Source organism: Hemicordylus capensis, chromosome 3, assembly GCF_027244095.1.
Source record: "Hemicordylus capensis ecotype Gifberg chromosome 3, rHemCap1.1.pri, whole genome shotgun sequence".
Classification (NCBI taxonomy): Eukaryota; Metazoa; Chordata; class Lepidosauria; order Squamata; family Cordylidae; genus Hemicordylus; species Hemicordylus capensis.
This window is the reverse complement of record NC_069659.1, coordinates 220,480,961-220,625,139: the sequence shown is the minus strand read 5'-3', so window position 1 is coordinate 220,625,139 and position 144,179 is coordinate 220,480,961. Positions and strand designations below refer to the sequence as shown.

Below are 144,179 nucleotides of genomic sequence, written 5' to 3'. Positions count from 1 at the left end.
CTTGGCCTCCCTTTTTGTCCACCATCTCAGCACCAAGGTTCCCCTTGCCTATCCCATTCCTACCAACACCCACAGTCTCATTTGTCCCTAGAGTTTTATTTTCTCCAGTTCCTCCTTCCTTTCCTCGCCTCCATGTCTCCAGCAGCTGTTTCCTCCAGTCTTCACACAGTAATATCTCAGATTTGCAATCCTAAAATGATTCCATCTTCTTACAGTCCCCTTCACCATTATATCCCCTTTCCTTTGGATTCCCTACCACCCTGGCCCTATGTTTACTCAGCTTTTTCGCCCTCAGTTTCCCTTCCTGGCCATCTCCCATTCTTAAGTATTGTGTGATTTCCCCTAGGGATGTGCACAAAACCGGTTTGCCCGGTTTGGTTCGAATTGGAACCAGGTTAGAACCAGAAGGGGGTGGTTCGGTTTTGGTTTTGCTCAAACCTCCCCCTGGTTCGGTTCAAATTTGAACCGTTTTGAACTGTTTTGAATGGGTTTGGACATCCAAAAATTGGTAGGATGGTAGCTGGCACCCAGGGGTACCTGCCACCCAAACCCCAAAGCAATTGGGCACTCGTATGATTTTTTATGAATTTTTGAAAATTATTTTTATTTTTTTCTCATAGGGTATAATGGGACTCGAACCAGCCCATTATTCCCTATTGTGGAGCACCCATGGGTGCCAACAACCACACAAACCCTGAAGCAATTGGACACCCCTATGATTTTTTATGAATATTTGAAATATTTTTAATTATTTTTCTCATAGGGTATAATGGAACCTGAACCAGCCCATATCCCCTATTGTGGAGCACCTAGGGGCACAAAGTAGGGGTGGGTGGTAGACAGCCAGGGGTGCCTACTATCCACAAAGTTCCAAGGCAATCAGACACTCCTCTGATTATTGGTGAATTTTAAAATTATTTTGGAATTCCTCATAGAGAATAATGAGGATTGCAGCAAATGTACAGCTTCACGTCGGGAAGAAAGGGGTGTCCTAGAGTGGAGTGTGGTGGGTGGTAGTTCCCAAGGTGGGCAAGGAAGCTATCAGAATTATTTGAAAGGAATTGGGCAAAGGGCTGATTTTTAAGTGATTTTTGAAGTTTATGTGTCTTTAAGGTTAGCAGATGAGAGTGGATTCATGGTTTGTCATTGAAAATCTTATAAGCTACCAAAGAACCTACACTCAGAACACTTCAGAAACAACAAAACCCAGTACCCCATGGGTTAGCAACCCATGGAGGTGGTTGGCACCCTCGCTCTGGGCCACCCCAGCACCCCCCAAGTGCAGTTATGGGGCTGCTGAAACCTCCATTCTTCCCTATGGAGAAAAACCTTAAAGCCACTTGTGGGGTGCTGGGGTGGCCCAGAGTGCATGGTGGTGTAGTGCAAAGAGGGTGCCAACCACCCCATGGGTTGCTAACCCATGGAGTACTGGGTTTTGTTGTTTCTGAAGTGTTCTGAGTGTAGATTCTTTGGTAGCATATAAGATTTTCAATGATAAACCATGAATCCACTCTCATCTGCTAACCTTAAAGACACATAAACTTCAAAAATCACTTAAAAATCAGCCCTTTGCCCAATTCCTTTCAAATAATTCTGATAGCTTCCTGGGCCCCCTTGGGCACTACCACCCACCACACTCTGCTCTTGGACACCCCTTTGCCCCTGATGTGAAGCTATACATTTGCTGACACCTCCATGCTTCTTTATGGAGAAAAACCTTAAAGACGCGTAAACTTCAAATATCACTTAAAAATCAGCCCTTTGCCCAATTCCTTTCAAATAATTCTGATAGCTTCCTTGCCCACCTTGGGAACTACCACCCACCACACTCCACTCTAGGACACCCCTTTCCCCCCGACGTGAAGCTATACATTTGCTGCAATCCTCATTATTCTCTATGAAGAATTCCAAAATAATTTTAAAATTCACCAATAATCAGAGGAGTGTCTGATTGCCTTGGAACTTTGTGGATAGTAGGTACCCTTGGTTGTCTACCACCCACCCCACTTTTTTGCCCCTAGGTGCTCCACAATAGGGGATATCAGCTGGTCTGGGCCCCATTATACCCTATGAAAAAAATAATTAAAAATATTTCAAATATTCATAAAAAATCATAGGGGTGTCCAATTGCTTCAGGGTTTGTGTGGTTGTTGGCACCCATGGGTGCTCCACAATAGGGAATAATGGGCTGGTTCGAGTCCCATTATACCCTATGATAAGAAAATAAAAATAATTTTCAAAAATTGATAAAAGATCGTACGAGTGTCCGATTGCTTTGGGGTTTGGGTGGCAGGTACCCCTGGGTGCCAGCTACCATCCTACCAATTTTTGGATATCCTAACCAGTTCTAATCGAACCACCCCCTGGTTTGGTTCGAATTCGAACCTGCAGCTCGAACCTGATGGCTGGTTCAGTTCGAATTCGAACCTTCGAACTACTCTGGTTCGAATTTGAACCGGTTCAAATTCTAACCAGTTCGCACATCCCTCATTTCCTCCCCACCAACCAAATTGACCCACAAGATATATTGTATCTATTTTATTTATATTTTATTGTTGTGAGTTGCCCTGAGCAGTAGTGTACTGGAGGTTATAAATATTTTAAATAAATAAATAAGGTAGTCCAGGGGTCTGCCACATGCAGCTCTGAGTACATATATGGGGTTCTTTGCTCACGACTATTAGCAGGGGTGAAGAAATTTTGGTTCAGTTTATCAGCCAGACAGAATATTTTACTCATCAGATGGTTCCTCAAGCTATGTCGGTCATTACTCATCAGGACTTTTTTCACTCATCCAGCATCATTTTTCACTTGTCACAGACTGGTAGACTAGTGGATTTCCTCAGCCCTAACTATTAGTAAATAAAAAGTCATCTTGGCTTATTCATAACAACATCAAGCATTTGTATTTTACTTCTTTAGACTTTCTATGTACAGTGCAAAAGAACTCTGGACTCCCACTGTGCCTCACTTGCAATGAGAAATTTCCAAACAAGAAGAAATCAAACCTAGAGTCATACTGATTACTCATGCTGGTATGTACATAACACACATGTGATGTGGCTCTCGACATATTTTGGTAAAAGACAAAAGCAAAACAAAACAAAGGTGGTTCTTCTTTGAAAGGCTGCAGACCCTTTGGGTACAACATGAAACCAGCCAGATTTTTTATCCACTTTTTAAAAGATGGTTTTCTGGAATATTAGTGTACTGTCTAAGAGTAGAGCACTTTATCTCTGTTTGTAACTCAGCCTTGTGTCCAAATAAACTGTTTCCACCGACTCATCGTCACACTTTACTTTTCTCTACACTCATTGGGAGCTGGAAGATGGTGTTAGAAAGGCACTCAAGGAAATAACATTGCAGTGGTGACATTGTCATTGACTTTTCAGATTTCCTTCAACAGTCACACACAAAGGCTTTTCTCAGTCTAAAGCAGCACCTCTTTGGTTATTTCCATGAGATCTCTGACCCATGTGGCGAATAGGTATGAGACTAGGCTTCTGGGGACTTGAATGAGGGCACACTAGGGATGTGCCCTCTTTGCCCCATAGAAGATCCGCCACACATACACACACCACCTCTCATTCCCCATTTCCCCTTTGCTTCTTGTAACTGATAGGAACAAACAGCTCAAAATAGCCAGCTTTCAGACAGAGCAGGGAAGTGGCAGAGAAAGCCAGTTTGGTATGGAGCTGTTTGGGAGCCATCATCTGACTGTAATTGTCCATTGGTGCTCCTGGTGTTCATGAAGGTGAACACCCCGACAAAACCTGGCTAGTCTGTCAAGCAGCATTAGTTTTCTGCAAAAGTTCACAACATGTATTGGCACACCCAAAGCTTTTTTCTAGCTAACGACTGCAACATTCAGACTTGTTACTTTTACCGGAGACATCCTAGCTGCTAAACTTTCTCTCAAGCTTCCAGGGCAAAAATTGGGGGGACAGAGAGGTGCTATATAGAAGACAGAGGTTATTTTTAGAAAAGCACCAAACTCATTTTGAGCTTGCTGCTTTCGTTCACGATACAAAAATAGGTACGTACATTAAGATGGAGTCATTACTTCTGCTATCATATACAATACATCCATGCTTATTTACACAGAAGTGCCACCGAATTCAGTGGGATTTACTCTCTAGTTATATAGGACTAAAGCCTTAATAGAATAAACAGCCACATAATGGCGCAGCAGGGAAGTAACTTGCCTAGGGAGCAAGAGGTTGCTGGTTCGAATCCCCAAACACCTATATTAGGCAGCAGCAATATAGGAAAATGCTGAAAGGCATCATCTCATACTGCGCAGGAGGAGGAAATGGTAAACTCCTCCTGTATTCTATCAAACACAAACACATGGCTCTATGGTTGCCAAGAGTCGACACCGATTCGACTGCACAACTTTACTTTACTTACTTAATAGAATATAGTATACAATTATTCTCTTTTTTTAAAAGGGATTTGTTATTTTTCTTTACTTTTTCATCATCAGCTCCATCAACTTTCACAAACAATTCACAATATGTTTGAAGTTTATTTTTCAAGCAATTCCCTTTAAAACAGTATTTCTAGTTCTAAAGTAGTGTCTCCGTTTGTTTTTATAACAAGGAACAGAATCTCAAAAGAATCTTTGAACATAATAGATTACTACATATTTTGAACAATATTTCTAGCAACTCTTAAATAAAAAAACTAATATGCTGTTTGACAGAAAATATAATTGACCCATTTCCCCTTCTACTACTTTCAAAGAAAATAAGTTCTCCTTATTTACTTTGTCTCTGCACACTTACTGACTATTCAATGTGTACTTTTCAAATATAAAACTGTCTCAATTCATTTTATGAGACGCCCTGATACAAAAAAACCAAAAGCAAAACCACCTCTGAATACATGCTTGAATAATTTCAAACCATTATTGAACAGAACAGAACAGAACTACTGATAATTATTTAGCATCTGAAAGTATGTACTGGGTAAGCAGCTATTTTAGCAACAAAAAAGGAAAAATCATTTTACCTTTGCAGTTCTTCTTTCCCCCAAAGAGCTTCACTTCATTCTTCACTTATTTTCTTTCCCTGCAAATTTACTTCTCAGGAGAATATAATTAAAGCCCCTGCTGGATCAGACCAAAGAACTGAACACCACAGCATTCTGTTTCCCACAGTGACTAGTCAGATGTCTCTGGGAAGCCCACAAACAGGCCATGAAGGTAATAACCCTCCTCTGCTAGTGCCCCCACCCCATGCACACAGAATTCAGAGGTATGTTCCTGAACATGGAAGTTCCACATAGCCATCATCCAGGGACAGCCCTCTCCTCCATGAACTTGTCTAACCCCATTTTAGAATCATTTAAGCGAGAGGTCAGCGCTACTTCCTGTTGTAGCCTATTTCAGTAATTATGCTTGGTGTGAATAAGTATTTACCACCAGCTATCAAAAACGATCTATACTCACATTAGCAAGCAACTTATACCTATAAAATAGTTCAGACAACAAATATTGGATGTCAAATGCTAAATTCCATTGTATGCCAAGTGAACAAACATAAAATATTAAAATAAAGTACCAGATATTCATATCAAATATTGTAAGATGTTAAATACGAAAATGGTTCCCTGTCCTAAAAGGGCAACACAAGGGAGATACGAAGAATAGTCATGAGAGAGGGTGTTATGCTGAGATGAATAAGGACATTTGCTAAATATAAATGAGTTGCCACACTGAAAGGTGTTGCAGGGGTTATACCAACACCAGCCTCCCCGCACACATAACCATCACTGATTGTGACTGGAAAGAAAAGAAAAGACGCCTGTAATAAGAGCCTCAAAACTTCGAGCTTAGCTTGTGGAAGTCTAGAGCAGCCCAATTGAGTGCCCAACTCAATGCCTAAAAACGTCAGAACAGTAGCAGGACCCTCAAGTTTTTTCATGTGCTAATGGCACCCCAAGCTCAGCACAGAGAGAGTGAAGGAAAAGTTGCCTGGCCAGTCAAAGCTCCTGGCCCTTTTTATGGTAGAAATTAGGCACTGCTTGTGGGGAGGGAGGGGGCGGCGGGGGCGGGGATGGTACTTTTAGAGTGCAGAGCCTAGAACATAGCCTAGAACATAACACGGCCTAGAACAGCCTAGAACATAACACAGCCTAGAACATAAGTGTCCAGGAAGAGCAACATCATCTATTAAGAGGCCAGGTCCAAGCCTTATGGCATCATGATTTCACAAGGCTATAAATCAATATTCCTGCATCACCTTGGTCTCCCCTGAGGGTCTTCCATGGAGGCACTGAACCAGCCTAATCCTGTTTTCTTTTATGTGATCAGAGGACAACATGAAAACATGAGGCAATATGGCTACAGGCCATAGTTAGGTCAACACTGCTACTCTCACAAGCTACAGAATTGTCAAAATGATCTCCTTTTGACCTTAGATGGTCAGGAGGCCTCTTTTATACCTTCTTTTGCCCAGAGAATGACCTGAAGGCATTTTCTACATCTAAGTAGAGACCACCAGAGACTTCCCCACATACACCACTTTGAGCTCATTAAAGGAAAGGCAGGATCGAAATGAAACAAATGTAAAAGAAGAACACACACACACACACACACACAACACACACACAGGCTTCAAATTCAGTTTCATTGTTATGCACAGGCCACCAATCACAAAGCAATTCTTTGTATTCCTGAGGTGTTAGTGTGGGACTTTCATTTCATAAACAACACACAGAAGGAGAGGAGCTAGGTGCCAAAAAGCTAATGAATCTGCAGAGTGTTTTAACGTAAAATGTTGGGCATCCCAAATATGTCTAATTCACTTGTGGATGGGCAGGGTATCTGGAGAGGAATGCATGCTTGGAGATAGAGCAGCTGGGCTAGTTCAGCTGTGTAAAGAGCCATCTCCTTCTCCCCCAGTGGTAAACCGTTTGTTCACATGAAGCTTCAGGACTCATCAGGGGTCCTTGAGCCCAATGACAGCTCTTTATTTGATCTCTTCTGGCTCCCCTCTTTCCTGCATCCTGATGAATTGGCTACACGGCATGCCAAGACTCACGCGGCCTCCCCTTCCCCCCAGGATCCTGTCTCCACAAGGCTTGAGACCAGGACCGGCTTCCCCTCATCTTGTGTGCTCATACTCATTCAAAAGGCACGGGGAACCATGAAGCAGGAGCATCTTGGCACATGGCTGTCTTCTTCGGATCAATCAAAGTGGCCGCTGGCCCCTGCCTCTCAGCGACTTCCTGCAGAGTGCCTAATAGGATTAATTTGAAAGCTGCGGATGTGCATTGCCATTCCTCCTTTGGCAAGAGGCACAGGGAGGGCCACGAGGCGGCCAGTTCTGCTTCACGCATCTCTAGCAATTAGCCTCTCAGTGTCTACTTCAGAAAACCCCAAACCGACAGGTGGCCCACCAGCCTGTTTCAAATGCCACCTACTTTCGGTACTGTTGTCACTCAAATTGGATGCTCAGGTGCTGCTGGCGTCGCAACAAAGACATTCATGCACCCACACAAGGCCTCCTCATCTGGGCTCTTGGTGACTGTGAGGCTCTAGCTGCACATGGTGGCTGCACAACCTGTCAGGAATGCAAATTCAGCCTGACTTCTGTAAAGCACAGAAGGAGAAATAGCTTCTGTCCAACCACTTCTTTTCAGGCAGGTGTTCCTTCCAGCTTTGGGACTCCACATGGAGAAAACTGGCTAGGAAGAAGCTGTTTCAGGGGAAACGCACAGATAAGGGAAAGGGTTGAATAACCCTCCTCCTGTTTGCCCATGCTTTGCTTTCAATCACCCCGCCCCTGCTTTATGGGAACTTGGCAGGCTGCACATTCCAAGACAGCACTCTTCACTATTTTCCAAGCAAAAAACTACTTTGGCAAGAAACCTTTGCTGTGAGAGTCATTTCCCATTGTGCTGACCTCCCCACAGTGCTGTTCTCAGTACTGGGAGGAGCCTTTAAAAGAAATGGAGTCCTCTCTTAAAAGCTCTAGGAGTAAAGCATGGGGAACTTGGGAAGGGCTATACTTCATCTTGGAAGGCATGCATACCTTCCAAGATGGTGTAGGGGTTCAAGAGGGCTCCATTTCCCTTAAAGGAGGCCCCCGCACACACACACACACACACACACACTCGACAACACTGCACAAGAACACAACATGAGAATGATGAGAATGGTCATCTCTGCATAGTGCCAGAGGGGCTGTGCAGAGTATTCAGCTTTGACCAAAACTTCACATTGGCCCAATAAACAGTTAGTCAGGAAACTACACTTAGGAGGGAAAACAACTGTTCCCCTGGGCCTTACAGTGAAGAACTTGGTCTAAGACCTAGGTACACCTCTACACACACCACATCTAGTTGGAATTTGAGGGGGGAGAAGATTGATAACAACAGACCAGCTTCCTGGAAAGACACGTTGCTCACCACTACTAACCTTCCCCACCAACTCATGTGTAGCCAGAGGGGAGAGTTCTAGATTGCATTCACAATTCATGCAGAGGGACAGATAGTTTCTGGGAGCCAACCAATCCTCTGAGGGGCAGGGCTATAGCCAGCCTCAAAATTGGGGCGGGGTGGAGGACTGCAGAAGTCAGGGGAGGCAGGTTAAAAAACGTTCAGTGAAAACAGTCAGTGAGGCTGGGGAGGAAAGAGAATTTTTTTGGTATGGCAGTACAAACCATGCCACCAGCTGGCTATGGACCTGCTGAGGGGTAGGCTGGGCTCTGATTTGGGCCAGATCCTAAGAGAATGTGCATGGTTATGACCAGCTCGTGCTTGCAGCCACTACATGCCAGATGGTTGTAAGAAGAGATTCTCTAGAGCCGGGCTGCTCAACTTCGGCCCTCCTGCAGATTTTGGCCTACAACTCTCATAATCCTTGGATATTGACCACCATGCTGGGGATTATGGGAGTTGTAGTCCAAAAACAGTTGGGGGGCTTAAGTTGAGCAGGCCTGCTTCTAGAGCCTGAATCCATCCTTGCGGAGTTTTCACTATGACACTAAAAGCACCTTCGTGTCTTTTGCATACGGTTTGTGTGCATATGTGAATGTTTTAGAGGCAGGTCAGAAAAAAGAAGGCAAGCTTTAAAAAAAGAAGTCTATCCTGGCCAATGTAGATTTTCTGTTCTTGTTAATGGCAAAGAGCATTTTTGGTCCTACATATGAAAGCACCCTCACATCACCAGCAAATTTCCTCCCCACTGGAGCTCCTTCAGTCATGCTGGCTAGGGCAGGAAGACTCTGTCCCACCAATGAAGAGAGGGGAAAGCAACCAACAAGAAGCCTTTGCATTCAACAGAAAGGAGCAAACAACATGAAATATTAATATTGTGTAGCAGTACTTGATCCAAAGGTGCTATCAAATTACCAGGTAACCCCTTTCAGAAATCTGCAGTTCTTTCCCTCCACCTCTGTGCCAGAAATCTGACTGCAAGGACATGCACAAAAGTGGCTATCACAGGGTGGCGAAGAACCTGGCTGAGCAGGAAAACCCAGCTGAAAGAGAAAGAGAAAGCCTCCATATCTGTCGTGGGCAGGACTATGTGCCTATGATTTTAAGTGTGGAAATGGGTAGGGTTGTTGTGCACAGAACTGCAAACTAGTTTGGTCGAACTGACCAGCAGTTTGGTCCATATGATTGGATTGGGTCAAACCAGTTTGACCCGGTTCAATGGGCTATGCTTGTAAAGGGGAATCTGATTATTGTTGCCAAGTATTGTTGGCCACAACCCTACATACCCGTCCTTCCACCTTAAACTACACGTGTTCAGTCCCACCCTTTCTTTGAGGATGTACAGAGTGTCTTTTCTCACCACTGAGCAACTGCAGCCTCTCCGACACACCAAGAATTAAAGGTCAAGATAGAAGGGCTCACCTCTCCCACAGCCACTCCCTTTCCCAAAGCTAAGCATGCATCATCCTTTTCTCCTTCCCTCCCTTCATTCCTGCCTGTTATTACTCTGCCAGACTCTGCCATTCTATTTTCTGCAACAAAAAAGAAAGGGAAAAAGCCACCCTTCCTAATGCTTTGAACTCCAGTATCCTAGAGGCAGAATAAATTAGGCATGTTAATTAAAGACATGCAAATGTCTTTGATTTGCACAATTTATTAAATTAATTTGGCAGAAAGTATACAACTCTTCTGATGAGACTTGGCCATCTGAAAGCAATCGTATGCAACCAAACTTTAGGAGTCTTCTGCATTTATTTTCCGAGAGTATTGTGTGAACACAGAAATTAAGGTAGGAAATGCCGACCTTCCAGTATTGGTACATTAGGAACAATAAGAGCAGCTTTGCTCATGAGCCCCCATTCAGCTTTCACACAAGGATTCCTCTGCTGAACTGAGAATGTGGCTACAGAGCCAGGGGAGGAGTTAGGGGAGAGGGGGGGCCGTGCTCGTCCCTCTCCCCAGCGGCCACTCAGAATAAGAGAAATAATGAAGAAAATAGGGAGGGGTGGAGCTGGGGGTCCCTCAGGAGCTGAGGGGCCCACTCAATTATAGCTACACCCTTGCTACAGACCAAAAGTAGTACAGACTGCAAATGCAGGGTTATTTCTCCCCCGTAACATCTCAGCACATAAAGGTGGGACGTTGCAATCTTTCTATAGTTAGGTCAGAGGGAGGGGCCATATTTTTCATATAACAAGGCTACTCCCACAATCACTGGAAAGTGGGCTAAAGGAGCTTAGCCCACTTTCCAGGGATCACGGGAACCACCACGCTAATAGGTGAGCCTGGTGCTCCCAAGGTGGCTAGCCCACCTAATTCCCCCTCCCCTTAAATGAGGTTAACGGAGCGAATGCTCTGTTAATCTCATTTTTCTGCTTGTGTGTCACTGCGGCGCACAGTGACACATGAGTAGACCCCCGACCAGGAGGCTGTAGCCACCCTCCCGGGCTCAGGGGTCTCTCCAGGATGCCCCGTGCACTCGCGTGGGGCATCCTGGAGTTTCCGGGCGCCACATGGTCACCGCTGGCTCCGTGACGGAGCTGGCAGCCATGTGGGCAGCCGATCCAGCTGCCCAGCTATGAGTGGCTGCTCGTCTGTGGGGAGAGCGAGCTAAGCCTGCTCTAGAAGCTCTTGTAACAGATCGGGAGAAGAGCTTCAACATGTTTTTCTTTTTTCTGATAATATCTGTGGGTACTCTTATGCTTCAGAAAAGAAAAAGAGAAAGTCCATCTGGAATAGCATAAAATTGTATGTGAGCCTGCCCCAGTGAATCAAAGCATCTCCAGAATTAGACTGGAGCAAAAGCTACACGGGTATAACTCCACTACTAGTGTAACCCAATCACAGAGCTATATCTTGCACAGTGCAAACCTACCATGTATATTGTTCGACTCCCCACTCCCCAATGGTGAGAAATTCTAGAAGTGCAATGTTATTCAGATTCTAAAACAATGTTATTCAGATAAGTGCAATGATAAAGTGCAATGTTATTCAGATTCTAAAGGAGAGATCACTGGAGGCATATGGTGTCATCTTTGTTTGATTCACAAATATACAATCTGAGCATTAGATGAAGTTGAAATAGCACTCCTATAAGTCAGCAACAGGTTACATTTTTAAAATTCATTAAGTATGTACATTTCTATACCGTCCCATACTGGGTGGTTCACATCTCTTCCCAGAGAGCAATCCTTGCACTTCAAGGTGCTTCAGTTCTCCACCCAGTTTCCAAACTCCCCAAAACACTGTCAGTAGCCAGGAAAAGCTACTGTTTTTATGCTGACCACTCACAGAGCCCTGGCTGGGGGCAGAGGGGAAGCAGACTCTCACATCAGACCCCATCCTTCAGGTGGAAGATATGTGACTTCTTAGGTGACTCTCTTAAGACTTCCCTCTCCAGGGTGATAACCATTAGCTCAGGTTTGGAAACATCAACTGGCCCCCTGGGCTAACTTCTTCTGCCGAACAAAAGAATTAGGCGACTGGCGTTCATCACTACAACTTGCTACAATAGGGCACACAGCATAGGGCTACATCTCTGGCCTCACACTGCCCACATTTAAAACACACAAAGGTGAACTCTGGTAATAAGAATTATAACAATGGAGGAGTCATAGCACAAGGTGGCAAGGCAGAGGCCGGCACAGAGGGACGGAGTTTCTCCAAAATGCTGGAGAGACACAACAGTTTCCAACACTCTCCCAAAGATTAACATTTTTAGGATACATACACTATGCATTAAGCGCAAATCATCAAAGAGAAAACTGAATAATGGCACTGACTGTACATTACCTTGCTGCTAATGTACTCAAGTTGCTGTAAATCTTTCCTTTATATGACCTCCCCACTACCCTAAGGGTAACCAAGTAAACTGCCATATGGAAAACCTCCAGGAAAGGGCTTTTTTACAAATAAGAATACGGCGAATATTTACTGTATATACCACTTTCCAACAAAACTTCCCGAAGTGGTTTATATAGTATTTCTTTATTTTGCTAGAGAAGGAGCTGCAACAAGCCACAAGAGGGGCTTTGACTGCACTCGAGCCAGGGAAAGTGCTGGGGGCTCACTGCTGGAACTCTATACAGGGAGTTGTTCAAGCCCAGCCAGGGAAATGGTGGGATTAATTTAAGGCCAAACTCACAGGCCAGCAACAGCCATGTTCAAAGCCAAAGAGAGTGAATAAACAGGTCTGGAACAAATCCTGTTCACCAGGGGTGGAGCCAACACTGGGTGAATGGGTTCAAAGAACCCGGGCCGCCACCAATCAGGGGCCATGAACACAGCCCCAGACACGCCCCCCACATTTGACATCAGACACGGGGGCATTATTTTGGCCCCAATTGGAGCCAGGATCGGCCCGCGCTGCATTGGCAGCATGGCCGTAGTGACTCTCCCTGCCTTAAGGGCAGGGGGAACCACTCCTGGTCTCATTGCCAATGCAGTGGGGCCAATCAATCTTCCTCCCAAACAGGGCCACGCTGCCCCATTTAGGAGAGAGATCGGCCCGTGCTGCATTGAGAGCATGGCCGGAACGGCTCTCCCTGCCTTTAAGGCAGGGAGAGTCGCTCCGGCACACGCTGCCCAATGCAGCGTGGGCCAATCTCCTTTCCAAACAGGCCTGTGCTGCCCTGTTTGTAAGGGAGACCATACCCTTGCGTCTGACGTCAGACACAGGGGACAAGGCCAGGGGGCCACGGTAGCACACAGGCCACCACCAGCCTTGCTCCACTCCTGCTATTCACTCTGCAACAACTCTTTAATCATCCAGCCACAGCAGCAGAGTGATGAAGGGCACATCTTGGGACACTGTTTATCACCCGCGCCCTTTGACACAGCCAGATACATCAGGAACACAGAGGCTGCATGTGCCAGAATCCACAGGTTCAACTCCTAGATGTGCTCTCCCACTGGAGAGGGCTGGGGAAACTCCCAGAGGCACTCTTACACCTGGACTTCGGGGTTGAAGTCCAGGGCCTCCACACACACACACACCCAAATCCTCTTTACAGACATGAATGGGAGACTTGATATGTGAGCACTGTAAAATAATCCCCTTAGGGGATGGAGAAGAGCAGGGATGGAGAAGAGCAGGGAAGAGCAGAAGGTTTTACGTTCCCTACCTGTTATCTCCAAGATAGGGCTGAGAGAGATTCCTGCCTGCAACCTTGGAGAAGCCGCTGCCAGTCTGTGTAGACAACACTGAGCTATATGGACCTATGGACTGACTCAGGATATGGCAGCTTCCTATGTTCCTATCAGTATACCTGAGAGGTGTACTGTTGCAGGTGTATTGATTTATGGGGATACTCAAAGAGAACAATGCATGGGCCAACACCTGGCTCATAGGATGGAGGTTAGATAGATAGATAGCTAGATAGCTAGATAGATAGATAGATAGATAGTTTATTTACGGTCCATGACCAAAACACAGCACACAAACAGTTAAATACAGAATAAAGTTGTTAAAACAATACAGTATTGTGTTAAACAAGAAAATTCAAGCTAATCTGTTCATATCTTATTTTGCAAGCCGCTGCACAGAATCTTGCCATTCTACCAGTAATGTCCACATGATGGTCCATTAAGAAATAAGCCACATAAAAGTTGTCTGAATGACCCGGGCACTTTTTAAAATAAGGCTCAATCCAGGTAGAGCGAATAACTTTATAAAAAGGACAATAAAGCAAAACATGAGAAATTGTCTCAACCTCACCTGTGCCACATGGGCACGAACAATTCCTCAGAGGGACTCTCTTATATCTTACCTCTAAAACCACAGAGGGCGCAGAGAAGCCGCTGCTGCCAGTCTGTGTAGACAATACTGAACTAGATGGACCAATGGTCTGACTCAGTATATGGCAGCTTCCTATGTTCCTATGTTGTTCCAGCTGTGTGCAAGGCCAAAGGAGCCCTCTCCCCTTCCTGGAGCTTGCGGGATTTGAGGGGGAAGGAGTTGTAGGCAGAGTCCTGGTAGCAGAGAAGTCCCTGCTTGCTTGCTTCCTTCTGAGGCCAGCTAAGGTAAGGAAAAACTACAGTGGAGAAAGGAGATCCCCCAGTGTAAATGCTTGGTAACAAGGTAATAACAATTGGGATAAAGTTATCCAATTGGGTAATAACAATTGGGATAATTTTAATAATTTTAAAAACTTGTTTTAATAACTATTTTATTCTCTTGGTTTTATTGTGGCTTGTATTTTAATCTGTGACTTTTAAATATTTTAAATTTTGTACACTGCCTAGAGATGTACATATCAGGCAGTATAAAAATATGATAGATAGATAGATAGATAGATAGATAGATAGATAGATAGATAGATAGTCAGTCAAAGTGGAAGTTTTATTGAATAGCATCAAAGATGGAGGAGCATCTGAAATAAAGGCACATGAGGGAAGTTTCTAACCATTTCACCCCAGCACTTCTCTTGTGCCTCTGAAGTGCAAGAGAGTCAGTAGAGTTTGGGTGGAGTTAGGTTTTGCCTGCAAAATAACTGTCTGTCATGGAGCCTGCAAACCCACAAAGAAGAAGCTGGAATCACACTGAGCACTGCTGCGGATCATGCTGTGAGCTTCCCTGGTGGTCTGCACAGCATGGAGCATGTAAAGGACTACCTGCAGAACATAGAGCAATGAGCAATGGTCAGCAGCAGGAGCACCTCGGGTCTAGCAAGCAAATGATTGACCATGGTGCATGCAGTGCCTCTGTTCCAGTCTCAGGTACCTGTCCCTGTTGGGTGAGAGAATGCAGCGACTAAGGCAATACCAAAACGGAACCTTTCTCTCCTCATGGAGAGCTGCAGTAGCACTGTTATGTTCTGTGATGGTTAAGAACTCCCAAGTGTTTGGCCAGTAGTAGTTATGGTTAGAGTATCTGGTATTTACTAAAAGAGAGCAACAGTTACCCTTATGGGAGACACTGGGAATGGACTGCCAAGACCCAACTGACAGGAGAGGCTATTGCCTCTGTTGACCACCTTGCATGGGCTCCTGCTAGCAAGCACAGGCAGATGGGTTGTTCTCTCTCTTGCCCAAGCAGAGAAGAAGCAACCCGACCACCCTCTTGTCCCAAGAGCTGACTGGGAATAGCGATGGGCGGTGTGCTTCTCCTTGCCTGCCTGTCACCATTCCCACTCACTTCTTGCCGGCAAGAGGTGGACAGGTTGCGTCTTCTCTCACTTGCTCTTGTGAGGAAACAACTGATCCGCCCATGCTTGCTAGCAGGAGCCCATGCAAGGTGGGCGGTGGAGGCAGAGAAAGCAAAAGTGCAGCAATGTGAACGGCCCGGATCACTCCAATTTTTGCTTGTTTACACTTATTTGTGGGTATATGCACTTTATATACTCGTCATAGCTTAAGACACTTCCTCCCACAGTGAAGTTACTACTCTGGGAAAGCTCCACCAGAGGAAACTTCACTATCCCAGGAGGACCTGAACCCTTGCCCTTGGGAGCCTGTGTGTTTGCTCTACATGTCTTTCCCCCTCCCAAGGGGGCCATCTTGCCTTTGTGTTGTGCACTTAAAAATAGTGGCTGGCATCCTAGCAAAACTAGGATGCCAAAAAGACTTCCTACAACTCCCCCTGTGCGCACACTGCTGCCCTAGAGCCCATAGAGTTGAGAGTGCTCCCTCTGCCCTGAAAGTACTCTGTAAGATCAAAAACACATTGCTGGGAATATATAGGATCCCAACTAAGTTACATTGGTTACCACCGGCCCTGGTGTAACTGGAACCAAAAGATTGTTCTATGATTGTGTCACTCTTGGGCAGTGCCATATCAGTCACCTGCATTCTTATTGACTATTGTTAGTAGTACCACCACATTCTGATTCTTGTACTTGTATGTGCCTGAGTGGAGAGGTTGGTGTATTCTATTCAACTAAAGACTGCTTCCAAAAAGCACACCATGAAATGCTAATAATTAACAATGAGCCATCCATTGGTAGGCAAGGGAGCATGCATTTTCCATCTCCATCTTCAAATACTCTTGGGTAGCAAACAGTCAGTTCTCCTTGGCTCCATTCAGAATTGATTCTGTATTTATGAGCCTTCTTGGCAAGAGTTCTGGGAAAACGTGCCTGTTTTCCAAGAGTTCTCTCCCAGCTCATAATGTTAGTGTCTGCACCTTATTAGATTTCCCCTTGGAAACTACTTCCCCAGCCAAGGTGCAGAGCTATTTCAAAACTCAAATTCCCCTCCTCATAATAACAAACAAATAAAAAAACTGTGGGGAACAAAGAGGATTTTAGATCTGGATGAGAGATCACCACCACCACCAAAAATGCTTTAAAGAAACCACTGGGGAGATTTACCCAAACAGAGAGAAGATGCATGGTCAGTTGGTTTCATCATGTAGTTCTCAACAACTGGACATTCCGGTAAAAACAACAAATTAACATTCAAGAAATTCTATGCAAGTGCATATAAAGCAACTGGCTTTGCAGTTCATATAACTTCATAGCAACCAATGGGGGCCTCTCTGCAAGTGAAGGGATTAACATTAAAGATTTCTGCACACAAGCCTACAAAGCAAATGGTCTGAGCGCCTGGTTTGACCATATTGACTAAGCTAAGAATCTTACTGCACATTCTGAGCATGAGAAGAGAACTTTGGCAGGATGGGGATATTGCCTCTCAGTTGATAATACAGCCAAACATCATGATAATTCATGTTCTTAAACTGGCAATTAAAAACTTCAACTGCACCATTCTCTTGGGTTACATTCAGAACTATATTTGGATTGCAAGCTTGGTGTTTTTCTTCACAAGGAAAAACAGTAGGAAAGATAGTAGGGGGAAACTTGGATCTGCCAAATTCATGAAGATCACACCAATTTTGCTCAGTGTACCCTGGTCTTGAATTGATCAACAATCATGGCTTTGCAATGAATGCATGCCTGGCACAATAGATACTTGAATACCTTTTGTATGCAGTGGTGCCCAGTGCACACTTGTGTAGCAGAAGAGCAATGTGGAATTGTCATGCAGGGTACCAAGTTTTGTAGTATCCTTTGTGACAATTATGGGATACAGCCTGTGTCAACCAGTACCACTTTCTGATAGCCTGTTGGCTATTAGCAGAGCCATTGAGAACAGCATCTCCAACTAAATTAAAAGGCCGTGGATATTTTCTGGGATGCACTTTTGCCCAAAGATGCATTGCATCAAGGGTTTTGTAGTATGAAGGCTACATGACTTAATTTCTGTTGGCATACTGATATTGGCCTAAGGACATAAAGGATTTGATTTATTGTGTTTACTGTACTTAATTTCATGCAAGTATGTGTCATTTTAGGTCAGTATTGAAACTGCAGGTTTGGCTGAGAGTCAAACTAGCTGTTACGTTAAGCATGTACTATGCAGTAGAAGAAATGCGATTTCTTCCATGTAAAATAGCATGTGCATGGAGGCCTGATCTAGATCAGGACAACTGTGGAAGGATGACAGGGGCTTAAGTCCTTGGACCCTGCCATGGTCCCTTGCATGTGCTATTTGACCTGGGACCAAAGTTCCCATTAATGTATGGTGCAGGCTTAAAGTAATGTCTAGTTCAGGGATAGGCAGCCTTGGCTCTCCAGCTGTTGCTAAACTACAACTCCTATCATCCCCAGCTACAATTTGCAGCTGGGAATGATGGGAGTTGTTGTTCAGCAACAGCTGGACAGTCAAGGTTGTCGACCCCTAGTCTAGTTTTACCTTGAGATTAAGTGAAGGTTTGGATTGAGATGGTTAAAGAGATGGTATCTGCCTATGTAAAGATATTAAAGTATCATGAGAATACAGATATTGCAAGAATGCATTATGCCTCTCAGTGAGAGCAAAACAATGAAAAACCTATCCTGGTTTAGGATGATCATGTATCAGACCCAAAGCACACTAGATTTGAGCTTGGCTGGCAAGATCTTCAGAGCAAGATTCTGCATTGTCAGAGAATCACAATATTTATTCAAAATGGTCTTGCTTTGTGTTGTCTTGAAGTTTAGCAGCAAGTCTGTGGGCACAGAGCAGGCATAGAGGAAAAATAATAATCCTATAACTTCAATACCCACTTTAAGTTAAGTGCATGGAACTCAGGAGAAACATGGGAGTTGCGTTCTCTGCCATTATGCTGAAGTATTATCACAACATTGTACATAACATCACAGCAGCTTGCCAGGCTCAGGAAATATTGTTCAAAAGATCTCTCATGAAAAGCTAGTAGGTGTCAAAACACTTCAGCGGAGAAGAGATGGCATTGAAAGATGTAAAAAAAAAATCTTGAGCTCGTGCATGGATGCTAATATTGTTTCAAGGTCCTGCTGAATTTTTCTACCTGCTGTGCTTTATTTCATAGTCTCTGGCTGTCTTTCAAAACTGTTTGGATCATCTCTGCTGCACACTCCATGACACAAAAGAAATGGCAGGGCTTCTCAGGAAAACATTTCTCACCACTACCATAAACTCTTCAAAGTGTCTGTTCTTTGATGCCTGAAATAATGCTGATCATGCACTTGCCTTAGACTGCCTGTGGCACAGACTGTGTAAAATTATGATGGAAGACTGCTGACAATTAATATTGCATAATAAGATATGGCATCCATGTTTATCCAGGCCTTCTCTGTAGCTGCTCCTGGGCTGTGGAATGCACTCCCGGCAGAAATCCATAGTCTGAATTCACTGTCGGCCTTCAGGAGAGCCCTTAAAACCTCTCTGTTTGGCCAAGCCTTCTTGGGTTTTTAAACTGTAAAGGTTTGGCCTGGCCTTCCAGGGTTTTAAAAATTGTTTTAAATGTTTTAATAATGGTTTTATGTTTTGATAGTTTTTGATTTTAACAGTTAATTGATTTTAGTTTTATTTTAATTTTAAGGTAAACCACCTTGAGTCATTTTTGGAAGGGTGGTATAGAAATAAAATAAATTAAATTAAATAAAGTGCACGGCTTTCGATATTTCAACGATGCTGCCCTGACTGACCTGTGGTTTGATGCCTGTTCTTTGCTGTCTCTTCTGGATTGTCCTCTCAGAACACCTAAGATGCCTGCTCAAATCCTACTCTTTCCATGAAGCATTTAGAGGCTCCCGTCGGCTGTAAAAGACCTGCTCTCCTTTTCTTAAAGTTCCTGGTCCCATTTCCCTCTGGGAAGCTTTGCAGGAGATGACTGGCCCCATCCCCAGAATTGGCTATGCCCCCTGCATCTGAAGGCACAGGGGGCATGGCCTGGGACTTATGCACACACACTTGACAATCACAGGGGGTGGGCAGCCACCAGATGGACTACGTCCTCCAGCCACCCCAGTGCTCCCAGGAGATGTATTTTCAAACGGATTTTTACTTCCTTGAGTAGGCAATGCCAGGAGCTGCCCACTAGAGATCAGAAGCTGGAGCAGCTTGATTAGCAGGTGTTCCAGCCAGGAAGTTACTGGCACAGGGAGAAGGGGCTGGGGAAAGCTCCATGCTTGAAAGAGTTCTCTGGCTGCTGGCAAGTCCGATATTCTGCTGCATCCTTCCTGTGTTTGTTTTTGTTTGGGGGAGGACCCCCGCTGCCTTAACTGGCCAGCTACCTTTGAATGGGTTAATGTTTTTATTTATTTATTTATTTATTTATTTATTTATTTATTTATTTAACTTGTATACCACCCAAATTTTCGTCTCTCGGCGGTTAACAATGACATAAAAACAATTAAAACAAATATAAAAGGTTAAAACTGTTCAACAAATTAAAAACAGCATAAAATTAAAACCAACAAATTTAAAAGGCTGAAAAAGCTTGGGTGAAGAGTTGGGTCTTCAGATGTTTTTTAAAAATAGTCAGAGATGGGGAGGATCGTATCTCAGCAGGGAGCGCATTCCACAATCTCAGGGCAGCAATCAAGAAGGCCCGTCTCTGTGTGACTACCAGACGAGCTGGCAGTAACTGGAGATGGACCTCCTCAAGTGACCTCAATGGGAGGTGGGGCACATAATGAAGAAGACGTTCTCTTAAATACCCAGGGCCTAAGCCATTTAGGGCTTTATAAGTTATAACTAGCACTTTGTATTCTGCCCGGAAACATATTGGCAGCCAGTGTAGCTCCATCAACAAGGGAGTAATGTGGTCTCTCCAAGATGACCCGGAGACCAACCTGGCTGCCGCATTCTGAACCAACTGAAGTTTCCGGACTACGAACAAAGGGAGCCCCACGTAGAGCGAATTACAGAAGTCCAGTCTGGAGGTTACCAACAAATGTACCACTGTTTTGAGGTCACTGATCTCGAGAAACGGGAGCAGCTGGCGTATCAGCCGAAGCTGATAGAAAGCACCCCTGGCCACCACCTCAACTTGAGAAACCAGGGAGAGGTGTGGATCCAGAAGTACTCCCAGACTGCGAACCTGTTCCTTTTGGGGAAGTGTGACCCCATCTAGAGCAGGTAGATCAAAATCGTCTCTGGAGTTCTGACTCAGCACAATAAGGACCTCCGTCTTATCTGGATTCAGCTTCAGTTTATTCTCCCTCATCCAGCCCATTACTGCCTCCAGGCAGGCATTCAGGGAAGATATGCCATCTCCTGAAGAAGTTGACACGGAGAAATAGATCTGGGTGTCATCAGCATACTGATAACATCCTGCTCCAAATCCCCTGATGATCTCTCTCAGCGGTTTCATGTAGATGTTGAAAAACATTGGAGAGAGTACGGAGCCTTGAGGGACACCATACTTAAGCTCAGATTTTGAAGAGCAACAGTCTCCAATCGACACCATCTGGAATCTGTCCGAGAGGTAGGAGTGGAACCACTGTAAAACAGTGCCTCCCACCTCCCAACACACTCAGACGTTCCAGAAGGATACTATGGTCGATAGTATCGAAAGCCACTGAGAGGTCCAAAAGGACCAACAGAGTCACACTTCCTCTGTCAATTCCCAACTGGAGATCATCCATCAGGCCGACCAAGGCAGTCTCCACCCCATAGCCCGCCCGGAAGCCAGTTTGAAATGGGTCTAGATAATCAGTTTCCTCCAAGACCGCCTGGAGCTGAGAAGCCACCACCCTCTCAATTACTTTGCCCAGCCATGGGAGGCTGGAAACAGGCCTATAGTTGCTCAACTCTGAGGGATTTAATGTAGGCTTCTTTAAAAGAGGTCTAATGATTGCCTCCTTGAGACAAGGAGGCATCCTGCCTTCCCTCAGAGAAGCATTTATGATTTCCACCAGGCCTCCTACAACAGCATCCCTGTTAGATTGAACAAGCCATGTTGGACAAGGGTCAAGAGAACAAGTGGTAGGCCTCACCACTCCAAGCAACTCGTCCACATCCTCAGGAGTCACAAACTGAAACCGATCCAGTCGAACCACATAAGAGGAGTTGTCGGACACCTCCAATTCAGACATAGAATTAATTGTGGAGTCTCCATCTAAGTCTGCCTGAATCCGAGAGATTTTATCTGCGAAAAACTCTTTAAACACATCACAGCAGATAACTGATGACTCCAAATCCTGGTTCAAGGGGCGGGGGGCAGATACTAGTCCCCTTACAAGCCTGCACAACTCCACCGGACATGAGTTTGCAGAAGCAATACGGGCAGTAAAGAACCGCTTCTTTGCCTCACGTTTCACTTGAGCATAGATCTTTAAATGTGCTCTATGACATAATCTGTCATATTCAAGTCGAGCCTTTCTCCACTTGCACTCCAGTCACCTACCTTGCTGCTTCAGCCCCCGTAGAACTTCCGTATACCAAGGGGCCAGTTTTGAAGCAGGTCGGAGGGGACGCTTAGGAACAATCATGGCTACTGCCCTGGTGAGCAAGTTGTTCCAATTCTCAACCAGGCCATCAACAGGATCACCAGCAGAGCCAACATTAAGTACCTCCAAGGCTTCTTGGAATCCTACCGGATCCAACAACCTCTTCGGGCGGACCATTCTAATAGGCCCCTCACCCCTGAGGAAGTGGTCGTAAGTCCAACCTTAACCAGATGGTGGTCCGTCCAAGACAACGGGGAGATCATAGGAGTCCCCACCCACGAAACACCTCCCTGATCCGAGTAAAAGACCAGATCAAGCGTGTGACCTGCAATATGCATCAGTCCAGAAACTACTTGGGATAGGCCCATAGTTGTCATGGCCGCTATGAACTACTGAGCTGACCCGGACAAATTGGTCCCGAAATGAACATTGAAGTCCCCCAGCACCAAAAGTCTGGGAGACTCCAATGCAAGTTCTGCGACCAAGTCCGAGAACTCAGTAAGGGATTCTGTTGGGCAGCGGGGTGATTGGTACACCAACAGAAGTCCCAATCTATCCCTGGTCCCCAAACTCAAGTACACACATTCAATATGGTCCGATACCCCAACCGGGACCCTGGTAAGGGAGATGTTATCCTTATAGAACACAGCCACTCCACCTCCTCGCCCACATCCCCTCACCCACTCCTCTACAGAATATCCTGGAGGAAGAAGCTGGGACCAGACTGGGCCACTAGCCTCCCCCAACCAAGTCTCGATAATACACAGGGTCAGCCCCTTCATCCATAAGGGTCAGCCCCTTCATAAGGATCCATAAGGGTCAGCCCCTTCAGTCATAATCAAATCATGGATGAGTTCTGATTTATTTTGGACCGACCTGGCATTGCAGAGGAGCAAGGTAAGGCTATGTGGGTTGTTGGCACTGCTCCCTGAGGTCACAGAGCTGGCAGGACAGCCGGAAGGGGAGACAGCTAATACATTTCTGACTACCCTTTCCCTGGAACGGCCTGCTGACCTGCCAACGTTACTTCTTCTATTCCCCACCACCACTGGAATAACTGCCCCACATTCAACGAAGGCGCTCCCTGCCTCCCCATCTCCAGACAGACCCACACACATTATGGCAACTTTAACCCAATTCTAAAACAACTTAAAACTAATTAAACAGAAGCCCCACTATTGAATGTCTCCCTCTGTACAAATAGCTGGACAAGATGTCCAGCCCTCGCCCTCGTTTTTCGCCCCTTCGGTGGACCCGCCACCACTGGCAGCCTTCTTATATAGGCTGAGCAGCAAGATCAGCAGGTGGAACCAGGAAAAAGTCAACCTTGCAGCCCCAGTCCTGCAAAGCCTCTCCACAACTAGTCCTGGGGGGAGGCAGATGGCAACTAAGGGGGCGGAGCAGAAGAGGCAGCCAGGCAGGCACCCCAGCCTCTCACCCTGGGGTAAATGATGTGACGGTTTATTTGTTCTTAAGGATCATGGTTTGAGGGGTATGGATTCATGAGTTATGTACACTGTGTTCATACTGATCAAGGACCACAATAAAGGAATTAAATTGAATTGATTGAAGCATTTAAAGTAATGTCTTAGACTACACCCCCAACTGTAATGATGCCTAAATGTCTGCAGGTATTTGCTTATGGCCGTTACATGTTAGCCTCTCCCACATTTGATCCTCTACAGAACAGATCCTCTACTTAAACAGGGTCATATCAAAGTAAACCACCACTGATTTCAGTTGAGGAGTTCACTAATTTGCTAAGCAGGTCTCCCGTTGCCAAAGATCCCTGTTATATATTTAAGAGAATGCCGCCACCTTCATGAACCCTGCCACTTATTAAGATCATCAGGGAGGTCTTGTTGCAGTTACCACCGGTTCGTTTGGTGGCAACCCAAAACTGGGCCTTCTCCAGGATTGCCCCAGGTCTCTGAAACACATTCCCCGATGAAATCAGAACCTCTCCACCTCCGGCTGTTTTTAAGCAACTTTTGCAAATGCACCTATTTTATCAGGCTTTTAGTTTATAATATTTTAAAAGTTGTATTGATGGCTATGTTAATCTGCTTTATGTGATTTAAAATTTTAATTGTGTTTTTAATTTGTAAATCACCCAAAGATTTTATATGGGGCAGTATATAAATACAAGCCACCTATTGGCACAGTGGGGAAGCAACCTCCCCAGAGAGCAGGAGGCTGTTGGTTTGAATTCCCGCTGGTGTTTTTCCCAGAATATGGGAAACTCCTCTATCGGGCAGCAGTGATATAGGAAGGTGCTGAAAGGTATCATCTCATACTGCATGGGAGAAGGCAATGGTAAACCACTCCTGTATTCTTCCAAGAAAACCACATGGCTCTGTGGTCGCCAGGAGTTGACACTGACTTGATGGCACAGCTTTTCCTTCCTTTTTTCCTATATTATTATTATTAATATATAAATATGATAAATAAATACATACACAGTAGGGAGCACCATAGTTCAAAGTTAGTGGGGTTTTTTTTAACTTCTTCAACCCATAGTGGGTGTTTCCAGATGCAAAATTACTCCATTTTAATAATCTAATATAGACTCTGGAATGCTCTCCCGGTGGCCATTCGTTCCTCGGACTCCATCACGGTTTTTAGAAAGCTTGTAAAGACTTGGCTTTTTACCCAGGCTTTTACATAATCGTTTTTACTGCTGCTTCTGTATGTTTTTATCTGTTGTATTGTTTTTATGCCTGTTTTTATGCCTGTTTTTATATTTTTTGCTTGATGTTTTTATTGCCTTTTTATTGTATGTTTTAACTTTTGTAAACCGCTTTGGGGTTTTCTTTTAACGAAAGGCGGTATATAAATGTAAAAATTAATAAATAAATAAGTGCTACTTTATCTTCTTAATAAAGAGGAATGCCATATTCTTCTTGCGCTGTGTGTGTGAGCCTCCTGGACCTTGGTCTGATACAGCAAGACAATCCTAATGGTATTTCAATGTAGGGAACAATCCAGTAGACTTCTTTAAAAAAAAAAAAATCTGGATTGCCTGCAGTTTAGCACAGAACGCCCCCTCCCCCCCGCCGCCACTACCAGGGATCGTAGATTTTCTATCAAATGTTCCTAGGAAAAGGAGAGGTTTGGAGGCACTCGCATTTTATCCCGCTGAGCTTTTAATTTTTAATAGATGTTTGAAAGCGATTCAAGAGAGAGGCAAGCCTTTTCAAAGTGGCTAATACGGAATCAAGTCCTGGAATGACCTTTCATTAATGCAGGCTTCCTGCAGAGACGTCTGATTCCTGTAGCATTCTGGTATTCTAACAAACCACAGGAGAAAGAAAACATGTCCCCCCCCCCCAACACCCCCGCCTTCCCTTTCTACTCTGCTTTTTTATATCTCCCTGCAATTTCAATGTAGGACCGGATAAACAGTGCTGCTTTACTAAGCGGGGGGCAGGGAGATATTAAAAAAGAAGGGCACTGGAAAGGCTCTGCAGAACGAGACTGTGGGGGTGTGACGAGACCAGGGATAAATAATAATCTGATGACACAAACCGTTCTCCCATTCTAAGCTAAGCTGGTCTAAGGCGACAAGTAGAGGTTTCGCTGCAAACATGGAATGGGATTCCCAATCTGATGTTGGTCTCTGACATGCAGAGCTGTGGGGGGGGGGGGGTACATGCCTGGGAGAAACTGAGTGAAGGGTGCTTCCTTGGTCCTTCCCCTGTCGAGTGCTTTTTCGACTCCACCCATTCACAGGCTGTCTTCCCACAACTGACGGGAAAAGCTGGTCTAAGTTGCAGTAGTGAAAAAGCTATGGGTGGGGAAGGATTAAGCGCTCATACACACGCCTCGGCTGTTTGTCCCCCGAAATGCCTCCACGTTGTATACTGGAGACAAGGACTGGATTGGGAAGCCTGTGTTTAACTGCCAAATGCCTAGTTCTGGCCTCCGAGTACCTTGCATATGGTCTAGGTTTCCAGATTTGGCGGGGGTGGGGGGGATGCATTTCCTTACCAGGGACTTCTTTAAGAACATAGGAAGCCGCCTTGTTCCAAGTCAGACCATTGGTCCATCTAGCTCAGTAGTGTGTCTGCACTGACTGGCAGTGGCTTCTCCAAGGTTTCAGGCAGAAGACTTTCCTTGCCCTACTTGGAGATGCCAGGGATTGAACCCGGGACCTTCTGCATGCAAAGCAGATGCTCTACGGCTGAGCTACAGCTCCATTCCTATTAGCGGGTATTCTTCTCCCTCTCCCCTGCCCCCCCCACATTAATTAGCTGCAGCTGCACCAGCCCACATTACCTCTTCCAGAACACCCATTAAAGACACAGGAGTCCTCTCCTGATCTCCTTCGCATGAGGTCCCCTTTCCATCCATCCCACCAGGAGGGAAGGGGAGGTGATGCCTCCCCACACCACCATCAGAGCAGCTCTTTAGGACCCATCTGGTCCTTGCCAGCCTGGCCAGAAACCACTCCCTCTACACTCCTCGCAAAGCTTGCAGGAAGCTCAAGGAAAGAGGCTGCTGCTGCTACTGCTGCTAGCCATCCCTCTTCCCTGTCCTCCACACCACTTTTCAAAGTTTGCAAATGGTCAGTTTTGAAAGAGGGGTGGGGGGGGAAGCAGCTGTTAGTGATTTGCCTGGGGCCACCCATGCATCGCCCTAAACTCTAGCAGGCTCAATTAAACTGCATTAGACTAAACTGCAGCCTTTATTGGACTAGGTATTGCTGGTCAAAGCTTGCAGGTGACAAGCAGAATAGATTATACGACAGAAGCAAAAGCTTGTAAACTCTCAAAGTCTAGTTAGAGGTTCATTTATGTCTTCTGTGGAGCTTCAGTGGAACTTACTCTCCTGTGATTGTGCACAGGATTGTAGCCTCAGAAGGCCTGCCTCTTCTCTCCTGTGGAAAGCCGTTAGAGAGGAGCTACTGCCTTCCTGAAGGGGGAGAGCGCTGGTAGGGAGCATGGGCACCTTAGTCAGTAACAGATCCAGGCCAGAGCCCAAAAAGATCTTTGACCACAAGGCTACCCATAAGCTGGCTAATGGTCCACTGTTCAGAAAGTTGATTCTGCTTGGGAGCGGGGGGCGGGGAGTGGTGGTGGTGTCACATTCGTTCTTCTGACTGATCGAACGGCATGTTCTGCCAGCTTATAATAAACTAGAAGGCAAGGTAAAACCCTTAAATGCATTTTGAACTCTTGTGAATTAAATGAGGTCTTAAGTGAGGTCTCCATCTCCAGATGCCCCGAGCAGTATTGTACTGGAGGAGCAGAATATAAATATTTTAAAATAAAATTATTATTATTATTATTATTAATAATAATAATAAAGTAATTAATAATAAAGAGTTACACACTCAGGTTGAGGGTCAAGGAGATAGAAAACAAATGGTTTGCAGAGTTTTGTCTGAAGAGTGGGGACAAGAAAATCCTACAACAACAGACAAGGAGAAGGGGCCAAGTGTGTGGAGGGGGCGGGATAGGATTGCTGGGTGAAATTTTGACCTTTGACTTTCAAGGCTCCTCCTCTTAAAGGTAAAGCGTGGCTTGGTTGGTTTATACATGCAGCAGAACAGGTACATCTAAAGGTGACAGAGTGGACTATACCACTTCAAACAGCAGAGAGGGGAATTCCATTTTAATGCTACTGGGGGGAAAGTTCTAGCCTAGCCAGTTCCTTGCTGCAGTAATTTTGCACTTGATGGTAACAAAAAAACCCTCAAGTTTGCCAACATGTGAGACTCCACACTTTGCCAGTATAAATGGAAGAGTCCATTGTACCATCTCAGAGCTCTACCATCTCATGCTACTATATGTGTACTACATTGATCCTTACTCCAAGGTGATTTAATAATAATAATAATAATAATAATAATGAAAAAACTAACAAGGCCTAGTTCTCCAACAGCAAATGAGGTGGCAAGCCCACACAGGTACATGCTGGACTAGATGGGCCTTGGGCCTGATCCAGCAGGGCTGTTATGTTATCTCTTCCATGCATTGCAAGTAGTTTCCCTGAATACAGAAGAGGAGGACCCGCGTCCGATCAGGAAAACAGCAGGGCCGGAGTTAAATACGCTCCACCAGCAATTTGGAACTACTTTGAAGTGCAAATAAATAAATCAGGAAAGCTAATCACAACTCTCCTTTATAGTGTGCTATTTAGCCCTGAAGTGCACAATCCAGACATGGGTTTGTGGGTTTGTCGTCTATCTGCGGTTTGCGAGAATCAGGCCTAAACTCTCTACTTTACGGGATTAATAAAAGCAGCACGTGCACGTGTATTCACAGCCTAACCACCCCTGGAAAGTCATTCCACTGTCTGCAGGTTTCTATTTAGGCAGATCCGGAACCTATTAGTCTATATCTATATCTACCTATCTCTATCACACACACAAAAACCCATATCTACTAAATCCTGCTGCCTGAATGCGGCGGATTCTTAAAACTGTTGCTTTTACGAACTCCAAAGAGCATGCGATCCTTCCACTTGAAAGGGGGCGGGGGGGGGAGGTCGCCTGATCTAATTACATTTTAGATTAGAGGATTAACGCCTCTTTGATTCCTGTTGCCACACTTCAGGGGCTCACTCGAGAGAGACTAATCCAAACTGAATGAACTCACTTAAACTCTCCTCCCCATTCTCTCCCCCATCCCGCCCCTTCTCCTTTTCTTCTTCTTCTTCTGCTTTGAGGAGTGACAAAACTTATCGCGGCTTAGCTTTGAACCCCGGCGGCTCCGTTTCGTCCCCTTTTCGCCGCCCAGCAAGCTTCTCCACACCGCTCGGTCGCCCCCCTTCCGCCCAGCTTTGCAATATAAACAAACCAGGCTCAGGGTCTTTAACTGGACCGTCGCACGTGTTCTGCTCTGCGAAGACAAGCCGGGGGCGGGGAGCGATCGAGAGCACTAAGCAGACCTCCCACCCGGGCCGCAATGAAAGCGCTCTGCTCTCGCCCGCAGCCAGGACGGGCCGGCTTCGGCACCTGCAGCTCCTTACAGCAATCTGCCTCTTGGCAAAAGGAGGCGGGCAAAGGGAGAGGAAGATCTCCGGGTCTGGGAAATGGAAATGTGAACTCTTTCCAGCCGACTGTCGGTCTCTGGACGATACCCGAGCCGCATTTTCCCCGTGGAGCGAGCTGCCTGCGTCACGTAGGGGTCGCATTGAATCCCCAGCCAGGCAGGTCGCGGCAGAAGACTGGACTGCAGCACAGGAAAGCGCTCGAGGTGCCGGGCGGACGGGAACCTCTAGGTGGGGCGTGGACCAGACAGCGCCGGCGGTTGGCTGCCAATGCCCGGGAAAGGAGGCGCATGTTGGTGCTCAACTTGGCCTTTGATCGACTGCGGAGCGTCGTCCCTGCGCTGCGAGGCGAGCGGAAGCTCTCCAAGGCGGAGACTTTGCAGATGGCTAAAATCTACATCTCCATGCTGAGCGACCTCTTGCAAGGGATTGAGGGTGGCGCGTCGGGACGAGAAGTTCAGAGTCCCCCAGTTGCGTACCCAGAAGCGACAAAAGTGATTCGCCCGCCCGCCGCGCCCCGCCACTGAATCGACTCTTTTAGGGAGCTCCATAGCCGATCTCTGCCCCAGCTCCCCCTTGCAAGAACTACAACTATACTGAGAGACGTTACTAGATTACTGATAAAGGGGTGTGTCCTCGATGAGAAAAGAGACATCCAGGCTAGGTGGGCGAGCCCATACGCAGAGAGAACGTGGGAAAGGGAGACGTCTGTAAACGGGGTGTGGGCGGGAAACCTTTCTCGTTTCTGCTGTGAACGGGCGTAGGTAGGGGAGAGGGGGCCGTGTTCACCCCAGTGTCTGGCAGCCCCTCGAGTTAATGAAGAAGGTAGGGAGCGGGTGGGGCTGGGGGCCACTCAGGGGAGCGGGTTCTTTGAACTCATCCGCTCAATTATAGCTACACCCCTGGTAAATATTTTTAGACTTGTGCTTGGATGACTTTGTAAAAAGATTGCCAGTCGGCCACTCTTCGAAGGGCAGCTATGAAGAGCAGAGTTCCTAAGTTTCGTTTAGGTTATTCTGTAAAGCAGATGATCGCTATAGTGCTTTAAAAAGAGCAAAACAAACAAACCCGAGAAGTTCGGCAAACCCACCCCCTCGCTCGTAAGCCAGTGTAACTTGTTGACTTTGTTTGCAGTTAATAAAATAGCATTTGTGATAGGTCGTACGCACGTTAGAAATTGCTTGTATTTGGTTACACACTCTTGTTGCTACTTTTGATTAAGTGCTGTCAAGTCGGTGTCGACTCCTAGCGACCACATAGAAAGATTCTCTCCAGGATTATCTGTCTTCAACTTGGCCTTTAAGCTCTCTCAGTGGTGCATTCATTGCTGTCGTAAATCGAGTCCATACACCTTGCTTATGAACTTCTCAGGGGAGCTGGGTTTTCACATAATGTGTCCAAGGTATTATTAGTTTGAGCCTGGTCATTTGTGCCTCAAGTGAAAATTCTGGATTGGTTTGTTCTATAATCCATTTGTTTTCCTGGCTGTCCGTGGTATCCTCAGGTCCTCTCCAACGCCAGAGTTCAAAAGCTTGACATATAATTGAGGTCTGTTGACTCTGACGCAATGCTACATTTTGTGCCATGGCTCAGCCCTGAAAGATAAATAGACTGAAATGCTCTTTAGTAGGTTTAGAGTATTCTTCCTCGCAGTTCTGAAAAACTAGCTGTCTCTGCTTACTAGGACTGAGGTGAAAAGACATTTAGATAATAAAAGTGCAATTGCCAATCAACCCCCAACATCTTTTTCTAGAAATTAAGCACTGCAGGATTCCACTGTTCTGTTGAAGGTTGCTGCTTGAGATAGCTAAATAGTATTGTTTTCCTGCAGTGTACAGACAGGGCAAACTAATAACTGATGATTTGCAACAAGGACAAACTGCAAAAGAGGCAATGTGTAAGCAGTAAACTCTTATTGGGAACAAGAGCCCTGAAGCCGCAGTAGTTAATGAGACAGCTAACTACCTAAGCAAGTGTAAGTTGCAAGAGCATCTGTCTGCTTTTATCACTCAAAGGGCAGATCAACAGTAGTTGTAAATTGGGTTTATACTCTATGACTTATTTGAAAGAATCCCTGAAAGTTGTTTGCTGGGGGTCCTGAGGATTCTGTTAATAAGAAATGTGCTTGAAATGTGATTCCTGACACCAAACTGCAGCAGGGTCTCTTTAGCACCAAAGGCTTATACAGCCCCTTTAGCCTGGAGAGAGTTCCATAACTGCTTCTCCTCCAGTTGCCGTCACTTCTGTAATTCCATAATCTTAGCTCCCCCCCACCCCCCATTGACTGCATACCAGCAGGCTGTGGTGCTGCAACCTAAGCATATACTTTTATTTTAACCTGCTTTGCTGCTGTTTTACTGTATTAGGAAATGAAACTATTAAAGATCCATCTGTGCAACTCACTTCCACATGTTCGGGGGGGGGCAGAAGATATGGGACAATCACATTCCCCACCCCACCCCAGCTGCAGCCCACTGTGACACCAGCAAAGCCACTCCAGGTCATTGGGGACTCCCCCAAATGACATCAAACTAAGGGAATGGGAAGCAGAAGGCACAATCCCTATACCTGAGCCGAAGTGCTTTCTGCTTGTGTAGGGGTATTCTACCTCTAAGGAAATTAATTGCAAGTTACCTTGCAAAGCATGACTTGTCCCCTTAGCATGGTGTATATATGAATGGGAGACTAGAAGTGGATGTTCCCTTTAGGCCAGGGGATGGTGGCACCCTGGTTAGTGTGTCTAGGTTCTAAATTCCCTCCCTGGCAGGGAAATTCCTGCCTGCAACCTTGGAGAAGCCACTACCAGTCTGTGTAGAGATGGACCTATGGTCTGACTCCGTATACGGCAGCTTCCTATGATGTCAAAAATTGAAAGGTCTGATGACCAGACACCTTAAACACTGTATATACAAACAGCCACTAAAAATGCACGAACGAAAACTCCAGCCAATCCTGGCTACGTAATGATAGATTACAAATTCAGCTTTGCTCTCACTTGTTGCTCACAGTTTACACTTGAAAATTATTAGGTATGCACCCTGACTACCATAAAGTGTAAATTGACCCTAATACAGCATTCAACATGAAGTGTTAATAAAGCAGAGATGTGACCCCTTTGAAATGCTACAAGTCTGAATATCCTATTATAGGATAGTGTGCTTCTTAAAAAGAAAAAAGAGGCAGGTGTGTGCATGCATAACACACGCTTGTTTTGGTGTTGTGGGGAGAGAGAATTCAACCAATGCCAGTAAGATACCTATTGAACCACTAGCCTATGATTCTTTGAAATTTACTTATACTGAAGTTGGAAGCATATGACATATAGCAACATAGCAAGCTGATTTATACAGAGTCAGACCATTGGTCCATCTAGCTCAGTATTGTGTACATAGACTGGCAGCGGCTTCTCCAAGGTTGCAGGCAGGAGTCTCTCTCAGCCCTATCTTGGAGATGCCAGGGAGGGAACTTGGAACCTAGATACTCTTCCCAGAGTGGCCTCATCCTGGGAGACGTCTTTACAGTGCTCACATCTCCCATTCAAATGCAAACCAGGGTGGACCCTGCTTAGCAAAGGGGACAATTCATGCTTGGTCCCACAAGACCAGCTCTCCTCCCATTCTGTTGTTGAACCAGAGCATTTCAAACTGCAAAGACCTCTCTAGAGAGATAATTGAACATAACTACTGTATGCATACCTGTGGGAAGGCACCCGTTGTCTTTATCCTGACGTAGTCGTCTTAGATCAGCAGAGACACTTTTACACAAAGAACATTCAAACATTAAATATATCAGATATATTGTCACAAGCTTTCACATGAAGATTCTAGATTTTAACTTCTGGAGGTTCTGAACCAGTCCTTGGCATCCATTTTGGAATAAATGAGGGTGTAAACAAGATGAAGCTTTAATCCAGACAGAATGGAAGTGGTGACTGAGGCTTTGAGAGTAGGTAGACAGCCCATTTTGGACAGAGTTGCATGTGCACACAGCCCTTTGAAAGAAACAGGTTTTTGGCTTGAAGTTGCTTTGGGATCCTCCTCAAACCCTGAATAGCCCGGTGGCAGTGGTGGCTAGGAATGCCTACTACCAGCAGGGGCTACTCCCCCAGCTATACTCTCCCTCCATTTGTGTCCTAGTCAGATCAAGATTAGATGACTATAATACACTCTGCATGGGGCTTCCTTTGAGTGGTCCAGCATATTAATGGAAACCTGCAGGCTGGACTTCATAATTCTAATGCTGTGTCATGTTAACAGGTGAAGAATTTGTTTCCAAACTTAATAGGGTCAGTTTTGACTTTTAAAGTGCTGAACAGTTTAGGGCCAGAACTGTCTCCTTCCTTATAAACCTGCCCAAGCACAGAGATCGACCTCTTGAGGCACTGCTTCCTGTTCCCCTGCTGTCTGAAGTATGACAGGCATGATCAAGGGACAGGGCCTTTCCTGGTGTGGCTTCCATCTCTGCTCACTTTTCATCAGTCAGTACAAAAAACATACCTTTCCCTGGAAACACTTTTTAGATGTACCTTCTTACTATGCCTGTTGACAGTTTTACGTATTTGACTGGCGGCTGATTTATTTTTGAAATGCCAATAACCTTTTAGCTTATTTATTTATAAACCACCCCATCCAGAGGGTAGTGTACAACTAGTTTAAAAAAACATAAAACAATTTACAACACACTGCTTATTGCTTGTGATTTATAGACTAATAAAAGATTTAAATTGTAATTAAGGCAGGATCACAAGTATCTGAACTAAAGACATTGATGGGACTGGTTGTGGCATTTCCTACAAATAAATGATGCTGACTTAGGCCAATCTCATTGGGTTTCCAACCGGCAATAGCTCTCCACAATCTCAGATTAAGATCCTCTTTTCTTAAGATGCCAGGAATTGAACCCAGGCTCTTTACATTACCAAGCATGTGCTCCATGAGCTATAGTCCCCTCCCATTAAAACTTAAAAGTTGACCTTATTATTTCAAGTCTAAAGTATTCAGACCAGAAGAATGTATAAAACAATGAAGCTATATTACAAGTTTGAGGGTGCTCCTGGATCTAACTCTGCTTCTGATGACTGCTAGAAGTGCCTTTTACCAGTATCAGCTGGTATGCCAGTTGCACTCTTTCCTGGATATTGGATCTGGCCTCAGTCATTTGTGATGCAGTATCCAAATTGAATTGCTGTAAGCAAAAGTGCATTTCCCCTCACCCAGAACCATCCTTAAAACTGTTGTATAAAATCCATTGTTATCCCTGAATGACTTGTTACATTAGCAACATCTTACTCAAGCGCTAAGCTTCTGCCATGCTGAGCCCCAGTATTCTAGAAATTTGGGATAGCAGGAGTGTTTTCAAAGAAAATCAGAGGAATTAGAGATGCTATTCTTTGTTCCCTTTTAAAATAATAAAGGTCCTTCATAACTGCTGAAGGTGGCACTTCCAGACAATGTTCCAGTTAAGTGGATTTGCTGGAAGTGCTTATACTTTCCTTCTGAACACTGCTACTGTCAGCATATTTTCAGAAATAATCATTGTGTATCAGACAGGAGGAAGCAGAGCCTGTAAAAACCTCCTGAAGTCCAAGTGTAGCCTCTATGAAAAGAAACCTAAAGAGAAAAGAAAAATATATAGCCAACATTTTACTGCTCAAGAGAAGAGGATTGCTATTTTATACATATTGAGAGCCATTAAACTATCATGTAGCCATTACACACACACACACACTCTCTCTCTCTCTCTCTCTCTCTCTCTCTCTCATCAGCTAAGTGAGAGATATGAGCTCAAATCTTGCCAATCACATGAACTCACTAGTTGTTGTTGTTGTTGTTATTATTATTACATTTATATCCCGCTCTACCTCCAAAGAGCCCAGAGCAATGTACTACATACTTAAGTTTCTCTTTCACAACAACCCTGTGAAGTAGGCTAGGCTGAGAGAGAAGTGACTGGCCCAGTTGGCCTTAGGACAAGCTACACTCCGCCCCAGATGCCTACGTACAGCAGGGGAGAACACTAGCTGACTTTACAGGGCTGTAAGGTTTACCAAAAAGGTATGTGGAGGGTTTGAACATACGGTAAAGCTCAGTATAAATAAGGGCATGACTCTTCCGGTGCCAGTTTCCAGTGTCTAGGCATAGGGATCTGTGTGTAGAGCTTTGCACCGCTTTCTTCTCTCCCCAGGACATGTGCAGGCAGTACAAGGACTATTACAGGAGATGACAGATCTAGACGCACTTGCCAAATTCCCATCCAGATCTCCTACTCGGCCCAGTTAAATTACTTTAGGTACAGAACACACAGATCTATTCCCCAGACTGCCTTGGTGTGGATGCACATGTGATTTGTTAGGAGGACCATTATTAAAACCTCACTAGAAGTATTCAGCATAGGCACAGAAATGTCATGCCATCTTTCTATGGGACAGCGGTGTCATTCTGACCTAGTCTTGCAGATTTTACTAAAATGTCACTTCGCATTCGCCCATAACAGAGTGTCCACAGAGTGATTTGAGTGAAGTGTCAAGTTATTTGCTTAGGAGCAGTCATTTACTCTTCCTGTCCATCCCTATCACTGCTTAAGTGGTAGTAAACAAGCAAGATGTTATGATGAGCACATCTAGTTTGAGCTTTCCAGTCAAGTGTTTTCCCACAAATGCAGACCTCACTCGCTAAGACTTTCCCCACCATGGGTATTTATTGCTACCAATTTAAGAATTCTCTCATTGGCAGCAGCAGAACTTCACTGTGGTACCAACACTAAACTTGACACAACTTACGTAACTTGCACAAAAATCTTAATGTAAGCCCTGACTGTAATGAAAATGGCAAGCACATTTTGATCAGGGTTTGCGGCATACTGGAAAATAAAAGGACTGAGTAAAAAATTTTCAGGGTCACAACCTAGGAAAGTACATACAAATCAGCAGTGTCAACGTTTCTCTAGAGAATGCTGCCTTCTCTTGAAGAACTAGGTAGGTTTCAGTTAAGCTTACCGTTGCTGCTCAGGCAACTTTTATCTAGACAGTTTCATTGGTCTCCTGCCAGGTTTTTTAAAGTTTTTTTTTAAAAGTCTAGTTCAACACTGAGCAATTTAAATCTGGCATATATTTAGATGAATTAACATATGCAGATGAACAAAATACCAGGCATTTGCTTTCTATGGGAGCTGTAATATCACGAAACACCACTATTATAGGCGCTGCAATACCCCCCTTTAAACAAAAGAGTTGTTTGAGGGGTAGCGGGTGGGGGGAGAACAGGATGCTTCTGCTCTTTGATTCTTTACCATTCTGTTGTAACTTGAGCAGACATGTCTGACTCATAACAGTACTACCCATGGCTGCTCTTTACCAGTGGGCATTTCTCTGCAAGAACCACCACTGTATGTGGGCTATAATGCTTGTGCATTGGACATAGGTCGTTCCAATTATTTCAGCTGATGTTCACAAGCTAGTATGTCTACTATTACTTCTGGACAAGTACTTCTGAAACCTGAAGTACCTGTCAATGTACTTCATTGTACATTGAAGTGTATGCTAAGATACCACGCTAAGGAGATCTTTGCATGGTCAGTGTTTACATATACTGAATCTTGAACTTAAAAGCACCAATAACTCTTCAGCTTAGTATAGATAGCTCCAGTTCAGTTCTGACCTATGCTATAAACCAGTTTGTTAGTGTACATGAAATTCCAGTGCAGACAAACCCAAGCTAACTGTAAAGTTGCTCCAAAGCTAGCATGGACACTGAGTAACAAAGTGAAATAGTTCTCTTTCTACACAACACACGGGTCTGGTTTGTAGTATTGCAGTCTTCACTCACTCACCAAGCAATATTTTAAGCTACAAGCAATGATGACCTTATACCTCCAAGTTGTTTGTCTAGCATATGGCACATCCTCTACAGGAAAACACCATGGAAGAAAGTCTCCTGGCATGTCATCCTTCATCCTGGCTGCCATAATCAGAACTGTTTATGATATGAACTGCCTCTATCACAGTGAGGATCTTGGTATCACCAGCAGCTGCAGAGCAAGTTACTGACAATTCACTGGATAGCACAGAGACATATGCCACAAGCTCTGAAAGTTATGGTAGAAAGACTACTCACCCCACAGAAGTTTTCAGTGGCATCCCACTGGGAGCCAGATGTGTGTTCTAGCCTTTAGAATGGCCTGAACATTTGTTACATGATTGTGTTGGAACCCAAGGAAAAACCCGAAATCTAAAGCAAAGTTATTTATCTTCAAACTGATGTTAAACCAATGAAATACAAATAAGTCATTTGAAACAATGACCCTTGGCATTATGGATTCATTCATTCAGACACACCAGAAGAGTCTGAATTAGCACTACATCCAGATAAAATGATAAACTATCTTGGTTTGACCATTCAAATTCTACATTAGTTAGCAAAGGCAATGTGTGCTTTCATTAATAAATCTCAGTTCTACAGATCTACAAATGAGCTTGAAATGTCACTGAAAATGAAGGCTCTAGAAATCAATATGGCTGTCAACATAACATGTAACAGTAAGGTTGTTCACATGATCAGCTGCAGCAGGGTAGGAGTGGGAAAACCTGGATAGCAAGGTTTGTGGGGAGCCTCAGGACCTGCTCCTACTGTGTTGCTTCAGAGCAGCACTACCCTGTTATTTAACCTAACCTTTTATCTAGGTTAAAGGTGAAAAGCCCCATCATACCTCGGCAGCCATTTCTGGCAGCCTGGCTTCCTTAAAAGCACACAGTGCCACTTAAGGTGTGGCCAGGAAGCTGGGAACTGCAGCATTGTCATGGGCAGCCTCTCCGCTGCCCATGCAATGCATTGTGGGATACTGGAGGACCACCACTCCCCAATCCCCATTGCAGTAAATTCTGCCATACCAATCGTGTGAGTGCATGGTGGAATACTAAAGACCATATGCTTGTGTGGAGGAAGGCATGTATACTCCTGCCTTTTCCCCAGCCACCAAGGATTTTGGTCGTGTGAACCTCTGTACATGGGCTTACTCAAAGAAAATGTGTGTCCAAACCCCTCAGATTTTCAGAGAGAGCAAGAATTTCTAGCCCCTCATATGAGAAGTATGATATATGAAGCAGCGTTCATATATTATGCCTTGAATGATAGGCACTAGAGCTAGCTGCCTATCATTCAAGTTGCCCATAACAAATCACAGTCATATTGCCACGTGTGCCTCAATCTCCAGGCTAGAAACCCATGTTTGCTACCTGATGGATGCAAACTGGGCTGAAGTAAATACTAGTACAGAAAACGTAATGTCTGAAATGATCCAGTATTTCATTCTTACCATCATGAGAGAAACACTAATAGTACTCAGAATTAATTCCATGAAGATGAGACAAAATTATCCCAAAGATAGGGGGCTATAGCACATTTCAGTCAGCATGGGCATGCTGCTGAAAAACAGCCACGGGGTAGCAAAGTAGGATTGGTAACTTTTGATGTGGCCTCTGTAAAGTGTGCAGCCGAGTCGGTGTCGACTCCTGGCTCCGCAAAGCCCTGTGGTTGTCTTTGGTAGAATACAGGAGGGGTTTACCTTTGCCATCTCCCATGCAGTATGAGATGATGCCTTCCAGCACCTTCCTGTATCGTTGCTGCCCAATATAGGTGTTTCCCATAGTCTGTGAAACATACCAGTGTCCCTTTAAAAGCAGTTTGACTAGATGAACTTAGCAGGTGAGTTTCTTCAGTTAAAGACATGGGGCAGCCATAAAGCAAAAAGGTGGTAACAGCCTTTTAAGTAAGAAGTTTCCTATGCAGCTGCAATCCTTGCAGCAAGGGATCCCTACCCAAACCATAATGTTCAGTACTGTAGTCCTTAATGCATGAGGCTTGACCATCCATACCTCCTCCAACAGCCCCCAGGAATGTGGAGCAGGCAGTATGGAGACTAGCAATGCAATGGGCCAAACACTATGCCCCTGGTGGCGCAGTGGTAAAACTGCCGCCCTGTAACCAGAAGGTTACAAGTTCGATCCTGACCAGGGGCTCAAGGTTGACTCAGCCTTCCATCCTTCCGAGGTTGGTAAAATGAGTACCCAGAATGTTGGGGGCAATATGCTAAATCATTGTAAACCGCTTAGAGAGCTCCGGCTATAGAGCGGTATATAAATGTAAGTGCTATTGCTATGCTAAGGTGCTTTTGAACATTATGGGCTGAGCATGGATCACTTATATGGGGAAGCTATATCCAGTGGTATCCCTATGGAGATTAATTTGTGCTCTGGCCTTTATTGCCTTTAGCATTCTGGTAGCATAACTGCATACAATGTGCAATACAGAATGGTGCCCATTTTACAGCATGATGGCTAGAATAATTTCAAGACAGTAGATGTACTGCCTGCTCTCCCAGTCTCACCCATATCAAGGAATGATGTTCACCACGTGTGTTACTATCGACACAGTTATGTATTGAAAGTAGCAATTTTTATTCGAGTTAAAATTATTTACAAAAACCAAAAGACATACTTCATGAAACTGGTACAAACTATTATTCCTGCCGTTGGCTTTTGCTCCAAAGATCACAGCTGAGAAATACTGTATAAAATAAAAATAGGATTGGATTCAGAAAAGTACTCTACTGTTCTAGTTCCAATTGCGCTTATTTACAGATATTTACAGTGGAAAAAAAGTTACTTTAAAACTTTAAATTTGAAGGTTGGCCTCAAGTACCCCTTAAATGCAGAGTTAGATGAGGGTTTAACAAGGAAACACACTACAGCTTGCAGGGTGATTCCTCTCCGACCCTTGCCAAAAATAAAAGCGTGCCTGTATGTTTCAGTGCTTGCTAATTAAAAACAGGTTCAACACAAGAGGTGAATCAATTCCCATTCAGATCATTACCAGTGTAACAGAGAAGTGTGGTTCTTGATTTCCCCCATTCATTGCATCTATTTTTAAATTATTCCTTGCCATTGCGCACACACACGAAAAGCCTAACTTAAAACTATATGAAAATCCAACTAAAAGTGAAAGCCATTGCTCTAAATCGTTAAGACTAAATGGCAAAAATATATCCAGTAAATCCTGCATTTTAGAAATAATTTACACATACAGCATTGCCAAGTTGCTCTTCTTCTCATATAGAAGGTCCAAGGGCAAACACAGCCTCAGCATCTTTTCTAAGTTACACTGGTACACTATTTACCTTTAAGGTGATGAGAAAAAAAATGCAAATTAAAGAAAAAAGGCAGGACCAATATAGGATTTTGCTTCTAATCAGTTACTTCCTTACAGAATTCCCAACAATCTGCATTATCAAAAATAGGAAGACATAGAAGGCAGCCACTGTATGTAAAAATTTACAGCTGGCACTGATACAAAAGCACAAGTTTGTAACTTTATACATGGAGATAACACAAGATCTAAAAAGCAGGTTAGATTTTCTGTTATTTCTCCCACCCCGCATTATACACAGAACTAATATTTTTATGGCTTCAAGTTTTACAAATTCAATGAAGTAACATGATGGAACTACCTACACAGGTAATGTGAAAAAGTGTCTGACGCAAACGCCCCAAGAAGCTTTGAATATTCAAGACCAGCTTAATAAAAATTATGAGCAATTCTGTCAGTTGGAACAAAGAGCACAAGAAGAGAAGTCATTAATGTCCAAAACCTCAAAAAACCCATGGTATTCCACAGGGATTTTTGTTCCACTAAAGTTCCAACACAATCCTTTGCTGTGAACTAGTCCCTACACTGAACAAAATCTTCACTATATTCAGCTACTTAAGGCTTTGTATTGTATGCATTTATCTGCGCAATACTAAAGAAGAAATAGAAAGATTATGTCAACTGGAAACATTAATCCCCACTGGTGTTTTAACTCCACATTTCTCCCTACAATAATCCACCTTTCTTCCTTGAAACAAATCAAGACAGCATTTAAATGTTTTTGCTTATTACGAAGTGTAAACTACCCTGGCATTGAACATTGTTTCACACTGTCTTTTTTGCAGGGCATGTTTTAGTTACTGCATTTTTAAAAAAATAAACACAGCCACCAGTTGGGAGGGGACTCTTTTCCTGCATGCCTCTTAGAACTATGAAGTGTTATGGTCAATCAGTTTACAGTACGTAGGCCACAACATTTTTAAAAACTGAGAAGTAGTTTCCAACAACCCAATTTTCAATCAAAACAGTATAAAAAATAAACTATCCAAGCCTCAACCTCTTTGGATTCCAACACATTTTAAATATAGACAGTAGTTAAAATCACAAAAAGTATTTAAAAATTTTCTATTTTATGATTTTGGAATAATCTCTTTAAAAAGCAAGAGCAAATTAAATTCAGATCAGAGCAATGCTGCTGCCCAGAGCATCTTTATTAGAAGATTTCTGATACCTCAGTAGCTAAAGCTGCCTTTGCACCTGGCTGGCATGAAAAACAGTGGCTCAACAGTAAACAGCAGTTGCACTACCAGCAGCAAGTTTTTCTCCTTTAAAGTTGTCACAAACAAAGCTGGAAAAATCAGAGGGAGAGTAAACCCTGCCAAATATATTTAAATACTGCGCTGCATTATTATAGACATCATGAATTCTTGATTTATTTTCCTCAGATGTTTTCCCCTAATTTTTAATAGTTGCAGATTGATGTAGTAACTGTCTTTCAGAAAATGCTGAGTGTGTGGCTAAGAGACCAGGTAGCTTTAAAAATCCAAACATGAATGAGACTGATGAATGCTCTTGGTGCATCCTCAAGGACTTCTTTCATGACTTCTTCCTTTTTCTGAGAGTAGAGCTCCAGCATTTGAGTGCCTGTTGAATATCTAGCAGTGTTCCAAATATTCAATCACTCTAGAGATAGATTTCTGGCCTGTTGTTCCAACTGCACACTGGTTGAAGGGGAGAGAAGAAAAGAGAAAAAAGGGCGCACACACACACACACACACACACACACACACACACACACCAGGGGAAGTTACTAATTAAAAAACACACAAAAAACTAATAGTAAATATTAAGAGGAAAATAAAAGGACATGAATAAGGCAACATTTCCCTCCTCCCATTTGCTACTAACAATTTACATACCCGTACTGTATAAAAAGATAGTCATAGCCTTACAAAAAGCCATGAGTTTAACACACGTTTCTATAAGTGTTTGCCACATCAGGAAAATATTATCTGCAACTGCTATTGTGGCTGGATATCAGGTGTGCCGATGCTCTAGTGACTGGTGGCATGGTTTGGTGGGGTTGGCAGACTGGCGAACAACTGTTTCTCACAAGCTACAACAGAGGCAGAGGACTTTGGGCAGATGGGAAGTCACTCTTATCCGGCTCACCATTTTCTCTGCAAAGGGGGATAGGGAGTATATTCCTGTCAGATTCAACACTGCTGCCGCCAGGGTAGGGGAAATGGTGAAGTTGTCATGCCAGGGCACAACTATACACATTACAGGTACATTAGTTTCAAGTAATCTCAAGGGTAGTGCCAAAGCTAGTCGGGGGGGGGGGAATCACTGCAATCCTTTATATACTACTTACAGTAAGGTTCATGAAACTGAGAAACTTTTTGAGCATTTCTGTCATGATTGAGAAGTCCCCTTCAGGTAAGTATGTCCTCACAGTAGTCACATTGATCTAAGGAAGCAAGTTTTGAATTAAAAAGTTTCCATAGTTACCATAAGAACTACTTTGTACACATAATTAACCACTCACACATTAATTCCCTATGTGGTGTATATTGAACAGGACACATCTCCCAGTACAGATAAGATGGCCAAAAACCTTATTTTCATGTCCTATAGCGTCTCAACACAACATTACATATTATATATAGAATTCAAATAACAGTCTTGGCATTTTACAAAGCTTGGAAACTAATAGTAAACCTTAAGAGGAAAATAAAAGAGACACATCCTCATCTAACAACTGCACAGATATTTTATGTCTGTGAATGAACCATATATAGCAAAGTTAAAAAGTGTAGAGAAGCAAAATGTTAAGTGCATACAAAAAAACCTGCCAACTGGTTGTTAATCTGGGCCAAAAGTCCCTGTTGGACTCTTGTCCAGTTTGCTAACCTAAGAGGAGTAGACCAAGCTTAGATTCTGAGATTATACCCAAAGTAGCATTAGGCTTTGGGGCCTGTGTGAATATTACTGCTTCAGGTGCTAAAAGACAAGGCTGGTTTAATTTGCCTACATCTTAATTTTTGCCTTAGACATAGGGAAAGATCTGCTTATACAATAAATGCACACATATAGCAGCCTCTGAAAAGTGTTGAGGTCATGGGGTGCTTCTACAAAATTCCTGCTGTATACCATTTTCCTAACAGATGATAGCTCCTCAGGTGACTTATTTTGACACAACCCCCGAATCAGGACAGTGGAAACATCAAGGTTTCCCCCATTGCTTTATAAGCATTAGTTTGAGAGGGGAAACACCCAGGAGACCGATTATTGGGAACATCTCAGTGATGGGACATCTCTCTCTCTTTCTCTCTCTCTCCAATACCGTCTCCTTTTCTCATTCAGGTATCTATCTTTGCAGTAACTTCTCATCCCCATTCACCTAGCCTCTTAACAATATGTTTTCTTTTTCTAGGTTTGAAATACTTAAAGAGCTTTCTAAAGTACAGGATAAAGGGTGAGGAACAGAATGTATAAGAGGGTAGAGCTCACAGAAGTATTTAGCCCTTTTAGATTCATTGTTAAAAGCATGTTTGTTTTCAATTTCAATTATGTTGCTATTTTATATCTTGTAACTTATATTGTGTCCGGTTCATCATTAACTTATTATCCATTACTTTCAGATAAATCCATGTACTAGCGATTCTTGAGTTTGTGTGCATTCCTTTTTGATCAATCATCTAGCCAGAGGTTTTTGCCCACTGTGACAATTAAAAGACTTGACTGCTACTGGGAGTAACCCACAGCATTGGTTATTTTCATACTCTGGAGCAGTGATTCTCAAACTTTGGTCCTCAGGTGTTATTGGACTTCAACTCCCATAATCCCCAACCAAAGGCCACTGAGGCTGGGGATTATGGGAGTTGAAGTCCAATAACACCTGAGGACCCAAGTTTGAGAATCCCTGCTCTGGAGAAATCTTTCATAATCTGCTAATGACTTGTGTCATTTCTGCCTATATTTCAAAGCATTTTTTTCAAGTATATATAAAATGCTATATTTCAAATGCCTCAGGCCAGGACTACTCAACTGCAGCCCTCCAGCTGTTTTTGGACTACAACTCCCAGCATCCCCAAACACAGTGGCCAACAGTCAGAGATGACGGGAGTTGTAAGCCAACATCTGCAGGAAGGCCAAAGTTGGATAGCACTGCCCTGGGCACTCATTCCTGTTTTAAATGCAAAATATGCACAAATAGTATTCTAAAATCCAACTAAGGTGCTACAAAATACTAAAATATTAACTTTTTGCATTCTAACTTATAATACAACAGAAGTCAAAACCTGCGTTAACAGCTTGAAAAAGTCCGGCCTCTCCCCATGGAAATAGCTGCATCAGTGTATTCTGAGGTGGTGTAGTGAAAAGCTTCAAGTAACATACATACTGGCTCTCTCTTCCCCCTTTTCAGTTAAGACTAAGTGTACCAACCAACATGTTTTCAGAGTATTGAGTTGGCATGTGCCCGAAACGTTTTGGAGGCCATTGTAAAGGACTCCGAAATGTTTCGGCGCTGGGGCAGTATTTGGTGTTTTGGCACCAGTGGAGGAAAGGGGTAGTACTTTAAGGACAGGGGAGGGTGTACTCATCTGTTCCTCCCTGCTGCCCCATTCCCCCCGTCTGCCGTGCATGCATGGCGGGTGCACACGCTCTTGCAACTTCCGGCCACTTCCAGCTGACAGGGGGAATCGGGCGGCGGGGGGAGGGGGGAGACGCTGCTGCCTTGAGGAGCTTAAGGTTTACAGAGCGCCAGCGGGGGAAATGCGGCAGGGGGTGGGGTTAATACACCCTCCCCCGCTCTTAAAGTACTACCCCCGCCTGTGCTGAAGACCATTCGTGCACATCCCTAGTATAGAGTACTGACTCCAAGGATCCACTTCAATATCTATTTCAATTCAGCATTTCAGACCCATGTAATAATTATGTAATGACTGGTTTTCTTACTGGACTCTCCTGGCAGAGGCAGCCCAGAAGCAGTGCTGTATACGAGGCCACAATGCAATCTTCCATGTGCTTCCCAGCATGCTGAAGGGCTACAAGTAAACAAGAAGCATATCCATTTCACAAATTCAAGTATCATTTAATCTTACTTTTCTGATCATTCCTAGAGCTGGTATCTTCCCTCAAACACTTATAAAGCAGACACACACACACACACACACACACACACACACACACACACACACACACACGAATTCTACACATGTAAACTTCAGTGATTCTACCCACTCGCTTGGATGCTAGGGCTCTGTAGAATGTAAGTATTGCTCAGATCCATTTGGATTATCGCATCTTTCCTCAAACCTATTTTCAAGTTTAACAGATACGCCAAGGCTCCACAGATACAGGGCAATAAAATAAAAAGGCAGCAGGAACAATTGTGTTCTCAACAATTGTTGGGGTGGAGAAAGAAACACAAATCACAGAACGAAGGGAAACAGATGACTACAGAGAAACTAGGATACACAATGGCTGCTGAAAAACAGGATTTGAGTAAACATTGCCAATATCTGAGCTAGAACCAAGGGGACAAAAGTGAAGGGAAAAGATTGAGGTTAATTTTATCTAAAGTAACAAGAGTTCAATAATACTCTTTTTGGCATTTTATAAGAGGAAGCAGTTTTTTTGTTTTTAAAGAGAAACTAGAATGAGCACAATAAGAGAGCAAAACAAGCACTTTAATCCTTCCTTAACACAACTACGCTTTAGGGCACAAACTAAATCTTGACAACAAGAACCACCAACCACTTTTATATGGAGGTGAAAAAGAGGATTCTAGAATATGAAACTCAAACTTTACTTTAGGCACCACTTTCCCCCTGCCCCCAAGCCACACCTACCTTTATTAAGATCAAGTTCTTCTTCATCTTCCTCCTTCTTATCTTTCTCTTCTGCATTCTCTGGCTTTTCTGTAGAGACCCACTGGATCTCTCCACTGGTTTCCTGCCACTCCCCACTCTTGTCATGTTGTGCAGTAGGAGCTTCTTTAATCAGTTCATCTGTTTGGCTCTCTGCCAACTGTGCTGCTCGTTCACGCTCCAGAAACAACTGAGAGAAAATTCCACTGGTAGTGAGTCATGAGCCCAAATGTTATAAGCTATTTAACTGGCACTAGGTTGACATCTCATCTGCACTGTGTACCTTCCTTTACTTCTATCTTTAGTATTCACCTTTGTAGTGACATTTCATAAAAGAACCAAATGATCACACTATGTTATCAGAGTAGGTGTGCATCATAATACATTCAGCCACAGTCTAGAAAATCTATACAAGAAACCTGAGTAGAATCTGAAGCAGAGCATAAATATCTGGACATACTTCAGTTACATCACCTTTCAATTCATGTTACACAGAATGTCCTGTGATAAATGTTATGCAAGCTCAGCAAAATGTGCTATTTTATGCTAATGAAAAAAATCACAAAGATAAAATATTTACAGCCAGGTTTGGGTCAAAATTCTGTAAATGAATCTCCCCGAAATAGTACAAGATACATACCTATTATCTGCAAATTAATTTTATCACAGTCTGTGCATTACTATTCTTTAACTATTTTACTAATTTATTTTAATCTACTTTTTAGCTAAATGGACTCAATCATTTTCAGAGGCAGATGTTGAGGAGAATCAAAAGATCACCCTCACAATATCTTATTTGGAAGCTTCTCAGATGCATCTGGCTCACCACTCAGATAATATACAGCACTACTTTAGTTATCTTCTATATGCATTAACCCAACTGTCTCCAAAGATGACTGCAGACTGTTTTTCACACTCGCAAATTTGGTTTGAGCCAAATTTGACCCAGTTTATCCTAATAGCACAGATAACACACATGGGTAGTACACATGTGTGTAATAGCGACAACTTAAAATGTTCAGGAAAATGGCACTAGGAGAAAGGGGCAAACTCTCTCCCCTGTATCACCCCTCCAATTCAAATCCTCCTACCTGCTGCAGCTGCCATGAAGAAGAGGAAGCACAAGATTCTGTTCACTGACTTCCCACATCATATATAGTGCAGCTTTCTGCAAGGCAGACATCATCTGCCAAGGCTGCTACCATCATCCTGACTGGTTGAGGACATCTAGTCAAATCAGCATGAGGGCAATGGCAAGTGTTCACCTGCACTTGGTCTGATAGCAAGTGAGTGGCTTGCACACACTCCATGTCCCTTTATTTGCATGCACTGCCTTTTTGGTTTGTACCTTTCTGCTGCTGCCATTTTGGTCAGTCCAATCAAAGTCATCTAGATTTACACCAGTTGCCAAGCTATTCTCTACACTTTGGCTTGTGGACCAGGTGAGGTGTTTCTTACCACGCACAAGAATCAGCCTGCGCTGCATGTTGGCTATGGCCTCTTGCTCAAGGCCATAGCTCAGTTGTAGAGTAGATGATAGCATGCTGAACCATAGGCAGCATCTATATACTAACCTTGAATGAATATCAGTACCCCAAGGACAACAGAAATGTGCTACTTATGAGCAGTTTGGGAGTAGGAAGTAAGTAATCATGCAACATGATTTGTTTACTTTTTGATGAACAAATTGTCACACTGCACATCTTTTGGCAAGAAGGTGCCATTTACCTGCACTAAAGCCTGAACAGCAGCCATCTGTCCAGATGTGTTAAAACTATCATCAGCTTCTCCCAAGCAAAAGGAGTCAAAGGAACATGATGTTTCCATATTCACAAGACAGTGTCGATTTCGTGCACTGTACTCTACCAGATTGATCAGAAGACCCAAACCCTGCAAAAAAAGGCCACAAATAATTAGTACAATCCACTCTGTACATTGTAATCCCCAACTTTGACATGTATTGGGTGTAAGGGTACAATAAGAGGGGACATGTTGCAGCCACATTGCTGAAGTTAAGCACGTCTGGGTCTGGTCAGCCTGGATAAGAGATCACTGAGAAAAACAGGTTGTTCACCTGTAACTTTTGATCTGAAGATGATCCATTGTATTCATAATGAACTGGGGGTTCTGCGCCTGTGCAGGGACATCATGGGCAGACTAACTAGCTCCTTGAAACGCCCACTCCGCCCAGCACGTGCTCCATGCTTCGTTGAAAACAGTGGTTGAGGGCATCACTTCAGTTTCTTGCAGACCGTCAATTACAGACGATTTGACTTATTTCTTAAGTGACCTCTCTAAGTTATTTAAGGTATTTACTCTTGCGGGGATGGCTTGGGAGTGTCTTATGAATACAATGGATCACCTCCAGATCAAGAGTTACAGGTGAGCAACCTGTTTATCTGGATCGTGATCCATTGTATTCATAATAAATTGAGTGATTAGCCAGCTTTAGCCTCTGGTGGTGGGTCCAGTAAACCCTAAGCTATGGCAACACCCTTTTCAATATGCTCCTCCCAAACTCAGCCTGTCTTGCCATCCGCAAGACAATGGCATAATGTTTGATGAATGGCTGCTGAGATGACCAAGTTGCTGCTGAGCAGATATCAGCCATTTGAATCCCTGACAGATGTGCTGCAGATGCAGCATATGCCCTTGTCGAATGCGCCCGAATGGTGCATGGAGGTTCAATCCCCTGCTGTTTGTAGGCATATACAATCAGTTCCACCAACCAATGGGCCAGCCTTTGCTGCAATATAGGGAGACCATTACTCCTTCCTTTATAGGCCACAAATAGCCTCTTTTTCCTTATTGTGTTTGTTTTCTTTAGATAGTATAGAAATGAACGGTGGATATCTAGGGAATGCAGCGCCCTCTCTAAGGCTGTCTCTGGATTCTGGAAGAAGGTTAGTAAGATAATTTCTTGGTTCAAATGAAAGTCTGAAATAATTTTAGGCTGGAAGTTTGGATCTAGCTGCACGACAACCTTGTGAGGGTAGAATTGAGTGTATGGCACGTCCATCCTCAAAGCTGTCAATTCACTCACATGCTTGGCTGTAGTGATCGCTATCAGGAACACAACTTTAAGTGTGAGCAGCTTCAAACTTGCATACTCCAGTGGCTCAAAAGGAGCTTCTGTTAGTGTTGACAGAACTAACAAAAAACTCCAAGGCTCTATTGATTGCTTTACCAGAGAATATAAATTAAGTCCTTTAATGAAACGCTTACACTCCAGATGAGAGAACACAATTGTTCCATCCCACCCCTTGTGCTTTGAAGAAATGGCTGCCAGATGGACCTTTATCAATACGTTTGCTAGCCCTTTCAATTTTAAGGAAATAATGTATAGGAGTACTTGTTTTACCGTGGCCCTTAACGGACGGTAATCGTGTTTCCTTGCATAGCTAGCAGAACACCTCCATTTGCTACTATAATTGCTATGCGTCGACAGACGCCTATTGTTCAATAGTATTTTTTTCTAAAGCCGATCTTCCAAGCAGTCAGGGGCGTAACTATAATAGGGCAAGGGGAGACAGTTGTCTGGGGTCCCACTGCCTTGGGGGGCCCCCAGAGGCAAGTCACATGACTGACTCCCCCAGTTGCGCACCTGCCCAGGCTTCTTTCAGTTGTATTCATCCTCCGAAATTGATATGAGTGTTAAGACCTGGAGCTACCAGAACAGCATGTCTTTCTCTAGTACCATTAAATGACTTGCATCGTCAACAATTTACAAAACCTTTAAAAAAAAAAGTTAGGATGATGTTCTGTTGTGGCACATAGGTGTGTGTGTGTGTGTGTATAAACAAACAAACACACACACACACACGTTTTGTTACCACTATTCAGACTCATTTAAGATGTCTTTACTTCATGAGCTGAGCTTCAGTGAGGGGGGGGGGGGCATTTTAAAATCTTGTCTCTGGGCCTATTCCGACCTTGCTACGCCCCTGCAAGCACTCATCCAGAGTTTTTACATCCGGATGCAGCACTTTTCCCTTTTCTCGAACCAGAAGATGCGAGATGAGTGGAAACCTGTAAAAGTTCCCCTTTGCGAGATGTAACAGCAGAGCAAACCACAGTTGTCTCGGCCACCATGATGTCACCAGTATGCATGTCGTGTTCTCTTAGAATCTGTGCTAGGACACGGTTGTTTACAGGCTGTGGCGGATGAAGGTATAGGATGTTCTTGTTCCACCTGTGTTGCAACGCATCTCCCAGTGATTCCTTACCTATTCCTGCACATGAGCAGAATTTCACACATTTTCTGTTGGCAGCAGTTGCAAATAAGTCCACTGCTGGATGACCCCACATGTTGAAAACCTTCTGGAGACAGGAGTTCTTGATCTCCCACTCATGGTGTTGATCGTACTGCCATGTTGACTTAGGCTGTTGGCCAGAACACTGTCCACGCCTCTTATGTGTATGGCCACTGGATATATAGCATGAGCAATGCACCACTCCCAAATCCTCATGCTCAGGGCTCATGACGACGCAGACAGCATGTCTCCTTGTTTGTTGAGGTATGTAATGGTTGTCGTATTGTCCTCCTGTACCTGCGTCACTGTGTTCCTTAGCATGGGTTTGAATGCTTTTAGAACCAGAAACAGCGCTTGTAGCTCTAAGTAGTTTATATGTTGCTGAGCTTATGGCTTGGACTACTTCCCCTGAATCTGATGATCTCCACAATGCTCTCCCGAACCCACTAGGGAGGCATCTGATGTCACCCACTGAGTTGGTGTTAAGGATGTGAACGGAACTCCCCCCCCCCCGCAAAGATTTTCCTCTGCTATCCACCAATGAAGGGAGTCCAACACTGAGTGTTGAGCTGTCTCGGATTGCATATAAACTGCTGAGCAAGACTCTTGATCTACTGACAACGCTCCACAGGTAAGTATGCTCTCTTTGTGCCCATGTCCAGAATAGCCCCAATGAAACTCAGCCGTTTCTGTGGCTCCAACCTCGACTTCTTCCAGTTGATATTGATTCCTAAATCCTGCAGCAGCTGAATCACAGATTCGATCTGTGAAACTAACTCTTCTTTGCTGCTGCTGACCAGAAGCTAATCATCGAGTATGGGTAGACCACAAGCCCCTGTGTACGTAAATAGGCTACCACTACAGCCATGACCTTTGTAAAAACATGTGGGCACGTCGACCATCCGAAGGGCAAGGCTGCATATTGGTACACAACATTTCCCACCGTAAATCTGAGGTATCTGCGGTGATCCTCCTGAATCCCACATGAAAATAGGCATCATTTAAATCTAACATTGCTACCCGCTCCTCCCTGCTTAGGAAGCATAGAATTGCCTGCAATGTCACCATTCTGATCTCCCGGGCCCAAACAAACCAATTGAGCCCCTGAAGATCCATGATTGCCCTGATTCCTCCATCCCGCTTCAGAATTTGAAAGTAGCAGGAGTAGAACCCGGACAACTTGTCTGTCCACTGCACTGGTACAATCGCCTGCTTCTCGAGAAGCACCTGCACCTCCTGTAGAAGCACTGGTGTGGCCTTGGTGTACTTCAAGCCCGTGAATGGTGGTAGACTCTTGAACTCTATTCACATACTCAGTCTGTATTATTCTGAGTACCCATGATCTGATGTTATGTTTTGCCATGCTTGGGCATGGCTTGCCAACCGGATGGTGTTGTTGGCAACTACGAAGCAGATGTTGGGTGCTTTGGCAATTTGTTGATGTTGATTGTGCAGTGGACTGACTGTTGAATCAAAGACACTGCTTGGCATTGTCCTTGTTAGAATGGACATTCTGATTTTTATTCCTTTGTCCAAACCCCTTAGATCTTTGGAAGGGTCTATACTGCCTCTTAAACTCCCTTCGGTCTTGGTATTTAAAAGGTCTCTGGTGACCATATGTGCGGTTACACGAGCCCAACGCCAATGAAGAGGCCATGAATGTCTTGGCTGTGTATTTTGATTTTTTAAGAGATTCCATTGTGGAATTTGTTCCTTCGTTAAATAACCCCTTGCCGTCGAAAACTAGGTTTCCCACACATTCCCACATGCCCTGCTGTAGCATCGTGAACCTGAGCCAAGCAAAACGGCGCATGGTAACCGCTGTCACCATAGCTCTGGTCTCTGTTTCAGCAAGATGTTTGAAGGCACTGAGCTGCTGCCTTGTAACAGAGGTTGTTTTTTCATACAGCTCTGAAAATCTATCTTGAAACTCTTCTGCAGTCATTTTTGTAGAATCCTCTAGTAGGGTATCCCACAAAAAGTGGTTATAGAGAGCCATGCAGGCTGCATAATTTGCAATTCTAACTGCCAGGCTGGACATGGCATATCTTCCTGCCCAATAAATCTTTTTCCCCTCCTTGTCGGAAGGTGTTGCATGGCGATGACCTCCCTTTGAAGATGTGTAGATGTTAGTAGAACATCCCATGCTGTCTTGGCTGCTTTAGTGAGGGATAAGGGATAAGGGGTGTGAAGACTTAGCTGCTGCCATCATGTTGTAAACTGGATCTTTCAGCTCCGTCTCTGGCAGTGTTAAGTCCATATCTAGGGCTTCAGTGATCTCTCTAATAAGAGCACGATAAGCTTTTAGCAATAGCAATAGCAATAGCACTTACATTTATATACCGCTTTATAGCCGGAGCTTTCTAAGCGGTTTACAATGATTTAGCATATTGCCCCCAACATTCTGGGTACTCATTTTACCGACCTCGGAAGGATGGAAGGCTGAGGTCTTTTAGGTCTTCAAATGGAGATGTTGACAGCCTCTGAGGTACATCTGAGGGTAGATCTGATCAGAGACTAGCCCTGCCAGAATCCAATTCAGCAGACTCTGAAGAATATCCCTTGGCCTCAGTGGATGAAGGCAATTGTGGAGTCGGAGGAGGGATTGTTTCCCTCTTCCGCTTACCAGACATTTTCACTTGTACTACTGGAGTCTGAAATGACTCGAGGAAAGGTGCACATGGTTGCAGCGGTTTTAGTGGCTGAGTCTGGTCAGCTGCAGAAACTGTTGGTACAGCTACAACCTCAGCCACCTGTATAGCAGTATTAAGAAGCACAGGGAAACGTTTGAGCAGCTTGTGTTGCAACAGCTACAAGAACAGGCCCTGAATGGCGAATTGGTTCTTGATGAGCCAGAATAGGCTGGTGTACAGGTTCTTGCTGAGCCTTCCAACGGAGATAATCTGCCTAGTCATCAGGCAGCATGTGCCTAAATCCACAGGAGTGCATAATTTCTCTGTGAAAAGGCCGAATCGTTGGCAAATGAAGCCCCTGTGAAATATTATATTGGCTAGGGGCCTTCCATGTCAGAGGTACAAATGTTGCAGATGTGCTAGAAGTCACAGCTGGCCCCACAGTCGCTCTAGGTCTTAATAATCCTGACACCTCCTGCACTGGTCGTTCAGCCCCATGTATTTTCGTAACTTGCAGAGGTGATAATGAGGGTGTCTTTGGAGGTAGACCTGGGTCATCATCCACATCCTGTTCCACATCAAGTCCAGTGCTCAGAAATCCCTGAGGTCGACCCTGACGGCGTGCTATACGTCTAGTCTAACAGCTCCAACTGAGGAAGTCACCTCATCTTTATCCAGATTGAATTCCTCATCCTGGTCATAATCATAATAAGTGCCCACTACGAACACCTCCTACCACTGAGCTGCTCCTTTGAGGGGTTGTAGGAGATTGCACCAGAGTTTGTGCTGCTGAGAGAAGAAGATGTCTTCTTGATGTCAAGGTTGGGTTCGCCGTCAACACCCTTGGCACCATGTCGAAAGTTGCCGACATTGACGCTCTCGATGTCGTGCCTCTTGGCAAGGCCATCGATGTCGGTATGGATACCAACACTGAAGTCTTCAGTACCGAGATAATCCATATTGGACTAGATGTAGACATGGATATCTGCGTCTCCCATGCCAAACTGCATTCCTGCATCAATGTGGGTGATGGCGTTCCACTAAGTGTAGCACTATGGTGCTTCTTTGTGGGCGGCGAAGCACCTTCCTGCTCCGACTCTCGCCTCCACTTCTTTTCCTTGTGTCTGTGCGATTCTGTCGACACTTCCTTCGGTTTTTTGAAATCTGGCTCCGACACCACGGTTTTAGACTGCTCCTTGGAAGCTCCGTAGGCACTCGATACCGAGGCCGGTACAGAGATAGAAGCTGACGTCAAAGAGTGACTGTCTCTGAGTCGGTGGCCAATGCGCCTGGTCATAAAGTGCCGCCCGTAGACACAGAGCTCTATTTTTCAAAGTTTGCTTAGAAAACGAGCAACAAGTTTTACAAGATAATGTATTGTGCTGTTCTCCGAGACACAAGCATGAGTCATGATGGTCTGTAGAGGGCAATTTAATGCAACACTCTACACAAAGGACAGGGCCAACCGGCTCTGCATCTGGCCAAATTCACAAATTGTCTCTCAAGTCAGTTTGTATTCTTAGTAGAATCGTGCAGCAAAGAGTAGTCAAGGAAGTTAAATCTAATTTTCTTTGTTTTTCTTTCTAGTTGAACAGAGGAGCTACCACCGAGGTATAAACACTTAGGCAGTCAAACAAAAACTCAAGAAGTGACACCCACAACCGCCATTTTCAATGAAAGCATGGAGCACGTGCTGGGCAGAGTGGGCATCTCAAGGAGCTACCGTGTTTCCCCGAAAATAAGACAGTGTCTTATATTAATTTTAGCCCCAAAAAATGCACTAGGGCAATTAGCGGTACATCAGAAATTACTGCTAGGTCTTACTTTCGGGGAAACAGGGTAGTTAGTCTGCCCGCAAGGTCCCTGTGCAGACACAGAACCCCCAATTCATTATGAATGCAATAGATCACGATCCAGATCCCATAAATGCTGCCTTTAGTTCCATGATGCAAATAAAGTTATAAATTTAATATAAAAATATTATTCTCCAAAAGCTGAGTTGCTCATAAAAATGCCCTTTTTGGCAACTGCAAGTAGCTGCAAATGCAAGTAATATGCCCTTATCCAATTCTTTGGTGTCCCCCGAAAGCCACTGTAAAGCTGAAAAGGGGCAATTAAAGTGATTTAAAGGCTGGAGCACTTTGCCTATAGATAAACACCACACATTTGAGACTTGTTAAGTTTGTTTTTTGTTTTGTTTTTCAAAGGCAACAGTGGGGAGGGGGGCACAACACATTTTTATAAAATTATGACCGAGGAAAAGAGTTTCTCCCTCTCTCATCCAATGAAACTGACTGGCAGGAGAAAGAGTATTTTTCTTATATAATGTACACTTGATTAATGGGAATTGCTGCCACAAGATGTGGCAGTGGTTACTAATTTAAACATAGAAACAAATTCATGAAATCTACCCACATCTATGTGAAACTTCCAAGTTCAGAGGCCATGGACCTTTAATAACCAGTTTCTGGGGGAAAGACTATTGGCTTTATGGCCTACTTGTAAGTTTTCCAGAAAATTCTGGTTGACTACTGGGAGAAATACAACACTGAACTCAATGGACTTTTGGTCTGATCCAATAGAGCTCTAAACATAGAACACTATTGACTTGAGGCAATCTCTCACAACCCAGACAGATCATTTCTATTGTACATGGACATCTTAAATCACTAATGAAACCAACTAATGAAATGCTTAATGTCCCAACAAGTGGTTTTGTCAGCTTGGTGTGCTTTTATCACATACACACTCACCATAGTTTACATATATATTGTACAGCTGCAAAGCCTACAAGTCATAATTAGGCACAGAACCACATAGTAGCATTTTAAAATATGTGATCATTTTTTTCAGAAAGTTACTTTCTACACATCCTTAAGTAAACCAGAAGCAAAAGAAAATTAATCTTAGCTTAAAACCCCATGAGGGCTGGAATTCATGCAGATTTTGCCAGGAGAGCCCTCCAAGTTGGCCCTGACTTGCACTTGAAAATGAATTTGTGTCAATTCTATCTTTACCAAAATGTTACCGAGCAGAAAAGGTTTAGTACTACATGCTTGCAGATTTGGAACAATAATCTTTAACTATGAGTGCAAGCATTAGTATCAACTCCATACAGCTTTGAATGTCAGAAGCACTGACTCATCAAAACCACAAAAACGCCCTGTATCAAATTGATACTTAGTAGTAAGACAGTCAAATCAAGATATGCCTAGGTATCTGATCTTTTTTTTTTTAAAGGGGTGGGCAGGGATGCAATGTAGCAATCTGATCAACATTCTATTTAAAATAACCAAAATGAGAGTTTTGAAGATTCCTTTTTAAAAAGTCAGATGCTTTATTCTTACTGTCTTTCTGTCAAGTATCAATGAATTCAATGGGACTCAACAGAAACATTTAGAAAATCAACTTTAATTTACAGCATTTACATATTGCTTTATCATCTGAAACAGTTTGACAAATAGTGAAATAATTAAATAAAAACTCTACAGCACTAAAAAGCAATCTACATTTACAGTGTGTAGGAATTATTTATACCCAAGATTATCTGTTAGCCTTCCTTGGCCAGAGCTAAGCTATGGGCCTCAGGTTCGTGTTCTGCTGTTTGCTCTTGTGCTCCACATAGCAAATTCTTACAAGTATAAAACTAGAGGATGCAAATTAGGCCTGTGTGTGTTCAGAAGATTCGGATTCAACCTAATCCAATTTGGCAATATTGGATATCAGATTGGATTTGGAATTCAAATCCAAATCCCAACTTAAATTTGGATTTCCCCCCATGGTGGTCAATGGGGAAATTGAAAGAAAATCACTGGTTGGTCCTGGAGCACTGAAACTTGCCACAAATATGGGGAAGGAGGTCAGGGCCCCCTGTAGTGAATTCAAAGAGAATTGGTCAATCCCTTGATTGTTGGTGAATTTTTTTTTTGGGGGGGGGCGGCTAAACTGTGCAATCTGGTAGGTTTCAAGCCAGAACTTTTCAAACACTTCTGAAACTGAAGACCCTCCTTGGACCATCATTCCACCCCCATGTGGAGGAATCTGCCCCTTGCCTTCATAAAATGGGGCAACCTTTTATATTTCTGGAATCTGGCACATATGAAGTCCACATTGGCAAGAATATTTTTTTCAGAGCTATGGGTCAATCCTCTGGTTTCTGGTAATTTTTTTTCTCTTTCTCTTTAAAATTTCTCTTTAAAAAGAAAGAAAGAAAGAAAAGAAAAATTTCTTTTAAAAAGAAATTTCTCTTTAAAAATGGCTAAAAAATGGCTAAAAATTGCTTAAAAAGAACATTGGTTACTCACTGTGAAGGCTTCTTCTTATTACTGGATTCCATGACATCTCTGTGGGTTAACCGTCCCACGTGCTCCAGAGGGCAGGACTTGAGTTAATTAGCTAGAGGCTTTATAAGCCCAGGGAAGGGTAACCCCTCCCAGTTCTGATCAGCAAGGTCAAGATTCGGAGATAGGCAAAGTAAGAAGACAGGACAAAAATGCAGACCAGTAGATGCAGATGCCCCAATGGGTGGGTTGAGATGTCCTCGAATCCAGCAAGAAGCAGCACTCATGGTGAGTAACCAATGCTGCTGGATGAGGACATCTCTGTGGGACATGCCACTGCTGAAAACCCCGGGTGGGAGCATCAGCGTCTACCGGGGCAGAAGAATGTGTTGCAGGCCCTGTCTGCTGAATGCTGCTTGAGAGGAGCAATGCAGATTGAGCTTATAGTGTCTAGTGAAAGTAGATGAAGAGGACCATGTGGCTGCTCTGCAGATTTCTGCTAGCGGTACATTAGTAGAGATGGCGGCAATAGTAGAGTGTGTAAAGATCTTGAGAGGAGGGTGCAGGTTCTATACTGCATATGCTAATATTATATATGCCTTAATTAGGAGTGTGCATGGTTTGGTCCGGCACAATTCAAAAGACCGCCAGACCGGTCCGGAGGTCCAGATGGGCGGGGGACTCTTGCTTTAAGCGGGGGTGGTGGTACTCCCCCCCTGCTGCTCTTTCCCCCTCCGGCGCTGTGTCATTTGAAAAATCTTCTTGGGGCGGCAGAGTTCCTCTGCCGCCCCTTCCCCCGTCGTTGTTTGTAAAGCCTTCAAAGAGACGAGCGCTAGCGGCACGCATGCGCCCTCCGCGGCGCGCGCACTTGTCTCTGACGCGCATGCCGTGACGAAGATTTTTCAAATGATACAGCACCGGAGGGGGAAGAGTGGCGGGGGGGGAGTACTACCACCCCCCGCTTAAAGCAACAGTCCCCCCCGTGCAGGACCGGGGGTGCATCAGACCATGCACACCCCTAGCCTTAATCCATCAAGCAATGGTAGGTGCAGATACTCTGGCCCATGGAGGCTGGAAGGAAAGATGAACAAGGCATCAGTGGTTCTGAACAACACTGTGCAATTGAAAAAGGTCTTCCAAACAGCAGTGCATGCCCAGTTTATGCCATTGTTTTTCCAAGGCATGTACAGGTTTTGGATAGAAAAATGGTAGAATGGCATCTTGCGAGTGGTGAAAAATCAATGGGACTTTTGGAAGGATGGATGTTCTGTATAAGCCTGACTGAGTCTTGAGAGAAAACGCAAAAGTTTGGATTCGCTGATAAAGCTCTCAGCTCTGAGTTGTCTGGTTGTGGTGATGGCTACTAGTAAGCAATGTTCTCTCTCATTTTTTCAACTGTGAGCAGAATGAGCTTTGTTCTGGGCGGCAGTATGCGCACACATGCATTCAGAGTGCCTTTCAAGAACTCCCATTGGCCTTAGAAGAGCGTTGAGGGTTCTCACACTGCACGGAAGACGGTCTGGAAATCAATTATAACAAAACTAAAATAATGGCCTTTGCTAGGAGGCCCAAGATCCATTCCTGGAGGATCAAGGGACATAAAATTGAACAAGTGACTCATTTTAAATACCTGGGCGTAGTCTTTCACTCAAGTGGCTCCAGAAAAGCCTACCGAGATAATGTGGCCTTAAATGCTCAGCAAAGCTCCTCCGCTATTCTTCAATTTATGCGACCAAGAGGAAGCCACTATGTCCCTGCAGCTCTTGAACTGTTCCAAGCCAAGTCTTTAGCCTAACTACTCTATAGAGCTCAATTGGGTCCTTTTCCCAATATCGTGACTTTGGAACGAGTACACTGCATGTACCAAGATGTGTCTCCAATGCTACATTATGCCTGGAGAAAGGCCTGATCAAGATTAAGGCTAGGGTGTGGGTGGCCACCCTTTCCTATTGGCTTAAACTACCCCTTAGTCCAATTGGAGAGGAGAGCTGGTCTTGTGGTAGCAAGCATGACTTGTCCCCATAGCTAAGCAGGGTCCGCCTTGGTTGCATATGAATGGGAGACTTGATGTGTGAGCACTGTAAGATATTCCCCTCAGGGGATGAAGCCGCTCTGGGAAGAGCAGAAGGTTTCAAGTTCCCTCCCTGGCTTCTCCAAGATAGGGCTGAGAGAGATTCCTGCCTGCAACCTTGGAGAAGCCACTGCCAGTCTGTGAAGACAATACTGAGCTAGATAGACCAATGGTCTAACTCTGCATATGGCAGTTTCCTATGTTCCTATGTTGGTCTTGCCCCTCTAACCCTTCATGACGATTACCATTCTATAAGGGCTCAGGCAATCGAGATGAAATTAGCTACTCTGGGCCTCGCCCCTCTGTCCCTGATCAACATGGGATACTATCAGGCAAAAGCTACCATCAAACAACGTATCACAGACACTGAGCGCCAAGCGGACCTCAGCAGTGCCCCCAAATTTTGTATAAGTGAGGAGCTTAGATATATGGCCTCTCTGGCAACATACCTTTCTCAACTGGAGGCCCCAAACCATAGAAGGGCGTTCACTCTGCCCTGCTGCCATGGTCTCACTCAGCAGTAATAGAGGACTTATACAGAAAGATCCCGTATGCAGAGCGACTATGCCCCTGTGGCTCAGAACAAATTGAAACCACCGAGCATATGCTTCTATAGTGCCTTTTCTACAAAGACATTTGTGCTGCCCTTATTTCTCCACTGCTGAACACGCGTATGGGTCGTATGAGTTACTTCTATATTCAATTGCTGCTATCTGACTCTAACCCCCCGTCCACCACCACAAAAATCGTTGCCAAGTTCTGTGCGGCTGCGATTGGCATCCGGTGAGAGATGATAGCTGATGGGCTCCCCTAATCTGATTCCTGATAATACTCCCCTCCATATTCTTTGTATCAAACAACTTGCACTATGGCAGTGCATAATATTTTATTAGATTAATGTAGTGTAACTTCACCACTTAAGTGTATTTTAGTGTAAAAGTTACACTGAATTACACTAAATGGTAGAGTACACTAAAATACACTTAAGTGGTGAAGTTACACTACATTAATCTAATAAAATATTATGCACTGCCATAGTGCAAGTTGTTTGAACACTTTTAGTAATACTCCAATTTATGGTAACCATTATAGTTTTAATCAATCTTAATTTTATATTTAGCTTTTTACTACATATGTAATTACTTTCCGCTATATTACTATTACTATTTAAATCTCCCTTTTATTCTATCTGTGCATTTTATTATGGAAAAGTAGGTTTAGCAGTTTTAGTTACTTAGTAGTGTAGCTTGTTTCTTTTAAATTGTAATTATTTTAAATTCTAGCTTTTTCACAATAGCTATCATCATAGCGCCATCATATTTACAATTACCTCTAGCAACATGTAACCTTTCTCTAGTATTACCTTCATTTAATGTGTAATTTTATGCTGGTCTCTGACCGTAATAAAGGCTTATGTATGTATGCATGCATTCAGTGTGGGGACTTCCTGAGTCAGCCTGAGCAGGATCTAAAATTAACTGAGCGGACATCAAAAAAAATATGTGAGTGCATGCACTCGTGCACACCTTAAAGGGAACACTGCTAGGAAGGCAAATTTGGACAAGAGGAGGTGTAGATTATATCAAACGCACTGGTTCAAAAGAAGCAGTATGAAGGACACATAGCACCCTGTGTAAATCCCATGATGGAAACCTGTGTACAACTGGCAGCAACTTGAGTGAAGCTCCTTTGAGAAAGCGCTTGAGATGTGGGTGAGATGAAAGACATGTTTTGGAAAGATAGAGGTGCCAGTGCCACTGCTTGCTGTTTCAAGGTGTTAGATGGGAAGCCTTGGTCTCACCCTTCCTGCAGGAAAAATAGCAACTCTGGCAATCCACAGCGCTCAGCTGCCAGTCTACGATGTCGGCACCATCAGACGAAGACCCACCATGTGGATTGGTATATTCTGTTTATGAAATCCCTCCTAGAGGCGAGGATGGGGTCCAGGACTTGCAGAACATACCCGCAGCATGTCAGGATGTTCTGTTCAGTCGCCAAGCAGCAAGCCTGAACCACGCGTGATGTAGAATTGGACCCTGCAGAAGGAGGTCTGAGATTATTGGAAATAAACAGGGCCCCTTGACTGCCAGTTATTGATGTCTGCAAGCCACAGGCAATGTGGCCAGTGTGGTGCCACTAGAAACACTTGGGCCCTGAGTAGCCAGATCCTGTGGAGGCAGTGGAAAACCAGAATTGGTAGAAAGGTGTAGAGCACCTCCTTGGTCCAGGAAGCAGAAAGAGTTTCCACTGCCTCCACACCCTCACAGGGGAATCGGGAGAAAAACTTTGCTAGTTTCAAGTGGCGCAGCGGGAAAATGATTGACTAACAAGCAGAAGGTTGCCGGTTCGAATCCCCACTGGTACTATATTGGGCAGCAGTGATATAGAAAGATGCTAAAAGGCATCATCCCATACTGCACGGGAGGAGGCCATGGTAAACTCCTCCTGTTTTCTACCAAAGAAAACCAAAGGGCTCTGTGGGCGCCAGGAACTGAAATCGACTTGACGGCACACTTTACCATTAGTTTCAAGTTGGTCGGTAAGGCAAACAGGTCCACTTGAGGATGCCATAGGGCACGTGTCAGGTGTTCGAATGCCTCTGGGAGTAGGTTCCACTCCACTGGGTGGACTTCTGCCTGAGCCAGTCTGCTTGCATGTTAAATGACCTGCTCACATGGTGTGCAATCAGGGATGTCAAGTGCCACTCCACCCATTGTAGAAGCAGGACTGCTTCAGAGTGTAGGGACTGAGATCTCATACCCACTTGGTGGTTCATGTGAGCCTTGGCTGTGATGTTGTCCATATGTATCAGGACATGCCAGTTCTGTAGGATTGGTTGGAATGCTAATACAGCCAGCCAGATAGCCCTGAGCACCAAACAGTTTATGCTGTGGCTCCTTTCCTGAGGGGACCATCATCCCTGGGCACAATACTGAAGGTAGTGTGGGCCCCCCCGCAATCCCAACAAGCTGGCATTGGTAGGCACTATGATTTCTGGCGGATCTAGGAAGGTTTTGCCATGGGAGATGAAACTGTTGAGTCCACCACTGGAACGAATGCAGGACTTGTGGGGTGACCCCGACCTTGGTCATCTGGCATTGTGATATTCGGTTCTGGTAAGTCAGAAGAAACAATTGAAGTGGATGGAGGTGGGAACGCACTCAGGGTACTGTGTTCATGGATGCCACCATCAGGCCCAGAAGTTTTGCCAAAGTAAGAAGAGAAACTTTCTTGGAGATAGAAATTTGTTGTATGAGAGGTGAGGGTCTTGATGCATTCCCATGGTAGAATAAGGCAATCTTGGGTGGTGTCTATTATCACCCCCAAGTGGTGTAGGCTTGTGAAAGGTGTGAGGTGGCTCTTTGTCTTGTTCACCATGGTTTTGTAGGGTATGCAGCACAAGATGTTTGTCTAATTTCCCACTGTTTAGGGATGATGGCTTGATGAGATCATCCAATACGTGAAGGTCCTTATCTTCTGGAGGCAGAAGTGTGCCAACAGGGGTGTGAGGATCTTTGTGAATACTTGAAGGGCCAATGAGAGGGTGAACAGAAGTGCCCTCTAGTGAAATGTTGACCTGCACATCTGAAGCAAAGAAGCAGGCAAATCACTGGATGTATGGGTATGTGCAGGTATGCCTCTGAGGTACACTGATGCCATGAAGTTGGGGTGTTGAAGAGCTTCCACTATGGAGCAAAGGGTCTCTATCTGGAACTTCCAGCACCAGACAAACCTTTTTAGCTATTTTAAATCTACGACTGCTCTTAGTGATCCATCTTTTTGAGCACAGTAAATAAAATTAGATGCCCTCTCCCCTTTAATAGCTCTATGGTGGCTAATAAAATCAGATGTTGAACGGCATGGAGGACACTGGAGTGTTTGCTAGGCAAATGTGACCTTGGTGTTGGTAGAAAGTGGTTGTTGGGGAGGGCAGTAACTTCTATTTTGTAGCTGTGTTGTATGGTGTTTAAGACCCACGTCTGAGGTGGGTCCCAGGAGTGGAAGAAGTGGGACAAAGCCTCCCACACCAGTTGTGGGCAGTCAGTAGGATGGTCTGGGTTTGGGTTGTGATCCAAAGTCTTGGTTGTGTGTTCTGGTGGCGGCACAGTATTTGTTCCAAAAGTAATGTTGTGGCCTGTTATCTCTGTCTCATTGCCTAAAGGAGGAATGAAATGGATGAAAAGACTGAAAGGGCTTGTGTGGAAGCCTCCTGTCCTCCCTGTGAGGAGCAGAAGGAAGGGCCTCCTTTTTGTCCTTTGTTTCTATAAGGATCTTCTGAAGAGCCTCATCACTAAAATGTTTAGTAGCTCTGTAGAGTACTGTGGCTAGATTATTGTGCAACGTAGGGTCTACTCGCCAATGTTTGAGCCACAGCAAGCACCTGGCAACCACCACAGATGCTGTAGAATGTGATGTAGAGCGAATCGAATCCAGTGTAGCATCAGCTACAAAGACATGAGCTTTTTAAATCTTTAATAACATCTGCTTTTGGCATATAATCTGAGAGGGGAGACAGGAGTGACTCATCTAGTCAAAGCAACAATGCTCTAACCATGATAGAAGCTGCCGAGGATGCACGAATAGCCAGTGAAGAGGCCTCATGCCCTCTCTTTATGTCAGCCTCAATTTTCTTTTCATTGGTGTCTCTGAAAGTGCTGTCTCCATCACAAGGAAGTATTGCACTAGACAGTAAAGCTCCCACTGGCATATCAGTGGGGAGCATCTGAAACATTTCTGAACCTGGCTGCCTAAGTCCATAAAGTGTATTCACTAGCTGTATGGGCTTTCTATGTACTGCTGGTGCTCGCCACTCTCATTTTATTGTCTCTGTAAAGGAGTCTGGGAATGAAAAAAGTAATTCATGTGGCCTTAGGAGTTGGGAAGATTAAGGTTTCCCTGGAAGGAACCAGCTGTTCTCTCTGGGAAGACTGTTGTACACACAGAGTGTTTTGGCCTTGTGGAAAAGGTAGGGAAAGTCCTCAGCGATAAAAAAACCTCCTAGAGAAGAACTCAAGATTTTGGTCATCTGACCATTCACCCTCTTCTTTGGAATAAGGCCCAAGTCAGGGTTATCTGGTACATCTACAGGACTTTCAATATTGTCAATGGGTCCTGGCTTAGAAGGATTAAGGTCAGGACCCCATGGGTGGTGTCAGGTGAGTCATATACAGAAGTGGCTGAAGAATGGTATGGCAAGGCCTGATACCCCTTAGCCTTGTCTTGCTTTTTTGTCTTTTTGGGCCTCTTGGACCTCAGACTTTCTACATCTATATTTTTTCTCAGATGGCCCCTCTGATGAAGAAGAGGAAGTAGAATCAATATATCCCTCTTTTTAGTGGATTTGTTATGGTGTTGTTGTTGCATAGATTAATTAATTAGAGCCAACTAATGAATCAAAAATAATTAAAGCTAATTAAATTGATTAAATATTCATGTCTATGTACACTGATTTGAGACCTCTTGTTGAAAAGTAGTACATAAATATTCATAGTAGTTGTAGAAGACAACTTATCAATGACATTCTGTAAATGCCATCTTACCCGAAAGGGCAGCAGAGTGGATTTTTTTTTCCTTTGGGCACGAGAATGTGCCTCAATTTCCCTTGTCACTCCTATCCAGGGATAGTAGGAGAAGGAGGGAGGGAAGAAAAGGAAAGGGGTAAAGAGGGGACTTTTTTTTTTTTTAAGTTAAGGATGAGAAAGGAGGCTGACTAGGAAGCCAAAGAGTAAAGAAAATTAGCAAGGGAGATCATGAGGTAGTAGCTGAGAGGGACAGGCTTGGCTGAAATCTGGAGTCTGTCTCTGGAGCAAAGGCAGGACTGGAAGAACTGGGAGAAGTTACCCTTCCCTGGGATTATAAATCCTCTAACTAATTAAGTCCTGTCCTCTGGAGCATGTGGGAAGGTTAACCCACGTAGATGTCCTCATCCAACAGCAGAGAAATTGTGCAATCTGGCTTGTTTCAAGCCAGAACTTACAAAATGTTCTGGATCTGAAGCCCCTCCTAGGACCATCATTCCACCCCCATGTGGAAGAAAAAGGACATTCCTTGATTGTATATTAATTTCCCCCCTCCCCATTGCAGGAGCAGGCAGACCCTTTGAAAGGGATTAGAAGGACGTCACACCCTATATCTCTTAATGGCTAGCAGGGAAAATGAGAAATTCTTTCTAATCACAAAAACAGAAACATTCAAAATTCGTTCATTTTTACTGTGTGTTTCTGCAATGGAGAAGACAAAAGATATACAAGCAAAAGAATGTCCTTGTTCCTCTACATGGGGGTGGAATGATGGTCTTAGGGAGGGCTTCATAGCCAGAACTTTTTGTAAGGTTCTGGCTTGGGGGGGGAGCCAGTTTTAGCCCTTTCCCCCCAATTTTTAGGTTCCTCCCACCCCCCCAAAAATCAGACCCAGAGCCTTGAAAAAAGCAGCAGAGTCCTGCCAATGTGGACTTTATGTGCCAAATTTCATACCTATATGCCCATCCATTCTGGAAATATAAAAGGAGGAAAAAAGGGGCATGCTGTTATCCCTTTTCATGAAGGAAAAAGGGAAGATTTCTCCACATTCTGGTGCAATGATGGTCCAAGGAGGGTCTCCAGTAAGCTTTTTTGTAAAGTTCTGGCAATCTCAAAAACTCACCAAAAATCAGGGAGTTGTCTTCCAGTTCCAGACCCATTATCTTCAAGTTTGTTATAGAGGGCCCTGACTTCCTTCCCCATGTGTGGAAAGTTTCAAGGCTCTGGGACTAACTAGTGATGTTTAGTGATCTCTCTCTCTCTCTCCCCACCCCCCCGCCCCATTTCCCCATTCACCTCTATGGGGAAGTATCCTATTCTATTTTGCTAATGCCAAAGTATTTCTGAAATTCATTTTGATATAGTAAAAAAAATGGATTTCAACTATTTTGGATAAAATCCAAGCTTTTTAATCCAATTTCCACAGGCCTAATGCAAATACCACTACAGAAACCAGTCACCTATTATCTTAGTGCAGAGATTCTCAAACCTTTTGACATAGTGACTCCCTAAAGTAACATTTGTTAAGTGAATCTCTCCCCATGATTAAAGCTAGTATTTAAAAATTAGGATTAGATTCAAATCCTAATCTGAACACTAGTTCTAATTTTTTGAATTAAAAACTACACCAATTTAAAAAAGGTATCCCTCTGACTTTTGTAGCTTGATCCAAGTAAGATATAGAAAAGCTTTCAACATTAAGTTCTTGTTTTGGGACTCCAAAATGCACACAGAGTCTTTGGTTTTCTGTCACCAAAGCCCGCAAAACCTGAGAGCAGGTCCAGCAGAGGTGCTTCTTTGGTTGATGGGCTGGACGAAAGCCTTGCTCATCTTCTGAGAGGAAACTTTTTTTTGGCTGTTCAGCAAACACACTACTACTGCTGTATTTGCCCTTGGATGATATTAGGGAAATAGACATTTTGAAAGACCCTAGAGGGCCATTCCCTCCCTATACCAGATGGAGAAAGCCAATCCCAGGATAATTGCTGCCATAGTATGGTAGTTGGAGGAGTGAGGGTGGGTTCTTAAATTCCAACTCAACACTGGTGTACAGGAGGGCTGGGCAAGAGGCCTGGAAACTGTAGTTCCTCCCAGAGATTTTCCCATGTCTCTTCAGCCTCCACAGACCCTCCTGGCATTCCCTCCACCTGCCCAGCCTCCCAGTGCTGGGTCGGGAATTAAATCAGTGCAACTACTGTGCTACCTGCAGTAACTGTCCTAAGGTCAGCTGCCTCGATGTGGGAAAGGGAATGGCCCTCTTGGGTCTTCCAAAATGTGTGAAAGCCCAGATCCAGTTGACAGCATGGTGTAGTTAGAGTGCTGGACTAGGACCAGGGAGACCCGAGTTCAAATCCCCATTCAGCCATGATACTTGCTGGGTCTCTGGGCCAGTCACTTCTCTCTCAGCCTGACCTACTACACAGGGTTGTTGTGAGGAGAAACTTAAGTATGTAGTGGGCTCCTTGGAGGAAGAGCGGTATATAAAATGTTCATCATCATCATCTGCAAGGCATGAGGATGATCAGGAGCAATGAGTGGTGAATAATGAGACAGGAGCAGACAACCACCACCTCTTCCACTGTGTACAATGCTGAGGGCTGGCACAGCAGTGGCATTTCTTTGGCTGCTGGGTCCAAGTTCCTCTCAGGAACTCCAAGGAAGTGTCACTCTTGTGTCTGCCTTCAGCTATGTACACAGTGAAGGAGCTGGGTGGGTTGTTGGCTCCTGTCTACCTTCTGTTGTCTCTGGCCAACCCCAGAGACATTGGGCAAGGCCCTTGCCTCTTCACAGCTCCCTACTGACCCCTTTGAAGTTGCTTGCAACCCAACCCACCCAGGGGTTGCAAACTATTTTCAGAATCACTGCCTTGGAGAACACCACAATATTTACCTGTCACCATAATTGCATCATTTCAACATGACCAGCAGTGATGTTTGGTAATTAGAGAAGCACCACTGAAAAACTCTCCTTGGTCACCAAAGCTGATGTGGGAGAAAATACATACTTCCAAGTACCCAGCTCCAGCACCCTTTAGAGGGCTTTAAAAAGGTCAAAACAGCACCTTGAGATGTGCCCAGAAATGCAATGGGAGCCAGGTTAAGTTCTTTTTTCACAGGAGTAAGTATCATACCAGAATGCCTCAATTAACAAGCAGGCTGCCATGTTCTGAACCACCTCAAGTTCCACATCAGTTTTGAAGGGCTTTCATTAAATGTGATGTGGTAAGGTAACAAAGGTAACTAAGAATCTTAAATATGGCCTTATGTTACCTAGATGCACTTATTTAAAAAGAATGTCTTACCAGAACCCGAATATCGAATCTCTGTTCTTGAGGTAGGAACTTTGGAACCTGAAGCACACAATTCAGAGCTGTGCTGATAAGACCATCTTGCTCACCTGTTTTAGTGCTACCCCACTCTGCAAACAATTCAGATATAAAAGCTAATTAGACATACAAAAAATAGACATTCCTGTTATGCCATCACTCTTTAAAAACCTAGCACTTACTAGACACTGTATCATTACAGGCTGGGGTTTTGGTCCCAGTTCCACAAACAGTTTAACAAATTCACATCTTCTGCAGGACCAACATGAAAGACACTGAATCTGGTCTTTGGGGGAAGAGTTTTACAGCTGATAACTAGACCAACAATAAGCTCATCCAAGCCCAATACAGAAACAAAGAATATGACCTTAACCCAATGCTAACATTACGACCACCTCCTTAGGTGACATAACTGGACTGATCACATCTCAAATTTAGCTCAACCTGAACCCAGAGCCATGTTGTTGCCATTTCTTGTCTCCATCTCATACTTCTAGTGGCAACTGCCAAGTAAACCCCTCCAAAACCCAAAGTGTTTTATGAGAAAATAAGCTGGTTTTCCACCCCCCTCGTCCCTCCACCCCAATTCTGTCATCTGAAAATCACCAGAATCACCACTAACTCTGCTTGAATGAAAGCTCTGTGCAATTTCTAAGGTTTGCAGCAATGTTTTGTTGGACTAAAGACAGACACTTTTGCCTCTTGTACACCTTATTACCTAATCGTCTGGACTAGTTTATGGAAATACTGTATTTTAGATATTATGGGGAACAATCTGACTGCACAGCCACTATAGTCTTCAAAGAAGCAATGGATTATGATGGAGAGTTGCTTACCATTATCATTTGTTAAATTGAGTAAGACACCAATGATGGCTCTCATACAGTCTTCCACTGCCTTACCCACATGGTTTGTTACATTCTGGTGAGGCAGAGGTTTACTGTCCGGAAGACATATGGTGTCTTCAGCACGGTTGTATCTCTGGATCAGCTCCTCACAATGTTGCAATGCTCTGAAGGTAAAGATGTCAAGAACACATGATACAAATGATTTTCAATGAACACCACTTCTGAACAAACTCAATTTTCACCAAATATATTGGCTTTACATTTAAGGCATAGCAATGAACACATCAACAGGACAACCCTGAAAACTGTTGCTGTTATCTAGCTCCTTCCCTCATGTGAGAATACTAAGCAACATACTCAGACAAAAGTTTGCCCCGGCAAGATTCAAGGTCATAACACATGATTTCAGGCTGACAGAACACAGACTATTAGGAAATTGTTAAGTTTTAATACACATTATGCAACAATATGGTCAGCATTCATTAGAACTCTTCCCTGCTAACTGAATAAAGAGGCAACTTTTAAAGCGGTGCTTCTTTTATATTTAGTGGGGGAGAGCACCTGGCCCTATTCAACCCCAGAAAAGCATCCTTCCAGTGGCTGCTGCTGGTGTCTACTTCATGTTCCACTTAGATTATGAGTCCTTTCGGGATAGGGGACAATCTTATTTATTATTTCTTTTTCTATGTAAATATGTAAACTGCTTTGAGAACCTTTGCTGAAAACCAGAATATAAATATTTGTTGTAGCAGCACTTACTTAGCTGAAGAGACTATGAGCTGTGAATCCTTATATGCTATCAAGTAACTTTGATTCTCTGGATTATGAACTGTTACCTAAAAAAGAAACATAATTAGGAATCAGCTTTTGCTGGAAGGGTTAAATTCCATTGTGATTTGTTCTTTAGAAAGCTCATCATAACTTAGATGTCTCAAGCCACTAGCAAGCTAGAGGTTGTATTTTTGTTCATCACTGCATGCTTAAGGAGAACTAAGTCAGAAATTACTAGCAATCTTCCAGACCACTAGTCCCTTTAACTAGAGGACATGAGCCTGTAATGAAATGTCCATGTAATCTGAAGTGTGTGTGCACACACTTAACTACTATGCAATCCAAGCACACACAATGAGGCTCCCCTCATCACACTGCAGGGTATAACACAAGAATTCTTGCAAATTTTATCAACATTCAAATTTTCCCATGCCATTACTGTATAGCATAGTAGTTATACACCACTCTAGGAATAGACTATTTAGTAACAGAACGAAGTTACTGAGTATTTCGGCACAGCCAAGTGCTTATAATATAAGTCACAGATGTGCCATCTCTTCTCTATATTTCCATTCCATCCCAAGCTAGGAAAGCTACAGATGTTCTGATCTGGAGCCTCAAATCTGTGATGGGGCGGATGTGAGTGAACAAGCCAAAGTTAAACCTGGACAAGCTAGAGGTGCTTCTGATCAGGAAGCCCAACAAAGCTGGGTCAATATGTCAGCCTGTTTTGAATTGGACTGCATTCCCCTCGAAGAAGCAGGTGTATGGTTTAGGGGTGCTCCTAGACCCAAGCTCCTGGATGTGCAGGTGGTGGCAGTGACCAGGAGGGCCTATGACCTGCTTCAGTTCATGTGCCTATTGTGCCCATTTCTGGAGACATCAAAGTGGGCCACAGTCGCACATGCCTTCATTACAGCTAGATTACTGTGACATACTTTATGTGAGGCTGCCTTTGAGATTTTTTTTTTTAAAGAAACTTCAACTAGTGCATAATGCTGCTGCAAGGATACCGACAAGTGTCAATTATCGGAGCCATATGCCCATGCAGTTCCATGGCTGTGAATTCCAGGGTAATTCAAGGTGTTTATTACCTTAAAGTCCTGAACAGCTTCAGACCAAGAAACCTGAAGGGCTATCTCTTCCTATACATACCTGCCTAACCCCTAAGGTCATCCCCTTCTGCATGTCCTGCCTGCCATTCTCAGAGATGTTTCTGGTGGTGACATGTGAGAGTGTCTTCTCTGTAGTGGGACTCCCTGCCTTGAGAGATCCACCAGAGTTCTGCTGCCTGCTGAAATTTCTCTTTCAGCAGGCTTTTGTTCTCTGAGAATATCTACTTTATTTTCTGCTGCAATGGACATTTGTATTTTAATGCTTTCACAGTATTGACTTTAACTTTTGATAGTTGCTTTGAGCTTCTCATAATAGGGATGGAAAGACAGAATATACAGGTGAAACTCGGAAAATTAGAATATCGTGCAAAAGTCCATTAATTTCAGTAATGCAAATTAAAAGGTGAAACTGATATATGAGACAGACACATTACATGCAAAGCGAGATAAGTCAAGCCTTAATTTGTTATAATTGTGATGATCATGGCGTACAGCTCATGAAAACCCCAAATCCACAATCCCAGAATATTAGAATATTACATGGAACCAAGAAGACAAGGATTGTAGAATAGAACAATATCGGACCTCTGAAAAGTATAAGCATGCATATGTATTCAGTACTTGGTTTGGGCCCCTTTTGCAGCAATTACTGCCTCAATGCGGTGTGGCATGGATGCTATCAGCCTGTGGCACTGATGAGGTGTTATGGAAGACCAGGATGCTTCATTAGCGGCCTTTAGCTCTTCTGCATTGTTTGGTCTCATGTCTCTCATCCTTCTCTTGGCAATGCCCCATAGATTCTCTATGGGGTCAGGTCAGGCGAGTTTGCTGGCCAATCAAGCACAGTACACTGTATACTTTTCAGAGGTCCGATATTGTTCTATTCTACAATCCTTGTCTTACTGGTTCCATGTAATATTCTAATTTTCTGGGATTGTGGATTTGGGGTTTTCATGAGCTGTACGCCATGATCATCACAATTATAACAAATTAAGGCTTGACTTATCTCGCTTTGCATGTAATGCGTCTGTCTCATATATCAGTTTCACCTTTTAATTTGCATTACTGAAATTAATGGACTTTTGCACGATATTCTAATTTTCCGAGTTTCACCTGTACAGTACATATATGTGGCTACAGGGACCTCCTCCTTCAGTCTTCTGAATCCGCAAGCCTGAAACAGACTAGAAAAAAGATTAAAGGGGGAGGACGGGTGGGCGTGTAAGAGCACAGATGATCACTAGAAGAACCCAAGTTACAGGTAAGCAACCTGTCGCTCCTCGACATGGTCTCTGTGCTTTACACGAATGGGCACATAGCAAGCTGCACCCAGTGCCCTTCTTACCTGGAAGCGGGTTCAGGAGAAAACGGATTGTAGCACGGCCCTACCGAACACCCTACCCTCTCTTCTGGCGTGGATGTCCAGGGCGTAGTACTGTTCAAAGGAATGCTTGGAGGCCCAAGTAGCCACCTGACAAATGACATTCAAAGGGACTGAGGCTGCTACAGCCCTGGTTAAATGGGCCTGTATAGTCGGAGGCATAGGCTTCTTCGTGATTTGGTAGGCTAGAGTGATAGTCCAGACTATCCAGTGAGATAATGACTGAGCAGAGGATTGTTTGCCCTTGTTAGGGCCAGAATATAAGATGAAGAGAGAGTTTGTCTTTCGTAAGGATGTAGTCCTATCTACATAATAAGCCAATGCTCTACGGACATCCAAGGTGTGTAGACGGCGTTGTGCATCATCCGAAGGTTCAGGAAAAAGTGCCAGTAAGGAGGTCGGTTGGGAACGATGGAAGGAAGTTACCACCTTGGGAAGAAACGCAATGTCAGGTCGGAGGACTACCTTGTCCTTATCAAAAACCATGTAGGGTGCATCCACTTGAAGGGCACACAATTCGCTGACACGCCTGGCGGAGGTGATCGCTGTCAGAAACGCCACCTTGCAGGTCAGTAGGTCAACACGATGGAGGCCATGGGTTCAAATGGTGTTTTCATCAAACAGGAAAGAAGAGAGTTAAGTCCCAGGCCAGAGCCCATGATGGGTGGGTCCAGGTACAGGTGGGAAAGTCCTTTAAGAAAATGTTTAACTACGGGGTGTTGAAACCATAAGTGAGTGGTTGGGGGAGAATGAGTCACAATGGCAACCAAATGAACTCACAAGGATGCCATCTTCAAACCGGACTCCTTAAGAAAGAGGAGGCAGGAGCAGATGTGTTCCTCGGAAAGTAAAGGGAGCAGAATCTGCCGTTCAACCAGGAACTTCTGGAAACGAGTCCATTTATGTCAGTATGATAGCACAGTAGCAGGTTTTCGTGCTACGTCAAGGACTGACTGAAGATTTTGTGGAAAGGCGGGTTGAGCAGCCAAGCGGTTAGGTGGAGGCAAGGCAGAAGGGGATGAAGGAGGAGACCATCGCGTTGGGAGAGAAGGTGAGGGATTGTCGGAAGGTGTCTAACTCGCGCCGGAACAGGTAAGGGAGGCGTGGAAACCATGGCCTTCTGGGCCACCAGGGCATTAACAAGATGCAGCGCGGTTGGTCTTACGAGATCTTTTGGAGGACTCAAGCTAGGAGGGATATGGGTGGGAACGCGTAGGTCAAGAGGCCCGTCCAGGGGAGGGCGAATGCATCTCCCAGCGATCCCGTCCCAGAGCAGCACTGCCGGCACTGGGCATTCACCTCAGAGGCAAAGAGGTTGATGTTCGGGAAGAACCAGAGCCGGAAGACAGATTCCAGAGTGGGACGATGGATTTCCCATTCGTGGGAGGTTGCTGCCGTCCTGCTGTGACGTTGGCGGCGCCCTGAATGTGGATGGCTAGAGGAGTGATCTCGTGGTGAATGCACCAATTCCAGAGATCCATGGAGAGGCAAACAAGCGGCCTGGATGAAGTACCGCCTTGGCAATTCAGGTAAGCTTTCGCGGTAGTGTTGTCCATCTGTATAAGGATGGAGGAATGGGCTATCAACAGAAGGAAGCCCTGGAGGACCTTGAAGATTCAAATGAGCTCCAAGTAACTGATGTGATGCCATGCTTCTGATGGGGCCCAGTGACCCTGAAGATGGTAATTTAGGGCGTGTGTGCCCCAACCTGCCATGGAAGCATCTGTGGTGAGGATGAGCGTGGGAGGAGGAGTGTGGAACGGGGCTCTGATGGAGAGGTTGGAGGCGGGGTTCCACCACAGTAGGGAGTCCAGGGTTTGAGGGGGAAGGCGAAGAAGGCGGAGCATGGATTCCGTTTAAGGCATAAATTTGAAAGGAACCAGCGTTGGAGGGAACAGGACCTCAAGTGGGCGTGAGGCAGGATGTAGATGGTGGAGGCCATGTGTCCAAGCATTTGTTGGATGACCAGTGCCAGTTGTTGAGGGTGTACGAGAAGGTGGGAGGATAGATCCAAGATGGTCTGGACTCTGCAGTCTGGCAGGAAGATCTGTGTAAGGGTGGAATCGAACCAGATTCCCAGGAATTCTATGGTCTGAGAGGGGGACAGTTTGGACTTGTGGTAGTTGATTTGAAGGCCTAGTGAGGAGAGCAGAGCAATGACGATCTCCAGGTGGGTTTGCAGAGTTAGAGGGTCATTGGCCACCACCAACCAATCGTCAAGTATGGAAAGAACTGGAAGCTCTGCTGTTGGAGGTGGGTGACAATGGATTTTGTAAAGACCCTCGGCACTGAGGCCAGGCCGAATGGTAGGGCCCGAAACTGATAGGTGGTGTCTGCAATCTGGAACCGGACATAACGACGGTGTTGGGGTTGAATGGTTATATGGTAGTACGCATTGTGTAAGTCCATGGAGACAAACCATGGGTTTTTGTAGAGGAGGGAGATAATAGTGGGAATTGTGACCATGAGCAAACAGTGGTAGGTGACATGATTGTTGAGGTCGTGAGGGTCCAGGATTGGTCTGAGGGACCCGTCCGGTTTGGGAACCATGAAGTAACTGGAGTGGAATCCTGGGGAGTGTGGATTGTGGACCAGTTCTATTGCAGATTTTGACAAGAGAGACTGGACTTCTGCCAGGAGGATCAGGGTGGCAGGAGCAGCCACGGGAAGGTTGAATGGAGGAGGTGATATGAATTTGACAGCGTAGCCAATCCTGACTACTGTGAGAGCCCAGGAGTCCAAGGTGATCTGTTCCCAGGTGGGAAGGAACAGGGAAAGTCTCGTACCCCACCTGGAGGGGGGTGGAGCGTCATTGCCGCTTAGAGGGTGGCTGGTTGGCCTTGGAGTGTTGATTTCGAGGCTTGGATGTGGAAAAGAGGGAGTGTTTCTTATAGGGCTGAGATCTCGACGACCAAAAGGATTTGTCTGGTTGTTGGTATTGATGGGGGCGGTTGAATTGTTTTTGTTGCCAACGCCGGGGTTTGTAAGAGCGAAAGGAGGACTGTTGTAGGCCCATCGAGCGAGCGGTGTTACGGAGGCGTTGCACCTTTTGAAGGGTGTCATCCGTTTTCTCGCCCTCGAACAGAAGGTCCTCTATCCGGGTTCTGGCATCCGGGACCAGGGCGGAGGAGCGTAACCACGCATGGTGCCAAAGCACTACAGAAGTTGCCATAACTTTGGCAGCTCCCTCAGTAGAATGTCGGATGGCATGCAGTTCCTGCTTAGTGACTTGTGTGGCCTCTTGAAGAAAAAGCTTAGCTGGGCCCTGTTCCTCCTGAGGCAAATGGTCGAGGAAGGGGGCAACACGGTCGCACAGGAACACTCGATATCAGGTGTAATATGTCTGGTAGGTGGCAATATGCATGAGGAGCGAGGAAATGGAGTATAATCGTCTTCCAAAGGTGTCAGGTTTTTTACCCTCTCTGTCTGGCGGAGAGGAGGACGTGTAACCACTGCTCTTAGCCAGTGAAGATTCCACGACCACAGAACTTGCAGAGGGATGCTTTTTTTAAAGGAAGGAATTGTCCTGTTCTGAAGAGCCACAGACCTTATAAAAATTGTCCAATTTCTTAGAAGTTTGTGGTAGTGAAGAGGGCTTCTGCCAAGGGCCCTTTGTGACCTTGAGGAGGGACCCATTAAGAGGGAGGGAGACAGGTGGACGCGTGTCTTCCTTTATTAATTGAAACAATAGATCGGGGTCAGTCTTGTTGTCCTGGGTGAGTTGAACTTCCAAGGACAATGCTATGAGGGAAATGAAGTCAGCATAATGTTTGTAATCCTCAGAAGGGGAACTTGGAAAATAGGTCAAGAGGGAAGGAACCGAAGGAGAGAACATCAGGTGGAGAGGATTCACGTTCAGCCTCAGAAGAGGAATCAGAAGCGTCATCATCCAAAGAGATAGGGGAAGGTGGATTCTTCAAGGTGTTGGGCACGCCACGGGATCGAGTGTCAGGGAGCACAGTGGCGGTGGCAGCTTGAGCGGAGGAGTTCTGCAGTGGAACCCTAGGTGGTAGTAAAGAGCTGGTTCGTGGTGGAGGCAACGGTGGAACTTCAGACTGCACGGGACAGTGCCTCGGGATTGAAATGTGAAGTAGTGACCAGGATTGAGGCTGAGAATTATTGGATGAGGCGGTGTGCTGAGTAGAGGGAACTCTGGTCCCTTGAAGATTGTGACGGGTATAGGTGTGGGGCAAATCCTGTGCCAGGAGATGGTAATCGGATTCATAAGCCACCTGTCTAGCTAGCATAATGCTCATCCAAAGCTGGCTCAAGTTCTTGCATGTTCCAGTGATGAGGCTGTACGGATTCATCAAGTTCCGGTCCCGAAAAGCATTCGGATTCGTAGACCGGATCGTGGGGGCTTGATTCAACTGCCATGGGATCGTCTAGTTCAAGGACGGTCTCGGTTTCGAGAGTCCGGTGATGAGGCATGTGATCGAGAGCTTGGCGACGCTCGGTATCGAGAGATGGGTGGCGGTTGGATTCGAGTGTGGGGGATCGATGCTTCTTTTTTGGAGGTTGATCCTCCTCTCAATTACGCCGACCCTTCTTCCACTTCGGGGGCTGCATCGGGACCGATTGTGCAGAAGGATCCGAAATTGCACTAGCAGGCAGTACCCTCGGGATCGAGGTTGAGGGACCGGCGCCAGGATCAACTGCCATGTTTACCACCGGAGTTAAAATCAAGAACCGCATAGGGGAGGAAATGGGCTGTGAGCCCCGAGCAGGCATAGAAGCCGCAGCCTGCATGGCAGGTTTAGGAGAACGTGCTGAGTTGGAGGATTTGAGGGCTTGTTCCCAAAGCCATGATTTTAAGCAAGAAGCGCGATTTTTCTTAGCCTGCTTGGTGAAGACCGAGCAGTGAGTGCAGGAATTGGTCTTGTGGGCTTTGCCCAGACAAAATAAACAATGTTTGTGACTGTCTGAGGAGGGGATTTTGGCCCTGCAACGGAGGCACTGTTTAAATTTTGTTGTTTTGGCCATAGGCCAGAAAAAAAACCGAATCCGAAGGCCCGGGGGGGGGGGGGGCGGAACCGGGGACGAAATAAACACGCTAATGAGCAGTGGGAACAAACTAAAAATGGGTAGAAAAGGAGAAATTAGAAGTGAAGTACTTAAATATTTACGTCTCAGCAAGAGATAGCGCACTAAGTTGTTCTGTCCGTGGACGAAGAAAGACTGAAGTAGGAGGTCCCTGTAGCCACATATACCGTTTCCCCGAAAGTAAGACCTAGCAGTAATTTCTGATGTACCGCTAATTGCCCTAGTGCATTTTTGGGGGCTAAAATTAATATAAGACACTGTCTTATTTTCGGGGAAACACGGTATGTACCGGAGGGTGGGGCTACCGCCAAAAAGACTGGAATTCAGCTTGGGAAACTCCAATGAGGTCTCTGCGCAGACGCAAAGCCCATTTGTGTAAAGCACAGAGACTACGCTGAAGAACTGTGCAGTCCTCAACCAGTTCTGAGCAAACTAGCATAACAGGGAACAGTGTGGTCCCTAAATTAGTCCATAAGGGCTGCATTTGTGGAAGCAATCCTGCCTTATCCTAAGAACTGGGCAGTCCCGAAGCCAAAGAGGCCCAACTCAGGGAAGCTTGCCAGACCAACTAAGCAAGTGCTCCAGCGGGTTTTCTTTTATATGAATGATGTAAACCAGTTCCACAGCTCATGTGACTATCAGCAACCCTGACGCTGCCCCTTTGCACAGGATAATGGGATGGGGGAAGGGCTTATAAACTGCATATCATTAACTAGAAGACAGGCAAGCATATTGGTCCAAGACTATGTTTCAACTTTACACTTAATCAGGAATCCTGACAACAGGGGAGAGCTTCCACTACTAACTGGAAGCAACTGCATTCACTCAAACTAGTATATACAGATGTACAAAATCTTAATGCACAAGCTCTTATCAGCCAAAAGCAAGGAATGTGGTGTCTTTTTCTCCCTTAAAGCAGGAGAATCAACACAGAACGTGAACTAACCAGGTTTTCATTCCTCCCACTACCACTCCCCAGAGCCTTTGAGAATACATTATGCAGCTGATGAAATGGGCTAGACCCAACAACTTAGAAAGTCCTGTTTGAACGTGACCTATCAACATTTATCTGGGGCTGAACCAGAAGCAGCATGATGCCTCTTGCAAAATCTTTCAGTGAAAAGGACCAGTGGACCCGACTTCCCCCATCCATGGTTCAAGTTTCTGAATCACTCAAATTAATCAGCCCTCTAGGAAATTTAATACTTACACTTTCTAAAACCCGTAAACATCTTTCTGCTCCCCATAATGAAGCGACCAGTTTCTCTTCGTTTTCATCACTGCTTAAATGATCCACACATTCTTTAACTAAAAAAGCAGAAGGGCATACAGTTACCAAGCTGTTAAGATACCTTGGAATAATTTCTTTCAAATTGCTTGAAAATCAAATTTTTGCATGTCGTGGAGAGACACTTCAAAGCAATCATATTTTAACAGCTTCAACTTCAGGTATACGAGAACTGTACAATTATTTCACATTACATTTCTACATACTGTTACTATGACCTGCATATAGAATTATATGCCTGGACTGCCTAAGTCATTAAACTACAAAATTTATACTAACCTGAAGACATATTACTATCTACTACAATCAAGACAACATGGATTTTAGGACCCTGGCTCCACTAAATTGATTTTAATAGCATCAAAGTTTCATAATTCATAATGAGTAAATTTGCTAAATACAGTTTACATCATTGTTAAAATCTGCTTTAGCAAACATTAAAATGGAGAAGTTTCAGCTTGAGAATTGTCTGTTTCTGTAGTCTACCACAGCTTGCACCAGAAAACCATAGTTAAAACTCAATGTTCTTCCAGCACTGAAGCCAAAAGTGCTTCTCCACCACCACTAGAAACAAAAGCTAGCATAGCAAATGCCACCATACACCAGTGTCTCTGGCAACACCGTCACCACTCCACCAATGATGCTTACCAGTGGCCTCCACATTAGACATACATGAAAGCCATCAGAATGCCATGATGAAGTCTAATTCATAGCCCCCCCCCTCGCTCTCTCACACACACACACAATGTTCAGAGATCCTACAGTAACTCCTCCAGTACAAGTTTCACATAGGTCAGTGGGCAAGACAGAAACTGATATCTACAGCCAGAGATGTGGATTTTCCGGGGGTGGGTGGGTGGGAGTGGATCATGTATTTCCCTCATTTAGTTAAGATTTTCATTTCCCCCTCTCTCACTATACAAATTTTCCTGATGCTTTAAACAGATTATGATCCGACTTGACATATTATTTGATTTATTTATACAGTAACACACAAAACGCTTCTATCATATTAATTCCCCACACAGTATCTCAAAAGTATTTGAACTGAAATATTTGATTGTTTGGGATGGGGCATCAAAAGACATACTTCTTATGCTTTAAGTGTTACACTACAACAAATTCAAAGTTGTGTGTGGATTTTTTTAAAATTGGAATACTTAATAAATCAATGAAATGTATGTTCCCCCTCACACACTTCCTAGGTATAGTCACCCAAAACACATCAATTACAACCTTAAAATGGCTAAACTAGCCTAAAATTGCATTGGCATCCATTCACTGTTCCCACCTGCTTTCAAATGCAGTGTTCCCTGTAACAGGGATTCTCAGATGTTGTTGACTACAACTCCCATCATTCTGAGCTACAATGGTCTTTGCTGGGGAGGATGGGAGTTTTAGTCATCAACACCTGGGAATCCTTGTTAAAGGGAACACTGAAAATGTAAGTTAGAATTAAGTGAAATCAATTCCCTAACAGAGAGGCTTAGTATATAGTTATCCCTTTCAAGTGATAGCGCAGTGGTAGTCTGAAATTTGCACTGCTGCATGTGTGCAACGCTTTTCTGGATGTTGTCAATTACATTTTAGAAATGGAAAATTTTCTAGCAGGGAAAAAAAAAAGGGTAGATCTTCCACCTCACATTTCTGCCTGCAGGATTCCTCACTAGTGGGAGCTAGAAAAAACAGGTTGCTTACCTGTAACAGGTGATCTGGTAGTGTTCCGTTGAATCCATAAGTAGATGGGTTCTGCGCCTGCGCAGGCACCTCTCGGGCCGACTAGGTAGCTCCTTGCGACGCCCAACCGCCCTTCTGCACGTGCTACTGTCCACTACTTATACTGGGCGGTGGGCGTCTTCCGTTAGTTTTCTGTGCAGACCGCCTTGCAATCTGCATCCCAATGTTTCGTCTGAGTCTCATACTTCTGCAGTGGGGTTGGTTTCTGGGCGGGTCTTATAGATTCAACGGATCACTACCAGATCACCTGTTACAGGTAAGCAACCTGTTTATCTGGATTGTGATCCGTTGATTCCATAAGTAGATGGGTGATTAGTTAGCTGACCCCCCTTCGGAGGTGGGTGCAGAAGGATGCCTTCTACGGCAAGACCCTCTTCAAAACACTTCGCCCATATTCCGCCTGACGCGCCATGCGCAGGTCCACTGCATAATGCTTTATAAACGGTTGCTGCGTAGACCAGGTTGCAGCCACACAGATGTCATCCATCTTAATGCCAGAAAGATGAGCTGCCGATGTTGAGTAAGCCCTAGTAGAGTGAGCTCGCACTGTCTTAGGTGGGGTAATCCCCTGCAGCCTATAAGTTAATAGGATCAGCTCGACCAACCAATGTGCAATACGCTGTCGAGACACCGGTTTTCCCTTACACTTGCCCTTGTAAGCTACAAACAGTTTATTTGTCTTTCTGAAGTCTTTTGTCCCTTTCAAATAGTACAACAAAGACCTGCGCACATCTAATGAGTGAAGCGCTACCTCCAATGTTGTCTTTGGTTCTTTAAAAAAGGTTGGCAAGACCACCTCCTGATTCAGATGGAATTCTGTGACCACTTTAGGGCGGAAACTAGGATCAAGCCTCGTAACTACTTTATGTGGGTAGAACAGGGTGTAAGGCTTGTCTGCTCTCAACGCAGACAATTCACCTACTCTTTTTGCTGTGGTTATTGCTATGAGGAATGCAGTCTTAAGCGTTAGCAACCGCAAGCTAGCCTCATGCAGCGGTTCAAACGGTTGTTCTGTCAACGCCGAAAGAACCAAGGACAAACTCCACTGCTCTAAAGGTTCCTTTAGTGGTGAGTACATATTATTCAGTCCTTTCATAAACCTTCTACATTCAGGATGTGTAAATACAGTCTTCCCATCCCATCCTGGGAGTTTAGAGGATAGAGCTGCCAAATGTACCTTCAAAGACACATTTGCTAAGCCTTTTAATTTTAGACTCGTCAAATAAAGCAAAACCTGGCGCACTGATGCCCGTTTTGCATTGAACTTATTTAACTTTGCAAATGCTCTAAACCGTTTCCATTTACATAAATAGCTGCGTCTAGTTGACTTCCGTCTACTATTCAACAGAATAGTTCTCAGAAGTTTATTCTCCATGCTGTTAATTTCAGTGTTTGGATTTCTGGGTGTAGTATCCTTCCCTCTGCCCGCTGTAGGAGATCCGACACTGCTGGTAGACGGTAAAAGTCTCCCCTGCACAGGCGAAGCAGCAGGGCAAACCACGCTTGACGTGGCCACCACGGGGCAATCAGTATGCAATTGGCCCTGTCTCTCAGAATCTGTGCCAACACCCGATTGAGGAGTGGCATGGGTGGAAATAGGTAAAGGAGTCCCCTGTTCCACACATATTGAAATGCATCTCCTAGAGACCCCACACCTATCCCCGCACGAGAACAATACCTCTGGCATTTCTTGTTTCCCTCCGTGGCAAATACATCCACCACGGGGGTACCCCAGAGACTGAAGAGTTCCCTGACACACTCCAGTTTGAGTTCCCACTCGTGCTTCTGGTCGGTCTGCGTGCTCCGACTCAGAGCATCTGCTATGTGATTGTCCACACCCCGGATGTGAATCGCCACTGGATAAATGGCATGCATGATGCACCAGTTCCACAACTTCGTTGACAAGGTGCAAAGTGTTGGTGAGACCGTACCCCCCTGCCTGTTCAGATAAGCTATTGCTGTAGTGTTGTCCAGGTGGATTTGCACTACGGCACCCTTCAGCTGGGGTTCGAAAGCCCTCAGTGCTAAGAACGCAGCTAACAGTTCTAGGTAGTTGATATGTAGTAGGGCCTGTTGAGGCGTCCACTGTCCCTGGGTGCAATCCTGGCCGCAGTGTGCCCCCCATCCCTGAAGGGAAGCATCTGTTGTGATCCATGCTGTCGGAAGAAGAGGCCGGAATGGTACTCCCTGTAAGAGATTCGCCTCTGCCATCCACCACTGTAGTGAAACAAGAACCTTCTTGGGGAGCTGCAGTAGCATGTTCTGGCTGTCTACATTGGGCCGAAAATGGTCCAAGTACCACCATTGCAGGGGTCTCATCCGAAGCCTTGTGTAACGTACAGTCGTGTTGCACGAGGCCATCAGGCCTAACAGTCTTTGCACGCCTCTCGCCCTTTGTGCGGGATTGGAGAAGAAGTGACTTGCCAATGAAGTGATCTGACTGCATCTCTCCTTTGGCAAGAACGCTCTCTGCTGTTCCATATCCAGGGTAGCCCCTATGAAGCTCAGCTGTTTCCTTGGTACTAAATTTGTTTTTTTCCAGTTCACAGTGACCCCGAGGTCCTCCAGAAGATGCAGCAGCATCTGTATCTGTGCTTCCAGTAGCCTCCTGTCCTTGCTCACCAGGAGCCAGTCGTCCAGATACGGGTAAACCACCAGGCCCTGAGTTCGAAGGTAAGCAACTATTACTGCCACCACCTTGGTGAAAACCCTTGTGGCCGTTGACAATCCAAAAGGGAGGACTGCATACTGATATATCGCCTCCCCCACTGTAAAACGAAGATACTTCCGGTAATTTTCTTGGATGCCCACATGGAAGTAGGCGTCTTTCAAATCTAACGTTGCCGCCCACTCCTCCTGTTCCAGGAAGGGTAGAATTTCCTGCAACGTTGTCATTCTGAACTTCCGGGTCCAGACAAAATCGTTGAGTTCCCTTAAGTCCATGATTGCCCGAATCCCTCCATCCCGCTTGGGTATTTGAAAATAGCGGGAGTAGAATCCGGTCAACCTCTCTGCCCACTGCACTGGAGCAATCGCCCCCTTTCCCAACAACACCTTCACCTCCTCTTCCAGCACTGGTGTTGACTTTGTGAAACGCAGGCCTGAGAACGGGGGCTGGGTTGTGAACTCTATTGCATAACCCGTTTCCACTATTCTCAAAACCCACTTGTCCGATGTTATGTTGTGCCACGCTATAGCATGGCTTGCCAGTCTGATGGATGGGCTGGCAACTACAGGGCCGATGACAGTGGTCCTGGCAATTGATCTTAAATGCAGTGGGCTGACAGAGTAATCAAAAAGATTGCTTTGTACTCTCTTTGCTGTTCCTAGCGTTTTGGTTTTTGTTCTTGATGTTGTTGTTGTTGAAGCCCCTTGGGCGCTGATAGGGCCTATTCTGCCTCCTATAATCTCTCCTATCCTGATAACGGTATCCACGCTGTTTATTATAACTGTACGTGCGAGTACTAGGTGCTGAGGTAGGTGCCATAAACGTTTTTGCAGTGAATTTAGATTTTTTTAGAGTCTCCATAGTGGCATCTGTGGTCTCATGGAAAAGTCCCTTTCCATCGAAAGCCAGGTTCTCCACCCGGTCTTTCATGTCCCCCTGGAGCGATGTTGCGCGGAGCCAAGCGTGGCGCTGCATTGTGACTGCGGTCACCATGGCCCTTGACTCTGTCTCTGCCAAGTGCTTGAACGTGCTCAGTTGCTGTTTTGTCACCGACGTCGTCTTGTCAAACACCTCATGAAGTTTCACTTGTAGCTCTCCTGGGGACACTGATGTTGAATCATGCAGCAAGTTGTCCCACAGCACATGGGTGTACCGAGCCATACAAGCTGCATAATTTGCTATCCGTATAGCTAGGCTCGATGTGGCGTATAATCTACTACCTAAAACATCTATCTTCCTCCCCTCCTTGTCCGCAGGAGTTGTATGCCGGCGGCTGCCTTTTGATGTTGACGCGCAATCCACCACCATGGAGTTAGGATCCGGGTGACGTAACAGGTACGTATTCTCTTCATCAAGGATCCTGTATAAGTTTTCTATGCGCTTTGATGTCGGATTAGCCGATTGTATGCTGTCCCATGCTGATTTAGCCGCCTTGGCAATGGCAGGGATCATTGGCAGAGAAACAGGGTGGGAAGATTTCGACTGAAACATCATGCTATACACAGGGTCAGCAGACTCCATTTCAGGTAGTTGCAGGTCCAAACCCAATGCCTCTGCCATCTCTCTGATCAGGGAATGGTAGGCCTTGAGTTCCTCAGTCGGGGATCTTGATAGACGTGGTGGAACCTCAGATGGAGGCTCTACCTGCCGACTGGCGTGATCTGAGTCTGAATAGTCAGACTCGAAATCCCGTTGCGTCGAAGTTGGGGACGATTCCCTGGATGATGGACTTGGAGGAGGCGGGGTGCTCTTCCTCTTTCGCTTTCCACTAGGCTTGTCCTGTAGTGCCCTCATAGGGCGAGTCTGCCCCTCCGGGGGGGGGGGCGGGTCTTGTACACTTCCTCCATTTCCAGGTGCAGGCGACACATCACCTCTCACCACCGGTTGTTGCAGGGCAGGTTGCATGGCCTTCCACCTTAGGTACTCCGCATAGTCATGTGGCAAAGAATGTCTGAAACCACAAGTGTGTTCAGGCTGTGAAGTAGGGTGGCGTACACTCCCATCCGCGACACCTGCCAATGGTTGCACCACAGCCGTGGGTGATTGAAGCAAGTTCTCAGCTGTAGCTCTTGGGGAAAGTGATGGAGTCTTGGGTGGTGGAAGACTCTCTACCACCCCCTCATCATCCTCTTCATTATCCAATCCAGCACTCAGGAAGCCCTGAAAAGTGGACTCTGCTGGAGTGTTAGGGCCAGAGGCCATCAACTTCCAGAGAGCAGAAGTTGCGCTTCCATCGGAGCGTTGGCTACTCTGTTGCCCTGGGGTTGATGGAGATTGCTGTGGCGTATGCGCTGGTGACAGTGAGTGACGCCTTCTCAAATGAGATTCCTCACTCGGCTTCGAGAGGGGTCTCGATGTCGAGGAGGCTTTAGCCTTGCTTGCCTTCGATGTCGAGGGTTTCACCGCCGAACGATCCTTCCGTCTTTGTTCTCCCTTCGATGTCGAAGGCTTCGATGTCGACGTCGACGGGTCGTGCGTGCTTTCAAAAGCTGCAGCATCCGCTACTGGGCTAGAAGTCCGTGGCACTGCACTCCACTCCGTCTCTGAGGCTTGTACCGATGAGGGTGAAGGGGTCTCACGCCTATGTTCACCCCCACTAGAGCGCTCCGTACCGGCAGCTTCCACAGCCTCCTGATGAAGCCTCTTTTCTCCTCGCCCCTCCTCAGAAGAGATCTGCAAAGGTTTCTTAAACGGTGTATCGGTGAACACGGTTTTAGACTGTGTGCATACAGCTCCGTGTACCTCTTTCCCCGATGCCGATCTCGATGTCGACAGTGTTTCAGGTCGAGGGGTGGGAGGGCGCAGCGCGTCTTCATACAGGGCAGCCCTCAGACGTAGAGCTCGGTTTGTCCTCGTCTGCTTAGAGAAGGCACAACAGATCTTGCAAGCCCCTGTGTTGTGCTCCTCTCCTAAGCATAGCAGACAGGAATCGTGGTGGTCGGTGGAGGGCAACTTAGCCCGACACCTCACACATCGCTTGAAGGTCGTTTTCGTCTCCATTTCCCAAGCGTTTGTCGTTAACAGTCCAGGTCAATCCAAAAAATCCGTCCGATCTTTCTCCAAAACTAGTCCGTAAAGCCTTATTCCAGTCTAAAACACAGTCCAAAGTCCAAATAGCCGCTAATATCCATCAAGAAAACAAAATACTTTCCACTACCGAGGAGCCCAAGCGAGGTCTGAACGCTGTGGCGGTCAAACAGAAACTAATGGAAGACGCCCACCGCCCAGTATAAGTAGTGGACAGTAGCACGTGCAGAAGGGCGGTTGGGCGTTGCGAGGAGCTACCTAGTCGGCCCGAGAGGTGCCTGCGCAGGCGCAGAACCCATCTACTTATGGAATCAACGGATCACGATCCAGATCCTCTAGTGTAGCTGAAGCCTACAAACACTTTTACCAGGAAAAAGTATGCGTTTTACAGGCTACTGCTTCTCCTAAAAAAAGGACTCATCCCAAAGACACAAGATCCTCATAATTAACAGTTCCTTGTACATCCATGTGAAGCTTGCCACCAATGTTACAATTCATATTCTTTTCCATACAAGCAATGAACAACTGTCTTATCCCTAACCACTTGCTCAGTTGTCACTGGCAGCCTAAAAAGCGGGTGGAGGTGTAAGTGGGTGAGGAGAAGGTTTTTTTTAAAAAAAATCTAGTAACAGCTCTTGGAAACACTAAGAACAATGGTGATAACCAGCTCCTGCTAGTCGCCTTTTTTTTTTTTAAAGTCTAATGAGGCAAGCAACAACTAGAGTCACTTCCTGCCTCAATAATTAGACTAAACAAGTTGTTCTGGTAACAACGGATCTGCCTACTTTCCTTTCACTATCCTGACAACTGGACTAAATTTGGTCCAAATTGGTTAGGCAGTTCACAAGTTAGCCCACTTGAGCCTCAAACATTCACGTGTCCACCACTTTGAATTGGGGTGGATATCACCACCACAAACTATGCCTATGAGGTGTCCCTACAACTGTACCCAATTTGTTTCATATTAGTCCAGGCATTGCAAAGTTGATAAGGGACACAATACAGAATGCCGGGTGATCTCATAAACTTACTTTCCTTAAGGAAAATAGGCTAGAAAAGGTGACTGGCAGGATCTAGCTGCTGCAATGGTTTTCAGTGCTTCTAGGTGTCAATTTAAGTCACTGTGGCAGCAAAAAAAAATTTTTTTTAAGAGACACCCCATCATCACCAGGCAAGTACATTTTGGGGGCTTAGTTAAAAAGTTGTAATGCAGCAAATCCACTAACTTTTTCTTCTGCTCCTGCATCCAGGACATTATTGGCTTGACTGCCTGATCTGTAACATTTAATAAGGCAACCTAATATTCCACCAATAGATCCATGCAGTTGTATGGGGATGGCTCAAACTGAATCATGAGATCTACAATTAAGCTATTAATATGAAAAGCTCTGCTCCCTTTTTTCATTCTCTACTGGAGATAGATACTGTCAGCTTTTATTATCTTTGACAATACATTTTTCTTTTGTATGAGTTGTCAAATCCCAGCTCTAGATAACCATCTCTACCAATAGTTTATAATACATCGACCTAAGTTTAGCAAATGTTTATATAAGTTGTGCATTTTAATTAAGAAACAGCCCAATCATTTTACCATACTCAAAGCACTTTCCATTTTTAATATCTATATGTTTTAGTCCTCAGGGGAAAAATACATACCTTTATCTACAATGTGATCAAGACCACCAAGAAGCCGCAGTTCTTCTTTAAACCAGTCCCCTGCCCGTTTTGAAGTAAGTGAGAGCAGCGTCTCCATTGCCAAATGCCCTGTCTAGAACACACACACACCCAAATTTGTTTATTAATTATAACACAAAGCTACCAATTTCTTCTTCCATTAATGCTGCAACTTGGATCTCAATTACATGATGTATTATTAGTTTAAGCACAAAGGCTATGTTATGTAGGTGGTTTATTGCTATTGCTCTGCCACCCGCCACCCCCAGACTATTGTAGTATAGCAAAATGTTACTGTAATATCCTGGATATTTCCTTCCAGCTCTTAAAAATAGTACTTGCTACTCAGACAAAAACTGTTATGTGGTAAAGCTAGACCATTTTGTAAAGTCTTACATTCCCAAATATAGGGCAATAGCATTGCAAAACACCACCACCCCACCAATCAAAGACTTTACTGTGCAGCAACATGGGCATTTTTCAAAACCAAAGTGGGCAGAACCACAGTAAAGTGATCCCTCTATGCAGTCTTACCCATCCCATACACAACAGCAATCCAAGCTGTATGCTGACGGCTTGTTTTATGTTTTGTTTTGTTTTTTAAGGCTGGCATTTGAGAGTGAAGCCTTCCCTCTGTACTAGGTGATTAGGCAAAGTGTGAAGGCAATTTGGGGAGGGGGGGGAGAGATACCAGTAGCATGCACACACTTTTTGACATTTACATCAGATAATGTATTTTAACCCCATTACAACTGTATATTAAACTGTGTCTTCCATTGTGAAAATGTGTAATTGCATAACATACTGAAATAATTACATATATAAGTTCAGTATGTATGAGTATATGTTTGTGTGCGCACACACGCACGCGCGCACACAAACACACACACACACTCTCACTCAATCACTCTACTGGTCATATGTTATTGTTTTGGCTTTCTGTCTCAGCTGGAGTTGCTGTTTATTAACAGAATCAATTAAATATAAGCATACAATGACTTGGCTAAAATCATCTACTTTCCCTGCATTGAAAATCACTACAAGCAGAGAAACATGGGATGAAAATTGCACCATTAAATACTTAAGTGTTCTGGTTTTATCTTTCAGGAATTCAATGTTCTTGATATTCTAAAATTTTATTTTAGATGTGAGTAAGAGATCATGACAATAAATAACAGCTGCAGAAGATATTTTCAAAGAATTCTTCTATATTTTATAAATACTACCTTAACAAAAGGTATCTTAAACACTTAACAAGTATGTACAAGACAGTAAAAGCACCTACTACTATTTTCACAAGCATTTCACATTAAAATGATTCTGGGTACAAGTTAGGTTAAAAAAAAAAAAGGTCACAGAACCCACCGTTATATTTTCTAAATCGAGATGTTTATTGTGAACAGTTTCACAGAGTCTGCGGATTTTTTCCTTAATTTTGTTCATGTCTTTTTCATTGAGCAACTTGGATGAAGAGTCTTGCTCTAGTTCCAGAAGACGAATCATTAAATCTAAGCTGGCTCTATCTAGATCCATATTCAGACGATCTCTGCTCAAGATATACATTAAAGCTGCTGTACAAAGCGACAGATTCTTCAAAAGAAAAGAAAAAAGTAACAAAAATATTTCAGAGTGGTAAAAATCTGATTGAAACACTTTTAAAAACAAGAAGTACATTGTTAGTGGGAAAATCTCTTCCAATTTCCACTTCCAACTGCAGCTCCTAGCACTATGCTGGAGACCAGTGGTCCCTCTAAGAGGAATTTCTAGATGCTGTTGACTACAACTCCCAGAATCCCCAAGCAAAAGCCATTGCAGCTGGGGATTCTGGGAGTTGTCAATAACATCTGGAAACCCCTCTTCGAGGGATCACTGCTGGAGACTGTTATTGGGGGTTCCATGATTTTAGGAAGCAAGTTTTCAACTTCATGAGAGGCTGTGGTAGAAAGGAAAATCTCTGAAGTTTTACAACCATGTAGAAATCCTTGGTTTAGCTCTTCAGATCTCTGCTCATGTTCAGATACAATTTGATGAAATACTATTTGGCCACAAATCACAATTCTCTCTTCCCACCAAGCACATTTATCTTAAAAGTCACATCCGATTTTAACAATACCTCTTTCCAGGTGCACATGCTTAAGACAGTATATTTAGCTGTACATACTAGAGCTCATGAGCCTACAGCAAAGCGACAGTAGTACCATAATAATGTGGACATTAAAGAAGGGGCACAACTCAACACAAAAGGTCAATTTTTACATCAAAGGACAGCACAAAGTATCTACAAAAAATGTATATTTTTACTAACTCAAGAGATGCATCACTGTGTTAATCACAGAAAAGTGCTATTGATAAAGTAACACTTCCTAGTAATCTCCTTCTGTCTGGGCCTTACCTCTTTACACCTCAGCTCTCCAGGCCCCTCTATTAATCTTTTTCTCTCTTTTCACCCTCTAGCACTTGTTTCTCTACACTTCAGAACACACTCTGCTTTCTTCACACCACCACAGATTTGCATCTCTATCTATGCTCCCCCTTTTTCCATTTGCACATCTCTCTGCAGCTTGTTTCTCAGTTACTACCTGCCACCCCATGAGACAAGACATATAGCTGACTCTGCCACTCCTCACATCACTGCAACCCCATCCCTCACTTCCCTACATTCTTTCTTCACACTCATTATGCTCCATTTCCAGACCTCAGGAGTCAACCAATGTTGGTTGGCCCTAGTAGCCAACCAAAAATTTCTGGTTGACAGGACCTTGCCTCCTCCAAGAAGTGGAATCTTGTCCCCCAATGTCACATCATGCCTCTAAATGTAGCACTACATCAGGGGGAAAAAATTCTTGCTCTCTTCCAAAGCATCAAGAGTAGACCTGAGGAGGAGAACTCGTCATTCCTGGAATCCTACAGAGCGTACGTCAGGCTCAGAGGCGCCCACTTCAGTTCCAAGTTGGAGGAAGTAAGGTTGATCAAACATAAAAATGACACTTCCTCCCAACTTTGCAGTGGGAGAAGGGATTGTCCCATGGTTATGCTGTGCTTCAGAGGCACCTGAAGCTTCTGAAATGTAATGCAACCTCAAGAACAATCCTGACTCTCTCCTCCATTTGAAGACTGGAAGGACAGCTGGGGCTTGTAATAAGAATACGGCAAACCCCACCCCCCACCCCCACCCCATAACTGGTCTTCCACATATCTCTAAATCTAGGGGGAAGAGCTGCAGAACAGCAGTGCAACACAGGCATCTCCCCCCAAGTAACTTGTTATGATCTTGGAAGAAACTTGCATCTTAATTACAAAATTATAAATGTAGGAAAGAGCTACTTCTCCAAAAAAATTAAAGTTCCTCAGGAGATTTTAATCAGTCCATGGGTCTTTGTTGTGCAAGCCGGGACTAAGGGTGTTTCAATGATCACCTCAGCAAAAAGTGGAATCTTCCTTCCCCCGCTCACTTTGAAAATGCAGCTCTCGATGTGCAGGTGGTGGTCAACTACACTGATAACTATTTGATCAGATGGAATAAAGGACCAGCGCAGTACAAACACCTTCAGAACAGCATAATGCAGAGTTCAGGTGTGTACACATGGAAATTCTGAAGGATTTAGAAATACATGTGTATTCTTCCTAAAAACAGGTTGCTCACCTGTAACTTATGATCTGGTAGAGATCCGTCGACATCCATAAAAATGGGTTCTGCACCTGCACAGGAATCCCCGCGGTAGCCATGCCTCAGCTTGTCGAGGCGTCCAAGCCCCGCCCACATGCAGCGCGTGCTATTTAAGAGCGGGGCTGGGCACCATGTTCCTCAGTTCTTTGGACGACCGCCGAGGAAGACGATCATCGCAGATGGACATCATGAGTGGAGACGAATAGATACGGTAAGTATAGTAAGCATCACGCACACAGAGGAGCATCACTACTGCAGAGGGGAAGGATGGGAGGGTCTTATGGATATCGACGGATCTCTACCAGATCATAAGTTACAGGTGAGCAACCTGTTTATCTGGATCGAGATCCGTCGACAGCCATAAGAATGGGTGTTTAGGAAGCTCCCCAAGGAGGGGGGTGCAGTAGTGCTATTGCAATACCCGCTTAAGAACACTTCTCCCAAAACTAGCCTCTGCAGCAGAGCGCACGTCTATGGTGTAATGCTTGACAAATGGGAGATTGGACGACCATGTAGCTGCCTTGCATATGTCCAGGAAGCCAATCCCCGAAAAGTGCGCAGCCGATGAACCGTAAGCCCGTGTGGAAGGGGCTTTGATGGATTTCGGAGGTGTTTTATGCTGTATCTCATACGTGAGTAAGATGAGGTTGACGAGCCATCTAGACAATCGTTGACGAGAAATTGGTGAGCCCTTGGCGGCGCCGCTGTATGATACAAAGAGAAGTGTGGTGGCTCTAAAGTCTCTCTTACGAGCCATATAGAATAGAAGGGCCCTACGAACGTCCAGCGAATGCATGGATCTTTCCAAGGCCGATTGTGGGTTCCTAAAGAAGGTAGGTAGAATAATGTCCTGATTTAAGTGAAAATCTGAAACTACTTTCGGCAGAAAAGCAGGGTCCAGTCGCATACGTACTTTGTCGTCATGAAATTGAGTGTATGGGGAGTCAATTCTCAATGCAGTGAGTTCACTCACCCGACGTGCTGTCGTGATTGCAACCAGGAACGCGGTCTTTAAGGATAGTAACTTCAAAGACGTCGAGGCCAGAGGTTCGAAGGGCTTTTGCGTCAGTGAAGAAAGGACCAAAGACAGGCTCCAAGGTTCCACTGGCGGTCTTATCGGTGGATAGACATTGGAGAGGCCCTTCAGGAAGGCCTTGCTGAGGGGGTGTGAGAAGAGAATGACACCGTCACAGCCCGGGTGAAGGGACGATAGGGAGGCAAGGTGCACCTTGACAGAAACATTTGCCAAGACCTGCGATTTAAGAGTGGACAGGTAGAGGAGTACTTGGCGAACGGAGGCTCGTCTGGGCAAAAAACCATGGGACTTTGCATAAGCCTTAAATCGAAGCCATTTGCTGTGATAATTTCGTCTGGTTGACAATTTCCTTTGATTCAACAATATATCATCTAAAAGTTTATTCGCCACGCCGTCAGACAGAGAGTGAGAACATCTGGGTGGAGCACGTGGCCGTTGTCCTGTGAGAGAAGATCCGCTTCTGGTGGGAAGCGATGGAAAAGATTTCCGGACATTCTGCGTACTTGTGGAAACCAAGGCTGCCTCGGCCACCAAGGCGTCACGAGAATGCAGGGAGTTGGGTGCGCTAGGAGTTGAGCCACTACTCTGGCAATTAGGGGTTGAGGAGGAAACATGTAGGGTGTTTCCAGTGTCCAGTCCAGCTGAAAAGCATCCCCCAATGATAGCAGGTCGTGACCTGCTCTGGAGCAGAAGCGGGCACACTTCTTGTTTGTTGAGGTCGCAAACAGGTCTATCGATGGACGAATCCATTGACGGAATAGCGGGTTGATGTATCTCTGATTGATTTCCCATTCATGGTGAGTGTCGTTCAGGAACACTCGACTGATTGTCCACTAGGCTGTTCTCTAGACCCTTGATGTGGGCTGCGAGAAGGTAGATTTTGTGGCGTATGCACCAGTGCCACATCTGGAGGACTAGAGCGCACAAGCTCCGGGAGACCGTTCCGCCCTGGCAGTTTATGTAGGCTTGTGCTGTCGTGTTGTCCAATTATACTTGGGCACAGCTGCCTTCTAATAGTGGTAGGAAAGATCGTAGAGCGAGAAAAACTGCCAGTAATTCCAGGAAGTTTATATGGAATTGAGATTGGTTGAGGGACCACCTGCCCTGGGTTCGTCGGCCCACACAATGTGCACCCCATCCTAGAAGGGAGGCATCCGTTGTGAGCCAGAGGGTCGGGGAAGGAAGCTCGAAGGGTACTCCCTCCAGGAGGTTCCTGCGTTCTGTCCACCAGGAGAGAGATTGAAGAATGGGTGTAGGGATCAACAGGCGTTTCTCCTGGTTGTGTCTTGCAGGATGAAAAATTGAGAGAAACCAGAGCTGAAGCTTCCTCATCTTTAGACGGGCATAGTGAATCACCACATTGCATGAGGCCATAAGGCCCAGTAAGCGTTGGATGGAGCGTGCAGGTTGGATAGGGTGATTTCGAAATAGAGTTACCATGCCCTTGATCAAGTCGTGCCTCTCTTCTGGTAAGTATGCTCTTTGGTGTATTGTGTCCAATACCGCTCCTATGTAGTTTGCCACCTGCATAGGTTCCAGGCGTGACTTTTTCCAATTGACTTGGATGCCTAGGTCGAGGAGGACCGACAGAACATAATGGATCTGCAAACGTAACTCGTTTTGATCCTTTGAGGCCAGGAGCCAGTCGTCTAGGTAAGGGTAGACTGTGACGCCTTGCGTTCGCAGGTAGGCAATCACTGGGGCCATACACTTCGTAAAGACCCTTGGGGCGGAGGACAGACCGAAGGGTAATACATTGTATTGGTACACTTGGTGACCGACCATGAAGTGTAGGAATTTCCGATGCGGGGGTCGAATGTTCACATGGAAATAGGCGTCCTTGAGATCCAGCGTTGCCAGCCACTGCTCCCCTTGGAGGAGCGGGAGGATTTGCTGCAACGCCATCATTCTGAACTTCCTGACATGGACAAACTTGTTTAGGTTGCGTAGATCCACGATCGGACGGATGCCCCCGTCCCGTTTCGGGATTTGAAAATAATGGGAGTAAAATCCATCCTGTCTGTCCGCCCACCGTACTGGGGCAACTGCCCCTTTCTCTAGAAGTTCTTTGACTTCCTCCCATAGTGTAGGGGAAGGAAGGGTGAATATCACTCCCCTGAACCGTGGAATTGACTTGAATTCAATGGCATATCCTGAAGATACAATCTTCAAGACCCAACGGTCTGATGTTATATGTTGCCATGCGGGGGCATGGCTCGCCAGTCTGATGGAGGGTTGAGCTGGCAAGGGGTCGGTGTAGGGACCCATTAGTTGAGACGTTATTGCCCCCGACGGCGGGGGTGGGGAGTGGAGAGTTGACGGTGGACGGACTTGAGTCTCAAAGGCGCTTCTGGGTATCTGATCCCTTAGGACGTTGGGCCTGATTTGCTTTGAACTTGGTCTGGTAAGTGCGCCGGTGGTAAGGTTGGTAGGACCTGCAGAAGTCCCTACGGTCTTGATGTCTGAAAGGAGGGCGCTGCTTACCATACGTCGAGCGGTACTTGGATGCGTACGTAGAAGTGGAAGGTTGTGCTGTAAACGTCATTGCGGTGAACTTGGTTTTTTTAAGTTGTTCCATAGTGGCATCCGTGGTTTCACTAAACAGGCCGGTGCCATCAAAAGGAAGCCCTTCTATCTTATCTCTCATGTCTGTTTGTAAGGTAGTAGACCTGAGCCAGGCATGCCTATGGAGAGTGATAGCGGCAGCCATAGCTCTGGACTCGCTCTCAGCTAGGTGTTTGGCAATACTGAGTTGTTGCCTAGTGAGATCACCCGAGCGCTCCAGAATTTTTTGAAAATTAATTTTGAATTCTTCTGGTGATAGGTTGTCAAGTTCTGCAAGCAATCCTTCCCAAAGACTGTAAGTGTATTTAGCGGTACATGCTGAGTAATTAGCCACTTTGATTAAAAGGCACGCAGTTGAATAGGTTTTGCGGCCTAAGATGTCTAACTTCCTTCCCTCTTTTTCAGGAGGAACGATATGACATTTCCCAGACTTCGACGCAGAGGCACAGTCAATTACAAGGGAATTGGGCGCCGGATGCTTTAAAAGGTACGTATTGTCTTTCTCCATTATACGATAAAGGCTCTCCAGCCTTTTAGAAGCAGGGGTGGAAGTATGGAGTACCTCCCAAGCACATTTAGCTGCCCTCGTGATTACCGGGAGCATCGGGAGGGCTACTGGGGCCGTCGATTGCGACTTCAACATAAAACTGTAGACGGGATCGTCTATTGTTGTCAGCTCGGAGTGTAGGTCTAGACCTAAGGCGTCCACCATGGTACGCACGTGACGGTGGTACGCTTTCATTTCTTCGTTGGGTGACACATACACCGTTGGTGCCACATCCGTGGGACGTTCAATAATGGCCTCCTCACCTTCGGGGTCCGATTCGAAATCCAACGAGCCGTAGTGTTCAGAAGGCGAGGCTATTGGAGAAGTAGGCGCTGTCCCTTGAGAACGCACTGAAGGAGTGGGAGGTGAAGGCAGGGGTGCCATTTGAGCCGCTACAGAACGGGTTACTGGTGGTCGCGTTTGTACGCAGACATCAGTGGTAATAACTGCAGGTGTTTGCGTTGACGAGTGTCTGGTCGCTCTGGAGGGAGTATTAGTAGACGCAGATAACGTGCGTAGAGTCACTGTAGCGGGAAGAGAAGTCAGTGGTTCCCAGGATCCGGTTGGTAAAGATGTTTGGGAACCGGTCGAGACAGCCGGACCCGAACCAGGTATGTGTGGTGGAGGCGTATGAGTAAACCCACAGGTGTGCCAAGGCAAAGGGCTTTGCAATTGGGCCGCAGAGAGTGATGGCACCGGGTGGACAGGACGAGTCGAAGTCGATTGAGATTCCTTTTCCGATGCTGGGAAGCCCCTAAATGTGGCCTGTGAAGGTATACTTGCGGTGGAGTCCAAGAGCGACAGGAGCAATTGAGTTGTAGACGGATGTAAGCCTATTACAGCATCTTGAGTATCTCCTTCGATATCGAAGGTTGGGGGTGGAGATCGATATCGAGGAGTGACCTGACTCGACGCAGTAAGCAGGGGTGTATGTAGCGACAGAGGTGCGCTAGGTCCCGGAGCCGGTGGTGGTGAAGGTGGAGAGGAGGGGACTGGTGTCGGAGCAGGCGAGAGGGATCTCGCTCTCGGTGCCGAAACATTCAGTGTCAATGGCCTCGGCGTCGAAGGGCAGGTCGGCGTAGAAGAAGGTCGATGTCAAGTGGAAGGGTGAGGAGGCGTAGCGTCTCCCGTAAGATCGATCAATCTACGACGCTTTGCCGTAGACATCGTCGCGGCTTCGTCGGCATCGGGATCACTGCTGGAGATCAATGGGACTCGACGCTTCTGACTGCTCGATGTCGAGACGGGCTTCGCAGCCGAAGGGACTCCGCTCGGTGTCGACGATCGGTTCGATGTCAAAGGCAATACCGAGGGTCCGGAGTTTTTCGAAGTCGAGGTCCTGGACTTTGAATGTGGAGATCCAGGTTGCGTCGACGTCGTAATTTTTGACTTCGAACGCAGTATGAAAGCAGACTGAGCCCTCGATGCTGGGGAGTGAGGCATGCCCGGTGTTGAGGGACTTAACACCTCATCATAGATCGCCGCTCTGAGGCGAAGCGCTCGATTTTTTCGCGTCTGCTTTGAAAACAATAGACAAATCTTACATGTAGAAACATTATGTTCTTCGCCCAAGCACATAAGGCATAATTCATGGAGGTCTTTGGAAGGGAGCTTTGCATCGCAGCCCTTACACCTCTTAAAAGACTTTTTATCGTCCGCCATAGCGCGACGACAGGGAAGTCAAGTCCGTTCCGCGTCAAGCCAGTCGTTGGTCGGCAGCTGTTCCTAGTCAAACTTTAGAAGAGTCCGTCAGCCAGAACAAGGAGTCGTACACGAAATGATCAGTCCAAGAAAAGAGAAAAATGTATCTGAAGAGAACACTGAGGAACTTTCCGACGAATAGGCGGCAGACCAAGGTCCACGCGTGAAGGCGGTTCGAAAAGAACTGAGGAACATGGCGCCCAGCCCCGCTCTTAAATAGCACGTGCTGCGTGTGGGCAGGGCTTGGACGCCTCGACAAGCTGAGGCATGGCTACCGCGGTGATTCCTGCGCAGGCGCAGAACCCATTCTTATGGCTGTCGATAGATCTCGATCCAGATCTGATGCATGACAACATTAAACTTTATTTGTATAGGGCAGGCTGACCACCCGTTTCCTCTATCCTTGACCTCCCTGCTTACTTAAAGTGGCGCAGCAGTGAAATGACTTGATTATTAAGCCAGAGGTTGCCAGTTCAAATCCCCGCAGGTATGTTCCCCAGACTATGGGAAACACCTATATCGGGCAGCAGTGATATAGCAAGATGCTGAAAGGCATCATCTCATATTGCGTGGGAGGAGGCAATGGTAAACCTCTCCTGTATTCTACCAAAGACAACCACAGGGCTCTGTAGTCACCATGAGTCGAAACTGATTTGACGGCACATTTCACAGTTATTCTGAAAAAAGCTGATATGAGACTTTTACTGAAGAAATTATCCCAGAATTCAGCCATACTTAATAATTACTAGCCTATTTCTAATTTGCTTTTCTTAGGGGACATATTTGAGTGGGTGGTGCCAACCAAGCTCCAGGCTTTGCTGAATACCACCATTAATCTTGATCCTTATCGAGCTGGCTTTCAGTCTGGATTTGGTACAAAGGCTACCTGGGTTACTCTACTGGATAGTGTGTAGTCTAGGAACTGGCTGGAGAAATGGGCTTCTTTTGGTTCCGCTGGACCCAGAAACAGCTTTCAATACAGAGCACATAAGGTTGTTCTCACGAGCAGCCTAGCCCATGCATCCCTAGGAGACACAGACTTCATGGGAGCCCCACCACCACATGCACCACACTAGTTGCGAGGTGCATTGTGGGGTTCCTGGAGGCCAGGACACATTGTCCCGGCTTCCCAAGATTTGCGCTGCTGGAAGCAGCATGGATCGTGTGGGCACGTGCAATAGTGTGCCTGAAGGAGTTGGGGGGGGGGGTGGGGGTCAATAAGTTTGGAACAGCCTAGAATAAAAAACGGCTTGCCCCTAGGAAAATGAAAGGCAAGACAGCAATATATTTCAGTTTTGAAAGCTATCAGGCACATAAGATATACATACCTGGTGATGCTGCGAGTCATCCAGTGTTTTGAAGACCATAGCTACCATCCCGTGTGCTCTCAAATGCATTCGGAAACTGGGCATGGCGCACTTTGTCGCCAAGCTGATAACACTAACAAACACACACATACAAAATCTGATGAGCCACAGTGCATCTAAGTCTATCATCACAGAACACATATACTTAATATGCATAATAACTGAGTAAAGCAATCCTCAAGTCTCGCTAGCTGAGTAATACAGGTGAAACTCGAAAAATTAGAATATCGTGCAAAAGTCCATTAATTTCAGTAATGCAAATTAAAAGGTGGAACTGATATATGAGACAGACACATTACATGCAAAGCGAGATAAGTCAAGCCTTAATTTGTTATAATTGTGATGATCATGGCGTACAGCTCATGAGAACCCCAAATCCACAATCTCAGAAAATTAGAATATTACATGAAACCAATAAAACGAGGATTGTAAATAGAACAATATCAGACCTCTGAAAAGTATAAGCATGCATATGTATTCAGTACTTGGTTTGGGCCCCTTTTGCAGCAATTACTGCCTCAATGCGGCGTGGCATGGATGCTATCAGCCTGTGGCACTGATGAGGTATTATGGAAGACCAGGATGCTTCAATAGCGGCCTTCAGCTCTTCTGCATTGTTTGGTCTCATGTCTCTCATCCTTCTCTTGGCAATGCCCCATAGATTCTCTATGGGGTTCAGGTCAGGCGAGTTTGCTGGCCAATCAAACACAGTAATCCCATGGTCATTGAACCAGGTTTTGGTACTTTTGGCAGTGTGGGCAGGTGCCAAGTCCTGCTGGAAAATGAAGTCAGCATCCCCATACAGCTCGTCTGCGGAAGGAAGCATGAAGTGCTCCAAAATTTCCTGATAGACGGCTGCGTTGACCCTGGACTTAATGAAGCACAGTGGACCAACACCAGCAGATGACATGGCTCCCCAAATCAACACAGACTGTGGAAACTTCACACTGGACTTCAAGCATCTTGCATTGTGTGCCTCTCCATTCTTCCTCCAGACTCTGGGTCCTTGGTTTCCAAATGAGATGCAAAAGTTGCTCTCATCAGAAAAAAAGACTTTGGACCACTGAGCAACAGACCAGTTCTTTTTTTCTTGAGCCCAGGTAAGATGCTTCTGACGTTGTTTGTTGTTCCGGAGCGGCTTGACAAGAGGAATACGACATTTGAAGCCCATGTCCAGGATCCATCTGTGTGTGGTGGCTCTTGATGCACTAACTCCAGCCTCAGTCCACTCCTTGTGAAAGTCCCCAACACTTTTGAATGGCCTTTTCCTGACAATCCTCTCCCGGCTGCGGTCATCCCTGCTGCCTGTGCACCTTTTTCTTCCACACTTTTCCCTTCCACATAACTTTCTATTAATGTGCTTTGATACAGCACTTTGGGAACATCCAACTTCTTTTGCAATTACCTTTTGAGGCTTTCCCTCCTTATAGAGGGTGTCAATGATGGTTTTCTGCACAACTGTCAAGTCAGCAGTCTTTCCCAGGATTGTGATTCCTAATGAACCAGACTGAGAGACCATTTAACGGCTCAGGAACCCTTTGCAGGTGTTATGGATTGATTAGCTGATCGGAGTGGGACACCTGGAGCCTACTGTTGAACCTTTTCACAATATTCTAATTTTCTGAGATTGTGGATTTGGGGTTCTCATGAGCTGTACGCCATGATCATCACAATTATAACTAATTGAGGCTTGACTTATCTCGCTTTGCATGTAATGCGTCTATCTCATATATCAGTTTCACCTTTTAATTTGCATTACTGAAATTAATGAACTTTTGCACGATATTCTAATTTTTTGAGTTTCACCTGTAGATTTCTGCTAAATCACTTATAGCCTAACAGTGCAGCAGGGAAGCAACTTGTCTAGGGAGCAAGAGGTTGCTGGTTCAAATCCCTGCTGATATGTTTCCCAGACTATGGGAAACACCTATATCGGGCAGCAGCGATATAGCAAGATGCTGAAATGCATCATCTCATACTGCATGGGAGATGGCAATGGTATACTCCTCCTGTATTCTACCAAAGACAGCCACAGGGCTCTATGGTCGCCAGGAGTCGACACCGACCCGACGGCACAACTTAGACTTAGAAATCACTTATACCAGTGTAACTCCAAGTTGCAGTAGTGCATGGAAATTACAATACTGTTATCAAGCCAATGTAAGTTCTGCACTGTCTTAGTTAAGTTGGCTGAAGAGAGGAAGGATTCGAGGTTGCCAACTCTGTCTGTATCCTATGATTCCTCAGAGTAATGTCTGGTTTCTACCCCGGCATTAAGTTACAATGGCAAAAGCGCTGTCATAAATATGCGCACACACACTCGTGTCAATGAAAGCCAAAGACAACTGTCCCCCTACCTCCTCTTGCTGCTCTACCTGTGCCACTGGGTTGCAGTCTGGCTACTATTTTCTCTTGAAAACAGAGAACCTGTAACTGTTACTAGAATTAGCTAGCTGTGCTTTTGAAGAGTTCTGTCTTAATCGATGTGAAATGATTTCCATCTATTAACCCAATTTAAAATGATTCCATAGTAAAGATAGCACTACTGTTATACAGCCGTACCGGTACAAGTTCCCATATCATGATCCCAAAAGGGCAATAAAGCTGCTAGTTGTTAATTAGCAAGTGGCCTATCCACTAATTTTTACACATGAATTAACACATATTTCTGCCCTTTCATTTCAATCTAATGTGCAAGCTGTATTATGGATGTATTGAATTATACAAATACATGTGCGCACAGAGCACACCAAAATAGGCAAGTGTGCAACTTATTAAGAGTGGAATACTATTGAATATTAGGGATCTCTTACCTAAGGCAACGTGTGTTTAGGGGCTGATTGCTCTTCAGTCCACTTAACAAGTATTCAATATCATCTGTGAACTCTTGATTTTCTCCAAATTCTACTACATCATTGAAGTGCTTGACATGTTGAACAACAGTGTATAACTGCAAGGCAGAAGTTTAAAACGTGGTATTTTTATAGCTCTCACACCATGACTTCTTTTCCTGGTAGCATCAGAAACCAGTCGCTAGCTCAGATAAATTGATAGTTTATTTTCCACAAGTCTTTTTTTCATTTTGACACTAATTTAGTTTCTAATTGGTATTACTAAAAACCTTTCATCAAGTGCATTATGGAAAAATGCACATTCTAAGTATTCCACTTACTTCTTTGTCTTCTTTCCTACATTTCAAGGCAGTTACTATTTCCTGATAGGGCTGAGTAGGTAATGTCACAGTTTTTATCACTTTGGGGGGTGGTGCAGGAGCTTTAAATACTCCGTCATCTTTATGAATTGCCTCCTTTGAAGACAGTCTTCCCTATTAACAGAAAGTGCTACAATAGGTAAATCTTTTAAGCCAAACGCAGACAAAAAATTGCATTCACATCTTACAGTGTTCAGAGGCAAAACCTCAGTACTTCAAAAGGAGCAAGTTACACAAGTAAATACTTAGGAGCATAAAATCATTACTAGATTTAACTTCTTAAAACGCTTACGCATAATAAAATTCTCTCAATTTAGTGCAAGAGTAAGAAACACTATTTGAGCCACATTAGGCTCAAATACACAGAGAAACACCACACATTTTTAAAAGATTACAGCAATTAGCTGCTCTCCCCTTCTATTTTCTAGAGGCTCCAGAATCAAGTCATTCAAAACATTTTTCTGGCAACAGGACCATTTTGCACTTTCCTTCTTTGTTATATGAAGAAAACATTTTCATTTCTCTTCACCCGATACACATTTTAAACACACTGGATTCCATCATATGACCAGCACACCACATGACCATACATTTCAGAGTGGGACATACTCCTTTTTAGCGTAACTGCTTTGATGTCTTGGTTGAAGCCTCCTCAACCTCTAATGTTAACAGAACAGCAGTCACAGGTTCTTCCACATGGTGCTCTACTACTTTACAAGCAGCAGTAACCAAATGTACATAGACTTGCTTTACTTGATCACCTCTAATGAAACTGGTTAACTAGGAAACAAATCCTTCAGGACAGGAGTGGACCAGGAAGCCTATAACAACTGTACATGAGTGCAAACCGACAGAAAGCTTTAGAACAGTTAATACATTTATATTCCACCTTTCTGCCATCATGGAACTCAAGCTAACATGTGTTTCCCAGGTGCTCCTGTTCTTTGCTTGTGTGTTCAGACACTAACCAGGCCCAGACCAGCTTAGCTTCAGCAAGGTGGTGTGGTGTGGGAATGCTCTGGGGACATTCAAAAGCAGGTTGCCAATTCAGTTTAAGATGTCTGGTCAGACATCTTAAACTGAATCTGCACCCTGCCTTTGAATGTTCCCAGAGCATTCCCACAGCCACCTTGCTGAAGCTAAGCAGGTCTGGGTCTGAACCATACTAGAAAGCTACAGCAAGTGTTTTGTCATTTATCCTCAAGACTGATCTCACTTTTTGGTACATTTGATCTAATCTAGCTCATTTCAATTTGTGGGAATTTCTGGGGCAATAGTGTAGTGATACACAAATTAAGACTTATGAATGGTATCTGGAGTGCAACAGCTTTTTCCCTGGAAAAGCTTCCCGCCCCCCGTCCCCACGCACACAGCGGCTTGCTTGTGTGTGATCCATTATATGACAATGGCACAGGCTGAGAATGGACTGGCACATAAACCTTATTAGAGAAGACACTTTGCAATTTGAGAGAGTTTATGAATGTTTTATAAGAGGATGGCTGCAAAAGTTTAAACATGTAGCTGCCAGAACTTCAGAAGGAATTTGTTCAAGCAAGTAGTTTAAGACTCCAGATCAAATCAGATAACAAATCCGTAAGTTGACGTATATGGGAATACGGAGTTGTGCATGTTTACTTCCAATTGTAAAGCCAAGGACAAAGCAGTAGCAATATATACACCACTAAATATACACCACAGTCAACATTCTTGTTGCCATCCAGGGAAACCTTCTCTGAAACAACTTAAAATTTTATACTACTGGTTAATTCAGAAAAGTTGTCATACTAAACACACAAGCAAAGAATTCACAAGTTGACAACCGTAAACTGCCAGGAACCATATTTCTGAAGTGGTTAAGTTGCAGACATTTCTTAATCAGACCATTTGTTAATAAAATATGCTTAAAGATTATTCATAACATAAGCAGGGGGCAGGGGGGGAGACACCCTACTCACTGGGATATTTGGGTTTTTCAACACTTGTGGTGCCGGAAGAGCCTCAGATTCTGGCTGGTTCCAATGTCTAGCATTGTATACAGCTTTTGTTGGTGACTGCAAAACATTTCAATATTGATTTGGAATATAATCAGCTCATTCTTTATCATTAGTACCCCAGTTTCAAAGCAACACTACTCAGTATATAACTGTTATTAACTATTCACTATCAGATTTATTTTTTATTGTTATATTTATATACCACCTTTCATTAAAACAATTCCAAGGCGGTTCACACAAAAATTAACACAAGAATATAAAAAATACACAGTTAAAATATAAGATAAAATATTTAAAATACAAGCATAAAATAACCATAAAAATACAAAACAGCAGCAGTAGAGACAATAATAAAAACCTGGGTAAAAGGCCAAGATTTCAAACACTTTCTAAAAACTGTGATGGAGACTGAGGAGCGAATAGCCACCAGGAGAGCATTCCAGAGTCTAGGGGCAGCAACAGAGAAGGCCCTGTCCCTCATTGCCAAGCCTCCCTCGTTGTCGGCACCCAGAGCAGAGCCCCCTCAGATGACCTCGTCAAGTGGGCAGCAACCCTTAGGAGCATGTTTTACACCTTTAAATTTAGGAATGGAAGTGTTGCTCACATTCAAAAAGACGACATAAAAGACAGCACGTTTGTTCCTGCATATGAAAGTCATGAGAACGTCATTTCTTTGAAATAAGGCTTCTCTCTACAAAGCTAAAACCACCAAGTGGAACCAAGCACAAACATGACACCAAATAGTAAATGAAATAATTTTTAATTATAAAAGTATGTATCTGTCTTGAAATCAAGATTTTCTATCACTGATGTACTTTGATGCAGTATATAACACACATTTAAGAACTGACTTGCATCCCTCCCTGAAAAGCTTACTAGTCAGCCATAATCTGTGGCCACCACCACCACTTTCTTCCCTAACTCCTCTGGCATGTACAGAAGTCTCAAGAGAAGGGTGGGATCTTTTCTCATTTGTACTGGGGGGTGGGGGGGGGGAGCGCGCACAACAGAAGTCTATTCAAAGGATACACTGGCAATTTCTTAACTTCTCCAAACTGTAGCTCGCTTGAGGACTCTGGATAGGGCCTGTGTTCTGCTAAGTCTCTTGCTCACCAAAGAGCCACTGGTAAGCACATCTGTAGATGCAAGCACAGATGTGCAAGCACATCTGTAGGCACTTGCCACCAGTAAGCACATTTGTAGATGACTGTCACTAATCAAACTGGTATCTTGGCAGGCATATGAGAAGGAAAAGCTTGCCACTAGCAAGCCATCAGTGTAGACGTGTGCCTCATATAAGTTTTATAAAACTCAAAGCTTTAAGCAGTCTTGTCATATATGTATAAAAAGATGAAGCTCCAATTAAACACTGTAAAAAGTGATACAATCCATACAGGGTAGAACAGATGGGGGTATTTAGTTTTTACATTTATATTCCACTCTTCCTCCAAGGAGCCTAGAGCAGAGTACATGGTTATGTTTATCCTCACAACCAACCCTGTGAGGTAGGTTAGGTGGAGATATAAGTGACCGGTCTAGAGTTACCCAGTGAGTTTCATGGCTGAAGGGGGATTTGAACTCTGGTCTCCCCAGTGCAACATGCTAACTACTACACTATGCGGGCTTTCTCTCTGGTATTCAATCCCAGATTCAGGGAAATGCTGCCTCTGATTAAAACCAATACATTTTTTACTTCCCCACCCAACAAGGAGATGGGATGCAAATCTTTCAGACTTTTACCACATACAGATGTCTCACTGTAAATTAGTGAACAGAACCACATCAAGTATACAGGAAGGTTACTTAAGATGTAGCTGTTCAGTTAATAAATCTGCCTGGATGCACAAACAAAAATAGAATGAATAATAATCAATAAATTGTTACACCTTAAAATAAAAATTACAGAATGTCCAGCTAAAAATAAAGCAGTTAAAACCAAGAAGCCACATAGGATTTCCTGAAAATCAACTGATTAGGACTATCAAGGAACTTAGTATGCAGACCCTCCATATTTACATTATTCTCTCTCTGTAGCACTCTAACCTATTGTAATTCCCAAGGAAGTTCATAGCTCAATAGCACAACACATGCCTTGCATGCAGGAGAACCCAGTTTCAACCCCACATTAATCTGATTCTGTACTTAAGAGGATTTTATGCAGCAGGGCTGGGAAAGACCACTCTAACACCTTACAGAGCTGCTGCAAGTCAGAGCAGACAATTCTGGACTAGATGGGCCAACAGTCTGATTTAGCACAGGGCAGATTCACATGTTGTTCCCGAAGGAATCTTTAACGTTTAGGGCTAATGACTCTCTATAGTCCAGGCCTACTCAACTTTGGTCCTCCAGCTGTTTTTGGACTACAGCTCCCATAAAGCCAAAAGCCAGGGATTATGGGAGTTGTAGGCCAACATCTGGAGGAGGGCCAAGGTTGAGCAGCCCTGCTCTACACCATGTAGAGAGGTATTTAAGTCTAACATCTCTCCATACCCTTATTAAAATGAGACACGATGCATCTGTAATGATGGATCCAGCTCTCAAAAACATAATTCAGGATGCGCACACACACGGATCTGTGTTCCATGAGAATGAGAAATACATGTGCATTTTGCATGCAGTATAAACCAAGCAGTAAACTGTGGCATCCACATGGACTTTTAATTCCTCTAGCGTATTTGTCATGAGCATTTCATAGAGACTGCTAGCTCCAACAGCTGCCTTGACAAAGCCACAGCAGATTGATTTCAGTACTACAACTTACCCTTTTCGGGCCACTAAATATCTTTCGAGTGTTTTCCTTAGACTTATCGCCTTGTATATTTGTGGATTTCTTATTGCTTTCAGGAACATTAGATGAATCTTCTGAAAAATCCAGTAGCTCTACAAAAATAAGACAAGACGTGAAATCATTAATTTTTCCAGGTGGGTTTCAGTTCTAGAACGTGAAGAGTTCCACCACAGAGAATTGGCTTCTATTGACTGGGGTAAGTTAAGGAATGGTACTCTGAAATGTGTGCCACTTGCTGGCTTAGTGCAAAACTATGTATTTTATCTGTCGAAAGGATGATGCGCAGCCCTCTGCTTTTGACAGAAGAACACAGCGAGCTTCAGGCTCCTCTGCATTTAAAGGAAGAAAAAGCAGCTCTCAACTGACAACATGTAACATTTCTCTGAAAGGATTAAGAAACATGCAATTTGTGAATGGTAATCTTGCAAAAAGACAGGCACTGACAACAATAGGCCTTCTCTGTGGCTGCCCCTCTTCTTTGGAACACTCTTCCCTGCCCCAGATTCATTCAGCCCCCTCCCTGGCTGCTTTTAAGGCCCTTCTTAGCACCCACCTGTTTTGCCAGGTGTTTGCCATTATCACCATTATCACTTGATATTGCTGTTCACAGCCTAGGGTCTTTGGAGGAGGCGGTATATAAGAAAATTGTAATAAATAATAAATAATGAAAGTTTATTATGGTCAATGACCCATAACAGAACCAGTACAATACAGCTCATTTCATATATACAAAAAAATATTTAACCAATTCATTCTAATACCATTTACTCAAACAATGTGGATCTAATCTTGCTTGCTGCTAAATAATAAGTAGTGCAGAAGACAGCCAACACTTACAAAAGAGAAAGTACAGGCAAACCTCGTTATTTGCAGGTTCAACACTCACGGTTTCGCGTATTTGCGGTTGGGGAATAGGCATCTGACCACAGCATATGCAAAAAAATACCCCACGTATCCACGGGTCGGGGTGGCAGGGGAAGCACCTTTTGCGCCAGGGATGGCTGTGAAGGCAGCAACAGGGACGCCTTCTCCCTCCCGGCTGATTGCACGTGCCTGTCTGCATCCCATTTCGGGCTTCTGAATATGTGCACGTGATCAGAGGCCCGAAATGGGATGCAGACAGGCCCGTGCAATCAGCCGGGAGGGAGAAGAAGGAGTCCACTCTGCTGCCTTTGCAGCCATCCCAGCTGCACAGGGCAGATTAAATAAGGATCTCCGCCGCCTCCGGCAACCAACCCTGCCAATTCCCATTGTCCCAATGAACTGATATTCACAGATTGCGTATCCATGGTAGCAGAGCGGAACCCCCACAAATATTGAGGTTTTCCTGTACTGAAGCCTTCCATTGTACGGAACACATGATTCTAAAGTAACTGCGCAAAAAAGTAAGGCTATGGAGTGAACCATAAATCATCCTACTATGAGAGAGACTGTTTTGAGTGCATATTCTGAGTTGAATAAAGCAGAATTTAAGACTAAAAATGCAACATTAGCAACGTAATGAGATTAAATGTCTGGGTACCTAATAGGAAATGCTGGATAGCCAATGGACTCCATACAAGTGAAGACAACTGCTCCATCAAGCAATATTTCACTTTTATACCTTATGCCAGAAGTACAAGATTAGTTTATTTTAACCTAATAGATCTTTCAAGAAGCTTATGCCTGACTTTTTAGATACAGAAACTATTTTAAACAAACCAGTATGTCAAGAACCTTTACAACACATAAGAATAGTGTAACCTGTGCTTCATTAAAAACTATCCAGGATGAGGACAATGATGTAACTTACCATCAGTAATCAAGTGTACTCCAATATACTATGGGGTTGTTTAATCAAGATTAGCCTCAGGATTGGGCATAGACATGAAAGCTTCAATCCAGTTACTGATTCAAGTGAGCAAATACAGCATAGCATAAGATGGTACTTCACTATGACATCACATCCACATATATTTACTTCACTATGAAGTCACATCCACATATATTGTGGCTTACTAGTCAAGTTGTAATTTGCAACTGGCACTAGCCAGAACTCTGTTCACTATGGGAAACACCACATCCCATCCCCAAATCAAAAGAGAGAATGAATCTCATACAACACTTGAGTCGAGGATCCCTTGCCCCTGGTTAATGATTTGTGGAGGCCTCTATAAAACTGCAAACATCGAATCCTAACACTCATTGTGAACAGGCACACACGTTACTAACTCATAAAAGAATCAGCCTGGTGCACGAGATGGGATCATCTTAAGAAGCAATTCAATTGCACTTACAAGAGAAGAAAACCAACTCATGTGTCTAATGGAAAAACCTCTGATCATATACTGATATGAAAGTGCTCACATTTCAGATACAGATAAAATGCTGGTTCTCTGAAAATTACAGGCTAGTCACCTGTATAATTCACAACATTGGGCTCTGCACAGTAGCCACAGCGGAAGGATTTGTCAGCTCCTTGAAGTGCTCTGAAGCCTTGCCCTTCCGCACAGAGCATGCTCAGTATTTAGTGCCAGAGCACTGTTCCCCTTAGTTCCTGGATAGCTGAGTTGAAGCTGCACTAGAAGAGACAGGTGAGGAAAGAAGGTAAGAGCATCCGATGAACATGGAGGTTGAGTGGGTGTTGTGAAGGATACCAAGCCAGCAAGAGATCAAACATTATAGGTGAGCAACCCGTTTTGCTTTGTATCATTCCTAGCATTGGGAGAGTAGCTAGCTCCCAAAAGAAAGGAGACAGGATTTAGAGAACCTTCGTTATGACGGAATGCCCGAAGCCAGCCTCAACCAAAGAGTGGTTGTCAAGAGCATAATATTTGATATAGGATTGTTCGCAAGACCAGGAAGTAGCTTTTTGAATTTCAGTGAAGCCAAGAGGTGAGCAGCTGAAGTGCCCGTCACCTTTGTGGAAAGAGCCTTGATAGCAGAATATGATAACTTAAACCAATCATTCAGACAACCTCTGCCTGGAGACAGGTTAGCCTCTAGAGGGGCACTCAGAAGGTCAAGCAAAGTCTATTCGAGCATCTAAAGTATTTGGTGTGGGCCATGTAAAACAAAAGAGCTCTTCAAACATCCAAAGAATGCAAGCAACGTTCAAAAGGTGACACTGGGTTAGAGAAGAAGGTGGACAAGTCAATCTCTTGGTTAATATGAGAATCTGTCACACTTTTAGGTAAGAAAGCAAAGTTGGTATGATTACCCAACTTGTTCGGGTAGAAGGTAGTATAAAGGTAAAGTGTGCCGTCGAGTTGGTTTCAACTCCTGGCGCCCACAGAGCCGTGTGGTTTTCTTTGGTAGAATACAGGAGGAGTTTACCATTGCCAGCTCCCGTGCAGTATGAGACGATGCCTTTCAGCATCCTCCTATATCACTGCAGCCCGATACAGGTACCAGCGGGGATTCGAACTGGCAACCTCATGCTTGCTAGTCAAGTCATTTCCCACTGTGTCAATTCTCAAGGCGGTGAACCCTTCTCTCTGTTGTGATGGTGATGAGGTTTTGATGGCAAGTAACTTGAGGGAGACTCAAGGTCAGGGTTCAAAGGGATCTTCCATGAGCAAAGAGAGCACCAGAGAGAGACCAGGGTTCCACAGGTTGTCTGACTGGAGAGAGGAAAAAAGGTTGTTCAGGCCCTTCAGAAAATGCTTGCAGTCTGGGTGGGAGAAGAGAGATGTTGAGCCCCAACCAGGGTGCCTATCAGAAAGGGTTGACATGTGTACCTGGACAGACCTGTCTGCTTGAGAGAAGTGAGATAAAGCAGTACTTTACTTGACAGACAGGGCAAGGGTATTGAGGAGTTAAAGGTTCTGCTTAGAGGCCTCCTGGCTAAAGATTTTGCTTCGTGCATTGTGATTATGGTCACTTTTGTCCCTGAGGGAAAGGACAATAGTTTCTGCATTCTGACCTACTGTAGGAAACCCTAGGCCTGTCTGGCCTATGGAAATGTTGGGAGTAGAAGCTAGGTGCAGCAGAAGTGAAATGTGCTCCATGACATTGTCTGTTTCAGCGCTGAAAAGACCGTCACTATCAACGGGCAAATCTTCAATTTTGTCCCACATATACTGCTGGAATGAGGATGAATCAAGTCAGGTATGACTTTGCAAAAACTGGCACTGGCCAACATACGGGATTCAGGCTCATTGAGATGTCTGTCCATACTGAGGGCAATATCAGCCGGCTTGGAGAGAAGCTCTGAAATTGTGCTTGTAAGGGTACAGGGGCATTCTGCATGCCTGTTTTAAAACCCTCCCTAATGGAATTTGGCCATACAGGACATGTAGTTGAAGCGAGGGAGAGGAATAAATCTGACGTCCAATAGAATCCAACTTCCTACCCTCTATCGACAAAAGCCAAATGTTTTTTCCTGAATCTGGAAGAGAGTGCACAGTCCACGACTAAAGAGTTTGGAGGAGTGTGTTTGAATAGAAATTTACAATCTTCTTCTTGCACCCTATAGAAATTATCTAATCTACTGGAAGTAGATGCAGAAGATGAAGGAGCATCCCAAGCAGACTTAACCAAACTAACTAGGACTGGCAACATAGGCAAGGCGGCAGGAGTGGGTGTAGTGGTAGAAGACAATCATAGACTGGATCGCTGACCATCTTGGTAGGTGACTTCAGCTCTAGCCCAAGAACCTTTGCTATCTCAGAGACCTGAATCCTGTAAGACTTGTTCTCTTCAGCAGGAGTGTCCAAAGGGTCACTCAGGGCATCATCATCATCATCATCAGGTGAGATTCTCAAGTGGGACTGTGCAATAGTGGAATCATCAGAATCTGAGGTAGAGATGTAATCCTCATCCTAGAGGCCAATGTCTGGGATAGCAGGAGCATCTGGAGGTATCGAAGGTACAGCATGACCCTCAGGCGGAAGAGGAATGTGAGATGGTAGAGCAGGTGGAAGCAGTGCATCAGCAGGTTGAGATGGCGGAGGTTTAAGAACAGAAGGGAGAGGATCCATGGTATACTTGAAGGGAAGAGGATCCAGAAGCCTGACCCTGAGATGCAGAAGACTGATTTCTTCAGCTTCCACAGACAAAACTCTTCATAAGTAAGAGGTGAGTGACCATACATTGGGTCCCAAAACCTTCCCATCCTGTAGATATAGCTGGGATCGAGGGCACCCGGAGAGCTCCAGTAGTGCAGTAGTCTAGTTCCTCTAGTATGTAGAAAGAGCTGGTAAGGGGAAGCTAAACTGTTCCTTCCATTGAGGCGGAAGGAGAGGCAACAGGTGTCTTGGCAGGCAGTGACTATGGCACTTGTGGAATTCATCTTCATTATCGAGTCTGTGTAGAGAAAATCCTTTGAAGGTCGATCCCAACAAAGGAGTACAAGATGGATTCAGTCCGGCATTGGAGGAAAATCCTTTGCAGTTGATGTCAACAGAAACCCAGTACTGAAGACAGGCAAAGTCACTGAGGAAGAAGGATAAAGAACTCTGTCAACAGCAGACAATGATGGCAGCAGAATTGGAAGTGGAGAAGGATGGACCACAGAGATCAATGTTCAAGTCAGAGCAAAGAAGAATGTCAATGTTGGAGTTTGCAGGACACTCAATGTTAACGGCAGTGCAGAACTTTTGACAAATTCAGGAAACGACGGTGGTGAGTTTGAACAGATGACTTATATAATACAAGGTGCTGGCATTGACGGTACCAACCATGATAATGGACACTGCAGTGCACAAGACTGCATCAACACAGGTCAAAGTAGAAGGTTTTGAAACTGGAAGTGAGAGTGGCACAGCTGATGGAGGATTTGGCAGGTGTCTACACGGTTGAAGGTAGAGTTGACATCAAAATGGAAGATGCCAATAATGTTTTTGGCTGTTTCGAGGTCAACATTTCAGTCTCCTTGTGCTTTTGCCCTATCCACCCCCAGTACAGTACTTCCAGTGGCTGTTGCTGGTGTCTATGTTTCTTTTTAGATTGTGAGCCCTTTGGGGACAGAGAGTGTTGTTCCGGTGGGACTCTTAGGGACATTCTGCAGCTTCCTAAAAGCACTGAAGGAAGACTTGGATTAAGCCTTAGGAAACTAATCAGACTCCGAAAGCACTGACATTGATAATGTTGATGGCATCAGGGTTGGTGCATGCAAGGCAGTCTTGCACAGCACGGCCCTTAAATGCAACTTCTGACTTCTCTGGGTCTGTTTCAAGAATGAAAGGCAAATTTTACAAGAGTAGACAATATAGTCCTTTTCTCAACACAAATCATGCACATCAGATGAGGGCCAATGCCACAGTATGAGGAAAACCTCTTAAAGTTCTTTGAGTCCATAAGATCAGAGGCCAACAATTCAAACTTAGGGCAAATTCAAAGTCAAACAGTCTGAAAGTCCAAAAAGCCAAATAATTTCTAAAATCATTTGTTCTAGGAACAGGGGACCAAAGAGCGAATCCCTGAGGGAGCGCACACCATGGCAGACAGAAAGGAACTGAGGAAAGCTGCACTTTGGTGCCGAAGATACTGAGTGCTCTATGTGCGTGGAGGGCGTGGCTTCAGAGCATTTCAAGGTGCTGATGAATCCTTTCATGGTGAGTACTGCACAGACACAGAGACCAATGTTGGGAATGATAATGGGCCACCACAAAGATTAGTTACAAATGGAAATTTAGTGGAACTTAAAAAACAAACAAATACATACACTAAATCTCATTTTAAAAGTAGCATAATTAACGTTAAAATCACGAACAAGTTACACTACTTTCATTTTTAAGAGAATGTATCGACGGCTTTCCCACACATATGGAGCTCTCTTTCAAATACAGGCATTCTTTTCAGTTTCATCTCATGAAAATGGCTCTAGTCTGCCTGGCACTGCCCAGTACCAGCTCTTGCTTCTGGATATTTTTGGGCTTTCAGTTTCTGTTTTTTAAGTCACATGTGCAAAGACACAAAAATGGACAGTGGGACTATTTGTCATTGTGCTGCGCTGGAGTTGGGTAAGACAAAAACAATATAGGAAAGGAAGAAGAGTAGAAAGAAAGAAAGAGGGGAGAAATTCCTCACAGGTGGCCTTCAACTGTGGTTCTAGCAACTGCAGTTTTGCTTATCCGCGGACGGATCTTAGAGACCGTTTCTTTATCTGTAGTGCAAAGATAGGCTAAAATCCACCTATTTGCAGTTGCAGAGTGGCTGGAAGTGTCACTTCCAGCTGCCATTTTTGAGACCAGAGCTATTATGAGGCTTTTAAAATAAATTTCACCAAATATTCAACTGATTGGGGGGGGGGGCGCATTTCTGGAGCCTTGCAGAGCAAGATACTGTGCTGTTCTACTCTTATTTCTTTCTCTCCCACTTCCCAGAAACCACCCCTCCCAGTACCTAACCCCACAAATCCCCATAGAGTTAAGGTTTCATTATTCACAGTTTCCATATTTGTACTAATTGGGGATGGAACCCCTGCAAATAACAAGGGCTACCTGTACACAGTTTCCTATATTTCCCCACTCTTTTACCACAGAAAAACTGTCACAGTTTCTCTTATGCCCAGAAGCTGTATCTTGAAATATGTTGAAGAAATTTCTTCCCTGGGTGAAAAAGGAAAACATGTCAAGTGTAGGCAGTGCTATAAGGAGATGCAGGGCAGCTTGAAACAGGTAATGAGTAAAGGTATATTACATTTTTTTAAAAAACCAGGTAGTATGTACCATTCCTAATTTAATAAAAATCAAGTATAACTTTAAACTTGATTTAAATCAGGTTTCTCTTAGTGATTTAAGTCACTGTTTTAAAGCAATCCACCTTTACAACAAAGGGTAAACATTAACAAGGCAAAGACAAGCCAATTTTTTCCTAAAGAAATACAATGTACTAGCTTAACCCACACAGAGCATCTGTGCACTAGTACTGGATTGCCCCCCTCACCTCAGAGATCTCTCTACCCTCCTGCTCCTCCTCCATCAGGTTGCTTCCATACCCCTCTTGGTCACTCCTCCATCCCTTTACACCACCCCCCTCACTCCTCATGGTCACAGCTACAGCATTGCTGGCAACCTATAGGCCAAGCTGCAGCCCCCTATCCCCAGAGAACTCCCTACCTTCACCCAAGCCCCACTCCTGCTCCTCCCCACAGGAGCAACAGAAGCAGCGGTTGACTGGGCCCTTCCTTGCTACTGCCATGGCCACTAGCTCCCTCAGGCCGCTGACAGACTCGGGCCTGTCCCTTGCCGTTCCTTCTTTCTCTCTTCCCCTCCCTTCTTTTTCTCTCTTTCTCTCCTCTACTCACTCTTCCCACCTATCTTTCTTCTCCTCTCTTCTTTTTTAGAAGAAGGCCGCAAGTGGTCTGACTTGTGAACCACCTAACCGATTTGAACCAAATTTGCTACAGCTGTAGGGACACCTCAATGGCACAGTTTGTAGTTATGTCATCTACCCCAATCCAAGATGGTGGATGTGTGAATATTTGAGGCACATGGGCTAACTTGTGGACTGCCTAACCTATTTGAACCGAATTGGGTACAACTTCATTGAGTGACAAAAAGGGACACCTCAATGGTGCAGTTTGTAATGACATCCACCCCAATCCAAGATGGCAAACATATGAGCATTTGAGGTGCAAAAGATCTAACTTGTGGACCTCGATTTGCACCAAATTTAGTCCAGATGTAGAAGCAGTGAGAGGAAAGTAGGCCAATTAGTTATTACTAGAACAACTTGTCTTTCTCTCTCTCTCCCCCTTCCTGAGTTAACAGATGATGTTCATCTTGTTTCCTCATCTAATTCACATAACGGCAGCCTCCTTCTCCTGAAGGGACTCTTTCCTCCCTCACAACCCCTCTCTTCGCAGACCCCTGCCCACTATCCATACATACATTCCTCTCCTCCACAATCAGGAACACCTTCCGACCAGTAACCGCTGCATTCCAAATGACCTTAACCATCACAGGTTCCTCCCCCGCATTTGAATATTGAATCCACACTGCCCAATCACCAAGGTGTTTCTGCTCCCACAGACTCCTCCTCCCTATCTGCATATGGAATCTCCACTGCCCAATCACCATGGAGCTTCTGCTCACAAACTCTCGCGAGAGCTGCTACACACAGGATTAGCCACCGGTATACCTAGAGATTTATTTATTTACTTACATACCTACTACTTTCCAACAAAAGTTCCTAAAGCAGTTTACATAGAATTAAATAATAGGCTTGTGCCTGAAATGTTTCGGAGGCCATTATGAAGGCCTCCGAAACGTTTTGGCTCCGGGGGCTGTTTCGGTGCTGGGGTAGTCTTTTAAGGGCGGGGGAGGGTGCACTCACCTCTCCCGCCACATTTCCTCCCACTGGTGCTCCGTTACTTTTAAGCCCCTCAGGGCAGCAGTGTTCCTCCCTGCCGCCCCATTTTAGTCATCAGCTGGAAGTGGCACGCGCACGTGCGCCCATCATGCGCGTGCATGGCGGACAGGCACGCGCACGCAACTGGCGCATGCGTGCTTGCTACTTCTGGCCGATGATGAAAATGGGGAGGCAGGGAGGAACACTGCTGCCCTGAGGGGCTTAAAAGTAACGGAGCACCAGTGGGGGGAAATGTGGCGGGAGGGGTGAGTGCACCCTCCCCCACCCTTAAAGGACTACCACCGCCAGTGCCGAAGAAACTTTGTGCACATCCCTGATAAATAATATGGTTCTGTGTTTCCAAAGGGTTCAAAATGTAAAAAACATAAGATAGACACCACCACCAGCCACTGGAGGGATGCTGTGCTGGGGATGGATATGGCCAGTTGCTCTCTTCCTGCTAAATAAAGAGAATCACCACTTTAAAGGGGTTAGTCTCTTTATTTAGCAGGAAGGTCCAAGTACAGTAGCTGTATATGGCATGTGACCCCAAAGCAAGTGAGTTTTAATGGACCACACTGCTGCAATCTTTATAATGGCACACCAACAAGGATACAAGAGTCTGATTGAAATTAGAATCATTCTGGTCTTATCTTTTTCAGGCTATTTTAGAAAACCAATAGGGAATAGGGAACTTAATTCTGAGATATCTAGAGGGAACTGAGATTCATCTTTTTAGTAGACAACTCTTAATCTCTGCCATTTAGTCTTCTTAATTCTCTCCTTAACTCTGTGATTAATTCAAATTTCCTTTGGCTAAAGCATCTATCCTTACCATCATGAACTTGTTTATCTTGTCTGCCTTGCTGTTAAAGTATTTCATGTGTTTTACTCACATGCTGTTGACTGAGGCTCAGCTTTTGGTGATCATGCAGCCAATGAATGAAATTATGACGGTCACTTCAGTTTGTTTCACATAGCCATTAATATCCAGCCACACAGGATGCACACAGAGGCTCTCTATTGTCAGGGATTCTTCAGATTGTTTCAAAAGACTAATCACAGGTTGCGATCTGAACCACTTTAATACATGCAGAGAATCCAAGGTTGCTGTCATTTACATTCCCTTCCTATCTTAGGTCTGTATGCATGAAATAATTTGACCATGGTTTTCTATATACTCAAGATTACTTCATTAGTCTATATCCTTGACAAGCCTGTAGCTCAGCCACAGGTTCCTATATTCAACTAAGCCTAAATGTTGTCCAGCTGCTTCTGAACTACAACTTTCATCATTCCCAACCACAACCAATTGTAGCTAGAGATGATGGGAGTTCTAGTTCAGCAACAGCTACAGAGTCAAGGTTGCCTACCCCTGTGCTATATCAAATCACACACCTAACAGATACAGTATCTTGAGTCTTTCAGAAAGGTAGAAGCCATTACTAAGAGGTTTTGTTCTTTGATTTTCAAGACAGTCCAACACATCATACAGTACAATGAATAATCACATCAAGGTCTTAATATTTTGATTGGACTTCACTCCATCTGAAGCCTCATAGCAGCAGATATGAAAGGGACAGTTTTCTTGTTAAGAGAATCTGTTCAAACTGTGAACTCCAAAGTTGTCAACTGCTGTATTTATGTTTGATTACTACAGAACAGTATAATAAGAGTGAATGTGTATTCCATGTGGTAATGAACAGTGAGAAACCAAAGCCAGGGTATGAGTTACACAGAAGCAGAGTAGGCAATGCAACTTCATGATATTACAGTCTGAATAAGCGACAATATTCTGTAAAAAGATCAGTTGATATATTTTGCTTTCAATAGATTTACGTTACTACAGTATTACTTTCATGGAAATTACCTACAACTATTTCCAGAGGCATAGCCCAGAAGTGACTCTGGGCCAGTCACTTCTCTCTCAGCCTAACCTACTTCACAGGGTTGTTGTGAGGAGAAACTCAAGTATGTAGTACACCGCTCTGGGCTCCTTGGAGAAAGAGCAGGATATAAATGTTGTTGCTGTTGTTATTAATAATATCGATGTCTGGATAAAACAAACCAGACAATAACACCTGTCTGACTGTGAATAAATAATAATAATCTACAAATCCACTTGCAAACTCATCAGTGGCATGTGCCACTGGCAAATTGGTAAGAAACGGCAGGAATCCTTTCTGAGCAGTAGAGAAGGTTCCCACTGTTTCACCTTCTCCACATCCCAGTGGAAAATGACACAAGACCCACTTCTCTCCAAATACCTCTGCCTGTGTGCCAGAAGAAGATCTGAGGGAAGAGGGTGGGAATTGTTGGAGACCACAAATAATGGCTGGCTGCTGAGCTAAGGCTAAATTTGTGGATCTTTTTAAATAACTGTACCTGCATACAGATCTGCAGCTGTGTAAACTGTACACAGTTTGTATGAAAGTGTTGAACCCAACGTGTGAATAAGATTATTAAGCACACTGAAAAATGTTTTGCACACAAAATGGGAAAGGGGTGATTTTTGTTGCTCTACCCATCCTTTTGCAGCCCTCTGTGCTCTCCAAAAATATGTCCCTGAGGGTTGCAGGACCCTCAGGGACATTTCCAGGAGCTACAGAGTACTGTAGAAGGGGAAGCAACAAAGGTCATCTCTCCCCCACTGCACATGCAAAACATTTTTCCATGTGTGCAATATTAGTCTGGATGTCAGCCACTGCATCTATTAATATATATTCCATCAAGTTCATGCAAGTTATGGTTCAATGAAATATACAACTTAAAGCAGGCTACCCGAATTCTTAGCATCATGAGCTGGGAGATGGCAAGTATAATTTTAAAAAGGAGAGAAAAAAATATCTAGAAATATACAAATGCCATGGCCAATTCCAAGCTTCACTCTCTCGATTGAAGAATGGAACCAATTCCAAACTTCAGTCTCTGGATTTGTTCAATATAGTTGTTTTGATAACATTCCAATGAGAGAATGAGATGCCCATTTGCTACATGCTTGTTACTTAGGAAAGCTCCATGAGACAGCTCCAGCTTGATCATGTGAAGGCTCTGGCCACTCAGCAAACCCCACAACTGTGGCGATTCTGGCAGCTGGAACCATGACATGCGACATCTTTAAGCCGTACCTACCTGGCAAATACATGTTTCAATTCCAATTTAGTTTAGTAGAGAAATTACTCCATCTCAGCATTTTTCTGGACTATGTTTCCTCTGAACCTACTAGATCTGAGGATACGGAATATACAATTCTAACTGCACTGTTGAAAAACAAGTGTTTTGCAACTGTCAAATAGATTTTAACTTATTTGGGCCAGAAGACAATAAGAATTCTAGGATTCACCCCAAATACACAGAAATAGGAAGTTAGTGTTCTCTCTAATTTTTATCACCAGTGAGCGGAAAGAGTTTTGTTCTGGGCAGCACTATCAAAGCAGTGTATGCACATGACTTTTAAAAAATTTCCCCAGGTCCTCGGAATTAATGCGTTGCGCAGAGAGCAATTTTAAATTTTTTTTTTAACCCCACCTCCAGTTTCTCTGGGCTGCCGGGGGGTGGGGGTGGGACGCCTGTCCTCCTCCTCCCTCCATTGTCCTCTGGCTGGAGCTGGTGGCAGCCGAGGCCCAGCTGGGGGAGGAGGCAAAGGAGCGGCCATGGTGAGGGTGAAATTGGGCACTGCTTCCCTTCCCAGCCAGGGAAGTGGAGTGCCAGGCAGTTGGGTGGCAGGTGCAGCAGAGACTGCACACCCACCAGAAATGGCTGCACAGGGGCCCAGGGGGTGGTGCGTGTGCACCTTAGAGGAAAGCCTGGAAGTCAGTTGTTTGTTTTAAATGATTTTAGAATAGCGTAAGATTAGATCAACTATCAAATCATTAAATTGTGTAACAAGGGCAACAGGTTAACCTTACCTTGATTAGTACTTGATTGGCTGTCTTGTGAATAGGTCTCACTGCCATCAGAAATGGACTGAAGTGAGGAAGAGGGAGGTGCTGCTCTGCTTCTTTTCTTAACTTTCCTTTCTAAATGCTGGTCTTCATCATCATCATCCTCACTTTCACTTAAGTCATCAAAACCAAAATATTTAATTTTATAATTTGAGCTTCCAAAGGCTCTAGAGCCACCTTCACCACCCCCTACTTCATCACTGTCATCAAACCCAAAAAATTCCAATTTAACATCTTTTTTGGATTTGGTATTGCTAGGTCGAAATCTGGTTGTAGTCTTGGTTGTCACCATGTCGGCTTTCTTTCTGAGACGCCCCGCTTCTCCCAAATCAGTAGGTGCGGCCGTGGCAAATTCATCAATACGATCCATGGTATCTTGTATAGTAACATTACAAACCGATAAGCATGACGGATGGAGAACAGTGTAGTCTCTAGTCCTTCCAACAGTCCCTCTAAAACTGGTCCCACTACTTAAAGCAACTTTTCTTACAGGATTCAGACCATCTGTATTTGAATCATTGTTTGCTTTGGCTAGAGGCTGAAGAGTACCATCCAGTAGCTTATCAAAGTTTATTGTCCCCTGTGATTTTGTTTTGTTGGATCTACAATATGTCCTACAGTTGCTTGGCCTGAGAACAGTTTGTATCAGTTCTTCACTAATGGCTTCCTTTGGACATTCCATTTCTTCTTTAACTAGATCTTCATCCTTGCTTTTTATCTCTGAAAGTTCATCATCAAAAGCTAATACATATTCTCCTCTTCGGGTATCCTCATTCTCATCATCCCATTCATATAAACTAGTTACTAACGACCCTTTAGTATGTGACACTTCTGATGGAGAGTCTGTCTTCCCAATATGGGAGTCCCAGGAATCATGAGAATCCTTGATTTCAATATTGTACCCAGATATTTCTGCTATTTGGGCATTAAACATATTATTGTCTTCAGCATTCTTGTGGATGAAGTGACTGTTCTCATTGTCTTCACTGAAATTCTGTATTTTATCTACAAAAAAAGAAAAAGGATCAACAATGAAATGAATACAACTCAAATTGTAGGAGTCTAAATCTCCATTCAACATAATCTCTAGAGAAACTGTTAGGGAAGTTTAGAACAAATTACAGTTTCCAAGCATTGACATTTATATTCCACCCAAAACTTGAGTCTCTGGACAGCTCACAAAAAATATATTAATATAGCTAGTTGACATTAATCTAACTACAATATCACTCTTTTCCTATGCGATACAAGATAATAATCCAACCAAGAACAAACATCTCCCTGTTCCACCAGCAAAACTATAAACAATTGGAGAGGGAGATGCAGCTACTTCACTGCGGGGGGCGGGGAGGGGGACCTACAGCCAATACACAATTAGCATGTCATGAGATGCCTAGAGTTTGTTAATCAAAAGTGGATAGTTCTTTCAATAACTCCACCTACCTTCACCACACTCCAACCCAAGATGCCTGGTAATTCCAGCATTCCTCATTGTGATGAAACTTGGCCTTGATACCATGGGGCAGCCTCAAACACAATTCTGCAGAAGAATACTCATTACCTGGCTTCCAAAATCTTAGGTGAAAGTTTTCATTTCCTGAATCAGGCCATGATCCCAAGCAACATCAACACTAAACCTAGGCCAACACATATCTAAAAGCAACTACAGAAAGGGAAATGATGTATTGGGGGGGGGGGGGGCGCTTACATCTCAGCAAAAGATTACTAAATTATATGTAAACAGATGCTGCCAATGTATGTCATCTTTTCACCCCATTTAAATATATATATATATATATATATATATATATATATATATATATATATATACACACACACACACACACACACACACACACACACACACACACGTACACACACACACACACGCAGAGTGACTGACAATCAGACTAACACTGCTGAGTTCCACACTCAGTAATTCACCCTAATGCTGTGCTGTTGCACACGCTGGGAGGGGGAGATTTTCTGCTGTCTTCCCTTCCCTCTGAAGCCTGCTGTATCATAAAAATACATCCCAGGGGTGTCACAGCATTACAATGGTGCCGTGTTAGTGTGGAACTCTACACTACTGTACTAGAACAATGGTTGTCTGGATGTCAGACAATTGCATCCAGTTGATGTTTCAGTTATAAGGCTCGCATCTTCAAAATGGCCTACAAATTGCTTCAGCCTCATGCTGGAAATGGCTCCATTTAGTAACCCATTACAACTGCAACTTGCCCACTAGACAGATAAGTAACTTGTTTTTGTAAATGAATTCAGTTTCTATAGAACAGAACTGCAGTTACTGTGGTCTATTAGATCAGGTGCGATACTGGAATCTGAAAAACCTAGGTTTAAACCTATGCTGTCATGAACTTGCTGGGTGATTTGCTTCATAATGAATTCATCAGTAACCATGCTAACACCAACTCACCTCACTATCAGGAAATAACCCACCAATCAGGAAACCAATGCAAAAGGATCCAGGAACAGGGAGCTCTAAGTTCAAATCCCTACTTTGGGCCAGTCACTCATCTCTCAGCCTAACCTACCTCACAGGGTTGTTGTGAAGACAAACCACACACACTACTCTCGGTTCCTTGGAGGAAGAGCAGGATACAAGTGTAATAAACAAAGTGTTGACTCAGTGTGCGGCAGCTGTGAAAAAGGCAAATTCCATGCTCAGGATCATTAGAAAGAGGATTGAAAATAAAGACGCTAATATTATAATACACTTATACAAATCTATGGTGAGGCCACATTTGGAGTACTGTGTACAGTTCTGGTCACCATATCTCAAAAGGGATACTGAAGTACTGGAAAAGCTGCAGAAGAGGGCAACCAAGATGAAGAAGGGCCCAGAGCACCTTCCTTACAAAACATGTGGAGCTTTTTACTTTAGAAAAAAGGCAATTAAGGGGAGATGTGATAGAGGGCTATAAAATGCATGGTGTGGGGAGAGAGTTTCTCCCTCTAACAATACTAGAACCAGGGGTCATCCCATGAAACTGATTGTCAGGAAGTTTAGGATCAAGAAAAGGAAGCACTTTTTCAAACAGCACATAATTAATCTATGGAATTCTCTGCCACTGTATGTGGTGATAGCCACTAGCTTGAATGGCTTTAAAGGGGGCTTGGCCAAATTCATGGAGGACAGGTCTATCAATGGCTACTAGTCTTGATGAGTATAGGCTCAGGTTCAGAGGCAGGCAAGATGCCTCTAAATACCAGAAGCACAGGAGCAGCAGCATGAGAGAGAGAGGATATGCCTTCATCTCTTGCATATGGGCTTCCCAGAGGCATTTGGTGGGCCAATTTGGCAAACAGGTTGCTGAAGCAGATAGGCCTTGGAACTGATCCAGCAGAGCTGTTCTTATGTTTATTAAACATGCTCTAACTGCTACTGCTCTTACTCAAGTTAACTGTGGCCTTCTGGCATCTTTCTACAAATAAAATTGCTTAGAGTTTTTGCCACTCTAAACAATGCTGACTCATCATCATTACCTAAAACTGTTTCTTGCTAGAACTGATAAGACTTGTCAATTTCATCCCTGCATATACTCCCACAAGAAATGCAACCATAATAGGAGGGAAACTGGTAGGAAAGTATTCTGGAATAAACAGTTCATTCCCCATAAAAGTTCACATCATTTTACCAGTGGAACTTACCCACTCACACTGCAGCCCCCTGCATCCTCCAAGGGTTGGAAGACCTCCAAATTGTCATGTTAGGTTATGGCAGGAAACAGTATGAAACTGGGGATGCTCATGTGAAAACAGAAGCACCTTCCAAGTGTTCTACCATTTATTTATTATATTTGTATCCCAGTTCCTCCAAGGAGCCCAGAATGGAGTGCACGGTTATGTTTATTCTCACAACCACCTTGTGAGTTAGGTTAGGCCGAGAGATAAGTGGGTGGCTCAGAGTCACCCATTAAGTTTCATGGCTGAATCAGGATTTGAACTTTAGTTTCCCCGGTGCTAGAGCAACACTCCGATTACTACACCATCTAACTTTCTAGTATCCCACTGGACTAAAGCACAGATTGAGTTGAGGTGGTTGGTCTTGATACAGGTTAGCAATTAGCAGCAGGGGTAATTCTTCAATATTTCCACTGTTCTCTTTTGGGAGGGTAGGAAACAAATGCAAAGGCCTCAAATACTGGGTACAACTAAAGGTTTTTCGACAAAAATGTCAAGAACTCAAATTACACTACAAATCAAAAGCTTGAGGTGATATCCAGACCATTGGCAGAGTGGCAAACAGTCAACAGAAGCTCTTTCTGAAAGAGGGGAAAGAGCTGTGCTCACATAAGGAGGACCCTGCAGCGCACACGCACACAAACACACAGGAAGCTGCCATATACTGAGTCAGACCATAGGTCCATCTCGCTCAGTACTGTCTACACAGACTGGCAGCAGCTTCTCCAAGGTTGCAGACAGGAATCTCTCTCAGCCCTATCTTGGAGATGCCTGGGAAGGAACTTGGAGCCTAGATGCTCTTCCCAGAGCAGCTCCATCCCCCAGGGGAATATCTTACAGTGCTCACACTTCTAGTCTCCCTTTCGTATGCAACCAGGGTGGATCCTGCTTAGCTTAAGGGGACAAGTCATGCTTGCTACCACAAGATCAGCTCTCTTCCCATTAGATATACACACAGTATTCTTGGGTGAATGCAACTCTTTCACTTGCAAAAGCAACTTTCATCAGCAATTTATTTATTTTTTTACATTTTACAATGCACCACTCTGCTAGAAGTATGGATGCCACTTTCTATTACATCCAAGTCAAATGTAGAATACAGCTTAAGTTACATTCAATTTGTATACCAACTAATTTTTAGTGAACTAAGTAAGGGAAGAGTGAGATCAACAATACTGACTTGGAAAGCCAAGAGACTACAGTTCCCTGACTCCAGTAATGATAAATCAAAACTGCCTGGAGTACATAGCTCCACCGTAAGGGATGTGTCACATCAATTACACAGCAGCACACCTCTTCAATGCTAATCACTGTAAACCAATACATATATATTGCTATTTCTGCTCTCTTCTTTGACAACTTCCAGTCACTTTTACAAAACTGACTCTTTAGCAACCTTTGGCAGGGTTGTTGATTTGTTTAATGCTACTTTTTTTTTTGCAACCTTTGCTATTTTAATCTTCATGCAACCTCTGTATAACCTTCCATCCAGAATCCTCCTAACAGCTGTTTCCCATAACCTTATCCATGCTATTACATGCTTGTGTATATTTTATATGGACAATCACGGTTGTCAGTTAATGGAAGAGTAGAAAAGCATAAGCAATCTCAGCAATACATAGGATTCTCAATTTAAACACTACAATTTAGTAGGAAAGATCTATAAACATTTTTACTTTAAATGCATGCCTTTGTTGTATTTTTATATTTGCAAGTGATGGATAAAAGTAAAGGATGGGATATGAAATAACTGACTTTTCGAGAGTGCATATATAGCATTAGTTTATTACAATCATTGATCAAATATACACTACAGCAATCAGTTTAACAATCCATAGGCTATATATTCTGTAGAACCTATGAACTGGATTATATGTGGTTTTCCTACAGTGGGCCAGTATAGCATCCTTTCCAAGTTTTAAAAACAGTTTAGTCAACTGGGAACAGAGGGTAAAAAGGTTGACAGATACTAGCAGGGAGCCATCTCAAACTCTATTTGTGAAGGTCTGTGTAAAAAACTAAAATCAATAAATGCCAAAGCAACTTGTACTATTAATGCCAGGATAGAACTGCAAGCATCTGTGTGCCCCTGAAGAACTACCAAGACTATGAAGGCAAAAAGGATAATTCTAGCCCAACAGCTCTTCATCTGTCTTACTTTGGCATGATACCTACATTCATAGATGGGGGGGGTGCGCACAGGGGGGGATATGGACAAATGTCTGATTGTCGAAACTTTATGATAGTGTGATATTTCATTTGCAGAGCTCAAGTTTCTATCAGGAAGCAAAAATTCAGAACAATAACTCCTCCCAGCTACAGCACAATACTGCATGTACCAGAGCACTATCAGGAAAGCCAGAACCTCAAGATCAAGACATCTTCTCTATAAAGGTAAAATGTGTCATCAAGTCGATTTCTGCTCCTGGCACCCACAGAGCCCTGTGGTTTTCTTTTGGTAGAATACAGGAGGGGTTAACCATTGCCTCCTCCCACACAGTATGAGGTGTGTACATGAAGCTTATTCTAACATGTCTTAGCAACAGCTCTCTTCAGAATCTAGAGACTTGACATAACAATATTTTCAGCAGCTATGGAAGAGTTTGGAGAATGTCATCTGCAATAGTGATAAATTATTTTGGTGGCTAGCAATATTGCTAATCTCAATGACAGGAACCAACAGCAACATTATATACATGTCTCACTTTCTATTATAAAACCTATGCTGGTCAATAAACAAAATAACGTATATATCCTATTATAAACCCATACATAGCTGGGTCAAGAAAAAAGGATCCTTTTTAAAATGCATTCAGATCATCAAAGCTACGAGGAGGAGAGGAGGTTAATATGGCACAGGAGAGCCATATTAACATAAAATTTCCTGTAACTCAAAAGAGATTGGATAACTGAAGTAAACTGCAGACCACTATGGAGGACACTGCACTTTTTGAAATGATCAGACTGTTCAGGTGGCCAAGTATGCATTTACTAAGGTAACAATTTCTTGGGACTGGAAATGTCCAGTCAAAAGACTACATAATCATGTAGATATACAGGTCTGCTACCATAATTTAGTTAACTATGCAGGCACACGCCTGGTGAATGAACACTTGTTATTTAATGAAGTATTTCAGGAATCCAGATGAGTATTACTCTGTGGGATTTCATCTGAGCACACCAGAGGTTTCTGAAAAACAAATCATGTTTACTTCTATTCCTGAGCAGGTGGATTTTGCTAATGAGTAGTATCATTGCCCTATGATTTTCACATGAAGCTTGTCTCCCGTGATTACACCCTAAAATCTTTTAACCAACATTAAGAGAACCTTTTCAGAAACTAGTAACATTTAGGTATAGATGTTAAGTCACAGGCTCTTACAATTTTATATAAGATTTAGAGCCAGTTGATTGTTATGCAAAAGGACCAAAGCAAAAACTTCAAGCTTCTGCTTTTCCTGCTTCTGCAGTACTGTGCAAATGTACAAGTCCACACTTTGCATATCACAACAGAAGTAAGGAGAGCAGAAGCCTGACTTGCACATCTGCTTTCCCCACTACTCCCAACTTGTAAAGCAAGTTTTGAAATTTCTATACCTCCATAGATGTCTGTTTTGAAAAGAGTAAAAAAAAGATCCACAATATATTGCCAAGCTTAAGATGTTCATTGAGGATATTTACTGCATAGGGGTGGGCATCCAGACCAACGTTTTCCCCAATCTCCCTTCCCTCCCAAAAATATGTTGCTGAGGGTCATGTGACCCTGAAGGACATTTTTGGAAGGCACAGTGAGTTTTGGAGGAAAGAGATTGGCAAAAATCACACCCCCCCATTTTAAAGGTGATCGTGACAAACTCATGTTTACATACACACTCCGTCAGAAGGACACAGGTTTGGCTGCAGCTCCCTGTAGAATATGCACTCTGTGGCAAAGCTGTTTTTGAAATTCCCCTGAATGCCCAAATGAGTGGGTAGAAGCCACATATATCATTAATACTGAGCGATTCATTCAGAAATCTTCAAGTGTTGTTTCATGGATGACACACAACAGGTTGCGAGAATTGCAGATGAAGGCACAGCATTTTGACTTGTGCTTTTCGAAAGGCGCCGTACACACACACACATACACACACAACAATTTGAAGACACATCTCAAAATGGTTGGGAATAGTAGGCTCAGTGTGATTGAGCAATTCAACTAACTTAGGGAAAGATGACGAGACTGGAGAGTTATTCCAAGTCAGTAAGGCTGTCAAGCTTAGTTGAAAACCCTCAGTGTGTATAATTATTTTTGCTGAAGGAAACCAAATTTCCCCCAGGTGTTTAAGATTATAAGCACTACTTTCCTAAAAACAAGAACACGTTGTTGTGCAGATTTGATTTCAGTGATACTTAATTGCCACCTATGCAAATTAGGACAAACACAGTAGTTAAATAGTATCAGATGCATATCATTTTATATAAATTATAGATTGCATCATTTGCTAGATTATTATGACTGTAACTTTTAATTGGTAGATCATTTATTGGAGAGAAGAGAATAATTTTAACTGGCAAGGCGAAATTCTAATTTTTCGCACTGTAGGTTGAGGGCACCTGGTACCGACATTACTATAATAGGGAATGAACCACCAAATATTGACAATGGTCTTTTAACTTTCAGTGGTGGCTTGGGCTTATTATAGCAATGTGCACATCCCGGGGGCGGAGAGCAAGTGCTTTAAGAGGAGGAAAGCAGGTGTTCCTCCATTGTCCCTCTGCCGCCCAAATGTGATGCTGTCAGGACTAAACACCCCGTTGTGTGGCTGCAGGGCTGCTCCCAGTAGCCAGTGGGTGGGGTCAGCACAAAAATGGCCTGCGTGCACACACACCATCTTGAGTGGTCAACACCACCATGCTGACCAATCAAGATGGTGCCCATGTGCAGATGCCATTTTTGTGCTCACCCTGCCTTCAGGCTGCTTGGAGCAGCTGTGTGACAGGGCGTTTAATCCCAACAGTGCTGCACTGGGGCAGTGAAGGGGCCATGGAGGAGCTCCTCTTAAAGGACTCACTTGCCCCCACCGAAACAATTCGGCAGGGGAAACTTGAAGCATTTTGGGGCCTCGAAAGAGGCACTGAAATGCTTCGTGCACACACCTAGTTTTTCAAAGCTCTTTCCATTTATATAATTGTGACCTACTTTTCCTCACAACAATCCTACACCTAAGGTGACTAACAATCAGTTCAAAACATCAAAATAATATAAGCAAAAACCACCCCAAGCCAACACTAACATTAATTTAGGAAGTATTTTATCAAGCAACAGTTTCAAAACTATCATTCAAAGAATAGCTCCTCAGAAGTTGTGTCCACAGTTCTTGTTCCGGGTTTTTTAGCCAGGATATCTAGTTATTCATAAAATTATTATGTTTATTCTGAACTTAGTATCCACTACATCTTGTTATGAGATTTAGAAAGTTGAAGAATCAGGAACTTTGTTAAGCATCCCAGTAGGAGAGGACTGTTAAAAGAAAAGTTACTCCCCAAATTAGAACCAGAACTATTGGCATTGAACTTCAATGAATTTGTTATAACAAGAGCAAATGCAAGTCTTAGTTTGCAAATCCATCCATAGAACCTAGATGCCCTTGGAAAGAATCTCCTGGCTCCAGGATCTGATGAGGTCAAGGACTCTTCACCTGCCCTCTTATCACATTCACACCCCAGTTCTAGGTCTGATTTCTATAGCTTCTATAATGAACATCTGGAAGTTACAAGAGCAGGCTGAAATAAGCCTGAAAGTTGTCAGTGTATCTCTACACAGAATTTGGCTCAAAACTTGTTCAGTCCATGGACTGTGGCAGGCTACTGCTCTTCTATTCTCTAAAGCTCCAGGCCAACAACATCCCAGAATCCCAACTCTAGCCAAATCCCTGTTTCCACAGTTGGTTTCAGGTACTTTAGTATCAACTTCAGGGTAACTCCAGAAGCATGAAGTACACTTGCAAAAGCGCTTCTCTTGTCAGTGTCTATATGCCCCATCATCTATTCCAATTGTATGAACTCAGGCAGTCACCACAGGAACTCTACAGTCTAACAACATCACTGTCATCACAGTCAGTTGCAGAAACTGTGAGTAGGGACGTGTGCGGACCACGGTACAACGGCGGGGTGTGTGTCTCGCTTTAAGGGGTTGTACTCCCCCCCCCCGCCGGGTGCTCCGTTTTTATGTGAAGTTTTCAGGGTGGCAGCATTCCTCCATGCCCGTTGTTGATCGAAAAAAGTGGAAGTAGCTTCCACGCATGCGCCCACCGCACAGCGTGTGCATGCAACATGAGACGTGCGCGGCAGGCACGCGTGTGGCGGTGGGCACATGCACGGAAGCTACTTCCGCTTTTACTGGTCAACAATGGAGGCAGGGGTGGTAGGGAGGAACGCTGCCGCCCCAAAAACTTCACACAAAAACCAAGCGCCGGAGGGGGGAAAGCGGAAGGAGGGGTAAGTACAACTCCCTCGCCCTTAAAGCGAGACACACACACACACACACCGGCGTCAGACCGGGCCACGCTCGAACCGGTTCGCAGGCCTCTAAAATGGCCTCCAGACCGGTTTGTGCACATCACTAACTGTGAGGAGCTCAAACTAGAAAGTCCGTTTGAAATATACGGTATATAACAAGACTGTAAGCCTGCAGGGTGGGGTTTTTTAAAAAAAATTTACTCACTGTACAGTATTTATTTATAGGCACGTCTAGCTGTTCCAGCCACTCTATAAACAATTTAAAGTTGGTGTTCCGTTGGTTCCAGCTTCAGAAAGGCCTGAATTCTGCTGTGATTTATCAAATTACTGACTTTATTGATTTTGATGAGCTACTCAATCTACATAGCTCAAGTGACTTTGAATTTTTATCCAACATATCAAATTACAAATATGAAAAACATTCACACCCTTCTGCTTATCCTCCCCCTGCTTCTACATCCCAAAAACTCCATATCACAATAAGCAACTCAAATCAGGAAGAAAAGGTTATTTAGCCCAAGAGAGCAGCCAATTGCAAGGCTGAGCAAGTTATTAAAAAACTGTCACATTATCCAAACATACCTGCAAATGTAGGTTTAGCACTGCTGCTTTTGATGTTAACATCCTCCATAGAGTTCTTCTCTTTTAAGCCATGCACAATATTATCGAATGACACACATTTGCTGGACAAAATATCTTCACTGATTGACTGAGTGATCTTGTTATTAGATTCAAGTACAGAAGAGAAGTCTCCAGACTGAGATGCATCCGATTCCATCTGAGAGGAAGTTTTAGCTTGTGACACATTCTTTGAAGATACTGGTAGAGATTCCTCATCACTGTCGAATCCAAATGGATCTTCTATTGCTTCCTCTTCTACTTTGGGTTTTTTAGGAATTTCAGAAATGTCTGGCTTGATGTTGGGCCTCTTCTGTCCTAGCTTGGCCATAAAGGTAGTTTCTCCCCATTTTGTACTAAGAGTGGTCCGTTTGTTAGAAAAAACTTCATCAAATTTTGAACTGCCATTACCCCCTTTCCTACTATATGTCTTCCCGAATCTGGATGTCATTTTGACACCCGTTTCATATTCTCTGTAGAGAGAAAAGAATAGTTTTTTAGAATATTTTTAATGTACATGAAGTGTTTTACACAAAAACTAATCAGATTTAGCAATGGTCAAAATAGAAATTATACCAAGGTCACACAGCACTTTTACAGTGTCTCTTTTCAAGCATGATGAGTCCTGCATGAAACAAATCTTGCAGTGTATGAAGTGGTTTTAGTCTGTTTTAGTCTAATCAAATATCACATATATTCTTGTTTGACTATCAGCATGATTTCTCATTTTTACAAGTTGACAAGCTCCATAGCTATCAAGCATTGGACAACTGCTTGAAAATCGTTACCCTTTCCCTGTCCACAAGCCAGCCTTAAGATCAGCAGGCTGCAGCATTCCAGGATTCTACCACTGGCCACATCAACTCTCTGGGCTGCCACTTCTAAGTACTCTAGCCTCTCTGGTACACAACTTTTGTCACAAATGACAATAGGGCCTTTTCTATTGGTAGCTTAAACCACAGCTGCTATGATGATTCTCCGCTTGACTTTCCTTCACAGTGGAGCCATTACAAGAGGATGTTAAACAAGGGGACCCAAACATACATACATACTTCTCTAACACCTAAATGACAAGCAGTATCCCAATTACTGTAACTCAGTAGAAAAGCATCTGCTGGCTTGCATGCAGAAAGTCTCAAATCCCTGGCATCTCCAGGAAGGGCTGGGAAAGTTTCCTGCGTGAAACCTTGAAGAGCTGCTGCTAGTCAGTGAAGACAATACTGAGCTAGATGGAACAAGGGTTGACTCTGCATAAAAGCTTCCTATGTGGAGACAAGAGAGCCACCAAGTATCTTTTTTCCGGGGAGCCAAAAATTTCTTGCTGCTCACAAGTAACATGAATTGCAAGATGGAAGCCAGTTTCATTAGAATGAGAATCTTGTTATTGATTTACAGTACTTAGCATTTCTTTTTTAATTCACATATGCAGGTATATTCAAACAATATTCAAGATGACTAGCTGTCAAAAGCAATTAGCTTATCAGTCATCACTTGGATTAAGAGCATATCAGCATTGTGCATCCCCTTCCGAAGAGACTATTCAGACAGAAAGCACTGAGAAAGTCAAATGACTGGGAGGCAAGGAAAGGCAAGAACTATTCGTCAAAACAATTAGCAACAGTAGTAAATGGGTCGTACTTCAACACTGACAAGAAATCAAGAGCCTCTGCTTATCATCTAACCTCCAGTGTCTTGGAGGTAATCCTAATAATCCTTGGGATTCCATCTATGTTCTTCTCATTGAAAAGGTACATTTCTAGATTGTATAACTAATGAGAAAGTAGGCTGACCATAGTGCATCCTAAAGTTGTGGAACCTATATGCAAGTTTTTTAATCTCAAACATTACATGTCAAAATATTCTGATTTATTTTTTTAACAATAAGGCTTCTGATCGCTATACAAAATAAACATCCAGGTAAAGAGAGTGGAACTAGATGTTTCAATGTAACTCTTAAATACACCACACAATTCAAGATACAAAGCTTACTCAGGTAGATCAATATTGCTAAAGCAACTGTGTACTGTTTTTCCACCTGCCTTCAAATAGGGAAATGCATAAATAAGCCTAATGCGCACCCAAATACTATGGGCACTAAACACACACACTACTTCAGGAACATGAATTCAGTTTATTTTGTCAGTATATGGTTTTCTTTCTAAATAAAGTTGCATCAACAATATTCTATTTAGGTTTATATCCCATCTTCTCTCAAAGAATCAAAGCAAGCTGTTCCACAGGCCACACACAAAACAAAGCTGAGTCCAAGTTTGCAGAGACAGCTGCAGACTAAGTACTAAGGTAGAGTAATGGTAGAGTATAATCAGGATTTCACCAAATCGCTCACTATGCTCATTCTGGAGATTGCCCCTTACAATTCTAGTGAATGGTAAAGTTGATGGTCAGGCAGGCTTTAAAGTTGGCTTGGCTCATTAGCACAAGTCCTAAGGATGCAGAAAGCTGGCCAGCTGACTCAGAAGGAGCTTTTGGGGTAGGAACCAATGATCTTATTGTTGCTAATCAGAGCTAGCAGGGATTCCAAAACAAAAGCAAGGGAGAGGGAGCACATGCCCCATGACTAGAAAAGCTAGCAGATCGGAAACAGAAAGATAGAGAGGAACAGAAACCATCTAGCAGGACAGGGCTGGTTATTTCTCTCCACTGCTTTGATGGAGCTTCTAGCTCAGAATAAGAGCAAGAATTTAGAAAGTGTAACTTTTCCAATTCATTTCATTTGTCAGAAATGTAAGGGTTGCACGACAGCCCAGAGAAGAGCCTTTGTTAAGCAAAATCTGTGTTTTACAGCCACTCTCACACCTCCAGTGTATTTTACAGGGGGAATATCATCCTTACCATCCTTAAAAATCAGAAAGGAAAACCACCATGAAATCACAGATTAATGTTGTGTTCATTAACCTAGATAAAACCTGAGTTAATATAAATAACAAACATTATAGTCACTGACAAGCCAAAAGCCAGCATGGTGTAGTGATTAAGAGTGCTGGACTAGGACCGGGGAAACCAGAGTTCAAATCCTCATTCAGCCATGAGACTAGCTGGGTGACTCTGGCCCAGTCACTTCTCAGCCTAACTACTTCACAGGGTTGTTGTGAGGAGAAACTCAAGTATGTAGTACACCGCTCTGAGTTCCTTGGAGGAAGAGCGGGATATAAATGTAAAAATGAAATAAATAAATATAATTTAAAAAAAAAAATCAACAAATTTACAGCAGAGTTGCAGAGAGCAGTATTTATTTCTCTGCTAGAGCCAGTATATAATTTCATTCAACTTGAAGAAACTGCTGTTTTGAAAATGCATTTTATATTGCTGCAGTAGCATGGTGGAGTTTCAGAGTGGGCCCCTGGGTGTGTGCACTGGAAATATGCTTCTGTGGCTGTGTGCATTTCGAGCATGTGGGAGGTTGACCCTGTGTTTGAAGTAAGGGGTGTTAGAGGACAGGTTAATGCTTGACTAGTAAGTTGCGAGTCCGACTAGTAAACCAAGTCGATATTTGATTATAGTAATCAAAAGTCTAGACATTATAAAGTTATGATTTATCATTGCTAGGTCATGAGGTAGTAGATCATAGAATTTTCACCAGATAGAGACCATGAAAAGCATCCTCAACAGCTAAAAACCTGATATTTTATGTTCAGTACCTGGTCTAGGAGTACTTTCAGCCCATATACTTCAAATATTAGTGTAAGATGAAACCTATCAATTATAAACATTCCTATACTAAACTACTTAAGGTGCTATATATTCTGAGTCATGCTTGAATGCTGTCATCCTTATCAAAAGATTTTGGATCACAGGGAAATCTAAGCTTTACCAAAACACACACACACACTCACTACCAGCATTTAAATTTTTCAAGCTATTTACAATTGCTCTTTGATAGGGGACCTTGAATATTAGCAAGGTAATTACTAATTAAATTGTTCATTTAAACACAAAGTTAGTTAATTTTGCAGGATTAATCTTTTTAAAAAAAATATCATGCCTCAAATATCTAAATGGTGTTTTACTGCATTGCTCCTCGATAATGAAAAATGGGTTTCCTTGGTTTAACTCAAGGCACGGATGACGATGCCTTATGATGCCGGTGGAGGGGCGGGAGAACAGAACACGGCCATCCAGAATGAAAACACAACACTAGCGGAGATATCGTCGTCATTTCCCTTCTCTTTCGTCGGTATTACCGCCCCCCCCGCCCCCCATCTAAGCAGCAAGGGCCAAAATGCCTGTGCAGTCATGGGGGCAAACTCAGGAACAGTATCGCTCTCCGCTGCTTCCGGACAGTGGCTCCAACAAACAATGACGGAGGAGAGGGGGAAATTAAACCCAAGAAGACGCCTAGCAGCAGGTGTGTGTGAGAGTGAGTGAGAGAGAGAGAGAGAATCACTGAGGCCTTGAGAGAAGTTTACCTCTTCTTTACTTTAAGAACACTCTAGGAGAACTAGCACCAGAGGACTACATCCGAGCCCAATGGGCGATTTCAGGGGAGGCCAAAGGCGTCTCACTAGCACCACCCATCCCGGAAAACGGCAGAGAGACCGCAGCGCGAGAAGTCTTGACGCCTCTTACCCCCGGGAGCGCTCCGCCTAATCCTCCCAGCTTTCATCGAAGGGCCTGGAACGAACCTCGCCTTTCAAAGGAAGGACGGAGGCAAGATTCCCTCGGCATGACCCCTGGGAAGCAAACCCCTCTGAGCTTAACGAGGATCGATTCCCGAGCAAGTGCACACACGACTGCAGCCATTCAACCCGATTCCCGGGGCACGTTTCCTTGGGAAGTCCGTTCCCCCCAGGCTCAACGAAGAATGAGCCTCCACGGCCGTGCCATAGGATTGCAGCCGATCCAGTGCCTGTCTACTCGGGAGTAGGTCCCACTAATGTGCGGGGGCGGGGAAGAAGAGAAGAGCTCCCCGCCAACTAGCGCGCGTCGGGAACACAGCTGTAAACCAACTCCGCGCGCGCCACCGCCTCTCCAAAACCCTGACCCCAGCTCTGCCGGAGGGCCGCTTGAACTTTTCCCCCTCCTCCACCCGCTCTTTCGTGCCGCGCGAAGCTTCTTATCCGAGTCAGGGGGAAGGGAAAGTAGCACCTTCCCTTCCCTCCCGCCCCCAGAAGATGCCGGCAAGGCCTACGGGAGCTCGGCCGGCCTCTCAGGACTTACCTCCACAAGGCCCAGGGAGGGGAGCGGGCGCGCCAGCGAGGAAACAAGAAAGAAGCCTGCCGGGGGGAGGTGGGGAGGGCGAGGGGGCTCCCCGGTCCTGCGCGCACGTCACTCCGCGAGCCCTCACCCGGCCCAGCCAACCTCCTCCCTGAGCTTTGGGCTCGCTTTTCCCCCTCGTTCGGTCTCTTCAGGCGACGCCCCCAGACGCCGCCTGGCCTCGGCTTCTCCTGCCTCCCCTTGGGTTAGGGCGCCGGCGGTGAGGTCTCCCCACAGCAGCGCCTCCGCCTTCTCCTCCTCCTGCGCCGCCGCCTTCTCCGCGCCGGGTTGATTACTACTACTGCGGCTGCTCTTTGAACAGGGCCCTGAACCATCTCTCCGCCATTTGCCCCCCGCTCCTTCCGTCACTGCGCTTCACACATTTGGCCTCCCTCCGTCCTCGCCGCAACCAATCACGATCCGTTTTACTCAACCGACAAGCCGGGCGACGTCGCGCATGCGGCGGATTCTACGGCACACAGGTCACGAAGCGCGCCTGCGCGCTGTCAGGCTTCTAGCTTTCGTAGTTAGTCGCCGGGGCCGCGTTAGTCGTTTCCCCCCTGCAGGTTGATTTCCATTTGGGCCCCTCTTGGAGTCTCTGGAGGTTTGCGGAACCGCGGTAGCAGCCACAACAGCGCTGACTCAGCGCCCTAATGGTTTCCTCGACAGTCATCTCTTCTTAAATTAAGAAAGGAAAAAAAGCACAAAAACCAAAAGGGAAAAGGCTCCTTTTTGATTGTTACGTCGCTGCTGTAGCATGCATCTGTGTACACAGTTTTCCACCTAACTACTAATTATGGACTCCAAGGTGAGCAAAGTCCGGTAGTACTATACCTATCGGAGTCCATGAGCAGTAGAAAGCGTGGGTCTCTTTAACGTAGATATGATCCATCCAGAGTTAGGGCTTTGATCTTACGCGTCTTTGCTCAGAACTTAGTCCCACTGGCTCACCCCCAAGCGAAGTTCGCAATTCTCTTGAATGCTTTCTTGGGAGTAAGCCTCGTGGAACAAATGCGTATGCATAGAAAGGATTCATCTAAATACACGCGGCCTTAAAGATAGAAAGTAAAACCTTAGATTCATATTTCTACCTGTTCATGCCTTCTGTACTGCTTGGAGTTTCCACAGCAAGGATGTTTTAAGAATAAATGACAATGTTTTAAGAATAAATTCAGGATCTTGACAGTCATATTTTGTGAGATTTCTCTAAGGCGGCAGCTTCTATTACAAAAACCTATCTGCTACAGTCCTAGAATTTTGAGGGGCAGGGGTTGGGGGAGTCTCTATCCAGTATTTTTTGAAAGGAGTATAGAAATGCTTTGACTGAAACATGGCAGTCTACAAAATTGCTTTGTGATATATAGCTATTCTCTTTAACACCAGATTCTCAGGGGTATTTGAAATTACTGGTATTGCTGGATCTTTTTGCAATATCCTATTGGATGGAATATTGATTTATTTTATTAACCTGGTCTTATGCAGTGGGGAAATGCTTGACTAACAAGCAGAAGGTTGCCAGTTCGAATCCTCGCTGCTGCTTTATCGGGCAGCAGCGATAGGAAGATGCTGAAAGGCATCATCTCATACTGCGCAGGAGGAGGCAATGGTAAAAACCTCTCCTTTGTTCTACCAAAGAAAACTACAGGGATCTGTGGGCTCCAAGAGTTGAAATCAACTTGACAGCACACTTTACCTTTACCTTAGTCTTACTCTAAGGAACCACCTTAAGTGGTACAGCGAGGGAGGTTGTTGGTTTGAATCCCCACTGGTATGTTTCCCAGACTATGGGAAACACATATATCGGGCAGCAGTGATATAGGAAAATGCTGAAAGGCATAATCTCAGACTGTGCAGGAGGAGGCAATGGTAAATCCCTCCTATATATTCTACCAAAGAAAACCACAGGGCTCTGTGGGCGCCAGGATTCGAAATCTACTTGATGGCACACTTTGCTTAACCTTTACTCCAAGGATCAGGGCAGCATTTTAGGTCCAGACTAACCTGATGAGAGGGGTTAGGTTACAAAGTTCAGTCACCCAGTATGTTTGATTGGATCACACACAGCTGGGGTCTGAACCTGTCTTCTGCACATCCAAGCACGTTAGTACACAAGTGGCTAATCCATGGCATGCAAGTCACCAATGCAGTGGAACAAACAGTGCAAAGTTGTAGCACCCACGTAGGAGCAGAAGCGACTGCACATGTTTCTGCAACTCTTGTGCTTTGCTGCTGCCTAGAGTCCAGCTCTGAAGACTAGAAACGAAACCACAGTGTGACATTGATGAGTGGGGACTGCAGTTGTGTGCACTAGAGTGGCACTGTCTCACAGCCAAGGTAGTAGTTACAGTGATAGACCTGTGAGGAATAGCAATAGCACTTACATTTATATACTGCTTTATAGCTGGAGCTCTCTAAGCGGTTTACAGTGATTTAGCATATTGCCCCCAACATTCTGGGTACTCATTTTACCGACCTCGGAAGAATGGAAGGCTGAGTCAACCTTGAGCCCCTGGTCAGGATCGAACTTGTAACCTTCTGGTTACAGGGCGGCAGTTTTACCACTGCGCCACCAGGAAGAGTCTTATCAAAATCAAATTCATATAAAGCAGGAAACAGGTGCAAGCCGGAGGAGAAAGTAGAATCCTTCCCTCCCAGGCTCACCCACCAAAGTGCTTGCACCAGCTGTTTTTCTTCCAGTGGGGCTCCAATACCAGTGAACACTATCCAGCCTGCTGGATGAAAAAGAGCTAGGGATAAGTGATTTGGGATGGATGCAGAGTTAGGAGGAGATGCAGCTCCCCCTCTCATCCCTGTCCACCTTACGAGTGTCTTTGTTCATTCCCATACTTTCGTAAGTGTTGTTTCCATCACTAACCAGAAGCAGCTCCACACCCCCAATCTTCTTTAGTCTGTCCTGGGTGATGTGGTTTGCGCCATCAAGAACCTACATGTTAAAAAATGATGCTTAACTTGCCGTGGGGGGCTTTGATCCAAAGGCCTTAGATCCGGGCTCCAAAATTACCTAGGTGCATCTCTGCCCCCGCAGACCATCTTCACTGTGAACTGGGCCGGGGGCTTGCGTACCTACACAAGCTGTGCTGCTCCTGGCAGCATGACCATCTAGAGGCTGGGGAAATGAAGCCCAGCCCCCAGAAATCCCTCAATGCACCTTGGGAGGAACACAGTGCATTGGGGGATTTCCCTGAAAGTTAGGTGCTTTAGGCGCCCGGCTCTGTGTCTGCTTGGGCTGCAGGCGGCCTGAGCAGACACATGACTGGGGACCAAGGTGGAAGGGCATGCTTGGCCCTTCTACCCCAATAATAGCCCAGGGGGAAACCTCAGGCTACCTGGTGGGGCAGCTCTAGAATCGGCCCCAAGTAGGGCTGCTCGTGTGAACAGCCTTATTGTGGAAATATACCGAGGTCATTCATACAATCAAGACTTGTGTTCTACCCAGGTTTGGGGGCTGTGTGTGCTCCCAATTTTTGGTTATGTGGAAACAAGGTAGGCGGAAAACCTGGGTAGAAGGGATTGTGTGGCGGCAAGGTAGGAGGAAAAGCTACCCAAGCTCCCAAACCCAGGTAGAACACAGTTTTTGATTGTGTGAATGACCTCACTCTTTCAAAGGTTGCCTACCCATGCTGTTTTCTTGAATCTCCATCCCATCCCCTGCTTTGGCATGACCTAAACTGGGTTGTGCTGTCATAACATCAGTTTGTTATGATGTTAACATCCGTTAAAATCATCACTATATGTCAATGTCCATACTTTGGACTTGACGTATAGTGTACTTGCAAAAAAATAACATTGACCCTGGCAAACATGACTAGCCACAGTGGACTGTCCCCTGTGAAAGTGTGGATTCCAGTAGTTTTAGCAAATGGTACAAGTACAAATGTTGACCTAGTTTCCCACATTGAGCTAGCTAAAATATAGGGTGGAGTCCTGCACTTGTGTTTCTTAAATCCACAGTATAGGATAGCTTGGGTGTATGGTGAGAGAATGTGATGGAAATTACCTGACTTTTGCATTTCTTTATTGACAGCCAATTCCATATTTCTAAGGTAAAAATCCCTTTCTCATAAAAGCTGTTTGCTTAAATATGTTCAGTTTCCAGTGCAGGAATCGTGTCTCACGCCGTAGACTGAAAATGCTGATTGTCTGTCACGTAGGCAAGCAGAAAGTCACTCCTACTTTGGCATGTGAATCCTTTCCCACACTGGCAAAAGAGCACTTTCTGCCAGTCCTTACTGGATAAGCGTTCAGAACTGAGGAGGGAACCCAACAGGTTTAAATATTATCCTCTTAGTAGAATCCAAAGTTTTGTTCTTTTTTGTTTTGAGAAGGCAGTTTGTTCTTTTCTGGATGTCAGACTAGGTTCAGTATGTGTCTGCCTGAGGCTGAAAGACAAGATACCATGGCTGGCTCCATTTTTGAAATGGCTGGAACCTTGGATGATTCTAGATAGATAGATAGATAGATGTTTATGCATGTGTCTTTATTCTGTACTTCAGAACCATTCAATTTAGAAAAATCAGGTGTACTGCTTAATTGTACACTGTGCTTTAGGGTTTCCATCATTGCCTACATGCACCCATTTTGATCCATGCTTGCCAAGCTTGATGCCCACATAATATTCTTTTATAATAATATTCACATGGCTGAAACAGCTAGATGGTGGTGGTCTCCTAAGTAGCTATAAGTGTTTGAATCACATGGATCAGAGCAACAGGTATAGACAGGGCAGACAATGAGAGGAGAGCTCTCCTCGATGTCCCCTATGCGATGGAGAAATGGAAAAATAGTACAAGAGGGTGCTGCTGGTTAATGAGCCCACTTTGGAGATCAAAGAGTATAACAGAGAGCTCTATTGATGAGGAATTACAGTGCAGAAATTCTGAGCCCAGTTTCCACAACAGTAAATGAAGTGCATTCCTCCTATAAAGGCATCTGAGTGGTTAGAAGTCTCTTTCCTGCTAATAGCTTTTCTGGCTCTGGCTCAACTGCACAGGGCTTGGCAAAATGAATCTGAACAACTGGTAAAGACCAACATGCAGTTTTACTAAACTGTGCATCTGTAAATGAAGGCATAAGGCAAAACAAGGTTCTGATGCATTCATTGTGCTGAGCATAAGGTTGCTAGTTTACTTCTGGAAGAGGATGAAATGTGGCATTCTCTGTTTGATTCACTAGCGTAGGAGGCTTCACTAAATTGTTTTAGAGTTTGTTTTAATTGTAAATCATCCTGAGCCATTTTGGAAGGGCGGTATACAAATCAAATAAATAAATAAATGCAACTGTACATGTACATGTGCAACCAGAGGCGTAACTATAGGGGGGGCAGGGGGGGCACGTGCCCCGGGCGCCATCTTTTCTGGTCACGTGGGGGGCGCCGCCATGACAAAAAAATTTTTTTAAATTTTTTGTTAAATTTTTTGTTAATACAAATGTTTCCTGCTCAGTGCAGCAGCGCTGCAGCAGTCAAGGGAGCACGTCGGTGCCCCCTCCCCCACGAGAGGTCCCTTCCGTGCCACCCGAGAATTGGCGGCGGTGGCAGGCGCTTGTGAGGAAAAACCTAAGTATAATGTAGTATGTGGGGGGGCAGGGGGCGCCATTTCAGTGCTTGCCCCGGGCGCCGTTTTCCCTAGTTACGCCTCTGTGTGCAACTGTAAATGTACAGAGGCTAAATGTCATGGGCTCGAAAGCTTAGGAGCTTCCAAAGGTCTCTGTCTGATTGCTGTTGAAAGCCAGTGCTGGACTAAAAGGGACTTGGGCTGATATAGCAAGGTAATTATGATGTTCCAAGACATAAAAGCATATAGCAAGTTGGTGCTGATATCTGGTTGTGATTCACTGATGCAGTCCATTGGGAAGCACGTGCTTGAAGAATAACATTAAGCAGCTGTGAAGACTTTGCTGAAAGCTTTCAAAGTAAAAGCACTGAATGAACGAACTCAAAGTAAACTCATGTTGGCAGAAAAATAAACAGTTTTTACTACAAATACACAGTATACATACTACAATGAATATCAATCTAGTTTCAGGCTTACAGGTATTTTACAATGATTGTGTAGTTTATTAAAGTAATTTGAATTTCTAGACTAATTTCAGCTTCTAATGTGAAATGAAATGAATATAGAGTGTCTCTGAGCATATGCAAAGTTCACAACCCCTCCAAACACCTGGGGTAGGGTTTTCAGGCCAGAAATCTGGACTTCCAGGCAGGCTTGAGCCCTTGGACTATTCCATCTGAACACAGAACCAAATGAATGAAGTCATGTCCCAGGCACAGGGAAACCAAGAGGCCTAAGAGGTAAATCATCTTCTGTGCAGCAGATTCAGGTCTCAAACCTTCTGGACTATGTTATCATTACTAGATCACCTTTCCATTCTGCACTAGATCCTTTTTTCTTCCTTCCTCTTCTCTCTCCATATCGTCTCATCCATCAGTTTCTATCTGACTTCACTCCTGCTGGAAATCTGAGTCACGCAGACAACAGCACTTCCTCCAACCGTTAGGATCTGTCAGATATTACTTAAGAAGCACACAAGATCAGAAAAAGGCCATGCATCCAATAAATGGGGCCCGATCTTGTAATTAATTCAATGCAGGTTGCTCCTAACAGACAGGATGTATTGTTTTTAATTGGGATTTTTAGCCCAATGGATTGTATTCCCCAATTGCTCCATGTGGGTAGCAATGTTTAGAAACATGTAACTGAACCTTTAAAAAATAAAAAAAAGCTCTCTCTTTCTGTGTATTTCTGTGGAGTGAACTCAGCAATCAGGCTTGAATTATCGGAGCTAATTAAAAGATAGCATATTCAAAATGCTAATGATGAAATGGGAGAAAAATCTAGTGTCTTCAGCAATTGTGAGCATAAGAAGTGATTTTCAGAACTGCAACCTTAGTAGGTAAGAGACTGAGCAACCCAGTTATAATAATGACAATAACAAGACAATGTGCCCCTTGCCTGCTTTGTTTTTTTCATTTTGATTTTTCGCTGCTGCTTTAATGATTGCTATACCATTATTTTCACTGTATTGACTTGGTTTTGTGTGTTAAACTTATTTGGCATATTTGTTTTTTGTAAGCTGCTTTCAGTGCTGCTGAACTAGAAAAATGGGATATGAGTGTTTTAAAAATTAAAAGAAAGCCATCAAACAAATAACAATGCTTGCCATTTTTATCCCATATTTCAAAGTGCTGCAATCTTTACATCAGCCTTTTAGGAAAAGCCAGTATTGTCATTCCCATATTGCTAATTCTGGGGTGGGATCAGCGGCTGAATGAACAGTGGCTTGACTAGACTATGGACACCTAGTGAGTTTGTCTATGTTTATCTCTGACCTCTCTATGTTAACCATTAAGCTACACTAGCTCCCGTCAAACTATTTTCACATCAGCTCCAGTTAAAGGAGACAAAACACTTACGGTTTTGAAATTTCCCCGTCCCCCTTTATGCTTTTACTAATGAAATGCACTTATTATAATGGACAACCTAATAGCCACGTAATGGCGCAGCAGGGAAATAACTTGATTAGCAAGCCAGAGTTTCAAATCCCCATTGGTATGTTTCCCAGATTATGGGAAACACCTATATCGGACAGCAGCGATATAAGAAGATGCTAAAAGGCATCATTTCATACTGCATGGGAGATGGCAATGGTAAACCCCTCCTCTATTCTAACAAAGACGACCACAGGGCTCTGTGGTCGCCAGGAGTTGACACCTACTTGACAGCATTCTTTACATATATATTTTACATATATTTCAGCCCCCTCAGATATAAATGCACTGTGCTTATCCCACGTGTAAGAGCCCTGTTAGCAGGGACCAGGTTGCCCAGGGTTAGGGATGGGGATAAATTTTATCATCGCCATAATAGTGTCCTTGATTTTAATTATTTATTTAGTTAACATATTTATATGCTGCCCCAAACCCACGTCTCTGGCTGGTATACAACCCAGAGACAATTGGGTGTACAACTCCTCTATAAGGAACTATTTTGTCCAATAGGGATGAATGGTAGCCACCCACATATATGAGAGAAAGTAAAGGGTACACTTAGAATCGCCAAGTCATTAGGCCTGGCTTGGCATTGCCAGAATAGGCATGAATCTCCAAGTGACTATTGAAAGCAATCTTGGAGATTTTCATGGCTTGATACTGTGAAAAATACCAGGGGGGTGGGGGGAATTCAGGAATATCTTCAGTCAAAGTGAGCAACTCTCTAGATACACCTGGTGACATATGTGA

At 44.3% G+C, this 144,179-nt stretch overlaps 2 protein-coding genes across 6 annotated transcripts; one reads left to right on the top strand and one right to left on the bottom strand.

Annotated features, from left to right (window-relative positions):
• The first annotated feature begins 28,690 nt into the window (after positions 1 to 28,690).
• On the top strand, positions 28,691 to 30,302 carry LOC128351341 (transcription factor ATOH1-like). The gene has a single exon (XM_053310823.1). The coding sequence runs from the start codon at positions 29,054 to 29,056 to the stop codon at positions 29,663 to 29,665; it is 612 nt and encodes a 203-aa protein (XP_053166798.1). The 5' UTR covers positions 28,691 to 29,053; the 3' UTR covers positions 29,666 to 30,302.
• Positions 30,303 to 39,564: 9,262 nt separating this feature from the next.
• WAPL (WAPL cohesin release factor) lies at positions 39,565 to 136,342 on the bottom strand. 5 transcript variants are annotated; one of them, XR_008319319.1, is made up of 20 exons: positions 135,884 to 136,342; positions 130,670 to 131,178; positions 119,846 to 120,886; positions 106,635 to 106,753; positions 103,835 to 103,930; positions 101,841 to 101,993; positions 101,482 to 101,618; positions 98,630 to 98,741; positions 89,151 to 89,375; positions 87,768 to 87,879; positions 78,602 to 78,699; positions 69,841 to 69,917; positions 69,070 to 69,245; positions 68,210 to 68,325; positions 47,881 to 48,042; positions 46,135 to 46,342; positions 45,239 to 45,327; positions 42,651 to 42,746; positions 41,508 to 41,997; positions 39,565 to 39,697 (listed from the first exon to the last, which is right to left on the bottom strand). XR_008319319.1 is itself a non-coding variant. In XM_053308751.1 (19 exons), the coding sequence occupies exons 2-19, from the start codon at positions 131,154 to 131,156 to the stop codon at positions 41,932 to 41,934; spliced, it is 3,570 nt and encodes a 1,189-aa protein (XP_053164726.1). In that variant the 5' UTR covers positions 131,157 to 131,178; positions 135,884 to 136,342; the 3' UTR covers positions 39,565 to 41,931. The 5 variants fall into 5 exon arrangements, 4 of the variants coding, with proteins under 4 accessions (XP_053164726.1, XP_053164727.1, XP_053164728.1 ...); XM_053308751.1 differs by having other exon boundaries at positions 39,565 to 41,997; XM_053308752.1 differs by lacking the exon at positions 135,884 to 136,342 and adding an exon at positions 135,293 to 135,816 and having other exon boundaries at positions 39,565 to 41,997.
• Positions 136,343 to 144,179: the final 7,837 nt, after the last annotated feature.

Bases quoted from the DNA above. Each gene is read 5' to 3' on its own strand.
- LOC128351341 (XM_053310823.1), top strand. From the start codon at position 29,054: ATGAAAGCGCTCTGCTCTCGCCCGCAGCCAGGACGGGCCGGCTTCGGC.
- WAPL (XM_053308751.1), bottom strand. From the start codon at position 131,156: ATGACATCCAGATTCGGGAAGACATATAGTAGGAAAGGGGGTAATGGC. The intron at 120,887-130,669 runs GTATGTTTGGAT...CTTTTTTTGTAG, and splicing joins TGCTAAACCTACATTTGCAG to ATAAAATACAGAATTTCAGT. The intron at 106,754-119,845 runs GTAAGGTTAACC...TTATTTTTGTAG, and splicing joins CCAATCAAGTACTAATCAAG to AGCTACTGGATTTTTCAGAA.